The following is a 144,179-nucleotide window of genomic DNA, read 5'->3' on the forward strand; positions in this document are numbered from 1 at the left end:
TGAAGGGTCATTGAGCACGTGAATATCGTACGCCTAAGGCTGGCAGCGGAACCGAAACTTACCGGTACTGGTACCGGTCCATTCCGATCCGAGTCTAATTCCGTCCCGATTCGATTCCGATTCTATCCCGATTTCGGTAAGTTTCGGTTGAGTATGGGGTAGGGGGTCCGATAGGAGGAACGGGATGGGAGGTAGGGGGTTTACCGGTATGTCCTGGTCCGATTTGTGCCAAATTTTCTGCCTGAAAATTAAAAAAAATTTAAAATTTTGCTCGTTATATAGCCGTTGGGAGGGCCCACCCCAACAACTAAATCACCAAATCAGCCCCCTAAACATCCCTCCCCCTATCCCTCAATTTTTTTAAATACCCTAAAGTTTATAAAAAATACAATTATGTCCTATTTTTTAACTATAATAATCTCCACCCCTTTACAATTTTTTCACACTACTTTCTACTCTCTCAACTCTCACTCTTTCAAATTTCAATAATTCTAACATACTTTATTTAAATGTTCTTAAATTATATTAGTTGAAAATTTTTGGTGAATTATTTTAGAGCATCTTCAAGTTTCAAGTTCATCAATTTTTGGCTTTTACGTCTGCTTTTACGCAGACGTTCGGTACATTCGTTCCAACTTATAATTTTCATCTATTAACTATTTAGTCTTTATTAGTTTACGTATTTATTTGTTTATGTTTAATTTACATAATATATTTAATTTGCATATTTATAAAATTTTAATAGTTCACTTATTTAGTCTTCATAATTTATTTATTTATTTGTTTGTGTTTAATTTTTTATTATATTTAATTTGCATATTTATAAAATTTTAATAGTTCACTTATTTAGTCTTCATAATTTATTTATTTATTTGTTTGTGTTTAATTTTTGTATTATATTTAATTTGCATATTTGTAAAATTTTAATATGGATTCGGAGAGATAAAAATATTTCTAGAAAAGGTAAAAAAATAATTTTTGGTAGTGTTGCTAATGTTTTAACCGGAAAAACTAAATTTGGTGGTAGTTCTTCTAAATTTAAAACTAGACAACGACCATTACGTATTGACACGGATGATTATACGTATGTAGATGATACTTGTTTTGATATTGATAGTAATACTCAATTAGACCATGAATATTTAGATAGAAGATATGGTAATATTGATGAATCACTAGATGATGATGATGATAATGATGATATGATGAAAGTGAGTCACCTACGGCTACTAGTCCTTTTCGTGCTCCCGCTCCGCTCCCTCTCTCACTCCCCCTGTACATCCTAGTAGAGCTAAGTCTAAGCCTGAACGTAAAAAAAAATCTGTTGTTTGAAAATTTATGACTCAAAGTGAAGATAAAACAAAAGCAACTTGTAATAAATGTAAGCATGTCATGAACCATAAAACTGCGAAAAAGGCTAGTGGTACAAGGCATTTACGAAATCATTTAATGGGTTGTTGTAAAAGAGAATTTTTGGAAGCTAACGCGATAGCGGATGCAATAAAAAATGATTCGCCCCTTCCTGATGCATTTGTTGGAGTAGGGGGCTCTAACATGGTATAATTGACATTAAACCCTTTTAATGTTTCTGGCCCTAGTACACAACGTTCATATAGTAGAGAAAGAGATTTAGAAGAATTGGCTAAAATGATTGTTGTTATTGGATTGCCTTTTAGTTTTAGTGAAAATACTGGTTTTATTCATTATATTAGATTAACTTATAATCCATCGTTTAATGGTTTTTTAAGAAACACTATTAAAACGGCTATTTTTTATTATCAAGGATAACATTTTCATTATCTTCTTTGTTTATTTAATTATAATACTTTTAGGATAGCTATAACTTCTGATATGGGCCGTAGTGTAAATGGTAATGATTATTTTATAATTATCGATCATTAGATTGATGAAAATTTAAATTTACAAAAACCTATTTTGGGTTACAAAAGTTGTGAAGTTTCAAAAATTGGTGCTTATATTGCTCAAACTATTTTAGGAGTTACAGAATTTTTTGAAATAACTAATAAAATAATGAGTGTGACTTTAGACAATACTTCTAATAATACATTTGCTGGTGATATTTTAAAATGTATACTTAGCCCTATTTATGATGATGGTTTTTATATTAGATGTGTTGCACATATATATAATTTAATTGTTAGAGATGGTATAACAATGTATAATAATAATTGCATTAAATGTGAAACTGCATGTCATTTTATTTTTAAATATCAAATAAAATCTAGACGTAAAGAATTTGAAATAGGTGCCATGAATTTAATCTCCCTTATAGAAAAATTCCAGAAACTGTTGCTACTAGCTGAAATTCTTTATATGAAATGCTTAAGGTAGCTTATAAATATAGAAACCTTTGTAATAACGCAAATATGAATTAAAGACTTTCAAAAACAGACTTGGATGGCGTAAAAGAACTTGCGGAGTTTTTAAAAGTTTTTTTCTCAGCTATAAAACAATTTTCTGGACTTTATTATCCTACTATTTGTTCTGTTTTACCAAATATTTGTGCAATTTCGACTAAATTTTATGATTATCAAAATAAATAAAAATTTAAAAATTTTATTGCTAAGATGATTGAAAAATTTTAAAAATATTTTTTTCTATTCCCTCAAATTTATTTAACTGTTTGGTGAGTGCACACAAAATCACTTGATATATCTTGTCTCCTCATAATAGAGTTGAACCCTTTATAATATTTATTTATTATTATTTGTCATAATATAATATATTTCTTTTTTCATATTGTTTAACGGTAAGTGACTCCCCCACCCCCACCCCCGACCCCGCCGACCCCCCACCTCCATCCCACCTACACCCAGGCCACCACCTCCCCAAGCGGCCACCGGCGAAGACTATTTCCAGCCAGATCTCTCTCCCCTCTGTTCTCTCTCTTCATCTCTTCTTTCCTTCTTCTTTGTGTTTTTTTTTCTTTTCTTTTCTCCTCTTTGACTGCAATCGAAAATCCCCCACCAGTAGATTTTCGGGCAGTTTTTGCACAGGTATTTCGGTAGTTTCTGGCGGTGAACAGTATTTTCGGCGAGTGAACAGTGTTTCCGACGCATGAACAGTGTTTCTGGCGCATGAACAATATTTCCGGCGCATGAACAGTGTTTCTGGCGCATGAATAGTGTTTCGAGGTGAACAATATTTTCAGCGCGTGAACAATATTTCCGGCGTGAACCAGGTTCTTTTCAACTGGAGTTGGTATCTTCGGTTTCCAAATATTCTTTGTTCATACACTTTTCGTTACATTTTGCTGACTTTAGACCATTGAATACTTTAGTAGTTCATACGCGTTTTTGTGGCTTTGGATAGTGATGGTAGATTAGGGTCATGTTCTCATTCAGGATCGGAGACGAGGGTAAGGAGGGGTAAATGGGTTAAAAGAGAGTCTAGACTAAGAGTAGGTTCTTGGAATATTGGGACGTTAACGGGAAAGTCAATAGAGCTAGTTAAGATTCTTAAGAAAAGGAAGATTAATATAGCTTGTGTCTAAGAGACCAAATGGGTAGGTACTAAAGCTAAGGAGGTAGACGGGTATAAGCTTTGGTTCTCTGGTAGATTAAAGTATAGGAATGGGGTTGGCATTTTAGTAGAAAGTGATCTAAGGGATCAGGTGGTGGAGGTTAGGAGAATCACTGATAGGATGATGTCGATTAAGGTGGTCGTTGAAGGGACCACTTTGAACATTATTAGTGCTTATGCGCCGCAAACGGGCTTAGCAGAGGAGGAGAAGAGCTGCTTTTGGTAGGATTTGGACGAGTTAGTGGGAAGCATACCGCCTACTGAGAAGCTTTTCGTGGGAGGGGACTTCAATGGGCACATCGGGTCTATTTCGGGAGGGTATGACGATGTGCATGGAGGCTTTGGCTTCGGGGACAGAAATGGAGGAGGAGTTTCACTTTTGGAGTTCGCAAGAGCTTTTGGGTTGGTGATAGCTAATTCGAATTTCCCAAAAAAGGACCATTTGGTAACCTTCAGTAGTTCGGTGGCTAAGACTCAGATAGACTTTTTACTCCTTAGGAGGATGATAAAGGTCTGTGCAAAGACTGCAAGGTCATTCCGATAGACAACCTTACAACCCGACATAAGCTCTTGGTAATGGATTTAGTGATCAAGATGACGAGGAAGAAGAGGGTCGGGAATGATCGACCTAGGATCAGATGGGGGAATTTGACCACGGCTAGTGCCATGGAGATGGGAGAGAAATTGAAGGACATGGAGGCCTGTGATAGTAGTGGGGATGCGAACAGTATGTGGGATAGGACGACTAGTTGTATTAGAGTTGTAGCAAGGGAAGTGTTGGGAGTCTCGACAGGTAGTCGTAGTCGACATCAAGGGAACTGGTGGTGGAATGGAGAAGTGCAAGGGAAGGTGGAAGCAAAGAAAATGGCGTACGCGAAGTTGATAGAAAGCACGGATGAGGTGGAGAAGTGGACGAATAAGGAACTTTATAAGATAGCGAAGAAGGAGGCAAAGTCGGCTGTTTCGACGGCAAAAACGGTAGCTTTTGAACGCCTTTATGCTGAACTAGAAGAAAAAGGTGGGGATAGGAAATTGTTCAAGCTAGCCAAGGCGCGGGAGAGAAGGGAACGCGATGTGGATCAAGTGAAGTGCATTAAGGACGAGCATGGAAAAGTATTGGTAGAAGAGACTCTCATTAAACAGAGGTGGCAGTCATACTTCCATAAACTCTTGAATGACGTAGGGGACAGAGACTTTGTGTTGGGAGATTTGGAACATACACAGAGGCGTCGCAATTTTGGATATTACAGGAGTATTAAGGTCGAAGAGGTTAAGGGTGCTGTTCGTAGGATGCGCTGGGGAAGAGCAACCGGACCTGACGAGATTCCTGGGGAATTTTGGAAGAGCGCCAGCTCGGTAGGTTTGGAGTGACTAACTAGGTTATTTAATGTCATCTTTAAAACGGCAATGATGCCCGAAGAATGGAGGTTGAGCGTAATGAACCCCTCTATACAAAAATAAAGGGGATATTCAGAGTTGCAACAACTATAGAGGTATCAAGTTACTAAGCCACACTATGAAAGTGTGGGAAAGAGTGGTGGAGATGAGGGTGAGGAGAAGCGTGTCTATTTCAGAGAACCAGTTCGAATTTATGCCGGGACGCTCAACTACAGAAGCCATCCATCTTATGAGGAGACTGGTGGAGAAATATAGGGAGAGGAAGAGGGACTTGCATATGGTATTCATCGACTTAGAAAAGGCCTACGATAAAGTTCCAAGAGAGATACTATGGAAATGTTTGGAGGCTAAAGATGTACCTGTGGCATACATTAGGGTGATCAAGGACATGTATGAGGGAGCCAAAACCAGGGTAAGGACAGTAGGAGGGGACTCAGAGCATTTCCCAGTTGGGATGGGGTTGCATCAAGGATCAGCTCTTAGTCCATTTTTATTTGCCTTGGTGATGGATGCATTGACGCGACAAATTCAAGGTGAGGTGCCATGGTGTATGCTTTTCGCGGATGACATAGTCCTGATTGATGAGACTCGTAGTGGAGTTAATGCTAAGCTGGAGGATTGGAGACATACCTTGGAGTCTAAAGGGTTTAAGCTGAGTAGGACCAAGACAGAGTATTTAGAGTGCAAGTTCAGTGAGACACCTCAGGAGGTTGGCGTGGAAGTTAAGCTTGGTGCCCAAGCCATTCAAAAGAGAAGTAGTTTCAAGTATCTTGGGTCTATCATGCAAGACAGCGGGGAGATTGACGATGATGTCACACATCGTATTGGGGCAGGGTGGATGAAATGGAGGCTCACTTCCGGAGTGCTATGCGACAAGAAGGTGCCACCACAACTTAAGGGCAAGTTCTACAAAGTGGTGGTTAGACCGGCTATGTTGTATGGGGCAGAGTGTTGGCCAGTTAAGATCTCTCACATTCAAAAGATGAAAGTTGCCGAGATGAGAATGTTGAGATGGATGTGTGGTCACACCAGGAGCGACAAGATTAGAAATGAGGCTATTCGGGACAAGGTAGGAGTGGCCTCGGTGGAAGACAAGATGCGGGAAATGCGACTGAGATGGTTTGGGCATGTGAAGAGGAGAGACACATATGACCCAATGAGGAGGTGTGAGAGGTTGGCCATGGATGGTTACAGAAGAGGTAGGGGTAGGCCGAAGAAGTATTAGGGAGAGGTGATTAGACAGGACATGGCTCAGTTACAGCTTACCGAGGACATGAACTTAGATAGGAGGGTGTGGAGGACCCACATTAGGGTAGAAGGCTAGTACATAGTCTTGTTATTCTTCCCTATTCGTAGGCGCATTAGCACATTACAATTCTTTGTGCTCTCATTTCTGCTATTTCTGTTACTATTTATTACTTTCAGTACTTGTGATTACTCTATTTTATCTTTGATGCCTTCGTTATTTATTTTCCTATAGCGCTTTGAATTTCTTAACCTTATCTGACCCCCTTTTTATGCCTTTTTTGAGCCAAGAGTCCATCGGAAACAACCGTCCTACCTTGGTAGGAGTAAGGTCTGCGTACACTCTACCCTCCCCAGACCCCACGTTGTGGGATTTCACTGGATTGTTGTTGTTGTTGTTGTTGTTTATTAAATCCAACATACAAAAAAGTTGGTGCATCACTAATGATTGAAAAAAATTATTTAACTTTAGGTATTAAAGACGATGAAGAACCTAGTTTATCCACGATTAAATATAGTATTAGAAATGAAGCTAGAAAATTATACGATTTGTATAATTCTACTATTTTAAATGAGTCAAGACGAACCCTAAACATGTTAGTGTAAATATTTTAAAGATAATATTGATGATATGTTAGAAAGTTATCTAAGACTTATTTCTAACGAAAAAAATAATTTTGTTGTATTTCTTAATATGGGAACGGAAAGCATTAAGGATGCAGAAGACAAATCCGACCTTTTGAATTGGTGGAGGACTCGCGGCAAGGCATTTTCAAAGCTTCAATGGGTTGTTCGAGATTTATTTGTTATTCAGGCATATTCAGTAGCTTCGGAGGGAGCTTTAAGTGTGGCTAGATTTGAAATAGAAGAACATAGGTATTCGTTAGCATCTGATAGCTTAGAGATATCAGTATTATTTAGGAATTGGATTAATGCGGAGCGAAGGAATTTTGGACGTCCGCCATTACATGCCCAATTTGAATATAATGTTGACAATATTTTGGTAGATTCAAGTGAAGACGGAATGGATGGATTGGAGAAAAAAGCCATACAACTACTTCCGGAACAAGTAACTAGAGAAATATTAGAAGAATTAAGACGAGATTATTTTGGAGAGTACAAATTAGATCATTCGAGGCCTAATTAAAACATAACCCTTCCTAGAAGTGGTTGCGTCAATTAGGTACTCTTCTAATAGTTGTAAATTGTAATATAAATTGTACTAATTACTTTTTTATAAATAAAATGATAGGCTATTCGCTTTAATTTTTTTAATTGTTTTCAATTTAATTCAAGTATTTTAATTTTCAAAACTTTAAAACTTTAAAAATTTAAAGTTTAAAATTTTAAATTTCTATTTTCAAATTTGAAATTCAAACTTTGCAAAATTTTAAATTTTCAAAGTTTAAAAGTTGAAATGTATACATTAAAAGTTTAAAATTTGAAATTTAAACTTTAAAAATGTATTTTGAAAGAAATATTAAATTAATAATGTATTTTAGAATTTTTTTATTGATTATTTAAGTTAATTATGCCTTCCACTGTGGACCGAGACTACACAAAGGTACAACACCACGGAAACTTCGCTGACTTTATCATCAACCTTGATTTTGCTATGTTCAATAAGAACCCGAAATAGCAAAAATAGTTTTGTGTTCCGCTTCCGAAGTCAGTCGTCTACAGTTCACACTTGGGCAAAGACGACTCTTCAGGCGGTTCTTTCGGGCGGGAAGCAAGCCGGACCCTGTGGGAGGGCATCTACCGCAATGCAAACATCATTGTTCAACACCACTCGAGAAGCAAAAGATTCTTCAGTCCAGGCGCTAATGAGTTCTGCGTCTTTCTAGTGAAGTAGAGCCGTCTTCATGGGGCCTAAATGATCCCGGTGGTGATGTCCAAAGCATGACGGACCAGACGGACTGGTTGTCCCACTTGTACGTAATAGAATCAAAATTAAGGCAAATTCCCCTAATGGGAGTGAACATATGGTTTCCTGGATCCTCGATAGGACTCTTATTTGATAGGCATTAGGGGATTTGAGGTTTTGGGGTTTCACTCGCAGACCCAACCCTGCTGCTTCCATCAGTATCCTATCTTAAGTATCTCTCTCTGTATGAATCAAGTTCTTCAATAGGACCATCCCGACTGGGGGCTAATCATAGATCTTCTATGATTTTTTTTTGTTCCTTCACCATCAGAAAGATGGACAGATATGAGAGAAGAGAAAATAGAGGCCAAATCTATAACTAATTGTATATTTGCCAGGTTGTCCACCTAAATTGGAAGCGGTTATAGAATCTAACGGTACTAATGGTGCTCGAACCCACAGCTTTCGCCTTGACAGGGTGGTGCTCTGACCGATTGACATATAATCCCAGGAAAATTAGGTATACAACCTAAAATCAATTTAGATTCGAACCGTTTAGTTTCTCTTAGGAGTAGGACATTCCATACAAATCTTTCTGATCCGCTAGCTGGTGGTCCTCTCCTTAGAGTCAAGTGGCTTTCAGCTCCTCTCAAATCCCATTTTTTCACCAACAGGTAGGGATAGTAATTTGATATTTTGATCACCCATTTTTGGAAAACTAGTTTTGGGGGCGTCTGCTTTAAACACGAAAGATTGGATTGCCTGAATAACCCTTTTGATATTCGCGATGGACCTAGCTTTGGTAAGGCGCTTACTTGAACAAAGCTCACCGGTTTTTTATTGGGAACGTAGCGTACAAAGGGGTTCTTTCGCACTGAAGGCGAACAATTCAAGACTCAAAGTCTTCTTTTATAATCCTCAGGATACTCTGATCTTCTGTGCATGCTAGCTCAGACCGAGGCAGGCTTATACCATTACACTCATGAGCAGAATCTTAGCTTGAGCCTACCTTCGCACACCTACTTTACTCTTTAGGAGGTATCCGCTTTCTGTTATTTTTCCATTCAATTTGGAATAGTTGAACGATCGATTCTTATTTTTATCTTCATCGCTTAAAAGCGGAGGAAATTTTGGCTTGGCTCCAGAACACTAGTGACTCAAGCAGCGAATTACACTTTAAAATAAGATTATTGCGTTGACCTTTTCCTGAACTAGAACCGGGGAAGGATAAGAGGAAAAGGGGATCAAAATATCCCATCAATAAAGTTCGGGCTTTCCATTCTTCCTCCCCTCCCTTGGTCTCCCTTTGACTTGCTAGGAAACTGATATCACACTCTTTTCTACTCCAGACAAGTAGTATGGCATACGAACTTCTAAAATAAAGAATGATAAAACCTTTGGCCAGGCATAAATAGAGGCATTCCTCGGGTGATTTCATGCTTTTGTTTCTTCCTGTGGATTCCCTACCCCAGAAGACCATCTTGCAGATGATTTCTAGTCAGTGTGCCGCGGGTGGCTTCTCGATGAATAAGCAATAGGATATGCCTACTTTTGTGATCGAGTTGCGGTCATTTCCGGAGCTCGTGAACTACTATCATCGGTTTAGAAAGGGGGGCTTTTCGTGCCCCTTTCTTTTGACGACCAAGGCATAATGGCAACACGCCACCACACTGGCTGGCCGGTGCATTTGCCTTACCGTTATTTGAAAAACCAAAATGCGTCAATCACGCATCCTAATTATTGAGCTTATGCCGACATAAGTAGAAAGTTTCTCCGGCCTTTTGCTAATCGGGGCTAACACTCTAGAAATGAAAAATGTCAAAATAGGAACTGCTTTTCCAATCTGAGATTCTCTTTTTCATTTTCTCCAGTAGCGGAAGGTTCTCTCTTTATTATCTTGAGGGACATACTTGATAGTAATTTTTGATTCCTCTTTAATGATCTGGAATTTTTTTGAGGAGTTCTTTTCGAGAAGAAGCACTAGCTCTTATCGCTCGTGGAATAGAAAGAGTTCATTGCATCAACAAAGTGTATTTGTCAAAAAGGTTTACTTAAACTCATCGATGTGTACTCCTAGGCTGTGAAAGAGAGGGCGGACCAGGAATTCAATCAGATGCATCGAATGCCTTTGCCCTGATAGCAAGAAAAGAAGGAGCTGCTATTGATTGAATCAGGAAGAAGATAACCTTGAGCGGAACTTAGTAGGCCTTTTCGTTAACTAATAAAAAAATAATCTGGAATACCAGTTCGTCCTGATATGTACCAGACTAAAACAAAAATTATAGGGATTACTGGTAAGTTCCGGTATTGGTTCGATCCGATTTCAGACAGAATCACCATTTTCATGGCCGATCCCGGTAGATATCGGTCCGGTACCGCTGCCACATATTCGTACACTCGATTATTTTATGAAACTTTATCAAGCCTCTCTCAAAAGAAGAGATAATAATGTAGAGACGCACTTGAATTTTTGGAATGATGATAGTGCAGCAACTTCCTCAAATAAATATGAAGACTTTGAGGCAAATCTTGCTTATAAAGATGATGATTTTGAAGGTCTATCAAATATTACTCATTTGGAAGCTGAAAATTTTATGAATATTGACTGAAGAATTGATCATCTAACTGGGGATAAATATTATAAAAATAGTTATTGTTTTTCTTATTATGTTTGATATTATGCTGTTCTTCGTAAAATATTTTATTAACGCAATGCAATTTCTTAAAATTTCTTATGTTATTAGTTTTTCACTTCTTATAATGTTTCTTTTTGCTTATAAAGAATATGAAAATTTCAGTTATTAGTTTGATCCAAAATCAATTATGATGATATGCTTCTTATTGATAGTGCTACAACATATACTATTTTAAGAGATAAGAAATATTTCTCTTGTTTGATTATGAAAGATGTTAATGTTAGCACAAGATTAATTGAAGGATCAAGAAAAGCTAAAGTTGTACTTGTTAGAGGAATAAATTTAACAATTAATGAAGCATTATATTGTAGTAAGTCTCAAAAAAATTTATTAAGTTTCAAAGACATTCGTCAAAATGGTTATCATATTGAGAATACAAATGATGAAAAGAATGAATATCTTTACATTACTATAATGATATCCGGCAAAAAATTTATACTTGAAAAGTTACCCGCTCTTTCATTCGGCTTATACATCACAAGTATTAGCATGGTTGAAACTCATGCTATAGTAAACCAAAGGTTTACTAACTTAAATAATTTTATTATTTGGCATGACCGGTTGGGTCATCCCGGTTCTAATATGATGCACAAAATAATTGAGAGTTCGCATGGACGCTTTTTCAGGAATCAAAATATTCTTCAATTTAAAGAATTTTCTTGTGCTACATGATCTCAAGGCAAATTGATTACTACACCATCAGTAATCAAAGTGAGAATTGAATCTTCAGCATTTCTGGAGCGTATACAAGGTGATATATGTGGGCCCATTTACCAGTCATATAGACCATTTAAATATTATATGGTTTAATAAATGCATCTACAAAACGGTCACATGTGTTCTTATTATCAACTCATAATATGACCTTTGCGAGATTACTTGCTCAAATAATTAAGTTAAAAGCACAATTTCCAAATTATGCAATAAAGACAATTCGTCTTGATAATGCTGGTGAGTTCACATCTCAGGCATTTAATGATTATTATTTTTCCACTGGGATAACAGTTGAGCATCTGGTTGCTCATGTTCATACTCAAAATGGTTTAGCAGAATCATTGATTAAACGTCTCCAATTAATTGCTAGACCAATACTTATGAGAATAAAACTTTACATTTCATTATGGGGTCATGCTATTTTGCATGCAGCAAGTCTTGTGCAGATCACACCTACAAGTTATCATAAAGTCCCCCATTACAATTGACTTTTGGTCAGGAGTGTTACACCCCAGAAATTTTTTGTCTTACTATGGCTATAGATGGCTTAACCGTGAGCTGAGATGGAGCCCACATAATGAAATTTTTATAAAAAGGACATATGATAATTTATATAGTTGATATATGTGAAGTTAAACATAACTCAAGGATTCCAAATTTTAAAATGGCTCGACCTCTTTGCAAATTTCTATCAGTATAGCAATATTAGTCGAGATTAGGGATTAATTAACCATGGTTGGATTATTAAATGGGAATTTGAGATTAATTAAGATGAATTAAGTTAATAGTGGAATGAAAAGTGGTCTCCACTGCCACATGGCCAATTCTAATTGGCCCATGCTTTAGTAGAAGACAAGTAGGCCTCTTGGACAGCACACTTGGTCTTTTTATTGACTAAAATCTGCAGCCAATTCCTTTTTCAACTCTAGAAAGCTCTCCAAGAAGAGAGAAGCTCTCATATTCATCAAATGGAGCTAGAGAGAAGTGACGACAAAGAGAGATTGAGGGAGAGATTAAGGGGTCAAGGGTGGTGTTTTTCTTCAAGACCATGGTAGCAGCTACAGTGAAGCGAAGCAGCCATGGAACAACAAAAAATCTTTATCCTTTCAAATCATCAAACTTCAGCAAACTAAGGAGCTAAGTATAAAGGTAAGGCTTGAACATTTTCTATGCGTTTTAAGGTGAGTTTGGACGTTTTGTGAGTGTATAAACGTGAATTAGATATATGAAATCATGTTTGTTGATGCTGAAATATTGGTGAAGTGTTGGAGGCTGTTTTGGTATAAAAATGATAAATTAATTTTATTTAGTATTTAATTGTTATGGATATGAATTAAGTGATGAGAATAGAGGAAAGTAAATGGTTAAAGTTGAGGTTGAATTTGTTGTGGGCTGTTGTAGGAGTTAAATGATGTTAATGTATTTTCTTGCACATAAGAAGGTGATTTTGTTAACATGTGGCTGCTTCTATGGCTCACAAAAACTAGAAGAAAAGTTAATACGACATAAGGTGTAAAATCGTATGTAGTCTCCTTGGTGTGTTCACAAGTCGTCGCAAGGTTTTGAGTCTCCTTATGTTGTTAATTAGGGGTTGTTTTGACATGTTATTGTTGTTTTTGTTGAGATTGGAAGAATAATGATAATTAAGGTTTTATGTTGCATAATATGTTGGTTGGGCTATTTTAGGATTGTTTTGATAAAAGGTCAAGACTATGGATCATTAAGGATATTTGGAAGATGTAGTAGTTGTATGTGGATTGAAATTTTTGTTGAGTGTTATGAATGTGGATTGCCTTAACGTACCAATAATGTTATAATGAAGATGTTAACTTGTGTTAAATGAAATTGGAAGAAAGAAAACCCATGGTTAGTGTTGGTATTAAAATGGACAGATTTGGAGTTGTTTGAATTAGATTGGGTTGATTGTCGTGTTGCTATTATTGTCATGAATTATGTGTTAAAAGTGAAGGGATTGTATATGTTAATATTTGGGACATATTGGGGCTATTCTAAACTAAAAATAATGAATGAATATCAATTAATGTGGTGGTTGTTATTGTTGCTTATTACAAAACGAAAATGAAAGCATATGACATGAAGTTGAAATTGTAATTGATTTAAGGGCGGCTTATAGTGTGTGGCTGCTTGTGTTAAATTGAAGTTATGATTATTCATTGTATGGTTAATTGTTGGGCTGTTATAAATCACTTTAATAAGGTGTGATGGCTGCAACTTATGAGAAGTAATTTGATGGCATCATAGTCGTCATATTGGTAATAAACGGGAGTTAAATGTTATGTGGATTGTTTGGAGTATTTTTGAATATCGTCTTGGATTTACTTGACATGGCATTTGATTTTGTGATTATTGATGTTTCTTGGTGATTGTATGACTGATTTGGGAAGTGGAGAAAGTGAGCAGTATAAGGAAGTTGCTGCCCAGAATTTTGTGTTTTGAAAACCAGTTTTTAAATGGGACTGCTGTTAGTAATTTTAGCATAACTCCTTGTGTAAAGATCCGTTTTAAGTGATTAAAGATGTTCTGGAAAGCTATTTCATAGATCTAAAACTTTCATTCAGGATATAAAACCCATGCTTGCTTTTATATACTCAAAAAATGGTGATAAAGTTCAGGGGAAGTGCTGTCCAAATTTTCAGAAATAACCTACTAACGACGAAGTACGTTTTATGCCTCTCCATAGCCTAATCATAGTTCTTAACATATTAATATAGGTTGAGATCCTATGGGGCAGCATATACATGTTGTGTGTGGATAAATACTAAAGGTATGTAAAGCCTATCCTTTTTTTCTTTTGGCATGATCCATATGAAATCAACGGACGACGAATGTATAAATTCCAAATAAGCTCTTATTCTTAGAGACACTAGGATGGCTAATGTTCTTAATTCCTAGAAATTATATCATTATATTTTGATACATGTGTATGATTCCAGCCGTCTTATTATGGTATAATTCATATTTTGATATAATTCATGCTTGTCATAATTCATATTGGCAATCGAAGGTTACTTGAAATAACTATTGTCTTGACTTTTAAATGATGGTTCATTTTAATTATTCTTTTGAGTCCCAAATAATGATTTAAATGCATATGGTTTCTTACTACTCTGCTCGTGCATGCCTTAATGTATCTTTCACCGAGTTTCGGGCCGGGTATGTATTCGTGCACAGTTTTACTGCATTGTTCACCGAGTCCCTCACTAGAGGGCCGGGTACGGTATCTATATATATATATATATATGATGATATGATATGATGACATGATGATGTGATGATGGAGCCGAGCCCCATGATGGGCCGAATATGATACATGTATATGACAGATTCACCGAGTTCATAATGGGTCGGATATGATATATGATATAATCATGCATGATTTTATTTCATAAGGCACAAATATAATGATTTCTTGATTATTATACTTGTCTCCTGAATCTCTACTTCAGGTGTGACCTTATTTATGGTATTTTATGCTTTATGTACTCAGTACATATGTCGTACTGACTCCCTCTCTTCAGGGGGCTGCGTTTCATGCCCGCAGGTACAAATATTAATTTTGGAGATCCGCCAGCTTAGAATTTCCACTCAGCTATTTTGGAAGTGCTCCATTGTCCCAGAGCCTAGAATTTCGGTATAGATATTTTGATGTATATATTTATTTATCCATGGGTACGACGGGTCCCTATCCCATCATATGATACTGTTGATATTTTTAGAGGTCTATAGACATATATGTGGGTGATATATAGATGTTATCCAACTGTACTAGCATGACTTATATTTTGGGAACGTTCCTATTTATAGTGGCAGCCTTGTCGGCTTGCGTATATACATGTATATTTTGAAATGTGATGTGTAGTGGCAGTCTTTTTGGCTTACGTACTATGTTATCTTTTAATGATTGCGACTCCCCAGGAGACAGGTGGTTTTATATATGTATGACAGTTTTGAGGCGATATTCTATCCGTGTAAGTCCCCTATCAAGTTTAGTTGCTGATTGATTATAGATGACAGATGTATATGCGAGTGTTCAATTCGGGCATTAGTCACGGCCCACGGGGTTGGGTCATGACAAGGAGCCAAATATTTCTCATCTTAGAATATTTGGATATGTAATATATATTTCAAATGCTCCACCACAATGCACAAAGATGGGACTCCAAAGAAGATTGGGGATATATATTGGGTATGAATCTCCTTTTATCATAAAAATTTTGGAATCTATGATTGGAGATTTATTTACTGCAAAATTTGTTGATTGCCATTTTGATGAATCAGTATACCCAATATTAGGGGGAGAAAATAAGCAGTTCGAAAATAAAATAAATTGGAATGCATTACCACTATTTCATTTAGATCCTCGTACAAATACATGTGAACTGGAAGTTCAAAAGATAATTCATTTGTAAAATATTGCAAATTAACTGCCAGATGCATTTGCTGACCTATCAAAAGTTACTAAATCTCATATTTCAGCTACTAATGCTCCAATTCGAGTTGATGTCCCAGTAGGACAATTAATGAATGCAAATGAATCTAAACCACATCTAAACCGTGGTAGATCGATCGGTTCTAAAGATAAAAATCCTTGAAAAAGAAAAGGAGCAAACAATCAATATGGTCATGGTATGAAATAACCTGCTCAAGAAGAGCGAGTAGACATAACAATTGTAAAACCTTGGAAAAGGTTAAGGCGCTTATAAATAATGAAAAAATTTCAATAAATTATGTCTCATCGGGAAAAATATGGAACCGAAATAATATAATTATCGATAATAGTTTTGCTTATAATGTCGCTATTGAAATAATGCAACAAAATAGGGATCTTGAACTAAAATCTGTCGATAAATGTAGACAGATGAATGATTGGCCAAAATGAAAAGATGCAATTCAAGTTGAATTAGTTTCGCTTGAAAAATGCGAAGTTTTTGGACCGATAGTCCAAACACTTGAAGGTATAAAACCAGTGAGATACAAATGGGTCTTTGTACGAAATCAAAATGAGAAAAATAAAGTCGTAAGATATAAAGCACGACTTGTTGCATAAGAAATTTTGCAAAACCTAGCATTGATTATATGAAAACATATTCTTCTATGGTGGATGCAATCATTGTCAGAAATCTTATAAATCTGGTAGTTCATGAAAAACTTGCATGCATCTGATGGATGTCGTTAACGAAGACACTATAATGGAATTAAACATGTATTCAGATACCTCCGAGGGACCACAAATATGAGATTGTTTTACTCAAATGAATCCACGTCAAAATTGATTAGTTATGAGATGCAGGATATTTGTTTGATCTCCATAAAGATCGATCGCAGACATGCTACTTATTTACATGTGGTGGTACAGCTATATCATGACGTTCAACAAAGCAAATTATTGTTGCCACTTCTTCAAATCATGTAGAGATAATAGCCATTCATGAAGCAAGTCGAGAATGCATTTGGTTAAGATCAATAACTCAACACATTCAAGAAACATGTGACCTTTCTTTGATAAGAGACGCTCTAACAATATTATATGAAGACAATGTTGAATGTATAGCTCAATTAAAGGGAGGATACATCAAAGGAGACAGAATAAAACATATTTCACCAAAATTCTTCTTTACCCATGATCTCCAAAAGAAAGGTGAAATAAATGTTCAACAAGTTCGTTCAAGTGATAATTTAGCAGATATGTTCTAAAATGCATTGCCAACTTCAACCTTTGAGAAATTGAGATTCAAGATTGGAATGCCTCATCTTCAAGATATTAATTGATGTCTTCATTAGGGGGAGTAAAATACATGTTGTACTCTTTTTTTCTTAATCAAGGTTTTGTCCCACTGAATTTTTTTTGGTAAGGTTTTTAAGGAGGCAAGACTCAAGGCGTATTATCAGATGTGTGTACTCTTTTTCCTCCACTGGATTTTTTTCCACTGATTTTTTTTCTAGTAAGATTTTAACGAGGCGCAACATCTATGGGTGTTCAGAATAACTATGTATATTGTTTCTTGTAAAGTTTTTAATATGACACATTACACGTGGGCATCCAAGAGAGAGTGTTATGAAAAGATATGTAGTGGATGTCCATGTAGTGGGACCCACTAGACAAGTTGATGTAGTGGGCCCCACTAGGCAAGTTGTCCACAACTTGTTCTCCTTTCTTTGGCTATAAATTGTCATATTTTGGCAATGAAAATTGACACACAGATACAACACAATTCTCTCAATTCTCTTCCTTTCTTTTATTATCTCTCTTTGTTATTAAATTGCTAAGTTAGTTTATTTTAACAAGTTTGGATATATATAGAGAGAGAGAGAGAGAATTTGTGAGACGCAAGTATTACGTTATTACTTGTGTAAATCTCTTTTTATTTTGAGTGAATTTTGTGAGGTTATTTCTCTTGAAACTTTATATTCTCTTTTATATAGTGGATTACTCATCACACTTATGGATTAAGTCGATCGACTGAATCACATTAAATATTTGTATCTCATTTGATATATATATATTTTATTTTCTTATTCACAATCTTTCAAAATTTGTTTTACTAACTTCCGCACCACACTTTATTATTTGGATTTTAGTAGATACAAACTAAAATTAACTGACAAGTTAATTGTGTTATTCAGTGTGGGGTAAAATCATTGAAGACATCCCAAAAAAGATGTCATATGGACGCAGAAAGTATTATTTGTGTATTTTATACTGAAGGTAATTTTATTGAGCTGAGCTTATATTGATTTTGATTATTAACAAATAAAGAATCAGATTTGTAGAAAATAATTCCTATGTTAATAACTAGGTTGAAGAAGAGTTATGCAGATATTTTTTTTATTAAAAGAAAAAAGATCATAATATTACAAGTTGGATATCTTGAAATATTAGTTTATAGGCTACATGTGTCGAATCAAAGGAATCCATGAATAATAAGAAATCTATCTATCTAGACTATCTTAAATACATGAACTCCAAAACTTAAAAGTTAAATTACCTAAATACCTTTTATATTATTTGTCTAAATACGTTAATTTTAAAACCTAAAAATAGATATATACTTATAGGATACACCTATTTACCTCTTCCGAATAGTTGCTACCGTTTAGTGACCACCTTTTGATAGATTGAAGCCAACCAGTTGGAACATGAAAAACATCAAAGAAAGAAAATGATCGGGATGAGTTAGACTAAGTTTTTTAATTAGAGTTATTGTACAATCGAAAAGGATATATATATAAAAAAAATCATAAGTTATGTAAAGAAAATGACTACGATTTGAGAGATGCAGGATGCTTGAAAAACAAAAGTACTGGGAAGAGTTTTTCAATCAACATAAGTTTTTCAAAATAATGATGAATGATTTCAGGTGTAATTGCGCAAAAAATTTATGAATTTTGTCATTTTAATTAGATTATTTTTTAAAATAATTTATTTGGTTGAGTGATTTTATTGATACAAAACAAAGTCCAATAACCTTGTTACATAAATTCTCATGGTTGAGTGACCTTTTTAGGTATTACTCTTTAATTTGTTATTGAATTGAGATGAATTTTAAATGGTTATAATTTGAAGATAATTACATTTTAAGTGAGTTCGCATTATTTTGAACTTAGCTTTCTCTATTTCACTGTTATCTTTGATTTCCTAATGCAGCTTGCTGTAATTTGTGAATGTAACCTCTAGAGAATGCTTCATTATCTATGTACATGATCAATATTGACAGAGAAAAAAGATTCATATATGCAGGTGCAGTTTCTATAAATTGCACATTTTAATGCGTAATTGTTGATTAAATTATAATGTATCTGGAAACTATTTGACTATAATTTTTTTAAAATGGGTAATTAAAATTGTTGTAGTTTCATTCTTTAAACGTCCTACTGTGAACATTGTCTCATCATATTATTGAATTTGCTGCTATGAATGAATTTATTTTGTGTTAAATACTTGAAATCCACTTAACAAAATTTGCACAATAATATTGAGGAGTTTTATGTTGTTATTTTTTAATTTAATGGTGCACCCGAAGTAACTTTGTCTTGTACTATTTTAACATGTTACTTGAATTTTTTTCATCACATATTTTGTAATACTTTGATTTTTACTAATTAGAATTAAAGTTATTTCAACATACAAAGTAAAAGAAAAGTTATTACCAAGAATATCATATATAAGTAGTAGGTAAGATACATTTAACTATATATTTCTATGTAATAATAAAAATATAATATGAGTAACAAAAAATCACTTAAATCTAATTAAACTTTAATTTGTTTGTTCATCTGCATTGTTGGATATCTTTATTTGATTCAGTAAAAATGAGTCAGACTATTCAATATTATCAGTTCAGACGACATTCAATCGTCTTGATTGCAATAAACAAATTATAATATAGTGATTCACGTAAATTTCTAAATTACTTTTTTAGTTCTATAATTATATATTCAAAACTTTGCTTTACTTCATGACTTGACGAACACATGCGACGCACATGTCGAGAAATTAGTTACTACAAAAAGACCTAAATTGCGGCAATTTAGTAGCGGGGGTTAAATTTGGATATATTTTTTCAAATAAAGAATGGAACGAGAAGTTGTGAAACATTATTTCCATAGTGTTTTTAATTTTCAGAGTTAGATTTCTCATCTGATAATTGGATTGATATCTCATCTAATTATTGGATTGATAGTTATTATATTAAAAAGTTTTTTTTATTGAAGAAAATTATAATGACATATTCAATATAATTTCATTAAATAGGATTTGTAGAAGGTATCGTGTATGCATGTGTCCCTTATCTCAGAGATAGAGACGAGACTCTTTTCGAAAGTCTTTCAGCTCAAGAGAAAAATACTTTAAAATAGTTCAGGAAAAAAGTAATGGAAGTACAAAAAATCAGACAGTAACTACAACAAAATAATATGATAATCGATTAACGAAACATCAAATAATAACTACAGGAGTAATACTACTAGTATGGATGGATAACAAGAAAACATAATGCTATCTACTAATTTTCTATCCTGATCCGTGTTCTCTACAACTTTCTATCTAAGGTTATGCCTTCAATAAATTGGAGTTGCATCATGTCATGTCTAATTACATGATTTTTCAAATACCTTTTTTAATCTACTTCTACTTCATCTGAAACCATTCAAAGTCAGTCCCTCATCATCTGAAACCATTCAAAGTCGGTCCCTTACACCTTTGCACTAGGGCATTCATATATATTCATTCTCGCTTTTCGTCCCTTATCCTTCACCAAAATCACTCTCACCTTATCATGATATCTTCATAGCTAATCGTATTTCTCTTAGTATGTCCACAAATCTACTTAAATATTTTCATTTTTGCAATTTTTAACTTCTGAACGCGAGAGTTATTTGATTGGTCAACACTTCACCTCATACAATATAGTTGGTCTTATTATAGCCACTTTATAAAGCTTGTCTTTATGTTTTGATGATACTTTTTTATCATAAAAGACTTGAGATGCAAACCTCCATTTTATCCCCTACACCTAACACAATGAGTCAACCTCATTAATCTCACAATATTTTTGAATAATAAATAAAAAATACTTGAAACTTTTGAAATAACCTGTCCATCAAGCTTAGCTAAGTTGATGAAATTAGCAGGGAAAAAATATCTAAATAATACTATTAGCCAGCTTCCCATCACTTTGCCTAATGACCAAATCCTTATAAGATGTGTGAGATATATCAGAAACAACCCGCCAAAACAACAACAAATATCTTGTCAATTCTATAACAGCAAATACAAACAATAGAAGCTCTTTACTAGCTTCAATTCTTCTCTATTCAAAGAGCTTCAAGCAAATCCCTATACCATGTTTGTCAACACTTTTTGAATCCCCAAGACAATTTCTTAGGGGCATGGCGGCATCTACGGCGCTGCTGAGTATTGCTCCCCCACAGTTCAACTCCACAAAGGTAACCCGAAAACCCCCTCTTTGTTGTTGCTCTCTAGATTCCTCAAATTCTGCTACTACTACTACTTCTACTGTTAGTGAAGACCGAGATAATACTCCCAAGAAATTTACATATACAAGAGCTTCTCCATCTTCTAGATGGCCCCACTTGAAATTCACGGACACCCATCAAAATTCACAGCCCTCCCCGTTATCTGTTGCCGCCCCCTCTGTGAAAGATGCTGAATTTGATTCGGAAAGTGATGTGAATGTGGGTTATTATGAGGGAGGAAAAATGGAGAAGGGCGATGAGTCTTTGAACTCAAATGGGTTTCAATCGAATGATGAAACCCAAGAGGTTTTGGGTAGACCCAGCAGGACTAAGGGGAAGAAAATGACGAAACTTGCGCTCAAGAGGGCGAAAGATTGGCGTCAGAGGGTACAATTTTTGACTGATAATATTTTGGGGCTGAAATCTGAGGAGTTTGTAGCTGATGTGCTGGATGAAAAGATGGTGCAAATGACCCCTACTGATTTTTGCTTTGTGGTGAAATTGGTCGGTCAATCTAGCTGGCAAAGGGCGTTGGAGGTTTATGAATGGTTGAATCTTCGAAATTGGTACTCTCCGAATGCCCGAATGCTTGCGACAATACTTGCTGTGCTGGGCAAGGCTAACCAGGAAGCATTGGCTGTGGAGATCTTTATGCGGGCAGAGCAAAGTATTGGAAACACAGTTCAAGTATATAATTCAATGATGGGTGTTTACGCTAGAAATGGGCGGTTTTCCCGGGTTCAACAGTTACTTGAATTAATGCACGAGCGCGGGCTTGAGCCAGATCTCGTGAGTTTTAATACTTTGATTAATGCACGTCTCAAATCAGGCCCTATGACACCAAACTTGGCAATTGAACTTCTTAATGAAGTAAGGAGTTCGGGAATTAAACCTGACATAATAACTTATAACACTCTGATTAGTGCTTGTTCACGCGAATCAAATGTTGAGGAAGCTGTAAAAGTTTTTAATGATATGGAAAGTCATGGATGCCGACCTGATTTGTGGACGTATAATGCTATGATTTCAGTTTTTGGGAGATGTGGAATGGATGGTGAGGCTGCAAGGCTGTTCAATGAACTGGAGGCAAATGGCTTTTATCCAGATGCGGTGACATATAATTCACTGCTCCATGCATTTGCTAGGCAGGGGAATGTTGAGAAGGTTAAAGAAATCTGTGAAGAGATGGTGCACATGGGTTTTGGGAAGGACGAAATGACTTATAATACCATCATTGGCATGTATGGGAAACAGGGTCGGCATGACCTTGCATTGCAAGTCTATAATGACATGAAGTCTTCTGGTCGAAGCCCCGATGTAGTTACATATACTATTCTTATTGACTCATTAGGGAAAGACAATAAAATGGCAGAGGCTTCAAAAGTGATGTCTGAGATGCTAAATGCAGGGATAAAGCCAACAGTGAGAACTTACAGTGCCTTGATTTGTGGTTATGCAAAGGCAGGTAAGAGGGTTGATGCAGAAGATATGTTCAACTGCATGGTACGTTCTGGAATTAAACCGGATCACTTGGCTTACACAGTGATGCTGGACATGAATCTGAGGTCTGGTGAGACCAAGAAAGCAATGCTGTTGTATTATGACATGGTGCACAATGGATTCACTCCTGATCTTGCTCTATATGAATTTATGCTCCGATCTCTTGGAAGAGAAAGTGAAGAAGAAAATATCCAGATTCTGATTAAGGACTTGAAAGAATTGGGTAATTTGAGTCCGCAATCCATTTCATCTCTACTTATTAAGGGTGAATGCTATGACTTTGCAGCCAAAATGTTGAGATTGACCATTTTAGAGGGTTCTGAATTTAATCATGATGACCTATTGTCTATTTTGGGTTCATACAGTTCATCTGGGAAGATCTCAGAAGCTATAGAGTTGCTAAATTTTGTGAAGGAGCATGATATCAGGTCCAAGAAGCTTATAACTGATGCCTCAATAATTATTAACTGCAAAGCTCAAAATTTGAAAGCTGCTTTGGATGAATACCGCGAAACAAGTAAAAGTGATTCATATCATTTCAGTTTTTCTGTGTATGAGTCCCTCATCAAGTGTTGTGAGGAGGCTGAACTGTTTGCTGAAGCTTCTCAGATATTTTCTGATATGAGGGCCAAGGGTGTAGAACCTTCTCGGGATATTTGCGGAACAATCGCTGTCATTTACTGCAAGATGGGTTTTCCAGAAACAGCACATTATTTGATTGATCAGGTGGAAGCAAATGGTATGCCCCTTGGTGACATCTCATTTCATGTAAGTCTTATTGAGGCATATGGTAAGCTGAAAGTAGTTGAAAAGGCAGAGAGTGTTGTAGCAACTATAGAACAACGGTATGGTGTTGTGGGAAGGACGGCTTGGAATGCATTAATACAAGCTTATGCTTTAAGTGGTTTCTATGAGAAAGCTAGAGCTGTTTTCAATACCATGATGAGAAATGGTCCATCTCCTACAGTGGATACCATAAACAATCTCATGCAAGCATTAATTGTTGATGGTAGATTAAGCGAGCTGTATGTTCTGATCCAGGAACTACAAGATATGGGTTTTAAGATTAGTAAGAGCTCCATTCTTTTGATGCTTGAGGCATTTGCACAGGCTGGTAACGTATTTGAAGTGAGGAAAATTTACCACGGAATGAGGGCTGCTGGATATTTACCTACCATGCATCTTTATAGAGTTATAATTGGGTTACTGTCCAGGACTAAGCAAGTGAGGGATGCTGAAGCCATGCTTTATGAAATGGAGGAAGCTGGATTCAAACCAGATCTTTCAATATGGAATTCAATGCTCAAGTTATATACTAAGATTGAAGATTTCAAGAAGACAGTGCACATATACCAGAGAATTCAAGAAGCTGGACTCAAACCAGATCTGGATACTTACAATACTTTAATAATAATGTACTGTAGAGATCGTAGACCTCATGAATCTTTTTTGTTAGTGCATGAGATGAAAAGGCTGGGTCTGTCTCCTGAGAGAGACACCTATAAAAGCCTAATTGCTGCATTTTGTAAGGAGCTGATGCTGGAACAAGCTGAAGAACTCTTCGAAAGCCTGAGGTCAGAAGGACATAACCTCGATCGTTCTTTTTATCACTTAATGATGAAAATGTATAGAAGCTCTGGAGATCATTCCAAGGCTGAAAAATTAATAGAGAAGATGAAGGAATCAGGGATCGAACCATCTGATGCTACGATGCATTTGCTGATGACTTCATATGGTACTTCAGGCCATCCAATGGAAGCTGAGAAAGTGCTGAATAGTCTAAAGTCAAATGGTATAAATCTCAGCACTCTACAATATGGCTCTGTTATTGATGCGTATCTCAAGAGCAGAGATTACGATACTGGCCTTCTGAAGCTTAGGGAGATGATTGGGGAAGGTCTAGAACCAGATCACAGGATATGGACTTGCTTTATCCGGGCCGCTAGTTTATGCGAATACATTACTGAAGCCAAAACTCTTTTAAATGCTGTCGCTGATGCTGGTTTTAGTCTTCCTATCAGGCACAATTTGAATTTAATTTTCTTTTCTCTGTTCAGAGAATTCTATTTTGTGGGTGTGTGGGTGTCTTTTCAGGGATGGGTTTGCTATATTTTTCCATTTTCTCACTTCAACTAACTGTTTGTCTCATATATGCAGGTTTCTAATAGAGAATTCAGAGTCTTTGGTGTTGGACTTAGACCTGTACCTGGAGCAAATTGAAGCCGCAGAGGACAAAGCAGCATTGAATTTTGTAAATGCTTTGGAAGATCTGTTATGGGCTTTTGAACTCCGGGCCACAGCCTCATGGGTTTTTCAGCTGGCTATTAAAAGGAGCATTTACCATAATGATATTTTCAGGTACATTGACTTGGCTGCAACATAATAGGAAAATCTATACTTGTAATCATGGTGTATTTGATGTATAGCTTAGATATTCCACTTTTAAAAACTACATGGCATCTGGAAACCTCTTGAGTTTATTCTTTTTGTATTTCTTTTAATGGAATGTACAGGGATCTTCCAGATGAAATTTGATTTGATTTGCACCTCTTACTCGAAGCATCTGATATCATTTGTTGAATATGTTGTTCATAATTGTCCCTTTGAAAGATTAAAATGCCAGTTTCTGCGTCTTCCCTTTTACTGAAATCCTTTAGGAGTTGTCTTGAAATCAGACGGAAATTCCTGCTGGAACAGCTGCTGTAGTCTAACTATTGGATAAGGGTTTCTTAGGTAATCATTAAACCATCCAAATGGTGCATTATACACCGCTGGAACTTGAATTTTGCCCCCCTCCCTCTCATGTGGGGATCAGGAAACTTGGGTTCAAGGTGATTAACCCAGGAATCACACATTGAGGTAGGATAGTTAAGGTTTCGCTAGCCTAGGATTGCAGCTTTTCTTTGGGGAAATTGCACACAATCATATGTGGAAGTGGAACTGCTAGAGTACCTCTCTGTAGCTGCTATGGTTTACCTACTACAGTGAACAACTCTGTGCTACAACTTGACCGAGGTATTGATGGTGATTTTCTAATTTCGCAGAACAGAATGTAATACAATGAGATAGAATGCAATAGATACAAAGACAGGGAACACATTTTCTCTCCTTTTTCTGGTGTCTACAACACAATCCTTTTCTATTTCAATTCAGATTAGGTTAAACTATGGGGATACGAAATCTAGACTTGCAAACCCAAATTTGATTCTTTGCAAAAGTTAAGAATACAATACCAGCTTGCATCTGGTGGAAAGTTCGAAAAGAGAGGAACCTAGGATGTTTTAAAGATACGAGCAACTCCATCCAAGGATAAAAGCCAACAACATCTTTTTGTTTTATTTTTGGTTTAAATGGAACTTGTAAATGAGGCAGAATCAGTCCGAGAGATGCTAGAATCCCTACATCTTTAGAGAGGGATATAATCTTTCTCCTCTGTACACCTTTCCAGCACCTTTTTAGTGCTGTTATTAATAATCATTTACCATTTTTAACAAAAGGACCTGAAGTTTTTGAGCATTTAAAATTGTACGTTATTTTCTCTAATTAAGAAATTTGTATGTTATTTTCTGTTTCCAGTGCTCCACACTATAGGTATTTGGTTTTCTTTGTTTTTAGCTGATGGTCACTCTTTTGTTGTTTTTGACTCTTCTCTTAGTATAGAGTACAACTTCTATTTTTTTTGCTTCTACTAGACTACTCTATGTGTCCCCTTTTCTTACTGCTGGCCGTTCCACTAACATTTACTGAATTGGAAAATTTATATGGACTGAATGACAATCTTAAGAGTCCAAAACAAATTTCTTTCCTTGCTGCAGCCCTTAACTTGATAGGGGAAGTAGAGCATAGCAGATCCTTCTTTCTTTCACCAAGGATTTGGGTGGGGTCCTATTCTTTTATAAATTTCAGTTTATTTAAGCTACCATTTGGGTGAAGGAGTCTGCAGATTTTTCTTTGAATGGTAGATTCCTTCAAATTATCTTATGCAAGGACTTGGAGAGATGAGAGTTTTTATTTTTGTCTCTCCATTGAAGACCCTGTTTGAAATTGGTACTTGTGAATGCTGCATCAAAACTAAGATCAAGGAGGGTCTGCTTAAATCTTTACATGGACGTCAAGATTGTGACATGCATTTCATGACATTCTTTTATTTGAAACTTTACTGTTTTTGCATTTTATCTGATTGTCTTTTGATGTTCATCTTATTCTGCAGAGTGGCTGACAAGGATTGGGGGGCCGACTTCAGGAAACTGTCTGCGGGTGCTGCTCTTGTTGGTCTCACATTATGGCTTGACCATATGCAGGCAAAGTTTTCCTTTAAAAGCTTATGTTCCATGACCATATCCCAAAGGAAGAAAACATGTTCAAGCTCTTTAAAGCTCCATATTTTCTATATAAAGATTCCTTTTCAATTAGGAGATTTGTGAACTAGCCATCGACAAGTTCAAAACAAAATTGCTTAATTGCAGCATCATAAAACTTGGGTTGTGATTAAAAGGGCAACCCGGTGCACTTAAGCTCCCGCTATGCGCAGGGTCCGGGGAAGGGCCCGACCACAAGGGTCTGTTGTACGCAGCCTTACCTTGCATTTCTGCCAGAGGCTGTTTCCAAAACTTGGGTTGTGATTAAATGCGCTAATCTTGTCAGCCAATCCCCACAGCTATATTTAACAAACTTGACATCGACAAAATTCCTTTTTTGTTCTTTGAGGGGATAAATCAAAGTCCTGTTGCATTATAGTTGTAGCATAGCGTAATAAACTAGAAAATATGTATTTATTTATGTCCATGCTTGATATATGTTTGTTGTACCTTGTTTCGTTGTGTTGCTTTCTAAGATCCTTTTGATGATTTTACCATTGTTTTCAATGTTTCCTGAAGGTAGCCCAAAGAGAACAGAGCTTGACATAAACTTACTGTTTCCGCAGGATGCATCCTTGGAGGGCTTTCCTGAATCTCCCAAATCCGTCGTACTGATTACTGGTAAATCTGACTACAACAGAGTTTCTTTAAATAGTACAGTGAAGGCATACCTTTGGGAGATGGGTTCTCCATTTCTACCTTGTAAAACTCGGACTGGAATACTTGTTGCAAAAGCTCATTCCTTAAGAATGTGGTTGAAGGATTCCCCATTTTGCTTAGATCTTGAGTTGAAAAATAGGCCTAGCCTTCTGGAGATGAATTCAATGCAGCTTATTGAAGGATGTTTTATTAGGCGTGGCCTTGTTCCTGCTTTCAAGGACATTAATGAAAGGCTTGGGCCAGTAAACCCGAGGAAGTTTGCGAGGCTTGCTTTGCTGTCAAATGAGAAGAGGGAAAAAGTTATTCAAGCTGACATTGAGGGGAGAAGGGAAAAGTTAGCCAAGTTGAAGAGTACTGCTGTCACAAAGAGGAAGAATACAAAAAGCTTCAGGATGAACAAATTTGTCAGGGTGTCTGGTCCTGCAAAATGATGGCTTTGCCTGAGAAATTGATGCTCTTTTTCTTTGCAGTATCGAAAGTTCCATTAATCCCGAGTGATATAGCATGTCAAGTTTCAGAATATAGTCTGAGAAACATTCTTTTCTTAGGATGAACGGTGTAAATAGCTGACTGAGGAAGGAGCATGTGGAGGTGTCAGCGTCACAGCGAATGCAAGTTTAATCAAGGGGAGATCACAAAACTTCAAACAATTCCAGAGTTGCAAAGGAAGTTCAATCAGCTAATCTAACAGAATTATACAACAGTTTTCCCTTCAGACGTTCTCTGTTGCTGTCTGATTAATTAAACAATGTCCGGAACTCCTCTCAGTAAGTTTTCCCTCTGGTTCAACTTCCTCCCTTGCCCCAGCCCCCCACCTTCCAAATATGATCACAATAATCTTCTTCAACAGAGACACTCATTTCATTATTGTTATTTATTACATGCATGCTAACTTTGCTTCCAAGTCTTCTGCAAAGATTTTGATTCACTCAACAACTGTTCTTGTACATTAAAGAATTGATTGATTTACTTTTTCTCGCAGAGTCACTTTTATCTAAATTATCAGTGTAGTTCTTGTTAACAAGGTTCGAGACACATATGTGGCCCCTAACTAGTGGTTGTCAACCTGATATATCGAGCCCATGAAAGTCTTGCCCGTGTTTAAGGTTGAATTGGAGGAACTTTAGTAAGCCTCAAGGGCATGAGCTCAAGGAGTCTCAGTCTCTGCTTGCTTGTACGTTATTACCTCTCTACAGCGCTGGTGTTGTCCGTGTAGAAACCTGTTCATGCTCTACATGACTACATGCAACGGTTTGAACTTGAAGTCGCTGTGTTATCTATGTATGCATGTAGCTGCAGCCTGCAGATTATTCTTGGTGATAGAAAGAAGAATTAAATGTCAGGCAGGGGGAAAACGTGCTAAATGTGCCGTTTTAACTAGTTTTGGACCATGTTTTATATATTGTTCATATGAAAAACAGTCCCCTTTTGAGTGGTCTAAGAGAAGAAAGCATTGAAAGGAAATGTCCATTGATCTTTCTCAGTTCTTTTTTTCATTTTCTTCTTGAATTGCTATTTCATTCGATTTGGTTTAGTTTCGGTTCAACTTTTTTTTTAGGGTAAATTACCTTTTTACACAACTTCCCCTAATATATTTACTTTTACTCCATATACACCAAAAAATTTCCAAATTCCCTCCTTTTCCTTTCTCTCTCTAAAAGTCACTGATACATCCGCCCTATTCCTCTATTTTTGCCCTAATTTGCTCTTGTTAGTTAGTTACTCTTCAAGTGTTAATCAATTTCAAGGTTCCAAATAAGGTAATGTATCAATCTTTCCTTATATGGAATTTTAATTCATCCTCATTCAATATGATTTTTCCTAAAATTTGTATATTTTGATTTCTTCTGAAAATCTTTGAAAAATCTTCTAATTTTTTATCATTTGCTTTCTTCTGTAAATCTTTCTATTTGTGTTTCTCATACCTTAGCTTATACATATGGATTCCGTTCATGGTCTCAAACAGTCCATTAAAAATCAACGAATTCTTGTTTCTCCCGGGTCTGATTCGTCTTGGGAAGGTTACGACGAAGTTAGATCCAAACATCGTAACGATCCAGCAGTGATGAATAAGCTACGTGAGAATTTGAAGTCGAAAGCTACAGTTAAACATGCACCCAATGAAATAGACAAAAAGATTGAAGGGGTTACAACACGCCCTAATCTCCCAAAGGTATGTGTTCAATTAAGTTTTTTTGTTTTAGAATGAAAATTTTGTGAAGGTTTTAATGTTTCTGATACATATCATTTATGTATCAGATACATAATATCTTTTTAAAAGGAAATTTTTTGGAGATTTTTTATTTCTGATACATCATGTTTAAGTGTTTGTTGTTTTAATTTTTAATGATTCTGATACATATACATTTATGTATCAGATACATATTATCTTTTTCAAATGTATTTTTTTTGGAGATTTTCTATTTCTGATACATCATTATTAAGTGTCAGTTTCTGTTGTTTTAATTTTTAATGACTCTGATACATATATATTTATGTATCAGATACATAATGTATTTTTCAAATGTAATTATTTGAGATTTACTATTTCTGATACATTATGTTTAAGTCTCAGTTTATGTTATTTCAAGTTTAATGATTCTGATACATCTACATTTATGTATCAGATACATAATGTATGTTTCATATGAATTTTTTTGAGAATTACTAATTCTGATTCATCATCTTTAAGCCTCAGTATTTGTTATTTCAAGTTTTAATGATTCTGATACATATACATTTATGTATCAGATACATAATGTTTTTTTCAAATGTAATTTTTTTAGAGATTTACTATTTCTGATACACCATGTGTAAGTGTCATTTTTTGATGTTTCAAGTTTTAATGATTCTGATACATATACATGTATGTATCAAAATATAATATATAATTGTTTCTGATACATCTTCTGTATGTATCAGAATCTCATCTTATGCATCAGATATCTTAATGCATATGATACATCGTATCCATGTATAGAGTTCAAGTTGTATTTAACCATTTTTATGTCAATGCAGGGAATGAAATACGTCATCAAGAAGATCCCGTCCCACCCATTGAGATTCGGAACGGCATATAGGGCTAATTTTCTTGATGATTTTGAATCATCTATAGGTGAAGAAGGTATAAAGTTATTTAGGCAATCTATATTTGGTCACTACTTAGATATGCCAAACTGCAACTTTCAAGGGCAAATCATCAAATGCCTCTTACTTCTTGAGGTAGACCAAAAAAACAAAGAAGAACTGCACATTCGTCATGTGCAGGGTAATATACTGCGATTTACAATAAATAATTTTGCTATCATTACTGGTTTGCGATGTACCGGTAATATGAATGACTTCAAGTATTCTGATGATCAAGCAAGTAGATTATTGTCTTTATATTTTCCTGGTGCCAAAAATGGGGTCAACAAAGCTCGTTTTGTTGAGCGTTTTCTGGTTAGAGGATGGAAAACAAACGAAGATGCCGTTCAGATGGCCATTCTCTATTTCATCCATACTTTTGTTTTTTCTCAACTAGGTGATGCACCTATATCAGTTGATGATTTCAAGATGGTAGAAGATGGTAGTTATGAGCAATATCCATGGGGGAAATTAGCATATTCAAAATTGATAAAAGGAATGCGTCAGGAGTTTTCAAATGCCAAACAAATGTATCGTCTAGGCGGCATGCCATACGCTCTGAATGTTTAGATATATGAATGTGTATCTCAAGTTCCCTCTGAAATTGCTGTAAGAGTGGGTAATAAAATTCCCAGAATTCTTAACTGGCGTGTTGTCGCCGTGAAGCCAAAATTTGAGACCTTCATGTCTACCATCTTCAGTGAGGTACATGCTTTGAATATTATTCGTTTATGCACTGATTCATTATACATAAAATCTAAGATACATTATATATCCATGACCTTGATACAGTATAATTTGATTCATAAAGTAGATGTATCAGCTCATATATTTATGTATCAGGATATAAATGTATCAAGATATAATGTATCTTATACATATACTTTATATAACCTTTCTGATACATATAATTGTATGTATCAGAAAGGTATTTACAGCTCATGAAAACTCATTTATCAGTATTTACAGCTCATGAAAACTCTATCTTATGTATCAAATTATAATGTATCAAGAATTATATCTCATGATACATCTGCATGTATGTATCAGATAATGTTGTTTTTCTATCAGTTTAGCATGTATGAAGGATTAATGTTTCTGATACATCATGTTTATGTATCAGCATTAACATGTATCAATTATTCAATTTTTTTGCAGTATCCATGCTCCAACATTGTCCAATCTCAACATGAAATGGAATCTATTGTCGTTCATGACAGCCAACAGAAACCTGAAGATTCAACATCGGCTGCCAAGGTCAATTTCAGAAAACCTCATGAAGTCACTGGATTTGAGGACTTTTCAACAACACCACCCACTGAATTTTTAAAGAGATCCAGGGATGTCGCTGAGACATCTTCTCCACCTCCTTCTAAGAGAATGAAGACTTCCCCTGCTAAAAAGCCAATTCAAGTAGAAACAGCCAACATGCACAAGGATTTCTTACCACCAAATGAATCAGAAAATCTTGTTTCTCCTGACAATGAACCGGGGGCAAAGTCACCAAAGAAATCAGAAAAGCCTGTTTCTCCTGAAAATGTACCAGGGGCGAAGTCAGCTGTAGGAGGTGAATCTTCCGGTCATTCGGATCGAATTATTCATATGCAATTCAAAGCATTGAAGAAGTCCATAAAGAAGTCTCTAAAGAGATACGTAAGTTATTACTTTAAGATGTATCACGTACAATATACTTTTAATTAGGTGATACATTCTGATTTTTCATATACATGTATCAAGGTTGACCGAAAGTTCAAGCGTTTGGAGAACAAAATGGATTCAAATCACATTGATCTTTTGAAAGCCATCGACAGTATGGCGAATCGAATGACTGGCACATCATCTCAAGTTAAAAAAGATGATTTTGATCAATCATTCCATGTGGTTGAACAACAAGAAGCACCTACTAGATTGGAGGTGCACAATTTTGCAAATAAATCTGACCCACCCCAAAAAAATGACAAATCTAATGTCCAGGAAGATATTAAGGTACATACATCATGTAATATTTGATATTTATGCTTTTAAACTTCTGGATACTTTTTATTGTCATGTATCAAATGTAAATGTTATTATGTTTTCAGGGACCTGAACCATCCACCATGATAAATCAGGTGGACAACATATCGGAACAAAGCATTTCAGCAGATGTTCCTGAATTATTTGATCATCAAGTTTATTCTGATACATTAAAGGTAATGTATCAGAAACAAATTGATGAACAATTTGATTCTATATATATATTTTGTATAAGCTCTACCTCTTTAAATATATATATATATATATATATATCTAGACATTTAGTACATATATATCATAAGTAAATGTTATTATGTTTCCAGGAAGATGAACCATCCGTCAAGGATGTATCAGCACACCAAATGGAACCACAAAGAGCAGATACTGATCAGCTTATTGCTGATTCTGATACATTACAGGTAATGTATCAGATTCTTTACTGAGATAAAGTCAACATTATTAATTTTTTTAATGACGTTATACATTACGTGTAGAACACTGGAAAGAAAGATGGAAGAGTAGCTGATGATAAATCTGCCAAAGTAGAAGAGCAAGTCGAGGAGATTGAAAAAGAAAAAATCAAACCAAGCACATCAGAATCCAATACTTCAGCACCATTTTCGACCGAAACTCTGGATGTGATAGATGCTCTAATATACGGACTTCCATTACCAGCCATGCCATTGACAGCTGTTAGTCATGAGCAAGTTCAGAATGAATGTCTATTACGCGATAGCCAGCTACCAACCACTCTTCCATCAAAAGCTAATGTATTGTCTAACGATGCGAAGACACCATCTCGAAGAAGCAGGATTCCTTCGAATATCTTACAGTCGCCGTATCTTTCAAACTTTGGGTCGAGTGAAAAGGGAAAGAAAAATTTGTCAGATGTTACGCATCAGACACACCCTTTTGAAGGTTTTGGTATATGCTATCAACCCCCTTCCGAACTTGTCATAGACTACTCTCAATGGATAGATAAAGGACTTCTAAAATCACATGGCAACAAGTAAGTATGACATATTCAACTTATACCCATACAAGTCGTGTATTATATTTGTTATGTTATTAAACTATAAGTTTTCATTCAGGAATTCGAAGGAGGATCATTACAGATCTAAGTGCTCTTCATTCGGCTTTGAAAAAATGGACTTTGTTGTGGCATTTCCTAAAGATAAGAACTGGTTCTACCTAATGTCACAGCCGGACAGATGCTGGAACGATGAGGTAAAAATTTCATCATAAATAATATGATACAACTCATACTAACTACCTGATACATACATATTAATGTATCTGATACATAGATAGATAAATGTATCTGATACATACATAATCTGATACATGATGCTAGTTGTTATATAACTAATACTTTCTTAAAACGTGCAGCACATCGATGTAATATTTTACTACCTTCGGAAGAAATCGAAGATGCAGTTGAGCAATCAGTATCGATACACAACGACAAACTGCATTTTCAAAAATTACATCGAATATGCACACACACGCTACTATCACCTTCCACCTAACATTTCTACACAAGAAGATATGGCAAGGGCCACTGTTACAGCTCATCAAGAAGGATCCGTGAAGAACATAATAAGAGGTTTCTCAATACCAGCCGGTTTGCCCTGACATTTGGTAGATGAGGTATACATTTCAGTAAACTGCGACATGGATTTTCATTGGGTTCTTGCGGTAGTTGTGTTGAAAGAGAGGTTGATACGTGTGTATGATTCATCGGCTAGACGAAGAAGTAGCAACCCTTCCCAAGAGATCCAAAAGATAGCAGCAATGCTACCAATATACCTGCAAGACAGTGGTTTCTTTGACAACAACGAACGTACTGATTGATCGTCTCTTGATTCATACAAGGACAAATCAACCGGTAACATGCTTGAACCACATCACTCATTAGCAGTTGAGTATGTTGAAGGAATTGCGCAACAGGGAAGTGGCAGCTTGTGAGTATTAACATCGGCTATGTATACCTAAATCATTCATATGTCAATTTTACTTTTTTTAAATTCCTGTATTCCTTTATTTGCAGGGATTGTGGAGTTTTCCTGGCCATGTTTGCTGAATATCTTAGTGATGGATTTCTATTCCAAATATCGGACTAAACGCTGAATTCTTCCGTTCAAGATATGCCGCACTCTTATGGAGATATGGTTGTAAGAAGGCCATGGATGGTTATGTTAGCGATAACGACGATCCAAAAAAACCAAGGAGAGACATATCTCCAAACCAAGGAGAACTGATTGATGTCCAATAATTTTTTTTTGATAGTAAACATTTTAGAGAATTCTGATTCTTCCAATGTATCTGATACATAAACTGTAATGTATCAGATTTAGTATGTTTTAATATTTCCATACCTCAGATTTACTATGTTTTTCTCTGGTGTCAAAATGGAATATAAAATCAAAGTTTATATTTTATACTCTACTGTATCAAACTTGTATCGAGTATAATATTCATAAGTGTCACATTTTTTGAATTCTGATACATAAATCAAGTTTTTTTTTATTATGATACATCATGCACATGTATCAGATTCTCATTTCTCAAGATTTAATGATTGTATCAGATTTAATATGTTTTAATATTTCCATACATCAGATTTACTATGTTTTTCTCTGGTGTCAAAATCCAATATAAAATCAAAGTTTATGTTTTATATTCTACTGTATCAAACTTGTATTGAGTATAATATTCATAAGTGTCACATTTTGTGAATTCTGATACATGAGATAAGTTTTATTTTATTATGATACGTCATGCACATGTATCAGATTCTTATTTCTCAATATTTAATGATTCTGATACATTAATTTTTTGCATATGAATTCTATGTTTCAAGAGTTAACGTATATGATACATCTTGCTTATGTATCAGATTCGCATTTATCAAGATTTACTGCATATGATAATCTACAACCTATATCAAATAGGATCTTATATATCACCAACAACTCTTGTGTAATTATGGTTGTCGAAAAGACAAGAATGTTTATGTTTGGGAAAATAACGATCCAAAAAATAAACCATGTGAGATTTCATTAATCCAAGTCATGGCGAACCGATGGACGTCCTGTATTTTATTTTTAAAAAAATTGTAGCAATAAAATGTTCTAATCTTGATACATATCAACTGAAAAAAGATTTTTATATTTATGTCACGTGTCAAACTCAAATATAAAATATAATAATAGATGTTATTTTATGATTCAATTAGAATGTACACCGAGATACCACAAACATCATATCTATTTAGGAATGAAATTACAAGTCTTTCTGTTGTGGCCTTCGTGGCCACAACGTCCACAAGAATTTGTGCTACTTGTTATTTTCTCATTAGCGAACTTTTTTCTCCCTTTCTTTGATCTTCCTGGCATCCTTTTGTATATTGGCGGCAAGACAATTTCTTCCAAAATTTCCTTCGGAGCAGTCCAGTCTTTCTTATCTGGCATTGGAACCATTGGTAATTCATAAATATTTGCCAACGCCTCTGGTTTGTAGTAATCAGAACAATATGGGTGCAGGTCAGTAATGTTCTTGCTCTTCAACACTGCAATTGCATGTGGACATGGTATCTCGTCTAGTTGAAATCTACCACAAGTGCATGTTTTTCTCTCTAGACACACAATGTATCTTATACCTAATTCGTAAACAGAATAAAGATACTCTGATGAAGCAACAACCTGCAGGAATTATATTTCAAATTTATGTATCAGTACTGCTTCCTCACATACACAACTATGTATCAGAACTGATGTAAAAGGGTAATAATTATCACAGGATATACATATTAGATGAATCAACAGCCAGCAAGAAATAAATTTCACATATATGTATCAGAAAGTACGTATCAATTACAGAAATGATGTATCAGAACTGATGTATCAGTATGTATTTTAAACATGTTATGTTTATATGTGTCAGTACTTATGTATCAACTACACATTTGATGTATCCAAATTGATATATCAGTGTATAATGAGCACAGGCTATACTTGAATGACGAAGCAACAAACTGATATATAAATAAACTTCACATATATCTAATAGTACTTATGTATCATCTACACAAATAATGTATCTACACTGATGTATCAGTATATATTTAGAACAATTTATGCATAACTGATTAATCATCAGCCTGAAGGAAAATAATCTTTACATATATGTATCAGAACTTATGTATCAAATGTAGAACTTATGTATCATAATTGAAGTTTCATTATTTAATTAGCACATGTTATACATAACTGATGAATCATCAGCCACCAAGAAATAAATATCACATATATGTATCATAAAGTATGATTCAATTACAGAAATGATGTATCAGAACTGATGTATCAATATATATGTATCAGAAAGTATCTATCATGTACCAGAACTGATGTATCAGTATATATGTGTCAGAAAGTATGTATCGTGTACCTTCATTCTCGAATACTTGATCGTGTTTGAAACTAGGATATCTTCGAATTTTCTACCCAAAGTATGTTTTGTATAAGATGCTATTTCTCTATTTTTGCAGTTCCAAGAACCAAATAACATTCTCGTTTGCTCCAAAAAGTCAATTATAGGCAGCTCTCGTGCTTCAACAAGACATCCATTGATACATTCTGCAATGTTAGAAGTCATCATTCTACCCCTGTTGACAGTGGCATGAACCCTTGACCACTTTTCGTATCCTGCATTTTTTAAATATTGTGTCACCCGTTGATCGATTCTTTCAACTTTGGCCATTAATTTATCGACTTCATCTTTTTGGTATGCCTTGGCCATTGAATAGAAGATGTCACTTAGTACAGCTTTGCTCCTTCTGTATTTAGTACACACATTTTTCCATATATGCCATATGCATGCAAAATGAGGAACATTGGGAAATACCATGCTTACACTCTTGATTATGCTTTCGTTCCTATCTGATACAACACACATATTGTCCCTCTCTCCAAATGCATTCTTGAAATTCTGAAAAATTCACGTCCATGATGAATCATTTTCCGTATCAACAATACCATACGCCAACGACAATATGCAACCTAATAAATCAATAATAGCGATATAATAGTTATTAGAATTCATCAGAATCACAACAAACGTGAAAAATGAGATGACACACTATTATTCAATAAGAAACAGTATAAGAAAGTAATACCTGCCCCATCAAGTGTGCTAGCTGATACAAACGTCCCTTTTATAAGGTCCATCAAGATGTGCACCGTCAACAACAACTACTGGTCGACAAAACTGAAACCCCCTCATCAAGAGCCTTAACGCTATGAACAAATACATGAATTCATCAGTTGATGACTTGTGCATACTTATGTACGAATTTGGATATACGGTTTTTAGAATATGTATGTATACAGGCAGCTGTCTATATCCATCAGCAGGTTTTCCCCTTAACATCTGCAAAACATGCTCTTTTGAACGCCATGCCTGTTGATAGGTAATATCAATTTCATACGCTGATTTAATATCCTCTCGTATATCATTAGGGGTGACAATTCTCTTATGATTAACCAATTTAGGGGTTGTGAATGCACTAACAAAAGCCTTTTTAGCATGAACTTTGTTGAAAATCCTATCTCTCAGTGCACATGAATGTTCACTATTGAAATATCTAACTTTGAATATATCCGTTTTTTTCCAACATGAAGCTTTCATTCTCCAACAACATCCTTCTGAAAGGCATACTAACACATAACTGCATTTGTATTAAAAAAATGACATGTATCATATCAATATTTTTTCATTTATAATATCAACAAATACAGTGACATACTGATAGGAAGTGTGTCAACCCATGTACTTGATACATGCTTCTTTGTATGTATTGTTAAAAAAAAACATCTGATACATAGAGTATTATGAACCTGATACATACTGACAACATTATTATCATTTTTTAACTGAGTTACAGGAATGGAGTTTTGATGTATCATGACATAAAAAATTATTTTATTTTAAGAATGTATCAGATACACACAGTAATATGTATCTGATACATACTGTTGGATACTATCCAACATCAAAATTTCCAAATGCAGAAATGGAGTTTTGATGTATCATGACATGAAAAATTATTTTATTTTAAGAATGTATCAGATACAGACAGTAATATGTATCTGATACATATTGTTGGATATTATCCAACATCAAAATTTCCAAATGCAGAAATGGAGTTTTGATGTATCATGACATGAAAAATTATTTTATTTTAAGAATGTATCAGATACACACAGTAATATGTATCTGATACATACTGTTGGATACTATCCAACATCAAAATTTCCAAATGCAGAAATGGAGTTTTGATGTATCATGACATGAAAAATTATTTTATTTTAAAAATGTATCAGATACACACAGTAATATGTATCTGATACATACTGTTGGATACTATCCAACATCAAAATTTCCAAATGCAGAAATGGAGTTTTGATGTATCATGACATGAAAAATTATTTTATTTTAAGAATGTATCAGTTACACACAGTAATATGTATCTGATATATACTGTTGGATACTATCCAACATCAAAATTTCCAAATGCAGAAATGGAGTTTTGATGTATCATGACATGAAATATTATTTTATTTTAAAAATGTATCAGATACACACAGTAATATGTATCTGATACATACTGTTGGATACTATCCAACATCAAAATTTCCAAATGCAGAATATGCGCATACTTTTTACTGTCGGATCTTTTAACCTTGAAATTAAATTCATTATTGATTTTGTATTTGGCCATTACATCAACTAGAGTTGCTTTATCCTTATAGAATTGATTCTCCTTCACTTCCGCACCATTTGTATCATCTATGTAGTTCGTCAACTCCAATTCTACTATATAACAACTTGCAACTTTACCAAATTCTTCTAAACTAAAATTGTGGGACTCATTCGCATTTGATTCGGCGCAAACGATTGCTCCAGATGTACTGTCGAATGATTTTATCTCACATCTTTTTATATCAAAGCTTGATATGCACAGGGGATAATTCACGAAACCAGACTCTTTCTTCTTCAACTCTATGTAAAGATTAACACCCATATCATTACGAATATATATTGGCGACGAGTTACCTTCAACTATGTATCGGATTTCAATTTCTTTCTCTGATTCATCCACACTCAATTCAGCAGCGATTGCTGCTTTTAAATTTGAGTAAGATACATTGTCACCGACAACGATTCCATCACTTTTGTATTGTTCATAAGTAATATCGGATTGCCAAACTCCAGAATGTCTCAGTAGTATCGGGATATTCATATCGATTAATTGATGAAACGCGAAGTTTGCTTTGAAATGATGCTCTTTTGTTTTCCTTGTAATCGATGCTCTGACTTTTGGCTTCAAAATTCATCTACATAAATGTCGTCTTCTTTAATAGATCAGTAATTGATATAAAGAGCCAATCTTTTATCCATAAATAGCTGATGTGCATTAACTATTATATAGCTAAAGTTATGTATCAGATACATAACTTATGTATCAGCAAAAGTTGAAAAATAATTGAAATCAACTTCGGTATGAATTGATGCTCTGTTTTTTCCATTCGAGACGACGCTATGTTTTTTGGCTTGAATCTTCATGGACATAACAATTATTTTTTTTAACAATTGATGTATCATATACATAACTGATCTATCAGATACATAACCCAAACTGGAAAAAAAAATGGAAACGAAGTTGGTTTGAATTTATGCTCTGTTTTTTTTGGCTTAAATCTTCAACTGCACAACCGTTCTTTTTTTAACCAAATTAATCCCATTAATTAGATCACTAATTGATTTGAAGAACCAATCATCCCTTATATTAACATACTATCCATAAATAGATGATCTTCATTAATTACTGATTGGATAATTGATGTATCAGATACAAATCTAATGTATCAGAAAAGTTGAAAAAAAGGGGATATCGGGTAATTTTGATACAATGAGGGATGTATAGTAATTAAACTTTTCCATTATGGGATTTAGGTAAAGTTTACTTTTTTTTAAAGTTAAAACCAAACCAAATCAATTATGATCGGATTTTTTCTTTCAATATCAAATCAAACAAAATCATTAGTCAATTTTTTTTCCTGATTTGGCTCGGTTTATTGATTTGACGTGGTTTGTTAGTTTTTTTACCCCCTAAGCTATATGTATTGCAATTTGAAAGGACACTGAAGATGTCAAGTGCCAAGGAGATCCGCAGCTTAGGTGTGGATGTGAAATATTGAACATTAATTTGATGTCATTATTTTTTATTCATTAAAGAGTTTTTTTTTTCCAGAAAAAATTACAAAATCAACTAACAAAAAAGTATATTTAAAAGGACGAACTAATTAAATTATAATTTTTTCATATCAACAATAAATATGTTTTAAAAAATTGTTACAAAAAAATTACAAGAAGAAAGATAAGCGTAAAACCTCATTCACACGGAAAGTTAATCTTACTTAGCTAAATCGAAAGAAGTCTTTGATATTATTGCAATTCTCAACAAAGTTTCAATTTCATCCCTCTGTAAATGTTAGATAAAGTGAAACTTTTTTTTCTTTCATTTTTGGTAATTTACATTGGTTATCAAAAAAAAGTTAGTTCTTTAGTTTCAATAATCTGGTAAATACATTAATGGACGAAATATTGACGTCTAGGCAGCGAAGTGACCAAATTTTATTAAGGGAAATTCAAAATATAAAATAAGTACAAAAAGATTGCACAAAAATAAATAGAGTGATATCCGTTTTTACGTTTCTTTCCCACTTTTGTCTTGCTTCATCAATCCCACTTTGTACCTCCATTTCTTAAAATTGCTTTTTTTGAAACACATTTGATAGAAAATTACTCAAAAGGTAAAGGAGGGAGTATAAGATAGCATCTTCAAATGAAATTTTCATATTATGGACACAAAAGCACTTTTTTTTATATATATAATCATAAAACTTATATTTTTTTCATAAATATCTATAGCCTTCACATAAAGTTCATTAAATTTGTAGAGAATATCAAAAATTGAAGAAAAAATTCACAACTTTGTCCTTTCTTTCGAAACGAAGTTCTAAAGTTAATTGTAGGATATAATTTGAAATCCATATCTACATTTGGAATGTCCAAAATATTTTGTTGAATCGAAAGATGTTATCTGTTTAAAGTTGTTGGTATGCCAAATTCAATTTATAACTTTTTTGCACAGAGTGGAGACTTAAATAAGTTTTTGAAAAATGGTACTTGAATAAGTGAAAGCTATGAGTAACAACCAAAACCAGAAAAGAAATAAATAATGGACCTTACTTCTATTGATGGAAAGAATTTTGGAAAAATACTACTTTAAGAAAGCTATGGGTAACTACCAAATCAAACAAAGAGAATTTTTTTTTTTACCAAAATGCTCTAAAATTGATCACACAACCTTGGGGGAATTTTTGAACCTGGTTAACCATTAAGCCAAGCTTTTAGGTTATGTTAAAGACCTAATAGGGTTCATTTTGGAAATTTAATTATAAAAATCAAATTTAACCTTATATATATAATATAATTTTTCAATGAAAAGATTGAAATGATTCTCGTTCTGTCTTCGGTTCTTTCCTACCTCTAGGCATAGACTAACTAATAAAAGCAAATGGTCTACCACTAAAGGTTGTTATACAATAAATGTAATTACTTTATTTTTAATTCAAATTCTAAAATTCAAGAAAATTATGGTTGAAAACGTTTTTCAAAATTTATTTTGGAGTATTAAAACTACTCATAGTATTTTTTTTATTCAAAAAAATATCCTTGAAGGTATGGGATGTGCAACTTTTAAAAGCAGCCGGCCTACTTAACTTGAAATTTTTAATGATTGAATGGAATTAAAAGAGTTGACCAATTAGATGATAAATTATTGATATTATTATTCTCAAATATTAGAAAATGATATCATTATCATCACTAAATGAATTAATTAGTTAATCCTTACTGACGGTTGTTCATTGACTTACAAAACCTTATTATTATTCCTTTTGTTAAAGTACAAGTAATAATAACAAATATATTTAGTAATTTGATATGAATATTTAGTGGAAACTAAGTTTTTTCCAAATTAATTAAAGTAAGCTACAATATGACGTGATTAAACATTCTTTCGTCTACAAAGAAAAAGAGAAGTAAGAAGAAAGGAAAAAAGAAATAGTAAAGCCTAAAAGCAAGTAGAAAAGTTAATTAAAATAGAATTTTTTTAAAGGTAATTGATCGAAAAATTAGTTACAAACTATGACGTGTTTGGATGGTTGTCACATGTTGTTTCATCTTGTATGATAATGTATTATATTTGACAAATGAAAAAGTCCACGACGAAGATGGATAAGGTGATTTAAATTCTTAATATGATTTCGGACGATATATTCTTTTTCTTAAGTTAGTTATTAAATTAAATTAAGTTCCAAAACTATTTAGCATGATATTAGAGTCTAGTCTTCGATGTTGAACCACTCGAATAGATTGTTCACGCATTTGGTATGAGACAGTGTCCGATCCGGCACACACAAATATTGGATAGTGTTTCTAGGCATGCAGGAGTGATAATGAAGAATCTCACATCGAAGATGAATGAGAGGTGTTTTGGACTCTTAATATGACTTGAACAATTGTTCTCCTTTAGTTAGCTCTTGGAGTTGAGTTAGACCCAATGTCAATTTAGCAATATTATTTTAATAAATATATACAATATTTGAGTAGATTATATTATTTTCTACCATTACACAATATCATATACCGTTAACTTGAAAAATAAGCTAAGGAAAAAAAGCAACATGTCACCCTACCAATATCCAAATAAAATGAGACTTTTCATTATTAATAGCCACAAAGTTAAGATTCGATAAAATATAAATTTAATAAATCAACTAAAGTTATTAGTCGAGCTCTAAAAAAAATAATATATATATGTCATTTGGAAATTAAAAAAAAATGAACGAAAAATTAAATCCATTTTCGGAAAAATTTGTGGAAAAAAACAGACCCAATACATCTAATCTTGAGATCCAGTAGACGACAACAAACCAATTTAAGTATCTCAATAATTTAGTCAAATTCAGATCAGATTACATTTATTTGCTTTCCAAAAAGCAAAATCATATAAGAATCATGCAACTCGTTGCTCAATTTCTGTAACAATTTTGATCCCAAAAGAAGAAGAAAAAAATGGCAGCAGGCAATGCATATCTGGGTTCATTGAAACAGAGCTTTCATGAAACAAGCAAAGAAAGATTGTTACTACCCAGAAAAGAGTACCCAGAGTTGGGTGTAGGTGGTGGTGGTGGTTCTTTTACAGGAGGAGATGAGAACTTTCTAGAACGTCTTCGTTATAGAGTTTCTGAGTACTGTAACAATATGAAACAAGCTGCAAACAAAGCAGTTCAAATGGGTCGTAATGATCCAAGAAAAATTATCTTTTCTGCTAAAGTGGGTTTTGCTCTTGCTCTTGTTTCGATTCTCATTTTCTTCAAAGAACCCATACCCTATATTGGTAGCCACTCCATTTGGGCCATTCTTACTGTTGTCGTCGTTTTCGAATTCAGCATAGGTATGTCAAAATTTCCTGTTTTTTTTAAAAAAAAAAAAATTGGGGCAGGGGAAGGGGAGAGGATTACAAGATGGTGAATCGAATCCTAATCAAAAGTTGAAAGTTCAGTAGTTCATGCACTCAACCAACTGAGTTACTTAGATTCTCCCAAAATTTCATTTTTTAGGGAAAGGGAAAATAAGGAAGGGAATCGAAATCTCATTAATAAGGTGAAAGTTTAGGTAGTTCGTGTAGCCAATTAACTGAGCTACTAAGATTCCCCTAAAATTTTGTTTTTATGCATCAATTTTGCAGTTTCTTTTATGTTTTTTGTTGAAGGGAAGAAAAGGGTTATTGCTAATTTGAGATTATTATAACTTAAATATGTAGGTGCGACGCTTAACAAAGGATTTAACAGGGCTTTAGGGACATTTTCTGCTGGAGGATTAGCTTTGGGCATTGCTGAACTGTCTCTTATGGCTGGAGCTTATCGAGAGATTGTGATTGTGATCAGTGTATTTATTGCAGGTTCGGATTCAATTTTTAGAGTTTTAGTATACTTCAAGAATATCATGCATAGAAGTTTTATAATTGGTGTATTTATGAGTCATGATGAAAAAAGGTTATGTATTCATTTTGTCTTGTTTTCTCTGCTTCTCTTCATTAGCTTGGAGATTGTAAAAGTGAAGTGAGAATCAATTAGCCTATTGATCTAGCTAGAAACTTTGTCAAACTGTAAGTAATTGAATATGTTTGCTATTATAAGTTAATAAATTTAAAAACAAAAGCCAAATTGGACAGAAAATGAAAGTTGAACTATATGTCAAGTTTCTAAATTTGATGCAACTTGAGCACTTAATTCGTGTCCTTTTGTGAATTAGGCTTCAATTCTTCAACTGTTAATGCAACGTGAACTGTTATTTAATTCGTGCTCTGAATAGGTTTCATGACTTCAGAATATTGAATGGGGCAAAAGGCCAACTTATCATAATCATGGTTTGAGGAGAGCAGCTTGTGCAGAAAGGCGTGAACTTGCTTCTTCAGATAATTTTGATATTAGGAGTCGAGGGTTTTCAATTTCTTCTTGGACTACATCTAATGTTTATTTTTTTTGGAATATTGGGTTAGAAGGATTTCAAACTATAGGTGATTAGTAGCACAAATAGAACAAGGAAAGAAATATAGAGAGGGTCTTCTTCCAGCCTGGCAATTGGGTGACTTGAACAGTAAACTGGAGAATGAAAAGATGAAGTCTAAGAATCTGACCTAATCCTCAAAATAAGCACTTACATTAGGCGCAACTAAAGCGTCAGTGATAACTATGTAGATAAAAGCATAGTTCTCCACTCTTGAATTGAGTGAACCTCTTGATACATATATGCCCCTTGGGTTCCAACTTCATAAAAGAAGAATCAATCAGTCTAGTACCCTTAATAGAATGTTTAGGTTCAATAGCTTACTGAAGAACGTTGCATTAATTCAGATTTCAAGAAAATCACACATCTATAATAGTTGTTCAAAGGAAAGGAAAGAATTTTTCAGCTTCTCTTACCTCTCACGTACCTTATGCATCAATATCACAGCCAGAATCACCATTTTTGGACCATTGAGAGGAAGAGTTTGCTTGATTACTACATGGTATAAAAGCTAATAAACGCATTTACTATATATGTTCCAAGGCTAATACATACTATGATATCCTAATCTGCAACCTCTCCCTCTTTTCCTATAATATATAATATACTCCATCTCTCTGTCTCTCTCTTTCTATTTCCTTGTACCTTTTGGTGAAAATATGCATGTGTATATATATCCAGGGAATCACTTCTATCCTACTCTAATCTCTACCTTTCTCTCTTTCACTCAGGATTTTTCGCGACTTATATGAAATTGTATCCTCCACTGAAGGAATATGAATATGGATTCCGGGTCTTCTTATTGACATATTGTATAGTGCTGGTATCGGGGAGTTCGGATTTTGTTAAGACAGCTGTTTCTCGATTGTTGCTAATTGGAGTTGGAGCTGCTGTTTGTTTGGTTATAAATATATGCATCTTCCCCATTTGGGCTGGTGAAGATTTGCACAAGTTGGTGGTGAAAAACTTTAAGGGTGTCGCTACTTCTTTGGAAGGTGAAGATTCTTTCATCTCTTATCTGTATGTTGTCTTGGGACAGCATAAACATGATATGCTTGACTGATATCTGCCATGCTTCTTTTTTAGGTTGTGTCAATGACTATTTGCAATGTCTTGAATACAATAGGATACCATCAAAAATTCTTCTTTACCAGGCATCTGATGATCCTATCTACAGTGGTTACAGGGCTGCTGTACAGTCCACCAGCCAAGAAGATTCTCTGGTAAATCTATGTTGCTATTGATGCTTAACTGTGAATATGTTGTATATCCTCTATTCTAAGTTGAATGTCCCATTCTGGCACTGTATTATCCTAATGTCTGAAAGTGTTCAACTTTAAATGGGTATCATGTGGAGGCTGGTAAGTTTTGTGTACTAAAGAAATCGAAGAATAAGGGTTGAGCACGTGTAATTTATAGGGTAGCTTTACATTATTTTGGATGGAAAAGAGAAAAAACAAGAATTTGGACATTCATGGGATGGTGGAACAGTACCTGTTTTCTTGGGTTGCTAATTTTTGTATCCTGGTTCAGTTAGCTTTTGCTGTTTGGGAACCCCCTCATGGACGTTACAGAATGCTCAATTATCCTTGGGGTGAATATGCTAGAGTCAGTGGTGCACTACGGCACTGTGCTTTCATGATCATGGCGATGCATGGATGTATTCTTTCGGAAATACAGGTATAGCTTTTTCTAAAAAATTCTAACTTACCGTAAAGTAATATACAGCACAGGTTTTTTTTATTAGTTTTTATTCCACAAGTTTGAAGCCTAACTCATACCTGCCACTTTCTTTCTTTCTTTTTTCGTTTTTAGTCTGATATGGAATGAGGCAGCTTAGGAGTAATCAATAGGAATATTGTAGATGTATGGAAGATACGTACTTAAATTAATCATCATATGTATAGGAGAGAAGTACTTAAATTAATCAGCATACTCGACCTGTGCAGTTCTACATAACCTTTTTTTATTTTTTTTGATAATGGTGGTGTCCGGGTTTGCTTGCTTACACCTCGACTATTCCACCGAGTACCTGCTACTTGGTAACACTGTCACCAATTTTTGTTAGTCTCCAAGGTTTTCACCCACTTTATTAACCACTAGACACACCCTTTGGGTGCAGTTCCACATAACCATGATTAGGAAATGGTAGACAGATAAGAACTATGCTAAAGTTAGTACCTGTCAAGGGGTTTGTGCTCCCTCTGTGGTAAAACACGAAAGATGTGCACAGAACTATTAATTAATTTTTAATTAGATGAAAACTCAATTGATTCTTCAGTACTAATTTTCATATTGTTGGCATATCTAATTAGTTAGTAAGTAATTGACAGGTCTCATTTGTTTAACTAACCTATTTGGGGATAAAACTCAACCATGGAACTGCAGTTTTGGTGTGCAATATATATATTTCATAAAGTATTCAGAATTTACTCCTATCCTTTGTAATTTTACGGAGTAGTCAAATATTGACATTCGTGCCATTCACAAAGATTAACACCATGCTACTGGATTGTTCAATAAATACAACAACATACCCAGTGAAATCCCATAAGTGGGGTCTGGGGAAGGAGGTGTATGCAACCTTACCTCTGACTTATAAGGGTAGACTGTTTCCGATAGACCCCACTTTAGAAGTGCTTAAACCTTTAAGATGGTTGAATCTTAGGTTGGATGTTTGGCCCTTAATACAAATGCCTCAGGCACACTGTCTTTAAAACGGAAGACTAGCTGGACAGTAGAAACAGCCTTTTCCTTCTTGAGGGTGGAAGGAAAAGGAAACATAAGGGAGGGTTAGAATCACAACTAGCACGGCCAACTACACCAACTCCTTAATTTAAGGATATTTTATGAAATTAAATAAATAGTGTAATAAATAAGCTACTTTCTTTGGGATCTTGGGTGGATAGCGGGAATCTAACCCGCATAGCAAAGTGATATATAAAAACGAACAAAATATGTGAATGAATGTGTTAATGATCAGGAATAATAAATGAGAATTAGCATAAGAAAACCAGTCACTCAAAACTTTGAACTACATCTTGATATCTAATTAGAAATTTGAACTGGGTGAATTGTTTTCCTATATTACATATGTAACTTTTATTTTTTCTTCATTAGCACCTTTCTTCATTAAATCCCGTGCTTTAATTTCACTAAATGCCTAAGCTGTTTTTGGTGCTTTTCACCTTTGATAACTCTGATCAGATATTATCAATTGTGTATCATTTCTAACTGCCAGCTTAGCTGAACACCGTTTTATTTTGGCTATAACTTTACCTTCTTTTATTGAGCAAATTTTCTTTTTGCAATTATCCTAAAAATGTTGAAATGACTTTTGTCCTAATGTCATCCTTTTACTACTTAAACAGTTCGAAGGAAGCTTCTAAAGAAGTATTTATACAGAAAACCTCTTAATGTCGGCTTCAACTTAAGAAACATGACAATATTTTCATCTTACGTGATGGCAGTTCACCAAGTTCTTTTAGAAATTCTCTAATCTCCAAGGAGTTTTGTCCAAACATACATCATCTTAAAAATCGGGTTATATTTGGCTATCGGTTCAATGATGAAGCTTATATGTTTTGCTTTATTAAGTCTTACTTTAGACAAATAAAACGTTCTCAACATTCAAAGATATGAAAATGATCTTGTAAATACAGTTTCTAGGTTCTCCACTTAATAGACATAATATATATGTTTATATCTGTTTTAGTATCTTTTCCTCCTAGTAAACTAAAAATTCAAGAATCTTTGCCTGTTCATCAGTGAAAGCTTGCTGCATAAAATATATGAAACTGATTTTAGAGCTGTATTGCCTGTTTGCACTTGTTATAATTCTTGATTTTAGATAAAAAAGATGAAGAATTTATGCTCTCTTTGTGCATTTTTTTTCTTGTAGGCAGCATCTGAATTGAGGCAGACTTTTATGAAGGAGATTCAGAGAGTTGGGACTGAAGGAGCTAAGGTGATACGACTGCTTGGGGACAAACTAGAAAAGATGGAGAAACTAAGCCCTGGAGATCCACTCAATGAAGTTCATGAAGCTGCTGAGGATCTCCAATTGTTGATTGACCAAAAATCTTATCTTTTGGTTAATGCAGAGAATTGGGAAAGTTCAAAAAGACCTAAGAAGTTTGAAGATCCTGAACGCCTTCGAGAACTGAAGGACAGTGAACCTAAACCAATGGTAATTAACTCCCTTAGTGAAGCAACTCTCCATCTAAGGTCTGCTCACACATTGAAACACATGGATACTCTTAATCCAAATGTAAGTGTCAACTTTTCTACTTCACAATGGGGTTCCTCAGCAGATGTATTCGCGCAGCAGACAATGTGGCCTTCACGGCTTTCACTTATTGGAGATGTGATTTTAAACGAACGTGAAGTACGGACTTTTGAAAGTGCTAGTACATTATCACTGTCAACATTTACATCCTTGTTGATTGAGTTTGTTGCAAGACTTCAGAATCTTGTACATGCATTTCAAGAGCTCAGTAAAAAGGCAAAATTTAAGGAACCTGTAGATGCAGCTGATACAAAAGAGACAGCTACTCTTTAAGGCAGGTTATGTAACCATTCCTGCTTTTATTATTTAGGGAACCTTTCTTTCTGCTATTGGCTGTCACAAATCGAAAACTTACATGTTAGGTTTTGGCTTGGAATGAAAACTATTCTTTTGAAGATGTTTTGAGATGATTATTTATACTATAACTAAGAGTTGTAGAAATGTCAAGAAAAGGTTTCTGTTCTGCAGCATGTTTTCAGAGCCTGTATGAGCTGTGAATCCAAGAGATAAAGATCTTCTTGACTCAAGAAGTGCATTAGTACATGAAGAAGAGTACATATATCTTTATGTACACTAATATTTATACTTGTTTCTGATGAATGTGTAAAGCATTCAAGATTGCATTTTTTGAAAGATGCTTTTAGAATGACCTGCATGAATTTATTGAAAGTCATTTGTTTAGCATTTCATATGTTTCTTGCTTTCATATCTCCAGTGGTGGAGGCAGTATTTTCACCAAGGGGTTCAACATCTTCTGAGACTCAATACCATTACTTTTTCAGCTTGAAAAACATTGAGATCATCAAGCATCTCTTAAAGATGTAGAAAGCCTCTTGAGAAAAGAGGTCAATTTTCTATTCACCACCTTGGAGAGTCTAATAGATACGAGCATTCGTCGAGGTGTCTAAATGAAAATTGATGTCAACTGGGGTCTAGGGGTCATTAGATAAACTCACTACTAATTAACAATTAACAAAACACACATTTGCGTTGTACTCGAGAATTTATGTAACTCCTTTCTTTTCCTTTTAAGAATGCAATATATAAGAATTTAATTGTAAATCTACAACTAACGGAAAGTATATTAAGTGCAATGCAAAAACTTATACAATAGCAAAGTTCTTTTCAATATTGTAATCTTTTTGGAGATGTACTCATAGGGAAAGCATATTCTTTGGCTTTTACAAATTTAATTAATATAATTTAAGTTAGCGATAATTATTGTTATACCCTAAAAAATGAAACTATTTATCATTGGATACCTTATTACTTTTATACCTCATGTTTTTAACTATCTCGCGCATTTGATATCATAAAAGTCTATAATATACTCTGATGGTATCAAGCAGTTTCGCTGAAGCACTGTTTCTTCTTTCTTGATACCATCAGAGTATATTATACTCTTATGGGTATGTCATGGTATCAAGAAGAAATTGTTTGATAAATTGCTTGATACCATCAGAGTATAATATACTCTGATGGTATCAAAGAGGAACAAGGAAAGGGGCACTGGCGTAAATACATGTTTGATACCATGAAAGTATACATATACTTTGATGGTATCAAGAAGGAAGAGACAATGCTTCAGCGAAACTGCTTGATGAGTATATTATCTTCTGATGATATCAAGAAGAAACTGCTTATACTCTGATGGTATCAAAGAGGAGCAGTGATGTTGACGTCATGCGCGAAATTAAGAGGGAGAAAGTGGGGTAAGAGGGTAAATAGTTTGGGTCATGAGTCTATTAATGGTAAATAGTTTGGGTTGGGTCCAATTTGGATAAATAGTTTCACATTTGGTTTATTTTGTGTAGTTTTCCCTTCAAGTTATTAGTAATATTTTGCAGAAAGAAATTCTCTTACGTATTGTTCATTAGTAGTAGTCCAAGTACAAATATTATTTACCGTTGGAATAATAATTCAAAATTGTATACTCTTGCCTTTTACTTTTTGTCGTTGTTGTATTGGAACACTTTTCTTCAATCTTCAATTTCATTCTTGTCGTTGTTGTATTGAAACACTTTTCTCCTATGTACTTCTCTTCAACCTCCATTTTTTTCTTGGTTGTGTTGGAACATAATCTCTCCAACTTCCAAGTGATGCAATACATATATGCTGCTCCGTAAGTACAGCCTGTCTGTCTCATAGATACGATCTATCCGGTCCGTAGGCTCCGTCTACCCCGTTCGTAGGCTCGGTATAATGTTAAAGCACTTTGTTTTCAACTTTTGTTGATGTTCTTCCACCAACTTTTTTTTTTGTTTTTGTTTTGGTTGTTGGAGCACGTTGCCTCCAACTCTCGTTGATGTCCTTGCCACTAACTTTTTTTGTGTGTTGGAGCACGTTGTCTCCAACTCTCGTGCTCGTAGACTCTATCTACCCAGTCCGTAGGCTCAGTCTAGTGTTAGAACACTTTGTCTACAACTCTCTTTGATGCCCTTCCCACCAATTGTTTTTTTTGTTGTTGTTGGAGCACGTTGTCTCCAACTCTCGTCTCACCAACTCTTTTTATGAAGCAAAAAACAACTTTGAATTACGAAAAAATGTTGAAATAATAATTCAAAATTGGAGTAGGAATCCTAAGTTGTTTAAGAATTGTTATTTGTTATTTATTTAATTCATGTCTAGTTAGAATTTGTTTATCCTCTTATAAAAAATAATTTTTAGTCCTAATTTAATTTGATTTCTTACTATTATAAATAAAGATGTTGCTAGGTTATTTTCAATACATACAAAAAAAAAATCAAAATATATATAAAAAAAGAGAATAAAAGAGATCTTGTATTAATGTTGAAGAACTTTTGAATTTATAAATAAAACATTTTCCTTCAATTACAACTACGAATTTTAAAGGGTTGATTTATTTGTATTAGTTAGTCAGCAATGGGTGGTGCTGGTTCACGTACGAAGCAGCCCCGTCGAATTTTCAAGGCTGCGTTTGTTTGAATTTTTGAGAAATATGTGTTTGATTCTTGCACGAGTTTCACACCATATTTTTCAATTTATTTTTCCACCAAGTATTTTGTATTAAAATTTAATTATATTTTTTAACTTTAAAATCATAATTACAACCCTTAAACTATTGAATTAAAAAAAATACTATTGAATTATAATGAAAATATTGAAAGTACAATTAATTAAGATAGACACAAGAATGGAGATGAGAAACTTAAATTCTGAGAAGAAAGATGAGAGAAATCAAATTCTTTTCTTGACAATAATTATAATTCCTGAATCACATATTACTATCCCTTTTGATGGAATCGTTTCCACGCTCACTACTCAACCCGAATTCCAAATTTACCTGGCTCTATTGCTTGTTCTCGGCTCGATAGCTCGTCAGCCCAATAACTACTTGTGTGACCTTGATATCCACATTGAGCTGGACTTGGTTCATAATAGGAAGTTAAGAGCGGAGGATAAAATGCTTTCTAATAAAGATAATTTAATATTAAAGCTCGTACAAAAGTAAGATAGACTTAATTAATTTTTTTATATTTTATTCTTACAATTAATTCATTTTGAAAGTGTAAATAAATTTATAAAATTTTCAGATAAATTAGTATAAAAAGGAAAGTAGACAATTAGTATGAAATGGAGAAAGTAATTTCTTAGAAAAACATATAAACTAAAAATATAACAAGTAAAATAGTTCAAAAAGAGTACAATTTAATCCCTGTTAGTCTCTCGATGAGCTTGTTTTGTTATGTATCTTATTTTTATTGGGCGAGCAGTTATGAGCTTTGTGCCCCCCATATTAATGATGCTCTGTCACGGAGAAACACATTACTGACCAAAAATAAATATTCTCATTTCATCCCCTAATTTCTCCTCTCTTTTCCTCTTCTTTTTAAAGATTTTTTTTTAAAATGTTAAAAATAAAAAATTATTTTAAAAATACCAAATAAGTAAAAGTGAACGTACAAAGTAATTGACCAAAAATGTCGCACATTTTGCTTGACTTACAATTGGCAACACATCTTAATTTAGAGGGGTCACAATATTTTATTATTACTGATACGTCATACATATAATCATATATCATGAACACGAAATATACTCCAACTATGGAGAATTGATGTCTTTGAAGTTCAATTTTTGTTCAAAAAGACTTTAAAAAAACATGAGTAATCAATATTTTATATGATTATATGAAATTTGGTAATTAATTTATGTTTAATAGTAAAGATTAAAAGGTTTCAGTGAAAAAGATTTCAAATACTTTAATACGATATCAGATATTTCAGAATTTTCTTAGAATCGAATATCATATCAATACCACAGTAAATTTTTGATTTCGATAGATAATTGTGTTTATTAAAGTATGCAAACCTTAACTTGGACTTTCTGGGGTATGTCGACATAAGAGCTTCAATTTTTTATGACACATTAATGCTGTCATAATCATATCTATTAATCTATTTGCCGCAATATTTTAATACTTTTGCGGAAAATTAGTTTTGTGAAATGGATTAGATTTTGGATCAAATTTAGAAGCCTAACCTAAAATAGTAAAATACACTATAGACTATAGTTGGTGAATTGAAGTCTTCAAAGTTGTTGGAACTATTTTGCGGTCCCAAAAATAATTATTCTCACCATCCTAAGTCCTAATTAGGGAGGTTCAAAATCAAATCAAAATTTATAAATCGGATTAAAAATAAGTTATTGATTTATCGAAAATGGGTTATTGATTTAGTGATTTCGGTAATGATTTTAATTTTTTTATTATCGAATTATCGGTTCTTAACGATTTAAGATTTTTTCTTAACAGGTTAATCGATAACCCGATAATAAGTTAATAATTTATATTTATTATTATTCGATTTATAAAGTCTTTCACTTAGACTTTAGTTTTCATACTTTTATTTCTTGTTCTCTCAAATTCTTGATTATTGTACAATGTTTTACATTTGCTTTTGAGCAAGACGCAATTTATCAACTAATGTACATGGTTCATTTGGTTTGTCACCTTGTTTTATAGTGATTTTCAATGATTTTTTGTATCAAATCTTAACAGATAAACTAGTAAACGAATCAATAATGATCAATAATTGATAAACCGATAAGCGATAAGACAAACCGATAAACATCAAAATCAAATCTAATCGATCGATACAGAGCTCTAGTTCTAATATATGTGATTATATTTTATTAGATATAAAATTTATAACAATAATAATAATTAGTATAATTATATAAGTGTGATTGGGAGAAAGTGATGTCTACGTAGTTGTATTTCTATATCGTTTAGGTGTAAAGACTGTTTCTGATAAACTTTCGGTTCAAATAAAATATATCAAACTATTAGGCATATAATTTAATGAGAATTTTTTTTTGTTCATTTCAATTTAAAGTGTGTCAATAATTTGATTAGATATAGAATAAAAAAATATGAAAACTTTTCATTCTTGATGTGTGTAATATACTCACCAAAAGGATCAAGCCCTACAAAATGAATATTAGCATTTAATAGCAAGTATAAAATAGACATAAAATGATAAATTAAATTTATTTTTAATTTTTTAAACTGAATAAGTGAAAATAAATTATTATTTTTAGTATATTGGATAAGTAAAAATGGACGGAGGAAGTATAAAAAAAGAAAAAATTATCTAAATACACAACTTATTTTATCATATTCTCTAAAATTTCCAACCATTTAAAAAAATTACAAAAATCTATATTCTCAGATACATCACTTACGCGATGGGTCAGATATATTACTTTACACGATGTATCGGTTGGATACATCACTTTATGCGATGCATCGATTGGATATATCATTTTATGCTATGTATCAAAACATACGTGTTGTATTGGGACATTGAGTGATGTATTAGGAACCGAGACATGATGTATCCGAAACTAAGATACCATATATCGGGACGTTTTTGGGATGTATCTGAATTCCATCATATTTAAGAGATTTTTGTAATTTAAAAAAGTATAACAATATGATGTAATTAACTCTTAATACTATGAGATTTGTATAATCCCGACATAAAAAAATCCTAATAAGTAATAATTTCAATTAAAAAGGAAAGAATATGAGGCAATTTGAGACAAAAATGTATGTTATTTACATAAGATTATTACCTTACACATGAATTAAATGTTTTTTTGGGAAAACAAACCAAAGAAATTAAATTCACTCCATCAAGCTAACGCCAGCAGACTCAGCGGTTCTCTGTCTTGCTGGCCCCATCTCTGATATCTCTTTTACCAACCCCCACCCTCCTCCGCCCCCTTTTTCTAGATTCCCTTTTGCTGCCGCGTCTTCACGGTGAACAAAATTTATTTGTATTTATATATCTCATCTCTCTCCTATATTCATCAATTCGATTAACGGTTCATGTGATAATAATTCTTAATCGGAGAATTGGATCGAGATTTTTTGGATACCGGAGATGGGGGATTCTACTACGGCGGTGGGACAGCGAGATTTTGTGGAAGAAGCTTGTAGAATCGTCGAACAAGCGAAGGAGTTGCAAGACGCAGCTTCTTCTTTGATCTCGCGAACTACACGTGAAGAGGATTCGTTGCGGCAGAAAGCTAAGTCGCTTGATTCGTGTGTCCAAGGGATCCGTTCAGCTGTTCGGAAGAGTAAATTGGATCCTAATCAAGCTGAAAAGGTAATTGATTTCTTTTTTAAGTATTAGTTTTATTACCTAGCTTACTAGTTACACGGAGCAACAACAGTATCAGGTAACTTTGTCCATCGAGCGCGGATAGGAAGAATTTTTTTTTATATTATTTTGTTGATTTTTTGGTGCATGTATGTGCATGTGCATTACGGTCTTTGGTGCTAAGTTCGACGTAGATGTGATTTGTGTTTTACTTCTTTTTTTTTAATGTTTATTTATCCTCAGTTGGAAGAGGAGTTGTTCAAAGCTAGTTATGTATTGAGTGAGGGAGATGCTGCAGCTTTTCTTCCGAGCAAATCTCATGGTATGCTTCATGTTTTCCCTTTTGTTAAATTTAATATTCTATTGGTTGTTTATTGGTTTTGATGTGGTAAATTACAGGAGGGTTCTTGAGGATGTTTTTGGGTCCAATCAATGTTCGTGCTAATAGAAAGGATGTGCAACTGAAAGTGAAAGAGGAATATAATAGTTTCAGGGTATGTGTTCCAAGCTTTAATTTTTACCGTTTACTGATGTTTAAGTTATTGCAGTAGAGGTGGGTGATTAGTTTCTCTTTGGATTATTGATAAATCTAATGGTAATTGAACAAATTGGTGATCTTTTGGAGTTGATTAATTTGATTTGCATGTACTATCTAATTGTTGTGATTTAGAAAAAAGGCGAAAAAGAGAATATGGTGAACTGTATCATATTCTACATCGCTTCTACATGCGCCAGAACTTGAATATGTTCCAATGCAAGCCCAGCTTTTGTGAACTTTCTCCATATTGTATTTATCACTTTTTCATGTGTTCTGTGCATGTTACTGCATGATATTTGAGGAAGTTTAAAGATTTCCATATTAGTAGATAGGCTCTCCTTTAAACAGATTCTGGTATATGGAGTAGACCTTGAGGCCAGAGGCTTATGCCTTGACAAAGCCTGGTTATTATTAGTCCCAGATAATAGTTGGGATAAGATACTGTTTTCAATGTTTTTGCTCCTTTCAGCTTGAAGAACGTATTATTCAAGTTCTTTCTAACCGACCATCTACACTTAGCTATGAGGGAAGAAAGCTAGTGTTGCTTCTATCAATTAAACTTGAAATGATTCCGCCCTTCCCAGATAAAATGCATAAATGACTTGGATACATGGAAAGCATCAATTATGTGGAAACCTCTTTCTTGTAATTACTAAATCCGATCTTCTCTTGACAGGACAGGACAGCATATCTATTCCTTCTTTTCCCATCAGTGCTACTGGTCTTGAGGTCTTGGATGTGGGATGGATGTTTACCAGCATTGCCAGTCCAACTTTACCAGGTAGTACATTTAAAAAGAAGTCTTTCTCATTCGACTTCATATCCATAGTGGTCTTGCTTTCCTATTTTTTATAGTGAAAACTTTACATTTGACAAACAAGTATTCTGAGCTCCTCGATGTCTTCAGGCCTGGTTGCTTTACCTCTACACAGGTTTGGCTCTGCGAGAGAACATTTTGAGAGCGAATGGAAGTGATATTCGTCCATGGTAATTGAACGACATTCCTTATTGCCAATGAAAATTTAACATCTGTCATTTGTTTTATGTTTGTCAAGTAAAACACTCATCTTTGTTGTTTATGCAGCTGAAGTAGCAGTGCAATTTTAATGATTCTAAAGTTTGTACCAATAGCATATATATTGAACACAAAAAACAGCTAATTAATAGAAATTATCGATGTATTGTTGCAGGTGGATAAAACATCACTACTGTGCTATGGCCATGGCACTTATAAGTCTTACCTGGGAAATAGAAAGAGAACCTAACTGTTCACAGAAGCAGGTTTTTATTCATTTGAAAACTACATGTATATTTATTTAGCTGCTTATCAACAAAAAATGTACTTCTCTATAATGTTTAATATTTATAAAACTCCTCATTTTAATGTACACTCTATTGCAGAGGGGTGTGCAACTGTTCCTGAAATGGGCTATCATGCAAGGCGTTGCAATGCTCCTTCAGAATAGATATCAGAGACAAAGGCTGTACACTCGCATTGCATTAGGAAAGGTAGACAAACAGAGGAATCATTAGTTTGACCAAGAAGCCTTTCATGTTTCATAATTTGTCCTTTTAAAAATCAGTTTTAAAGCTTCACTAATTCTGTGCAGATGAACTATTCCTTTTATAAGTCAAATAAATTTTAATAATAAGCACCAAGATGGTTTTTGGTATCTAGTCAATATAGGCTGATATATTTCTCTCCACATGGCCCGGACACCACAGTTGTCAAAAAAATGAAAATATTTCTCTGCCCTGTGGGTTGGATAAATAACAAAAAACCTTGAGGATTGACTTCAAAGGTCACTCTTTTGGCTCCCTCATTTTGAGGGAATGAGTTTTGCCTTGTGGTTGAATAAAGAAGAAAACATTTGTACTCCCTATCATCCATTAACCTATCCGAATTGTGGTATTGTCTACTAAATTCTGATTTCAGGCCAGGAGAATGGATGTTGTGTGGGGAGAGACTGCCGGAGTAGATGGTCAATTATTGTTGCTCTTCCCTGTACTATTTATCTTGCAGGTATACTGAGTTCAATTGGATTTTTTCTAACTGCAACTACTTTTTCTCTAGAAATTTTGCTCCTGTTGTTTCGGGAGACCTGGCCTTTAGGTTCAAGTTGATTGATTGTAAGTACTCCAAGAGCAGGAAATGCTAGTGTAACTTTGCATGACTTTGATGTACCTAGTGAATGCATGTTAATAATCATTGATGGCCCCTCTTAGTGACTGTCTGGTTCAAAGGTAACTAATGTCTGTCAAGGCTCTTTTGTATCTGTGAATCTTGACATGAGTTCCCCTGTGTTTTGTGCGAAGTTTCTGAATATTGGAGTGAAATTAATTACAATTAGATGGGTGACAATCTGTAGCCTTTTATGACTTGATATCACCTGTTGTGAATGATACTTTTTCTCTAGACATCACATTTAACAATAGGTCAGTATCCTTATCAGGAAAAAAAAGATCAGTTCAACTGGTTATTCCTGTGTACACTGAGCTTTCCATGAAATTTTATTGGTGTAGGGTTCTATCTTTTGAGGCTGGTCCAAATGACTGTATGTTTGTTTGTTCTTGATGTCAGGGATTTGAAGCATATGTTGGAGTCTTGTTGCTTAAGACAGCATTCATTGGTGTTGTTTCTGAGTGGCAAGTAAGATTAAACTCCCTCTCCTCTACCAGATGTTATCTTGTTTGGTTGCTCCAGCGGTTAAGGGAAGACAGTTTTAATAACGTATTGCGATTTGGTTTGAGATTGTTTAATATAAAAGTCTTAAAGACTGTGAAAGGCGAAGTCCTTTAACTTCTTTTTTAACAAATTATCTTGGTGTGCTTGCTTGGAAATAAATCAGTTGAGAACACAAATCAAACAATATAAGTAACTAAATTAGACCTTCCCTTCTGTATTATTCAAATATATATCTTGTGTAAGCTCCCATGCCAAAGAAATCCTGTTTACCATGACAGCTCCTTCTTATTATCATTAACTAATCAGTTTTTAAAATAATGTGATTGTGGCAGGTTGTTACCTGTGGGATCCTTCTGATTATCATGGCAGCTGGGAATTTTGCCAACACAGTGAAGACTCTTGTGACGAAGTCTCGGGTTAAAGCCAAAATGAGGAGAGGTAAAAGTAAACAAGATCTGAAATCTGAATCTGGCGCCAAAAATTTGTGATTGGGTGTGGTTGGTCCAGTCTAGTATCCTGGTTATGATGGACGAAGATTCTAAGTTATTCTTCATATACCGTTTTTCTTGTTCATATGAGTAGGCGCCATAATGCTTCTCTGACACTGACTTTGGGCTTCAGAGGATAGTTGCAGGAAATAGTCACGCATGCAGTCCCCCAAGGAATGATTTTGTTTGGTTCTTTATGTTTTGAGTGTTTTCTATTCTCTTGTTAAAAATTTATGATGGGAATGGATGTGTACGTTAAAAGAACTTTGGCCGACAGTGATTTCCATTGTTTCTAAATTTTGGTACTACTACTTAAAGTATTTACGACAATTGCTAGCAGCAGATGAGCAAAGCCTCGTATGGTTTTTACTTGACTTGCTATGATGTGTGCCTCCTTATTTTGGTATGTATCAGTTCTATTCATACTAATAATGCATGTTAGGAAGTCTCTTTCCAGAATGCTTCAGTTCAGTGCTACAATTTGATGACAATTTAAAAATACAACAAGTGAGGAAACATTTGTGAGGATTCATATTGTCGACGTTAACTCGTTTGGGACTGATGCATAGGTATTGACAGAATGCCTGATAAGGTCTAGGTGCTGTGATTTTTCTGGATACTAAATCGTATAAATGTAGAATCCACACAGATGATATATAACTATTTTTCTGGCCAACGTTTGTTATTTTCTTCCTTCTTATTCCTTTGGTCTTTCAATATTAAAATTTGTTTGGATGTAGACTATTGAAATGAGTATGTATTGCTATTTGCAGCACTTTCACTTGGGTTATTAAAATGTGACCACATATTTAAAAATGAGTGCAACTTTGCCATTTTGTTTACTCACATTGTTCACCTTTTCCTTGTCGCCACACCATAAACCTGACAGGTTCCTTTCCGAGCTAAAACGTTATTCGTGACTCAAAATTCAAAAAATCACATCTTTTTTAGCTTTCCAAATAGTGTCCCAAAATCCTCTTTGTACCCCTACATTAGAAAATCAAATCAGAATGCAGTTCTCTGAGTTTTTGGCTCATTTGGGATTTTTCGTTCAATTCTTGGTCGAGGCTCCTGTAGTGGTTTTGATTTCTAATCATACCCAAACAACTGTTCTTGAACTGGTGTATATATGGTTCCATCGATGAAGAATCTGAATAAAAAAGTTTTTCTGGTTACTGGGTCTGCAATAGTTTCAAAATTAGGACTCAATTTCAAATGCAATCCACAAAAGTGACTGTGTGGTGAAATAACCGGTTGCAAGAAGTGAATATTACCCAACAACAACATACCCGTGCAATCTTACGAGTAGGGTCTGGTGATGGACCAATCAAGTTTAACATTCATCAAACAACTAATTTATATTCCCCGTTTTCATTTTTTGATAATTCTCTTGTTTGTTCTTCTCTCATCTTGATTTGGCAGAACAAGAAGATTTTATTTTATTTTCCTTCAAGACACTGGTAAATTTACCGAGAGATTTTGCAACACGGAGCATAACTTTGTTTTTGCTATTTGTTAAAGCGCTGTCATAATTTTAGTATTAATTACAGTAAACATTCTTGTAGTATGGCTGTAAAATCAAACAGTTATGTGTGACACATTGATGTATGAGTTTCAACATTATCCTCTTATCCATTTCCTCTTCATTCATCTACCATGGAAAGTGGATCAATTATCTCTCAACCACAACTTTGTTTCACCCAGGAGAGAAAAACGAGTGTATAGAAAACAATAAACTTATAAATTTTTAAAGCCCACCTCTCTCTTTCCTATATCTGTCCAATTTACTAAAAGCTGTGAAGGGAAATGACATCTTATAATCCTAAAAATTACAAAAAGGAAGATTCCAAGGAGAACCAAAAAGAGATGAAGGAAAGAGCTTACAGTTTATAATGCCCGGACTCTGCGCCAGATGTGTGTCAAATCCTCCAAAAGCTATGGATTATTTTTGGAAGGTTTGAATAACTTAGCTCTATTGTTTACGACAAACTAATGAATGCAAAACATGTTTAAAGGTTCTAAATTGACTCCTTAATGGTCAGTATAATTACATTCTTGAAAGGATTGACGGCTCTCTTTCAATATACACTTATTACTTAACCATTGTTAAGTGATTGACCAGAGTTCTATATTTGTTAGGTGACCTTTATAAGAAAGACATGAATGTGAATTCATCTCTGTATCAATCATTTTGCAAAACAAGAGAAGACTATATAATGAACTTACATTCTGAGCTTACGGAAAGAAATGATATAAATCTGTGCTTTCATTTCATTTTTCTTTCAGAAACTCAGCAGAGTTTCTGTTCTTTTCATTCGATAACAACTAAGGGGTCGTTTGGTTTAGAAGTAAGTTATGCGTGGATTACTAATGCGCAAGGATTGTAATGCAGATATTTATTTGCATAAGTGTTTGGTCTAAGTAACTTAAAATAGCTAGGGGAGGCTAAATCTAAACAAAAAAGCAAATAACATAGAACTAGAGGATAATCCTGGAGGTTACAAGTTTATGGTTTCATAATTCTGCTCTTCATAAGGATGCCCATGCTGCTCCAGTCTCCGGCATCTCCGGAAGGAACAAGTTCACTGTTGAACTAGGCTCGAAAAAGCCAAGCTTTTCCAGCAGTCTATTGAATAATATGCCTGCTGCATAAGATACACCGGAAACCGTGAATCCTAAAATAATGTAAGTTGATATAGTTTTGAAGTAAGGTTTGGGTGCTCTCTGAACATAGGCCTTTCCAGTAGCCAGCATTAAGATGCATACAAGTGAAGCTGCAGCAACTGCCACAATCTTGAGGTCCTTGTCATCGCTCTTACGGAATGAGAAGCCGTAGGTTACGGGAGGCAATAGTCCAAATATGATATATGATAATACAACAAGTACAGCATGCAGTGTGAAGTTTTCTCTCCGGCCAAGTTGTTCTCGATACCTATCTACATGTTTTTCCATTATCTGATTGCTGGCTTGCTCAAAACGATCTCTTTTCAACTCCCAAAGCTGTAAGTTTGCAAAAATACAGTAAATTGAACTAAAAGCATGAGGAAGAAAATATGCCCCACAAATTGATTAATTTTAGTAAATTCAGGTTAGAAGGAAAACTTGGCTTCAAAATGTGATAAAGCTTTCCCATCTATATTAGCATCTTTTAGTTCCTTAAATGAAGAGGTTGGCTAAAGCTTCAGGTTATCATGGTTCTTCTGTGCCATAGCTAGGACCTAACTTTTGTTGGAGAGTGCTCGTCTCCCCCAACAACAACAATAACATACCCAGTGTAATCCTATGAGTGGGATGTGGGAGGGTAGGATGTACGCAGACCTTACCTCTAACTTTGAGTGCTCGTCTCCCCCCAAAGTAAATAATTCGTTCGTAAGAAATATGAGCACAAGAAGCTAAACCCAACTTACATTGTGGAAAATGATGAAAAGTCCACCAATCAGATTAGCCATTGCCAGAACTAAAATATTCACTGCAGCAAGACATGAAGATACCATCAAAACCAGAAGAAAAGTTTAAAAGACAGGAGGGAACCAGAGCTTATTATAAAAGTGGTCTTGTTCTCAAATAATTTTAAGATACTCAAGAAAAGGAAATACATCCCTAGCAAAATCAAATTGTAATTGACCAAGAAAATCACTTAAAGGTTTTTTTTAATTAGCCTAAAGTCAAACTGTACTATTAGTCCATATAAAGAAGATTTATTTCTTGGCTAAGTTTTTCAGAGGCACTATTCCCACACCAATGAGGGTAAATGAATAAATACTTGTGAAAGTTCAGATAAAGCATCAGTTGAGTAATCGAACTATGTTATGGATGATTGAAACAAGATAAGACTTCTAAGATCTGAGCACATCTCTTACATGTAGTCGTGTCACCACCAGTTGCAGATGATACAATGCTTAAGCTTGTAATTGACTCAGCTAAACCCCCAAATATAATGCTTTTAATGATCTCAATTTTGTAAACTTCTGCACCATCAGTTGCTTGTCCTTCAACAGAACGGATTTGAGTATCCAGATTTGCTGAAGCTGTTTCTGTAGTTTCATGCCCTGCTTCCACAGTTATAATAGTATCGTTGCCTGCCACACAATTGAGTCAAGAAATCTAAGCTACAAAAAACTTCATTTTACAAAGTAGCAGTGCTGAGAATATGCACTATCGTCTTTATACTAACCTCTCTTCAGCATAATCACATAATTTATTCAACATAAAAACACAATAATCTTACTTGCCTAGTTCTTCTTTAAGCAAGGTCCTGACAGCGGAGGTTCAGCACTAGCCACTAAGTATAGGTTGCTTGGCAGTCCAAGCATTTGGGTTGATAGGTGTATGGTAGAGAAGGTGATATACCAGATTATGAATTCTTCCATTTTTCAATATCAATCAACTTTATACATCAACTAGTGTAATGATTCCATGGTTATTAGTGCTTCAACGATTTGGACATACTTTTTCATCGACTCACAGCTGTAGAAGAGAGCTTATAGGAAGCTTACAAGTGGTGAGAGGGTAATGAAAAAGCCTTTCCCAATAATCTCTGATCCCTAATTGCAACCAGATTTATGTATAGTCACCATAAAGTATTACAATGAAATATGTCCAGTTCTTACCTGGAATGCTATTTGCAGCTGCTTCCACAGAAGTGTTGGTGATGTTATCCGGTTTATCTTGAATTGATAAAGCATCCTTTACCGATGAAATCAATTCATGCTCATCAACGTTTAAAGGCTGCTTTGAGTGGATCTCTATATTGGTCTTTGTGATGGTATGCTGAGAAACTTCATAGTGATGGGCACCGTCTGTCAATGGAAGGGCGACATAATAATTGGCAGCAAAGCAATCAAATCAAACATTAGTAAGGTAGCATAAAGGCAAAAAACTTTTATCAAGCTAACACCAATATACCGCAGAAGACAAGTTGATGAGAGTGCAACAATAAAACTTGATTCCAAATAATTACACAAATACAAAGTATTGAGTACCTAAATTTCTACAGAAGTAAATTCCAAATTAAAGCTTCAGGTGATAGGGAAACACTCATTCAAGAGATAACCTATTTCAGGCAAACTAGTCAGGATTTTGCTATACTTAACCATTTGCTGATTTGAGGAAAATCTTTTGCTGAAGGTGATTTTATTTCATAAATGGAAAAAATACCTCTTCCTTTCTGGGTTCGCATTTTACAACAATTTTTCGGTCAGTGTATTGACAATATGCAAGTAATTATTAGAAGTCAAAGGTATAAAGGTTGGAATGAGCTTGTATTAACAAGAGAACTAAGAGGAGGTTTAGTGACATACCTTCACTACTAAGTTGAAATTTATTGTCATTGTTTGCCACCAGAGATTCAGAGGAATGCATGGCTTCAATATGTTGCACATGTTCTTGAGGCATTTCTGTCAAAAAATTGGGTTTCCCATTTCCATCTAAGCCGTTGAGTGCAAAAGCTGTGGTTGCTGAAGACAGAAGGAACTCATTATTTGCATATTCAAATGAAGCCAGGTAGGAGCTGAATCCAATTATGATTATTGGAGTATTATTATAATAGACAGGCCATTGTGATTACATCCATGTAAGTCAACAAAGCAAAAGGGATCTTTTTCTTTTTTCAAATATAAAACTAACTGAAAGCACTTTTTCCTTGTGGGGTTGTAGGGGCAGGTAAAATTTGAAAATTGCCCCTAAAGGAAATGCACCTTGAGTGAAAATAACATTGTTTTTTCAGTAAAATCTTCTTAATAGAGTAAATTTCATACTAGAAACACTACCTGGATCTTTATTTAGTATTGCCACATCAGATTTTAAGTTAGTCTCTGATTTCTCAAAAGTTAGAGACTCCTCCTTCGTCGAAGTTATCAGAAGCTTTAGTTCACTTTGTTGAGATGCTGGCACACTGTCCTGCACAAGATTTCCATTACTAACTTGAATTTTGCCACTGGGTCTTAACAGCTCATCCTTCTTATCATTAGACGCTGGCACACTGTCCTTCACAAGATTTCCGTTACTAACTTGAATTTTGCCACCAGTTCTTAACACCTCATCCTTCCTATCATTAGATGCTGGCGGACTTTCCTGCACAAGATTTCCATTATCAACTTGAATTCTGCCAGTATTTTTTAACAGCTCATCATTCCTATCATTTCTTTGAACTTCCTTAGAAGATGCTGAGACGCCCAGCTGATTACGGGTCTCTAAATCAAAGATGTCAAGGACAGAACCTCCTGCACAAAAGAAAAAAAAATCATAAAGAAAGAAGTGCATGAAAATGCACCACGGAGAAGAAAGATCTGAGGGCAAATAAGTAATTAGACATTATGCAAAATCGGATCACTAAACTTATCTACGCATCCATGTTATGAATGCTTTTGGACTCACAAGAAAAGGCTATTTCTTTAACTATCTATGAAAAGCAAAAGATTTAAATCCTTACACTCCCTAATTTCAAGTACTCACAGTCGGTTACCCATTTTACTTTACATCAGCTATTGCATTGAACAGCGTGATAAAGAAACACAAGAAGCATTTCTTATTAGTAACTTCTTTGTGATTATCAGATACTTCTTTGTGATTATCAGATACTTCTTTCCAATTTGATGATGATGTTCACATAAATTTCAGCAGGGCCTATGTTATAAACCTGAATTGTGTAATTAGTTTACAGATCCTTTATTTTTCTGGATAATAATATAGGGCTGACAACGAGATGCAAGCATGTGAATTTGGCATGCCCTTCAAAAGAAGGCCTTAAGGAGCATGGGCAGTGTATTATCTTCAAGCTATAGAAGCATAGCTGCATAAAACATGTACAGTAATAACCCGAATAAATGCAAAGATGGATACGGCTCAAAGATTTTCAATTAATTCTTTACTTCACAGTAACAAGATACCTTTGTTTTCCCCTTAAAAACAAAGGTGAACATCTTTACTATACCTTCTCGACTCTTTGTTGCATTCTCTGCATTACCCATTGTATTAATCACCATTTTTCCTTTCATATTTGCATCTTGGTTCTTTGATCCTAAGATTTTCCCTCCAGCTTCCTGAGTGATTTCACTGCTGGAATATGCAGGTGGAGCAGATTCTTTAATCACTAAGGACTTGGCACTCTGATCTTTGAAATTATCTGATGGCATAAGTTCTCCAGAATCATGTTTCACTGCATGTGCCCCAGTACCACTTCCTGCATGAGAGAGGCCGTCAGTTTTAACAGTGTGCGATAATCTTTAGATCTTCTCTCCATTATTAGGGTGTAAAGCAATGCAATGACCAGAACTGGCTATAAGTTCATCATATTGTTTTACACAGAGAATGTCATTTGGAAGCCTCTTTCTAGCTAGGAGTTTTAGCTTCTATTGGATATGCAATGTGTCATACCGAACTAAAATCCAGCCTCATAACTTTTTCATTGTCAACTCCAGATATTTATTTCAACAAAATGGAAGTAGAGTTACCAGCTATAAAAGTACCTCACTTATTACTATGGTTTTTTTCCTTAATAAGGTATGTATTACTCTCTGTTTCAATTTGTCTGTCTTAGTTACTATTTGGACAGTCAAAGGATATTTTCTTTGACCACAATTTTTTCAAATAATTTCTAAATATTTTAATTGTTAACTATTGTGACTAATGGTACTTTTTATGTAGTCTCTAACTATGTAATTTTATTTCAAAAAAATTGAAGGTTCTATGTCCGAATTCACACCAAACAGTAGTTAGTTTGACCCTCGTACTCCAAGCTAAGATAAACAAATTGAAACAACAAATTGAAACAGGGGGAGTATTAAAAAAAAAGGAAACAAGTACCAAGAAGGTACTGTAGGTACAGAATGTAAACAAAAATAAGCTGGATACTCTTTTGCTATATCTCTAGCCCATTTGAAGAATTCATCATTGACTCTATGTCATTTACATCACCCCCTTTCCGCCAATACTTTTATCGTAAAAACATCTGAGCTTAACAATTGAAATGTTTCCTTTATCAAGGTATTGCTTTACAATCAACCAACTACAGCTCTAAAACGTACCAGACTTCTACGAAGTTCATCTCAGTGCATTTTGCAGTTCATAATACTTCACACAATATCCCTTTTTTAATGAATGAGCAACACATTCTGTGGTCTTTCTTCTTCCCTTTTTTTTGAAAGAAATTTGTAGATAGATGCTACTTTGTGTAGAGTTGAAATTTATAATGCTCGTTAGGTAAACACAATTGGAAAAAGAAAAATAGAAGTAGAAAACTCGGTACCTTGCTCAACTGATGCTTTTCCCTTATCTAATCCAAATATAGGGGAGAACCATTTTTTGTTTGTTGTAGGTGTCTGTTCACCTTTGACATTTTCTTTAGCACCTTTCTCTCCGAAAATTCGGAACAGTTTGAATCCATTCCCTGAAAGTTTGAAAAAGGGTCATTTCTTCGTTAATCTGAGTCACCAATAACAAAAATTTGCATGCAGTCTTGACTAATTATTGAACTTGTTTGAACTTATTTGCTGAGTACCAACCACAGTCTGTCCCCACACAGAATGTAACAGATTGAAACTACAATACAGCTCCTTTTTGAATGTTAATTCTTGCAAACTATAGATTACTGGGAAGACTGTTTTACATTTATAAGCACATGGATTAAGGAGAAGAATCACTTCTTTCTATACAATCTACATCTAAAAAAACATTTTTAGTTCTACTTAAAAAGAAAAGAATTAACACGAACATCATATGTCATTCAAAGATCTCGTGATGATATATTATATGCTATTATAAGGCATGATCACAAGTGCCTGGAACTCTTCAAGTAAAAGAAGAGTATAATTCATTTTAACATTATATCAGCTAATCCCAATCCAAATATTGAAGGCCAATTTCATTTCCTAAGTTTTTGTCCATTTTTCACTCTTCTTCCCCCTCAAAGAAATAAGTTTTGACCGGCTTTCATGAGTCCTGAAGGAAAGAAGATGAAGTCATTTCCATTATATAGCTATAAGCAAAAGTAATAAGTTATCGACCTATTTTAGCTTCTATTGGGTCTGCTAAATTACCAAACAATGGATAACTCTGAACTGACAATATACACAGATATTTGAGCAAGGTATATTCATGCCATTGCACGTGCAACAGTTCATCATAAACTGCATTGCGATGACTACGGTAACCAGATTTTATGTTGACTTTCAAGGTAATGCAAAGGTCTGTACCTGCAGGAATAAAAAAGCTGAAGCATGATAAGCATCTGAATATCTCTGGCTCTCTATCAGGCTGGTAGTCATCCGCTGCCAATGGTGGAGTGCCATCAAGAGAACTGTCAGCTCCATCACGTACTTCATTATCAGCTGCCTGTGCATGACTAGCATCCACTTTGGAATCAACTACAACTTCAGGTTTGCTACGTTTGACATCATCACCAGAAACCCGAATTTTACGTTTTCTTTTACGAAGAATAACCCTCTTAGTAATGCATGACTTGCAATTAGGGCAATAAAGATCATGTGTATTCTGCTTCTGAAGTACATTCTCAACTTCAAAATCTTTTACATCGGTGTCACTGTCATCTATCAGGTCAGGGTCTGCACTTTCTATTTCATCAATGGCCGTGGACTTACGAACAATGCTGTAATCTTCTGAAAGATCTTTGGAAAACTGAACACTGGATCTTAACAAGTTGTCACTCTTCAAATGTCCATTAAGTTGAATGTGTAGAGTAGCACTCTCCTGAACATCTTCATCTCCTGGAATTTTATCGATCTTCTCCTTTATGGAAGGTGTAGAAATGAAGTTACTATCTGCATATATATGAAAGAATTCAACTCTTCACTTCAAATGACTTTTCCAACTCTCAAGATCTAGACAGAAGCACAAACGTGAATCTGAAACTCAACTTCAAAAAACAAGTTCAAACAATAAATCAGGAAAAAAACTTTTAGAATTCTGCCATTCACAAGAGAAAGCTAGTTATTTTAACTGTAAGTTCACCAAATTTGCTAAGCAGAAAACCAATATTACAATCAATCAATTAACTGGGAGTTTAAGATTATATTCACATAGGATAAATCTTAGTACAAGAAAAACACAACACGTGGAGACCGAGGACCTTAGAATTGAAATTATAACCCTGCTTGCCCCATGTAAAGAGATCAGGTAAATGGTCTCTTTTTTTGTGCTCTTTCTCTTTTCCTTTTTTGATTTTGTGAATGTCAATTTCTACACTTCATCCTACAGTAAACTTTTACACTCCACGTAGCAACTTAGAAGCTCTTGTGCAAAACATGGCATCCAGAGCACATTACCAGTAAACCAGCTACCAACTCTTGTAATCCCCAATTCCATGTTTCTACACTTTTGCAGTGCAAAAATTACTAAAATAATGGCTATCATGATGCAAATGTACAGGCAAAATGGCCTGAAACCATAAGGAGAAAGGAGAAAAAAAGACTCACTTATAATATTTGCTTGCAGCCTATTATGTAGCATTTGCAGATATTACAACCATTCATCACATTGAAAGTAGATTCTGAGATCTTGCTACTCCTTAAATTTCCATAGAAACCGTTCTGTTAATTGACAACATCACTTTTCTACCAGTCATGGTTGTTTCCTTAAAATCAAAGTATCAACTGACCTTTACTTCCAAAACTGAATAAAAGTCCCCTCTGATCTAACATTGGGTAATTCATCAGCTTATCCAAGTGCCCCCTAGGAATCTTTGTCCAACCAACATCTAGGCTTTTGCCTTGCAAAGTCCAACTGCAGGTTCGACACTTCCATATTCCTTCAACCAAACACAAAAAATGATTGCAAAAATTGCATATTGTGCCTAGTGCATGAGGAAAACGAGGATGATTCATCTAAGTGATTCACAAACAAGGCATAGATGTTATTTTTAGACACTTAGTAGTGGACTACTGGTGGATCTCTATATCTACTACTAGAATATACATAATCAGTCACTTGAAAATAGCATCCAGTTCTTGCCAGCAGATGAACACAAGCAGTGGCGGTACTTCTAATGCTGAGTCAATATCTTATTTGGAAAAAACTGAATCTAAATACCATATCATTGAAGGAACCCATAAAGTAGAACACACTTGACTGTTACCAACATCTGATCACACGTCCAAAAGGATGTATAGCAGTAAAGAGAGCCTAATGCTTACTCACACTTCACTCAAGTAACCAGACTGCAAGTGTCTGCAGAGCTTCCATTTTAAGCGAACACTTCGTTCAGCTATAGTCTGAATGTTCAAAGGCCTTACTCATTTGCAGTGACTACGGACATGGATCTTCAAACATGAGTCCTCGTGGAGGGTTAGCTGATCTGGAGGAATTAACCTGTGCTCTTTGTCTCAACAAAACTCCCCCTAATGATTAGTTACCAAACTTTCCCCAACATGGCTTAGCTAATTCTACTCATCAGTCATACCTAATCCATTATTCCTTTATAGAAAGTAATGGTTGAGTCGAACATCTTGATCACAAACAGATTAATTTTTCAGATGTGTCCATCTTAAAGAATAGTGAATCTTCAAATTTCCCAGAAAAGTTAGTCCTTTTTAAGGGATCTAGATGGGAGTTTATCTTAGAAAGATTTCACACCAATAATGTCGAAGATTAGAAAACATATGGCAAAAAATTAAAGATAATAAGGAACAACTGTCCCACAGAAGATTTTCTGGAATTAAGCCTAAAACTAAGCAATGAAGTTTTTCAACTTCATTAATTCAAAGGAAAGACAAGTCCATTACCTCAAGTAAGAAGCAAAAAGAGAATCAAGAGACCAAATATGGACAACCTTAAATTTCAAAAACAGACTTATCCTTGAGAAATTTCACCCCATTACCATAAGCTTCAGCACAAACAAACCTTTATGATGTATATAAAAAAGAAGAAATAGTTTCAGACATGTAGGGTAAGATATAGAAGGAGTGGGGTTCAAAAGAGTTTTTTTTTCCTCCCATGGATACTGTATACTTAACCCTACAAAACCAATGAAGAAGACATTTATATACACAGATCTTAAGAAAGAAAGTCAAGAGAGAATTTCATAAAGGATTTGAAGTACAAAAAAATTGTTAAACAGTTGATGTAATATATACCTTCGTCTTTGTGATAATAGACAGAATGGCCTGATCTGAAGGGCCCTTCTTCAGCCTCTGTTCCCTCTTCAACCCCATTAGTAGAAGTCACAAGATGCTGGTTTGACTCTTCTTTAGGCTCAGTACCCTCTTCAACTCCATTATTTGAAACTATCTGCTGAATTGACTCTTCTTCAGCTTCAACCTCATTAGTAGAAGTCACAAGATGCTGTTTTGACTCTTCTTTAGCTTCAGTTCCCTCTTCAACTCCATTATTTGAAACTACAATCTGCTGAATTGACTCTTCTTCAGCTTCAACCCCATTAGTAGAAGTCACAAGATGCTGGTTTGACTCTTCTTTAGGCTCAGTACCCTCTTCAACTCCATTATTTGAAACTACAATCTGCTGAATTGACTCTTCTTCAGCTTCAACCCCATTAGTAGAAATCACAAGTTGCTGTTTTGACTCTTCTTTAGCTTCGGTTCCCTCTTCAACCCCATTATTTGAAGCTACAAGCTGCTGAACTGACTCTTTCTTTCGTTCAGTTCCCTCTTCAACTTCAACCTCATTGTTTAAGACTACAGTCTGCTGAACTGCCTCTTCTTTTGGTTCTGTTTCCACTTCAACCCCGTTATTTGTAGCTACAATCTGCTGAACTGACTCCTCTTTTGGTTCAGTTCTCTCTTCAACCCCATTATTTGAAAGTACAATATGCTGAACAGACTCTTCTTTTGGTTTTGTTTCCTCTTCATTGGAATCTGAAAGCTGCTCCTCCTTTGACCTTTCTAGTTCATCATCAAGATCAGATTTTTCTGTTCCCTCTTCAACCCCATTATTGGAATCTGAAAGATGCTCCTCTGACCTTTCTTGTTCATCATCAAGATCAGATTTTCCTGTTCTCTCTTCAACTTCAACCCCATTATTTGAAAGTACAATCTTTTGAACCAACTCACCTTTTGGTTCTGTTCCCTCGTCAACTCCAACCCCATTATTTATATCTGAAAGATGCTCCTCCTCTGACCTTTCTTGTTCATCACCAAGATCAGATTTTTCTGTTCCATTCGTGATCTTTGGGGTAGAATTAGCATACCCATTTGTCTCAATTTTCCAATTTGTTACTTTTTTAGAAACTTTAGAGCTTCTTTCTTGAAGACCCCCCACTTCTTCTTCTTCAAATTCCATCTCATTTTGCTCCCATTTCAAATCTACTATCTCCATTCTTCAACCCCCACTAACCTTCACTCCCTCCCTTGCTATTTTTATGGTCTTACTATAAATAGAAAGAAGACAAAGAAGAAGAAGATAATGTTGAAATAGAAGTACTAAAACAGAGGTAAATGAGGCACTGAATACATGTTGCAGATCACAAGATATATTATATTTATTTATTTTCTTGAAATCTTGAGCCAGTTGAGGGAGATGATGTTACACACAGAGAGTGGACTTACCTGTAAATATCTAAAATTTATTTTACATCAAAAAAAGTTTAAAGCTTTCTTTTTAATTTTAAATTTTATATTAAAACAAAAATATCACATGAATAGAAAGAAAACGACTCAACATCACAGTAAAACTTCATGATACACGTGCTTATATTTCTACTTTTCTCCCAAGGATAGCAGTCAAATTGATGCATATTCATTTTAATTTATTTGGTCTATTATAATTTGACATAAAATTTAAAATAATTAAAAAAAATATATGTATTTTATAATTTTAAATTAAAGATATGTCAATATATTAAAATATCCATTAAAAAATAGATCAAATAAATTAAAGTGGAGATAATATAATTTTTTCTAGCATTTTTTTCACAAATGTGTTGATGTATTATCTCCTTTTTAGACACTTATTTTCTCCTGAAGTAATTATGCCATAGCCAGTAAAGTGAAAAGGAAAGGAACTTTTTTTTTTATTTCTCACTCAATGTTCGAAGTTTATGCAATTTTGATTAAATCTGAATTATGTACTATATAGCCATTCGAAAGTGATGCTCCTAACAGAATTTTTATCATAATCAAAATTTAAATTCAAGACCTTTAATTAAGAGTGAAACAACACCACCACTATATTACAACTGATGTTGGTAAAGGACCTTTACTTGTTGGGTGGAAGATAGTGACTTTATTTATTTTAAAGTTTTTAATATAAGTAGTTCGCACAGTTTGGTTGTTGTTTTTTTGGCAATACTGATTTTTCATTCTAACATAATTAAGAGTCATTACATATGGAGACAAATTTAGGCAACATAATATTCATTTGTCTCTTTCAAAAGCATAAATACTAAATGTGGGAGGATTGGAATACAAAATTAAGCTTTCAAAAGTATCTAGCTTGCATTCATAATTAGGCTAATTGATTCGCAACTCCATTAGCTTCTTAATATATACGCTTGATTAAATACTTGCAATCATCAATCAAATTTTGGTAGTTTGCATAGTGACTTTATTGTAAAATAATAATAATAATAATAAATAAAATATATATATATATTAAAGTAAGTAGTATGCTAATAAAATATACTTAACTCCTATTGGTTACCAACTTAAGTAGTTTTGGAGCAGCAAAAACATAACACATGGCAAGAGGTCAGATCCCATAAATCTATAAACATTTCTAGTGTTATTGTAGTTACCACCTCACCTACTCTATTAAAGAATCGGGCTCTAGTAAATTGTGGAACGTACACAAGAAAGAAAAATTACGATAAAAAACTCTTTGCTAAAAAAAATAAAAAAATTACGTTTTATCTTTAAAGGATTCACATCTAAATTATATTAATCTCGAACAATTTTAAAGTTACAATTTAATAGATTAAGAGATTACTAACTAGTTAGTACCTTTCCCTCTGCCATTTTCATAATTGTAGCTGCCTTTTTAAGACCCTGTTTTAGTCTAGAAAGCTTTAAAACAATTCAAAATAATGAATATTTATTAGAAAATTTTTAATAAAGTAAATAGGTTACAATTCAATGTGTGGATAGCGTAAAACTTAATAGCATCAATCGATATTTTATATAGGATCAGTTATGGTTGAAATTCTCTTGTCCTCTTCCTTCGAAAAAAGACCTGATTTTTCTAAACGTTTGTCATGTATCAATTATCAAAATTTTGATTTCAACTCAGCTCATCATTAAGTTAATCCAACAATAAAAAATAAAGTTTTACATATATTTTGTAAATTCTCAATATACATAAAATTTATAGACAAAAATTATTGAATTTATGTGAATTCATAACTACCATAATAAATTTATCCATGCACATAGCTTAACATTGAAAAAGCAAAGTAATATAAATTAATGACTCTATTTTTTGATATATCATTTGAAGATGTAACGTAATCTCAAAAATTAACTCATGAAACTAGATCTTTTCACTGGCCATACAAAGTAACCACAAGTCCACTACCCATTCTTTCAACAAATTAAATGTAGGAACTAACTTCAAATTGTTAGATATTGGATGATTTCAAAGTGGAAAATATTAGGTATTAGATGTTTTCCAAGTGGGCCCCACTTGTAAGTGGGCAACTTACCCACTTGACATTTAATCATCTTATGCCTATATATATGGGCATTGGAGAGATTGTAGTGAGATACGAAAAAATATATTTACCTCCTCTGTTTTCTATTTTCTTCTCCTTTATTCCCTCCGTCTTATTTTGATAATTTAGTTTATATTATAACACGTTATCAGCACGAGGCTCCGGCTATTTATTTTTGAAGGTAACAAAAAGCGGTAAGAATTTTATTTAATTTTCTTTTCATAAAATGGCAAATATTTCAAAAATTGAATTTGTTGCTTTGGATATCTCTGGAAAAGATTACTCCTCATGGGCACTAGATGCCGAAATTCATCTTGAATCGATGGGTCTGGCAGACACCATCAAAGATGATAACACGGCATCTAGTCAAGACCGTGCAAAAGCTATGATTTTCCTCCGCCACCATCTTGACGAGGGTCTTAAATTACAATATCTTAATTAAAAGATCCCTTGAAATTGTGGAAAAATTTAAAAGAAAGGTATGACCACCTGAAGTTGGTCATGCTTCCACAAGCACGTTATGACTGGTTAAATCTGAGACTGATGGACTTTAAAAATATAACTGAATATAATTCTGCTTTATTTAGAATTATAGCTCAGTTAACTTTATGCGGAGATGAAATCACGGAACAAGATAAACTTAAAAAAACATACTCCACATTTCCACCCGCGAATATGCTATTGCAGCAGCAATATCGCGAAAAAGGCTTTAAAAAATATTCTGAATTACTTTCTCACCTTCTTATTGCTGAAAGACATAATGAACTATTAATGAAAAATCATGATAGTCGGCCAGTTGGTTCTTTGCCACTCCCTAAAGTAAATCAGGCAAATTCTAACCAACGAGAAAGAGGCCATGGCCCCAGTCGTGGTCGTGGTCGTGGTCGTAGTCAAAGAAGAAATTTTAATCATGATGCTCGGCTGGCACCGAGAAATAACCAGCAATATAAAAGGCAAGGTAAAAAGTCAGAAGCTTTACCGAAGAATAATTCAGAAACAATATGTCATAGATGTGGAGGTGTGGGACACTGGTCGCGAATTTGTCGGTCATCAAAGTACCTTGTTCAGCTATATCAGGCATCTCTAAAAAGGGCAGAAAATAATCCAGAGACAAATTTTATCTCTGAAGATAATATTGAGCCCATGCATTTAGATGTAGCTGATTTCTTTAATTTTTCAGAAGTAAATATGAATGTTGATAAGCCCGATAATATTTAAACAATTCTCTTTGTTGTTTTATCTGTATTAAATATGATGTTTGTATTTTTCTAATCAATGTAAATAAATAAAAATTTGTATAATATACCATGTGTTAATACGTATTTTATTTCTTATTGAAGAAAATATGGAAATGCCTCAAATCTTGTTTGGATCAATGATAAATCACGAGGATATTTGTGTAATTGATAGTGGAACAACCCATGCTATATTTAAAGATGAAAAATATTTTTCCAATTTACTTAGAAGAAAAGCTAATGTAACTACAATTTCTGGTAATTCAAAAATGATAGAAGGCTCCGGAAGAGCTACTATAATTCTGCCTAAGGGGACAAAAATTGTTATAGATGATGCACTATTTTCTTCTAAATCCCCAAGAAACTTGTTAAGTTTTAAAGATATCCGCAGAAATGGATATCATGTTGAGACATTAAATGAAATGAATATTGAATATCTTGGTATAACCAAGAGTGTCTCAGGCCAGAAATATATTTTGGAAAAATTATCAACTCTGTCATCTGGCCTATATTATGCAAAAATTAGTGCAATTGAAGCAAATATGATCGTAAACCAGAAGTTTACTGATCCAAATATATTTGTGCTATGGCATGATCGAATAGGTCATCCCGGATCAATAATGATGAGACGAATTCTTGAAAATTCAACTGGACATCCGTTAAAGAACCAGAAGATTCTTACAAATGATGAATTTTCATGTGCTGCTTGTTATCAAGGCAAATTAATTGCCCGACCATCGACCCTGAAGGTTGGCATCGAATCTCCTGGCTTTTTAGAACGTATACATGGAGATATATGTGAACCTATTCATCCACCTAGTGGATTGTTTAGATATTTTATGGTCCTAATAGATGCATCATCTAGATGGTCTCATGTGTGCCTGTTATCATCTCGCAACCTGGCGTTTGCGAAGTTGTTAGCACAAATAATAAGATTGAGAGCGCAATTCCCAGATTATCCAATTAAGGTCATTCGCCTTGATAATGCTGGAGAATTTACATTCCAAGCATTTAATGATTATTGCTTATCAATTGGGATAAGAATTGAACATCATGTTGCTCATGTTCATACTCAAAATGGCCTTGCAGAATCAATTATAAAACGCCTACAATTGATAGCAAGATCTCTACTAATGAAAACAAAATTGTCAATTACTGTTTGGGGTCATGCTATTTTACATGCAGCAGCACTTGTACGTCTAAGACCGACACATTATAATAAATACTCTCCGTCACAATTAGTATTTGGTCATGAACCAAATATAGCCCATTTAAGAATTTTTGGTTGTGCGGTATACGTGCCTGTAGCACCACCACAACGTACAAAAATGGGCCCTCAACGAAGGTTAGGCATATATGTCGGATTTGACTCACCCTCCATAATTAGATACCTTGAACCGTTGACTGGAGACTTATTCACTGCTCGATTTGCAGATTATCGATTTGATGAAATAATTTTCCCGCCATTAGGGGGAGAGGAACCCAAAAAAGAAAAAGAAATTGCGTGGAAAGTTTCATCACTATCACATTTTGATCCACGTACCCGCACATGTGAACAGGAGGTCCAGAAGATCATCCACTTGCAGAAAATAGCAAATCAAATGCCAGATGCATTTACTGATTTGAAACGGATAACTAAGTCACATATCCCTGCAGTGAATGTACCTATCCGGATTGATGTCCCAAAAGGACCATCTACAAGTATCATAGCTTCTGAATCCCAAACACGCCAGAAGCGTGGTAGACCGTTGGGTTCAAAGAATAAAAATCCTAGAAAGAGAAGCGTGAGAAATAATAAAGATGATACTACAATAGAACCTCCTGCAGAAGGTCAAGATTTGAGTAATCCTGATATTCCTGAAGAAATCAGTGAACCCGAGACTCAAGTAAATGAAGAACTTTCAATAAATTCTTCCGGTGATGAGATAAATTTAGATCGATCTAAAATCACGGTTGATAATGTTTTTGCATATAATGTTGCACTTAACCTCATGCAAGATAGTGAAAGTCTTGAGCCTAAATCCGTCGAAGAATGTCGACGAAGATGTGATTGGCCAGAATGGCAAAAGGCAATTCAATCAGAATTAGACTCACTTGCTTAACGTGAGGTTTTTGGACCTGTAGTCCAAACCCCTGAAGGTGTAATACCAGTTGGCTATAAATGGGTTTTTGTTAGAAAACGAAATGAGAGAAATGAAATTGTAAGATATAAGGCACGCCTTGTTGCACAAGGATTCTCTCAAAGACCCGGAGTCAACTATGAAGAAATATATTCACCGGTTATGGATGGAATAACATTTCGATATCTCATCAGTTTAGCTGTACATAAAAATCTTGAAATACACCTAATGGATGTGGTTACAGCTTACCTTTATGGTTCACTTGATAATGAAATTTACATGAAAATCCCAGAAGGATTAAAATTGCCTGAAGCATGTAAAAAGTCTCGGGAAGTATACTCAATAAAATTGTAAAGATCATTATATGGTCTGAAACAATCAGGGCGCATGTGGTATAATCGCCTAAGTGAGTACTTAATAAATGAAGGCTATATTAATGATGTTATTTGTCCATGTGTTTTTATTAAGAAAACGGAATCAGAGTTTGTTATACTCGCCGTTTATGTTGATGACATAAATCTCATTGGAACCCCTGAAGAGGTACAAAAGGCAATTGAATATCTAAAGAAAGAATTTGAAATGAAAGACCTTGGAAAGGCAAAACTTTGTCTAGGTCTGCAAATTGAACATTTAGCAGACGGAGTTTTTGTTCATCAATCTGCCTACACGGAGAAAATCTTAAAAAGATTTTACATGGACAAAGCACATCCATTAAGTACTCCAATGGTTGTTCGATCACTTGAAGTGGAAAAAGATCAATTTCGACCTCCAGGAGAGGATGAAGAAATTCTTGGTCCTGAAGTACCATATCTCAGTGCTATTGGTGCACTTATGTATCTTGCTAACACAACTAGACCTGACATAACATTTTCTGTTAATTTGCTAGCAAGGTATAGTTCATCCCCAACGCGAAGGCATTGGAACGGTATCAAACATATTTTGCGATACCTGAAGGGTACTATTGATATGGGTTTGTTTTATACTAACAAAGGTTGCGCAGACCTTATTGGTTATGCAGATGCAGGTTATTTATCAGACCCACATAAAGCTCGATCTCAGACAGGTTATCTGTTTACACACGAAGGGACTGCTATATCATGGCGATCTACAAAACAGTCCATTGTTGCTACTTCTTCAAATCATGCTGAAATAATAGCAATTCATGAAGCAAGTAGAGAATGTGTGTGGTTGAGATCGATGATACAGTTCATCAAAGAAAGATGTGGTCTGGAAAATAATGTTAAAATACCCACAATTATATTCGAAGACAATGTCGCGTGCATAGCTCAATTGAAAGGTGGCTTCATAAAAGGAGACAGAACGAAACACATTTCACCAAAATTATTCTTCACACATGATCTTCAGAAGAATGGTGAAATTGATGTACAACAAGTTCGTTCAAGTGATAATCTTGCAGATTTATTCACAAAGGCATTACCAACATCAACTTTTGAGAAGTTAAGGCATAAGGTTGGAATGTGCCGTCTCCAAAATATCAAATGAAGTTTTCATCAGGGGGAGTAAAATACGCGCTGCACTCTTTTTCCCTTAACCACGGTTTTTCCCACTGGGTTTTCCTGGCAAGGTTTTTAATGAGGCAGCATTCAAGGCGTATTACCATATGTGTGTACTCTTTTTCCTTCACTAGGTTTTTTTTTTCACTGGGTTTTTCATAAGTAAGATTTTTAACGAGGCACAACATCTATGAAAATTCATGATAACTATGTATATTTATTCTTTTACTAGAATGTTTCATTACACGTGGACATCCAAGGGGGAGTGTTAGATATTGGATGATTTCAAAGTGGAAAATATTAGGTATTAGATGTTTTCCAAGTGGGCCCCACTTGTAAGTGGGCAACTTACCCACTTGACATTTAATCATCTTATGCCTATATATATGGGCATTGGAGAGATTGTAGTGAGATACGAAAAAATATATTTACCTCCTCTGTTTTCTATTTTCTTCTCCTTTATTCCCTCCGTCTTATTTTGATAATTTAGTTTATATTATAACACAAATGAATTATTAGTGCAACATCTCAAAAAATCTCTATTCGATTAATGTTGTGACATTTTCAATGGATGTGGGTCCTTATCTACTTGTAGCTCTCTATATATTATTATGATGAGATGAAAATGTGAACTCCAAAGTTTCACCATCAAAACGCACTCAAATTTCGTTATCAATGCTAATACATTGCGTACATATTAATCTATTGCCTTTCTGTTTATGTTAAATTATATTCATTAGAAAATAATATTATTTTTTTAAAATATGTCGAGTTAATACCAGACAAATAAAAATAGATAGAGAGATCAAATATGCTTTGTTAGGCTTTTTGACAATTTCCAACATTTCGTTGTTAATGTTTGATCAACTAATTATCAACAAATTTAAGTCACTATAAGACATCTTTATTGGTATGACTAATTAAAAAAGATCTACATAGTATAGTTATATATTTATATCTATGTATAGTTAGGTACAATGTTTTTACTCCTTTTCCTTAGATTTAGCCATCATAAATCATTATTGATGGTCGAATTTAGTTATGTGAGATATATCTTAATTTAATCAATCGACAGTGTTTTAAATCGTTAGATAATAAACACCTATTTCTTTATAATCCTAGGATTTAAGTACAATGTCATCATATATGTGGATTTCCTGGAGTGGTCCAAATCTATTACCAACTTTATAAGAGAACAAAAGTGGGACATTAGTAATATACTTTGTCTCTTATAGTTTTCCGCTGTTCATTTGACACATACTTTAAAAAATAATAAATAATACTTTTTTATTTCATATTAACTGAATTTTTAAGATAATGCATATATATTTAAAAAATATATTTAAAGATAAAATTTGAACCATGTTTTCCTCTATTATCCTTCTGTTTAATCAACCTTATAAAAATGATTAAATGTGAAATCATAAATACAAATAGTCCTTTACTGGAGATTTGGAGTATAACTTTGTAAGTAGTATAGTTTAATTCCTAGAAAATTACAAAATTTCATTAATGGAAAGGGTAAACATGAAAAAAGATTCAAACATTTCTCTTGAACTTTAAACAATTCAACTATTTTGAACAATGAAAAAAGCTCTAGAAATTCAGTTAATATGGAATAGAGGGAGTAGAGATAATATTACTCCCTCCATCCCATTTTGGCAATCCTTAAGAAAACATTAATTAGGTGTGTTATTTGACTAATATACCTCTTATTATATCTTTGATCTTTATCTATTTATGTGTCTCTAATACTAAAATAATTAATGCTAAGAGTAAAGTTGACAAAATATAATTAATTCTTTATTGTTTGAATTGACAACTATTTTTAGTATACATGACAACTAATATGGGACGGATGGAGTACTATATTATCTTTTAAATATATTAAATTTAATGCTTTGAAAAATGTATTAGATAGTGATTAATATCTAATAACAAGAGTAAAGTAACTGGTAAAATTGTTGCAATGTGACCAGGAGGTCACGGGTTCAAGCCTTGGAAACAGTCTCTGGCAGAAATGCAAGGTAAGGCTGCGTACAATAGACCCTTGTGGTCAGGCCCTTCCCCGAACCCTGCGCATAGCGAAAACTTTAGTGCACCAGGCTGCCCTTTTAACAAGAATAAAGTAAAATGAACATAAATAAATAAATAATTTTTAAAATTAAATAAATATTATTAAATATCTATTTTTAATAAAGTAAACAAGTAAAAATAAACGGAAGGTTTAATATTTTGGAAATGAAGGTCATCTTCACATGGACGTATTGTTTTTATAAAATGAACAAGATATTTATTTTTGACAATGGGCCAAGTGAAATAAAAATGGAGAGGCTATATATTTTCATCGTTTATTTTTATTTGTTAAATATTAACTTGTTACCTTCTTTGAGGATCAATAAAGAAAATAACAATTGTATTCCATCACCTTTTTTTTAATATATAAATTCAATATTTTGAAAAGTACATTAAGAAATGACAATAATTAATAATAAGTTGGACAAGTAAATGGACATCTATACCGAGGGAGTAAAAGAGTTTAGTTTCAAAATTGTAAAAATATTTTCAAAGTTATTAGGATTAATTAGTTGGATGTTGAAATGGCAATAAATTATATTCTTGCAAATACCCCATCTACCAAACCCTACGCTTTTAATGCACATTAGCTTATCCAGCTGCACGGAGACTTCCTAGATAGAATTCATAAATACATATTTTTCAATACCCATCATTAAAAAAAAAATATCATTATCTTCCCGTTTTAGTGGGTGTTTTTATTTTTTTTTAAAAGTATTTATTTTTATATTAAAAATGATATTTGAAAATTAGAGTTATTTTGTATTTTTGTGAGTGATTTAGAGTGAAAATGATTTTTTTAGAAATTTTTTAATTCACGAAAATTTCAAAATTCGACTACCAAAAAATTGTAATTTTTCTATGTCAAAACAATTTTCTAGAATAAAAATTACGGAAAAAATGTGTAGACTATCCAACGAACACTTAAACGTAAATTTTATGGTAATATTTTGAAATTTTATAATAAATAATTATTTTTAATTTCAGAGATCGAAAAGTGATTAGCCCCCGTTATTACTATACGGACGACTTCGTCTATCCGCATTAAACATGCATGGCGCCATAGGACTGCTATAGGTTGCTACTTGTTTTAATTTTATTGCTGTTGAATTAATGTACCTATACCAAATTAAAGTTGCACTTTTAGATATTCTAATTCTACCGTAAAGTATTCACGTGTTACCACTTACCAATATAGGTTACTGACTTACGATGGTTTGAGATCTTTTTATTTTTAATCAGATATTTCGATTTATATATATATATATATATTTAAAATAACTTATTGAAAGCGCTTTCTTCAAAAATGAATCATGCCATACTTGTAATTGTTACCAACTTAAGTAGTTTATAGGGATGGTAATGGGGCGGGTACGGAACGGGTTTAGAGCTATGCGGGATGAGTGGGTTTAAAGTTATGCGGGACGGATTGAAGTAATTATTTTCAAAATTAATGCGGGGCGGGGAGGGTTTATGCGGATTTAAGGTACCAAATAATAACCTAAAGAAAATTATATCTTTATAATTACTAAAAATCAAAGATATAGACTTTTTATATTAAACTTTAACTTTAGTTTTAATTTTTTTTAAAAAAAATTAAACTAGACGTGTCCAGTGAATTGCTAGTTATTGAAATGTTAATTAGAAATAATTAATTAGCGATTAAGAAATAATTGTTAAAATGTTAACTAAAAATAATTAATTATTTATTGATGTTGATTAGCGAAAAATGAAAAAAAATTGTGAATTTTATTTTTCATATTAAACACAATTAAAAAAGAAAGAACTTAAAAATTTATGCGGAGCGAATTTGTACGGAACAGATCTACATGGGACGGAGGATAACGGATTAAAAATAAAATAAATTGTCATACGGAGCGGAGCGAAGCGATTTAAAAAATCCGCCCCATTGCCATCTTGCAGTTTGTGGCCGCAAGTTTCAACTAGAGCATAAACAAATATAGTACAGGTTTTCAATATTGATTAACATAACAACGTAGAATGAAGTAAAAAAAATAAAATCTTCCGCCTAATTTAATCCAAAAATAATATAATATTTTTTTCCAACAGTATAAAGAGACTACAAGTCCACCACTCAATTTTTCACTAATGTGAAACTTTTAACAATTTCTGACGAATTTTTATTTCAATGTCTCTAACAAGATTAAGAGTAATTATTTGTTTGGTCAAATTCTTGAGAAGGCAAAAGTGCTTATTAGTTTTTTTTAAAAAAAAACTTATTTTAAAAAAGTTGATGCATTTGATTAAGCTTATAGAGATTATTTTTTTTTTTGAATAATAACATAAATTATTTTTCAATAGCTAAAAAAATATCTCCACAAGCTTTTTTAAAATATCGTTTAAGCGCAAAGTATTGTTCTAATATTGATAAAAATATTTCGAATTAGATTAGCCAAAACTGAAGTACTACATACTCTTCAAAAGAACATTTTCGTAAATTACTTTTCTATTGTGAAATCAACCTAAAAAGAGTTAGTATAGTGTATCAAAAATTGAAAACATGAGCAATAAACAGAGAAAACTTTTCTTGTTTCTTTCATATATATTTTCAATTAATTTCAAGTGTGTATAATATAATCAGTCCTTAAGACTTTATTTATAGAATTACAGTAAGGCATACAACAGAAGGGATTATGGAATTTTAAGAGTTAATTACCCAAATAATTAATGGTATTATAATAATAATAATAATAATCTAATTTACAACATTTCAAAATAAGTAAATTTATAAAATTTGATCAAACACGCTATAAATCTATACCATCCACATTTCGTTATCAAGCTTACGTAGGTATTATGTGCCCTTTGTTAGGCTAGTTGACTACGTCGTCCTCAATGTTGATCAATAATTTAATTTATCAGACATGTCTTTTTTGGTACAACTAATTTTAAAATATCACATAATAAGAGTTAAAATATTATGTGCGTCTCTTTTAGCTCCTTTATCCCAAATTAGCTTTTATAAGTCAGATTTAGTTATTATATATACTGTATCTAGGATAAAAATCCTAGGATTTAAGTACAATGTGTTAGTGGTATATTACACCAACACAATGTTATATGTCCCTTCGGAGACATCCGATAAAACTGTAACATCCCCTAAAAATGTTGTATACGATGTTTCAATTTTTGTCTAAACATGATACAACCTCTGTATGTTGGTCATAACTTTTCATAGAAATATCCAAATTGAGTGATTCAAATTTCTGATTAACCACAAGATCATTACCTACAACTTTTATGAAGACCATATTTTAAGATTCGGAGGTTAAGTAGGTCAAATAAATTAATCTTTGTAAGGTAGGATGCTGTGACGGAAATGAGTGTTTATAGAAGAAAAATCATATCTCACTGTAGGTTTATCCAAATTGGTTGATTCTTGAACGATATGAAACTAGACTTCCATATCTACAATTCTTATGAAGACACCAAATCCTAATAAGGAATTTATCTTATTCAAACGCAGCTCCCAAAAAGAGTATTCTGTCAAAGATAACTCATTTCACCTACCATAAAAAGATCTAGATACATTTGACATCACTCATGACATAAATTGTCCTCCATTTAACATCATCCATGACATCAATATATTCCACTAAATTTTCAGATTTTTATTTATAATTATTTTACTTATTGTTAGGTCATCTTTCCCACCTATAAATACCCACCTTATCTGCTCATTTTATTCATCAAGCTTTCTCAAGCAAATCTTCTCTCTATACACTTCTTTACACATTCTCAAATATAGTTTTAGTTCTTAGTAGTGAAGAAATACTATTCCGGTGATTCATATACTCCGGGTAGTACACAAAACGTTCCGGCGAGGAGAGAAGCTAGGACTCAAGAGTGTTCATTAAGTCTTTCGGTACCAACTAAAGCTTCGGTCTCCAGGTATGTAAGGCTTCAATGAGAGTATTCCTTCCACTCTCATGTCTAAATTATTTTAATTATATGATAAATTATAGTTATTTTCTTTAAGCTTTACTCTAAGTTATGTGGGTGTTTATCCATGGGTTCTTCCACCCATGTAGTCCAAAAACTCTTTCAATTAAATATCTTGATTTCAAGTAATATTTTCTTATGTTAATTCTTAATTTTACTTAATAGTATGAATCATGATTAAACTAATGATTATTGCTCTATTTTGATGCAACATAATTTCATATATATGAATTGATGGTTTACAAGTAATTCTTTTATTTATCTATTTAAAGGTTCTTGAAATTCATGGTGGGTTGTTTAAAGCATGATTTTTAATTAATAGATTTCAAAGTATTTATGTATATTTATTTACATACATATTTGCAAGTTGAAGTGATTTTAACCCACCTAGTTTTACTATGTTTTTAATAAAGTTTGACTTGAAAGCTTTGACTCCAAATAAATATTTATGAAAGCAATATCTATGACCAAAAAGGGAGTCTTATGAAATGAAAGAATGATGAAATGATATGAATCATGGATTCTTTATGCAATAAGGACAATTCTTGCATATTTGAATTATCAAATGTTTTAATGAGCTATTCTACCGAATATGATGTTTGAATTCTCAAGTTATATGCTATGAATATTTTGAAGTATTAAACTATTTCGTGGGATTGACTTAGCACCGAATGAGGCATTGAGGTGGGATTCGGTAAGGGAATCCTAGTAGCAACCCCTTGTCTCATTAACTATGTGCCAACATAGGAGCCCTTGTAGGCTTAGGCTAATGGATCCATAAATAGCCCTTAAAGTTAAAGTTAAAGAAAAGAATGAAGTTGACGGAGTTCTACCTGGCAAGTAGTCTCCCCGGCCAACGTAGGGGGTTATGTTGGATTCCATGTAATAGCTCGCATGGTCTTAAATGTCGGTTATGGTTAGATTCCCACAAAATGAATGTTTTAAAGGATATCCATATGATTTATTATGCATGTATTACATTATGTTCCATATTACATAAATGTTATAATATTTTCTCAATGTTCATGCATCCTTACATACTTAGTACATTCAAAGTACTAACGCATACTCTTTTGCCTACATGATATCACCATGTAGGGATCGGTGCTCCTCCTCGTTCTCCTCCACGTGGCTAGTTGATATTCTATTGAAGACTACTTTTGGTGAGTTCCCATGTTCCGGGAACAATACTCCTTTATCTTTCTAGCTTATGATATGTTAAGATATTTTATTATGACATTTCTTCTATTATGATTGAGGGTGAGCTAGGAACTTGTCTTAGCCCCATTAAATCTAATAGTTAGAGGTATTGTTGGACATATGTAAGTTGAAGATTTATTATTATGATTTCCGCTTGTCTATTTATCATCATTACCTATGAAAGGCTAAAAGAATGCTAAGAGGCTTGTTTGAGGTACTTTCGGGTTCCTCATTCGCCATGTCACGTCTAGGCCCTAGGCTTGGATCGTGACAAAAACAGTATAATGTCATATATATATATACAGAGCCTGTGCTAGCACGGCCAATCTATGTTATTTTGTTGTCCTAATTTATATGATATATATAAAATTTGTAGAGTTTATCAAATTTTTAATATGATTTTTTTAGATATTTTAAGTTTGTTAATTATTGTGATTTATAGTACTATTTATGTAATTTTTAAATAATAGATGTTATTTTTGTTGTCCTAATTTATGTAGCACTGATAGAATTTCGAGAGTAATCAAATTTTTAATATGACTTTTAAATTTTTAAATTGTTAATTATTGTGATTAATAGTACTTTTTACATTATTTTTAAATAATATATGTTACTTTTTCCGTTTTAATTTTTGTTACACTGATAAAATATCTATATATTTTGGGAATGAAGGTCTTCTTCACATGGACGTATTGTTTGAATTTCTTTAATTTCATTGGCAATATTGCTATGTGAAAGCGTTTCTTTCTTGTCTCATCTTATGGAAGTCTCATCCCTTAAGAGAGGAGAAGAATGTAATTATCCAATAGGACTCACAATTTTAAAAATATTTTCAATTAAGTAATAGGATTAGAGTAAAATCTTACTAAATTAATAATCTTTCTAAGATGATATGTTTCTCCGATTTCGATTTGGGACATCGGAAAAATTACTCATTTCGATACGATAATAAAATAATATATTTTCAGAAGACCTTTATGTAAATATATAGTCCCATTAATATTATATATTAATAATTATTTAAAAATACAAATATATATAAGGCAATTTAATTAGTGAAATTTGATTCTATTGTGTTTTATTTCTTGTTAAAATTTAAGTATAGATGTTTTCTTATTGCATTCAAAAGTTTCGGCGTTATCTTTTGGAACTGCACTATAAAATTATGAAGAGTTCTAGATGTGATAAGTGTTTTCTTACGCATAACTGGTTCCAAAGGTACTGTATTATCTTTAACGTCATCATCAACATTGTTTTTTAGATGGTATCCACAATTTCTTTTAAACTCTAGACCTCTGAATATATATCATTTTCCCCCGGATAATTCAACAGGTTATTGACGTCTATTTTGTTGTGATAACAGTGATCATTAATCATGACTTTACGTTCATGAATGACATTTTATTAGTGGGTTCATTAAAAAATGACGTTTTTTCTTATGAATTTCAATTTCATCTCCATGTCATTTTCTTCTAAGCTCTGAACCTCTGAACATGTATTATTTTCATCCGAATAATTCAACAGGTTATTGACTTTCATTTTATTGTGATAACCAAGATCATTAATCATGACTTCACGTTCATGAATGACATTTTACAATTGGGTTCCTTAAAAAATGACATTTTTTTCTTATGAATTTCAATTTCATCTCCATATCTTGTATATCAAAATTAACTTTCAATGAACTTCAAAACACTCTGTAAATTAATAAATATTAATTGATCGATTAAATAATACCTCAGCAAAAATAATATCATCTCATGATTCTGCCTATATTAATTTAGTGAGATTTTACTTAGTTCGATGTTAAAATAGCAATAAATTAGATTCTTGCAAGTCGCAAATAATACCACATCTACCAAACCCTATGTGTTTATGCTAAATTCATAAATATCTATTTTTAAAATTTTTGGAATTAAAAAATAATGAATCATAATTTTTTCAAATTTCACAAATAAAATTTTATTGATAAGTGATAACTGAAATTTTCTATGTGAAATTTAAAATGCCACAACAAATAATTATTTTTCATTTTTAGAGATCGAAAAGTGGTTCTCTCGCTCTATTACTACGTAAGACCAAATTTTACACTAAAATAATGTCAACACTATTATTTTAGTGTAAACCAACTCCACTAAATTTTATATTAAAAAAAATATTCTCTTTATATTCTTCTCTTTTCAATATTATATTTGTATTATTTTTATTTTCTTTTTTCATAAAATAAATTATTTCTTCTTTTTTCCCCTCACATACTCTCCCTATATAATTCATATTTAATCTAATATAATCATTTGATATAAAATTAATTTATATCATAAATTTTTAAATAATATAAATTGCTAGCATATATTATACATTATGCATATTAATGGAGAATATAAATAAAAGTGAAATTATTAATGAAATACAATTAAATAAATATAACATAATTATTTTAATTTCTACATAAAAGTTGAACGTCCAAAATTAGTGTGTTGCTGCTTTATTAATGCATTATGAAGTTCAAAATAAGAGTCTATGTCATTAATTTTTTCATGTCATGCTAAAAATTGCTCAAATAGATAATTTTCATCTACTAGCATTTCTACCGTTGGAGTTGGACCTTCCCATGTATTTTGAATTGGTGCAATAAGATGATGCTCATCCTCAATTATAATTTCTACAAAACTTATCCCGACCAAAAGCAAAGTTCTCCAAACTTATGCCTAGCGAAATTAGGCTATAGAAATATTACACAATTGACAAAAAGAAGTTACTCGGATGGTAAGCATCCCTCACTTCCAACCCGAAGGTTGTGAATTCGAGTCACCAAGGGAGCAAAAAAGGTGAGAAGCTCCTAGAAGGGTGGGAAAAAAAAGAAATATTAAACAAATTATGTGCATTATAACTTAATTCCTATAAAATTTATGTCGTGCGAGATAAAAAAATTCTAAACTTATGCCTAACGAAATTAGGACATAGATAAGAATGCTTTGGTCCATAAATTTTTCACTAAATGAGCAAAAAAGACAAAAATTAAAGACCATCATAATTGAGGATAAAAATTAAAGACCGCCCAAACTAAGAGTGATACGTGCAAAAACTTCAAAATGGGAGATACTTCTAGTATAGGGTCAAATAAAAAAGTTTTTCAGTAATAATACCAATCCTATGAATATATGACATGAATTCTATAGTTGAATAATACGTATTTTTACTTGGTTTATCACTTAAATATAACAAAATTAATCTAATTTAATGTACACGTATAAGTTTTATAAGCTCGGCATTTACAATTAAGAAAATGATTTAAACTATGCACGTGTGCAATGTATGTTTACACCGTCACTATATAATTGGAACGAAGTGTAACTGATTCCCAAAAATACACTAGAAAATATCAAAAATACAGAAAAACTCACTGCTTATAATCACGTGGTTTATAATCAACAAATAAAGTTTTTTTTTTTTATTCACATCCATCAATATTTTTTAAAATAGGTCATTCAGGCAACTGTTTCAACTATGTTTGTGATTTTCCTCATGACCTTATGTACAGAATCTGTTAGCCCTCCAAACTACAGGAACAATGGAATTCTCCATAGAAAAGTTTGTTCATTAACATTAGGGAGAAATATCAACTACCTTCATCCATTTTAAGCTAACTTTTGTAAGTGGGATACATCGAGTTAAATTCCACCCTCACTGACTGAACGGGTTGCGCTCTTGGACAGCAGTAGATCTTTCAAATCTTTGTAAGTTTTGAGCTCCTCCAATGCATCCGATGCCTTTCTACTAATTAAAAATCCAGATGCAGTGCTAAGTTCTCCCTCCAGTTCAGTCTTTATGCTATGCGAAGTATAACAGCTAGAATCTTGCCGCAAAGGAGGAGCAGTTCTCAGCATGTGAACAAGGGCACCTACAGCTGCATCTTGGGATTTTCTGGTTGTTGCAGATGCCTGGGAAGAGATTTCTGAACCTTTTCTCCCATCAAGGATCTCACTGCATAACAATGATATAAAGTTGAGTTGAAAATCTAGTGGTACTTATACAAGCTAAAGTCAGTGCCTGCTGCCTGTTCGGCAGTTACTGAGAGGTTCATTTATAGTGGTACGTATAAAAGACCTATGCTGCTCGGATACAGGTGTGGGCACCGACAAGGATGGGGATCTAGACCTTGAATTTGTCATCACCTAAATCTTAAGTTTCAGGGATATGGATAGGAGTATGGGTACGGATGTTAGGATGCAATAAATAACTGTATATGACGACATATATTTGCACATTTATCAACGATTATTGATGTTATTTAATAAAAGCTAGTATGTTTGATTTTTTGTATTCACTTCAAAATTTTGTTCGTAAGTTATCCCCGTATGATAGTAAACTGTTACACATGTCTGTCTCTGTGTATAAACTAAGCCCAAAACTAAACCCAATGACCAATCAACGTATAGTTTTTGGCCATAGATGTAGTCAAAGCACCCAATTTAGGTTCACGAAATCCAGTAGCACCCACACCCAAATCGTGTCATATCGACATGGGTGCAACAAGGATTTTGAAGGATTTGAGCAACATAGTAAAGCAGATACCAACTAAAAGCCAATCTCATTCAAAATGGATCCCTAGTCCTGTCAATCCAGTAAATTGTCATTTCCATCCCATCCAGTGCTCCCTAATCGAATCCTATCAAATATTTATATTTCTCCTTTGAATTACTCATATATATCCTATGAATTTCATTTTCCTCCCCTCAAGTGAAGAAACACCAACTATGACAAATTCTGTGCCTGCTGTCTTTGGCAATTACTGAAAGATTCATCTTTCTTTCCTTCACTCCATTCACTCACCAACTCTAATGCAGATTTTTTTTATGTACACTTCATTTTCAACTTTAACTGCCTCCTGTTCTGCATATTCAACTCCGATAAGTACCCACAAACCTAGGATCCATGAGATCTCGAAGCCCCATATAGAATCTATGATACCGAACATGTGACCTAAAGGAAAAATATCAAGTCTTTCCTTTGCTACCTTGACAATGAGAGGGACCAGACTCTGCACAGACTTTAAAGCATAAATGGTATCTCATAATAATCATATATACCCTTCGGGGTGGCCCAATGGTTTGGGCATGGGACTTATATATTAGAGGTCTCAAGTTTGAAACCTCTTGCCAACAAAAGCAAGGGGTTTGCCCTTAGGGTCGAGCTCGTCGCATCGGATTTGCCTAGTACGGGTTACCTCTCCTGTATGGTTTGCGAGCTATTGCATAGAAGTGGGGTTTTTACCCTATGCGCATTCAAAAGGAAGCAGCTGCGGGTTTCCCTTGTCATAAAAAGAAAAGGCAATCATATGCTATTCATATGTGGCTTTCAATAGTGTGTAATAAGCAATGGATATGAAGAATAAGTTCTTATAAAAGGTGAGTATTGTGGCTTATGTTTGTGTACAGAAGGTCAATGGGGCATATAAGTAATTATTTGAGGGAAATCCCATTTCTGAATAATCTACACGATTCTGTTCTGAATCACCATCTCAATAATCTAGTTTAAACAGAGTACTAGAAACTTCAAACCAATGGAACCAACCCAAACACTAATATAAAGCTGGTTTTCATAATTGGCCTTCCACTCTCAAGTCCTACGAGTTTTGAAGATTCTTAGTTTCCTGGTTGAGTATAAACTCTCAAATCTGACTTTTTTGGCCAAATGTAACACAACACATATAAATAATAATAAGAAATAGAAAATAGTGAACAATTAAAAGGATGATGAAGAACCAAGTAGAGTAAAGACGAATTAAGGACTTGCAATAAAGTCAGTTAAACCAACTGGAAAGACTCGTGTAAATCTCAATATCATGCATATCAAAGTATCACATGCTGTAAAAGCCACCCATCAGAAAAAAGGCATGTTCAAGGCGATTGGGAGTTCCACCAATTACACTATGCAAAATAAAATTCTAATCCTTCATCTGCTAACCTAATTGCTGTTCTAATGATACTGGTCAGAGGACTGCTTCCAGTGACCCATTACCTGTTTTCAGCATCATATCTTGCACTATTGAGCCAAGGCAAATCTTTCCATTGTTCCTAGTGAAGTACTCAATCTACTCACAGCTCTCATCCTATGTATAATTTTTTGAGTTATCACCAATTGCCACATTCATACATTAATTGTGCTACAAATAATCCATTATCCACCACCTAAGTTTATGACAGAATCAATGGCTCATTCTAGTTGGTGTCAGGTTACGATTGAGGAAACTGATTGTTTTACATGGCAATAGTACCCGTGAAATAACTCTTTTTAAAAAATAAAATCTAGGAGATAACTCCTTTCTCAGGGTAAAACTATAATTGGATGTTGTTGGTGACTAGTGAAACCACTGACCAGTCAATGTGAGACAAGATCAGAAAGTTGGCAACCTAAAGCTCGACCTGTTGCCAAGAATTCACCAAACATATGATCTTCATTATGATGAAATTTCCTCTCCGGCAGCTAAAATTGCATCAGTTGGTTCTATTGTCCCTTTATTTATTATTTTTTTGTACAGGTGTTCTACTGGTACCTTTATAAGTTGGACATAAAAACTCATGAAGAACTCATTGACGAAATTTATGAAACAACCACCGGCATAGGGTTTGTTTGTTGCTCATGAGGGCCTAGGTCAGTGAGTCAACTATATAGGTCCTTTTATTATCTCATCCAATTATCATATGCATGGTTTAGTCATTCTACTGTGTTATCCGATAATTTAGCACATTTTGATGTGAAGTAGATCATTTGGTGATTTCAAAACTTTCCTCATCAAACACGTATTTTCTTGGTTGTGTAAGTTGATGACATTGTTATAACAAGAAATAATCATGAATGTGTATTGATCAACTTAACCAACATCTCACTAGTCATTTCTAGACTAAACACTAACAAAAATTTGAAATACTTTCTAGGCATTGAGGTAGCACAATTCAACAACATTGAAAGAGAGAAATCTAAGTTTACATCCATGGCTGTAGCAATATGCAGACTTATATAGTTAAACAAGCTTCTCGAAAAACAGAAATGTGAAATTATGAGCTAATGAAACTGATTTATTGACAATCAAGCTTGCACTATGTATTACTAAAAATCTTGTGTCTCATGAAAAACAAAGCACATAAAAATAAATTCTCTGTCTGGCAAATATTTACTATTGCTACTATTTTGGTTTGATTCATATGATCAGTTGGATGATATCCTTACAAAATCACTTTTAAATTAAAAGACTGAAAACATTTGCAACAAACTAGGATCATATGATATGCCTAATCCAACTTATTCAGGGAGGGGCTGTTAGGAATACTCAAATTAATTAAATAGAATATTTATATATCAATCAGGGAGATTAGGGAATAATGTGTATATCAACTAGGATAATTAGGGGAATTCAATGCATATGATATTCATTGGTATTTTTAACGAGCAGAGACATTATTTAAACTCCCAAGAGGTTGATGGAATGATCAAGCTGGACATTGTCCAGATCTCTTCTGATTTTTTCCAGATAACTAAGCACCACCCTGTCATCATTGGGAGGACAGTTATTCTGCCCCATCCATGAGTAAATATTTCATAGTAGCCTCATTAGATCGTACATCTCTACAATTTCGAGAAAAAACTTGGTGTACCTGAATCTACTTAATTCAACTCACACATGAAGAGCTTAACCTTGGATTTTCTAGCAACTTATTCATAAATAATTTAATACAGTAAAGAGGAAAAGATTGATCAAATTTTCACTAAAAGATCTTTTTGCATATCAACTATTGAAGGCAAAATGTAACTTCAAGCAACTTTGCAACTGACAAGTCTCTCTTGAGATAAGACAGCTAGGCGGACTCCAACTGGCAATACTTGATCTCTATTTTGAGGCAGATGGGGTTTGGAGACAGGTGGATCAGATGGATCAGGTTCTCCTTTTCTACTGTTAACTACTCTGTTCTTTTTAACAGGAGCCCAGTTGGATTCTTTTCTCCCAAGAGAGGAATAAGGCAAGGGACCCTTTGCCCCCCTTCCTTTTCATCTTAGCAATGGAGGGACTTAGCAGGATGCTTGACAAGGCTAAAGAACTTAGTTGGTTGCAGGGTTTTGATGTGGGTAGCAGAACTGGACAATTAACCTCTGTCTCACACTTACTATTTGCTGATGACACTCTTATATTTTGTGGGGCTGAGAGGTCCTAGGTTCAATATCTCAATATCACCTTAATGCTCTTTGAGGCTCTCTCTGGTCTCCATATCAACATGTCTAAGAGTGTTATCTATCCGGTGAATATAGTTAATGGGTTGGAAGAAATGGCAGAGATAATGTGTTGCAATACAGGGACTTTCCCAACTACCTACTTGGGATTCCCATTGGGAGCTAGCTACAGATCTGTTGAGGTATGGAATGGGGTGGTTGAAAAGTTTGAGAAAAAGCTGGCAACCAGGCAACAACTTGAAGGCAGAATTACTTTGATTAACAGTGTGTTAGACAACATTCTGACCTATTTCATGTCCTTATTCCCTGAACCAGATGAAATATTGCAGAAGCTTGATAGCATTAGGTGCTCATTCTTATGGGATTTCAATAACGAGTCCCACAAACTTCACTTGGTGAAATGGGATAAGGTTACTATCCCAAAATCACTTGGTGGATTAGGAGTGAAGGACCTGGCACTCCATAGCAAAAGCATGCTCTTGAAATGGTATCGGAGGTATAATCAAGAGGGTATGGGACTTTGGAAAGAGTGGTCCAAGCTAAATATGGACATGATAGCCATTAGGTTACCAACACTAGTAGATTACCTCATGATTGTGGATTATGGAAAGAAATCAGAATATTGTGGACTGACTTCACTTCTAAAACAACTCTACATGTAGGTAATGGGAACCCTATTCTCTTATGGAAAGACCTTGTCTTGGCCAGAATCTATAGAAGGATGAGATTCTCTATTGCCTCCAATCCTTATTCCATTGTTTCACAAAATTGGGAGGGGCATACTTGGTGCCCTGGACTGAGAAGGAACCTGAATGATTGGGAGTTTGAAGAACTTGCAGCACTTATGGGAAGATTATAGTCTGCTGCTGTCAACCCCCTGAAAAATGACATACAGCATAGATGGTACATACTCTGTCAAAGTCAATTACCAACTTTTGAGTTCCAGCAAAATTCTAATTGATCAGTGGCTGTGGAAGCTAATATGGAAGGTCAAATTGCCCCCCTAAGATTAGAGCTTTTAGCTGGATAGCTCTGAACAATGCATGTCTCACTTTAGACAATCTCAACAGAAGAGGATTCAGCTCAGCCAATAGATGCTATATGTCTTAAACAGTTTAGCAACTGTCAACCACCTATTTTTGCACTGCCCTATTGCTGTAGATATCTGGACAATGTTCTTCTCCCTTTTTGGTCTACAGTGGGTTATGCCTAATAGTCTCAGAGAAGTTTTTGTCAGCTGGGGCAATTGGAAAGTTGAGAAGTCCATCAGGAGATTATGGTCTATGGTTCCAGCTGTTGTTGTGTTGGGGCTTATGGACAGAAAGAAATCAAAGATGTTTTAAAGGCATCTCAACTAACAGCTTCAATTTCAAGGGAAGATGCTTAGTCTTACTTTTTAGTTGGGTCAACCTTACTCCTTTGTATAACCCTGAACAATTCTTGGATTTTGTCAGCTCTCTTGTAGTATGATAGGTTTTATTTTTGCCCTTTCTAGAGCTGACTATCCCCACTTTTGTAAATCTTGCATCCTCTGGATGCTTTGTTATTAATACCCTTCTTCATCAAAAAAAAAAAAAGACAGCTAGTGGTCTCTCTAATATGTTAAAAATGTCCCAATTCAGTTACATCAAATGCTGAACTTTATGTCCTACCAGCAGCCAATTTCTAAACAATGCCCAACATGTTAAAAAACAGCAACAAAGCCAACGCACTAGTTCGTGGAGAGCCAATTATTAAAAGACGGATGAACTTTTCACAAGACCGCAAGAGGAACTTCTAGCAACACGAATGTAAAGAGTTCCAATTCCAAGAAGAATCCTCGAAAAATACAGAAGAGTAGCAAAGTTACCTGGCTTGCAAGTCGGAAGTGTCGACGTCATCAACAATAAAAGGACAGGAAAAATCACAGACATCCAAGTCATCTTGAAAAGATAGTCTGCTAGAACTTCTAGAAAAGATACGTGGCGAACCACTTGAAGATAGCAAACCAGAGAACCGTCCTGAATCATCTCTGCAAATCTGAAAAAGGAAGCATAAGAGAGGTTATCAGTTATTCTCTAGATGCTACCAATGAGAGGAGACAGAGACAATCAATTATCCTTTTTGAACTGTAAACTGACTGTACTCTATGGAGGATATTCATCAACCTAAGGGGTACAATGTAGAGTATGCCAAGGAACGTAGTTGATGTTCTAGCATGCAGGAACAGAGAAGGTATTAACTCAATCCAGAAAGTGATATGGAGGGTTGTACGGGCTTGCATATGGTGTTCAATTTAGGTAGAGAGAAATCAAAGATGCTTTGAAGATAAAGTAGGTCATATCCAGAAGATAAAAATGAAGTATTCAGTCCTTTTATATTTTTGGTGTAAAGGAGAATGTTTGAACCAATTTTTGATGTTTTAGATTCCATGTGAGAAGGCGTAGGAATTGTTGTTTTGATAATCTCCTCTGTAATTATGGATGACTACACAGATTTTATGTGTAGTTTATATATCAATATACAAATATGTTACCTTCTCAAAAAAAAAAAGGAAAAAAAAGAAAGTAAGAATACAAACAAGAGTTGGAAAGGTTGAAAAATGGATCAACTAAGTACAATGTTTGGAATAAAGGTATATACATCGAAGTTCACAAGTATGCCTAAAGTAAGGAATAACAGCACATAATTTCCGATTAGAAATTGCTCACCTTTTGTCCAGGACTGATAGTGCCGATATTCGAATCAAGAGTCCTCAGCGGATCCATTTTCCTGAATGACCTGATACCTGAAGGGGATTCTTGGGATGATGAATCATGCTTTATACTTCTGGGAGACATTGGAGGAAGAGAATGCCTGTTAGGATCAGATAAATTAGGAGATAGGTATCTGGAACTTGTACCCATCATTGGATGAGGGATACTGACAGGGCCAGATCCAGAACGCAAACGAGTCTGCCCAGGATTCGCACCTGACAGATATGTTGGTGGTGATGGAGATGGAGATGGTGAAAATGGAGGTGAAAGCTGGTAATCATCAAAGCTTATTGCTTTGTGGTGATTGGGCAGTCTGTTGTTAGGTGAAACCCTGTGTCCATGTACATCACTGGGTGAAGATGAAAGCTCATGTGGTGACCGGTACAAAGGTGGAGATCCTACATATGGCTGTGTCCGAGGTAAAGAAGGTGACATGAGGAAACCACTTGTCCAACTGTGTGGGCGCTGGAAAGGTGATGAAGAAGATGAATGTGTCCCTCTAGACGGAAATGATGTAGGGTGGACACACTTATCAGACGAGGAGGAAGGAAATGACCTCATCGGGTCAGCAAGAGGACTGCCTACATAATTAGTAATGATCTCAGGTGGAAAGGATGCAGCAGTCTCCAGGTTAAAGTCCGACAAATCTTCACGATACGTCACAGATATACAAAGACGACCCTGCTGGGCATCAACTGGAGTAAAAGTATAATGCTTCATCAACTCCTCCTCTGCCCTGGAGAATGGAGCACTAAATGAAGAGACCTTGTAAATGATATCAAAGTCGCAACTCTGACTTGATGAAAGTTTCCTGAAGGCCTTGAATGCAGGAAGGAGCCTCATCATTGAATAAAGGGAACGGAGCTGTATAATTGATTTCTTGTATGTTTTCTTATAAGACGAATCACCAATTTGAGGAACCATTGTCCTCAAATACTCATATTGTACAACCCACCTCTCTATAATAGTCTCTGTATATGCCCCTGCAATACCTGAACTATGCTCTGACAACAAACTAGGTTTCTCTTGAACGATTACTATGTCTATTATCATTGGCTCCATCAAATTTCTATGCCAAAAATTCAAATTATCAAGAACAGCAGGTCGATCTCCCAACACCAAATTGAACCACTTGTCACTCTTTTTCACTTCCCCACTACGACCACAAGGCCGAATAGAAGGAACTCTACAGTCCAATACAATATGCAAGGTTTTCAGCAGAAATTGCGCAAGTATCTGTTCAAACCTTCCATATTCACCTTGTGGGTTACTCTGAAAATCCATTTAATGTACCCCCAAACAAATATCAACCTTATCTTCTCTCAACCATACGCCACTTTAAATCGTACATGACGAGAACAATGATCTGCTACAGATATGTAACAAATTTCAAACAATATCTAGAACAACAACACACCCAATAAAAATCTAAGAGTCACTCAACTTATACAAATAGTCAAATAACTATATCTCATATATAACTATAAGTAATTCTACAGATTCATTTTACATCCAACACGCTATACACTAGCATACAGAAAAAAAATTCAAAGTTTCCAAAAACAAAACAAAAAACTACTTAGAGTGATCAGATTATTATTTTTAAGAAATAAAAATAAAAAAAATCAAGACCTCCAACGAGTATTACTAATAACTTTTTAGATGCAGATCTTAACATCAGTAAAAAGGAAACAGAATGTTAAATAGTAGAACCAAAATTCAAATTCCAATAAGTGATTGAACTGAATTGAATTGAAATTGAGTAAATGAGAAGAGATTTGATAAGAAGAACTTTGCAAGCCAAAAATGAAGGATCAAACTTACTTGAGAGAAGAAAATATAGCGATTAGCAGCAACGAAGAGAGAAAACCTCAGACTTTGAAGCAAGCGGAAGAGAGAGAGAGATTGCGTAGAACAACGAGACTGACCGGCTCTAGAGAGAGAAGGATAGTGAGAGAGAAGAGGGAGAATGATCAAATTGGTCCTTAACTATGTGGTCTGACTATTTTAGTCCTTATATTTCATGTATGTTTAATTTTATAATTTTACTATTAAGAAAATAAGTAAAAGTGTAAATAAATCACTAATAATATAGAGAAAAATATAATTATTATTTGAGAAAGATAACAGCACAAAATATGATAATAACTGAGATAAATTTTAAAATAAAATCATCATTCATTTCTACATTTACTAGCCCTCCCATCTTCAACTAATAATTACACTTATTATTGTTTATATATTTCAAAGAATGAAAGGATACTAAGTGCAAGAGTAATGACAAACAATGAATAAATATAGTGATATGAAATTTTTATCCTAACAGTTTCAGGCACTATTATTTAAAAAAATTATTTATATCAAAAATATTTTAAAAATAATAAAAATTAATATCCAATACTTACATTTTTACATCCGAAATTATGCCCTATGAATCTATGCCTTTAATTTGGTCCCCGAAGCACTTTTGAAACACCTTCCCCGAAATTTGCCCCGGGACTCACTCCAAAATCATCTTTAAAAACACTGTTCTATACTAGGTAATCGAAAAGATTTTGATGTATGAAAAACAATGATCAGTTTAGTATATATATATATATATATATATATATATATATATATATATATATATCACTTAATAAAAATAATCTTTTATATATTTTTTTTAAAAATCATTTCTGTTATAAACCTTGAAAGTAACAGTGCAAATTAAGAAAGGATGTTATCTTTAACTAATTTTTCACGTAAGAAAAGTAGAAATTGTTTTTTCTTCTCACTACTATATATCGTGTGCGTCTGCAACAATAATGTATACATTTTTTCTTTTTTTCCTTATAACATAATTTTTCGTTCTTGCAGTAAGAGAAACAGTTAGATTATGATTTCAAAAGATGTTAAAAAGATATCAAATATTGACCTTTCAAGTTTCAAACATATAAGAGTTGGTTATGGCCAGAATTTTTCACTTCCAGTTTTTATGTTTTTATACAACTCACATGAGTTGTTGGATGAATTTAATAGATTTTTTTTTATTTGCACTGTTATTTTAAGATTAAAATGATTTATTTTCATACATTGAGGACTATTTCAATGTTGTGTCATATATTAAATACTAAACTAATCACTTTTTTCATATATTGAAGAACCATTACAACAACAACAACCCAGTGAAATCTCATAACGTGGGGTATGGGGAAGGTAAAGTGTACGCAGACCTTACTCCTACTAAGGTAGGACGGCTGTTTCCGAGAGACCCTCAGCTCAATAGAAACATAAGCATAAAAAGAGGTTAAATACTGCTAAGAAGTATAAGAAGTTCAAAGCGTTATGTGAAGGCAAATAACGAAAGCGACACAGATAAAATAGAGTAATCAAAGTACAGAGAGTAGTATATTAACAAAAAGCAGAGTACAAGAAATTATAGTGCTCTAATGCGCCTACTAATAAGGAGAAATAACGAGACTTTGTACTAGCCTTCTATCCTAATATAGGTCCTCAACACCCTCCTATCTAAGGTCATGTCCTTGGTAAGTTGTAACTGCGTCATGTCCTGTCTAATCACCTCTCCCCAATATTTCTTCGGCCTACCCCTACCTCTTCTGAAACCATCCATGGCCAACATCTCGCACCTCCGCACTGGGGCATTTGTGTCTCTCCTCTTCACATGCCCAAACCATCTCAGTTGCACTTCCTGCATCTTGTCTTCCACCGAGGTCACTCCTGCCTTGTCCCAAATAGCCTCATTTCTAATCTTGTCGCTTCTGGTATGCCCACACATCCATCTCAACATTCTCATCTTGGCAATTTTCACCTTTTGAACGTAAGAGACTTTAACTGGCCAACAATCTGCCTCATATATTGAAGAACCATTACAGTTATGTAATACACATAAAAAGCTAAAATAGTCTGACCCATATATATTAAGGATCATTTTAATTATTTTTTTGAGAGAAGACTGTAGATATACGAACTCCTAGGTCTATTCTTTTGTCACGACCCAACTCCGTAGGTCGTGACTGATGCCCGAGTTGGGCACCCATACGTACCCTTAGCCCAAATTAGCATACTATCCGAGTAACATAGGTAATGATCAGAAGGGATCTCTAAACAGATCACAGAAACATATATAGCGCATAAGGGTCGATAGGCTGTCGCGAAACACACAAAATCCAAAACCATATATACAAAACCCACAACATAACTCTGTCTACAGACCTCTACAGATGATAACATAGTCATATAACGGGACAGGGCCCCGTCGTACCCCTGACCAACATATCCAAATATATAGAGATAAAGTCAGTACCAAAATACAAGCTCCGAACAAGAGAGCACTGTCAACGACGCAACAAATGTCCTAAACAGGCGGATCAGCAAATCAAACTTTGATACATGCGGGCATGTAACGCGGCCCCCGAAGAAAGGGGGGTCAGTACGAAAAATGTACCGAATATGTAAACCATGAACTGTAATAAATAAAATCATAATCTGAATAGTATGTGCAGAAAATGAAATAAATGTTCAGAATTTTAAAATACTTATCATAATCACAGATCATATATGCAAAGACATATGCCATAGTCGGCCCCATTATGGGACTCGGTGAAAAAAACGTGGTCGCCCTCCCATCATCGGCGCCACGGCACAACATAATACCAGAGTAGAGAATATATCCGTAACAAATTATATCATATCAGATGGTCATATCAAATCATATCACATCATATCAGATCATATCCCAAACATATGTGTACATGGCACAGCATAACTCCGTGGCATAACATACACCACCCCATGTAGCCCCCTCACATCGGGACACGACGAATAATGCAGAGAAATACGCACGAAAACATATCCTGGCCCAGGCTCAGTGAAAGAGTGGTTACAGTATACACGAGTATAGTAGTGAGAACTATATGCAATTTAAAATTTAAAATATTTATACAAACTCAATAGCATAGTTTCGATACCAATCATATATAAAAAGACTTGAATAATGATAATAGTGCAAGTCTTTCCAATATCACGATAGTCTACGTAAAAAAATAGTTTTCTGAAATCGTTTTCATATTACAAAATATAATGGAACTTACGGAATAATTAGTCGTATAATATTCGGAAGAGTAGCAAAGAGTTTCTTTCAAATTCTACCTAACGTAAGCCTAACGGAATAACAAAGAAAATTTCGGAATAGTGGGGTTCACCTCGGTCAAATGAGGTGACGTATACAAATTACGTGCTTTAAACTTCATAACATTATTTATAAGAGTTTCAAGGTAGTCGGTTTCTATTTGTGCAAATTCTAGAAGTCTAGACAATTTCTTTAAAAATATTCATAAATATCTAATTCAATTCTATTGAATAAAAAAATGGGTAATTTTGAGCGTCGATTCCGAAGAGTAGAGTCATCCCCGAGGCTTGTATCCAAACCTATTACACCTAGGACATGCCAAGAGAAGAAAAGGTAAAGCTTTACATACCTTATTGGCCTTTTATGCTTGTCCAAATTCAATTTTCGTTTTCTCCAAAATCTACAATTGGTCACATTTATCAATTACTATTCATAAAACTTTAAGAATTCAATTTTACCAATACTTGTCTACAAAAATTTCGGCAGCATCTCCCCTATATATATGACAACCCCGAGATTTCAACTCGGCCACAATATCAACAACCAAGCCAACAACAACACCAATACCATCAATAATCAATTTAAAATGCACCATAACATAAATTAATTTCTTTTCAACTAGTGCAACAACTTTCAACCCAACTTTGCATTTCCAAATAAATATGAATATTTCATGTTCATAATTAATTTCAACTCATTCCAACATAAGTGAAAAGTATTCCAAGTAAGCTATCCAATATTCATCAATTCCATATTTCACCCAAAAATTCCATAAATGCAACAAAACTATTATAATTCATTTTCTTCTTTCAACTTCATAATCAACATCAACAATCCACACTTTTAACAACTTTATCTCCATAATATTATAAAATCATACTAAAAATACATAATTCTCTACAATCCATTTCAATACCAACTTAACTCATTTAAGCTTCACTTATATTCCAAGAATCACAACAACAATTAACAAACTATACAAACTTAATTTTTTTCCATTTCATCACCTAACCCATATTTCCAACTTCAAATAAATTCATTCAACTTCCCATTCCAACATAAATTTTTTTACCCTAACTACTACTCCATAACTACTACTAAAATACTACACAAAAATTTGATTCATCTTGCCTTCACAATCTTCATATACATGGATTTATACATATGTAAAACTCACCATACAAACTCTCATATTTCCATAAATTCTACACATCTCTACATACTACAACATAAACAACCTTCATAACATAATAAAAATAAATTAATTCTTACCTTTTTTCTTCTAACTTCTTCACTCCAAAATCAATTAAACAAGCCTCCAATCTTCCAAAATAACTCCACCATGTTATAGAGGACCCTTAAATTAGTGGGAATACTAGAATGAAAATATTTTTGGGAGCAAGATTTCAAGGATCAATTTTTTCCCCCCTTTGGCCGATTTTCTTCTCTCTTTTTTTCCTCTTGTTTCTTTTGTTCTTCACTCCTCTCAATTAGTCTTGAAAGTTCTAGGAACTTATGACTAAGTACCCTTTTATGTCATTTATCACTTGGATGAAAGACTTGGGCTTGGATCCTTGTCATGGACCATGGCAAGGTTGAGCCTATCTTCTTTATTATTTATTTTTTTGCTTCATTTTCTTTCAAGCCCAATCACTTAGCCCATATATTTTCATAAAACTACATATTGTGAAATTCTAATTTTTCCTTTACTCTTTTCCAATTTTCCCATCATGAAATTCCAATTTTGACCTCGACCTTTTCCAATATTTTCATCACCAAATTCCAATTTTGCCCTCAACATTTTATAGTATTTCCACCTCCAAAATTTTCATAACCGACTTACATATCAAACAAGATCAAAACATAACATTACCCTTAACTTGTTATAATTATCCCGAAATGTTCAAATGGGAAAAAAAATACGGGATATAACATCTTCACTTCTTGTTAGTGAAATTACAAGATTACAAATTACAATTAAAAAATAAAATGAAGAAATTAACTTCACTTCTTGGCTGAGGCGCGGATATCTCGCTCTCTTTAAGGAGATTCAAGCCCACTGCAGTAAATCGTTTCACTGGTCCAGCAGTAGTTCTCTTGATTTGTCCCCTTCAGGATACAACAGTCTTATCACAAAATGTAACTCAACAAACTCTGGACAAGAGTTGAGTTTGAAGCTCCACACAAAGAACACCCCTTCAACTAATAAGAACTCTCTTTTTAGACAAACTTAATTCTCTCAATTTTTTCTTCTCTTATCTTGCATTTCAAAACAAAAAAAACCTCTCTATTTATAGGAGAGGAAATCATACAAAGATGAAAAAATAATGGAATGCCATCATTATCATCATTTAGTACACCATTATGATTTAGTGCACCACTTATTAGTGATAATTATGTTAAAAATACATAATGGAATGATTTAGTCTTGCACTAACTAAAGATGATAATGAAAAACATTTTATGCATTAATGAAAAATAAAATAAAGATGACATTAAATGTCATCAATGGACAATTGCTAAAATTATAATTTAATAAAATATTAAAATGCCCACACTAACACTTCTCACTTTCCACTCAGTTTTAGATGGAGTGTTATTTTTTGCATTATCATAACCCGGAAAAAAAATTATTTTATGATCGAAGATTTAATTTGAAAAGTTTAGGTTTTATCAGGTTATGGTATAAAATATTTATTATACGACTAAATCACTTAAAATTAACAGCAAGAAAGTATCTGTTATTTGTAACTCATATCCACATAAATAACAACTATATCCATCAATACTTGAACAAATAGAAAAAATCACTTAATATTTTAAAATAATACCTTATTATAAAGCAGGCACTAATTAACACCGTTAAATATAAATAATCTGTTATAATTACTTGAAATTACAATCATTAATATACGAGCAAATGAAATTTAAACTATCTTGACTGAATGCTCCAATTAAAAGAAGTCTTGACGTAAAGCATTAAAGGAATCAAAAGCTGATAAGAATCGCTTGATAGATTCTTAGGAGTTATTGCGTATTAAATTATGTCTAAGTAATGTCATGTTTAACAGTATTCTTTTGTTATTTATAAAATTCAACATACCTAATATATATATATATATTATAGTAATGCATAAATAATACATAAATTATATCATAATTATTTTATGTATTATTAATAATTATATAATTAACTTTAATCAACTATCCGACATTTAGGTGAAATGAAAATGAATTGTTTGAGATTTAAGGAGAGAGAGAGGTGAAGGAAAATGAAGTTGAATTTTATTTTTGGACTAAGGATTTTGTAAATGAATAAAGATAAAAGGAAAAAGAAGAAAAGAAAAAGGATAAGATTTGTCACTTATCTCGAGGAGATCTTCCTCCACTAGCAGGTTATGCAAATCACCATCCATAGAGTTTCACTAGGGTAAATTTTATAAATATACAATAAATAAATTTTATTTGCTTTAAATATAGTCAGATTTTTATTTACGTTAGAAAAACTCAAAATTAGCAATACATGTTCAACAAAATTTATTTTCAATAAAATGGTCATATGTAATATGTAATGTAATGTATCAATATGTATATATAATGTATCGATATTCTATAAGTAGTGTATACTTGTGTATAACTAACTCTATGTCAGAAATGTATATACAATAAAGTATACACTGTTGACCAATTTTTTTCAATTTCAACTAACTCAAATCTCCTCTAAACAATCTCGAAATTTAGATATGAGGTACTCTCAATATAATAAATTTTTTGATATATTATTCACTCGAAACCTATTCACATTTACAGTACGTCAATTTATAAGTCGAGCTTTAAGTATGGAAGAAGGATGAGGAGGAAACAACGAAGAAAGAAGGAAGGAAGGAAGGAAGAAGAAGTCATTAATGATTGAAAGAAGAAGACCAAGAAGGTGCAGAAGAAAATGCAAATTGTACCTCACTTGCAATTGAAAAGTGTCGAATAACCAATTTTGATAAAAAAAAATGATAATTGAGTTATTTTGAGCCATGATTTATAACTAAATGATCATTTTGCTTAATTATCCATTTCTACTTCTTATATTAACATCTAAGCCTATCAGTGTTGGGCTAGACTCTTCTGGAGCAAAATACCAAGTCGGCTACTTACTGCGATCCAGCCCAAAGACCACATCGGATCAGCTCGTTTTCAAGAATACACTAAAAAGATCGTTACGCCTTCCGTTTCAATCTGTATGTCTTAGTCTGTATTTTTAAAAATAATAATACTTTAGTCATATTTTGGTAAGTTTTTAAATTTCAACATTTTCATTTTACTGTTCAAACATTTTTTATAGGAATAATAACATGACATTTTTAGACTAAAATCATAAGATTTAAAATTTATTTTAATGCTTTTTTATTTTTGTATATAACCAAATTAAGACAAATAAAATGATACGGATATATTTTTATTTAAATTATGAAAAACTTATCTAAATACACATTTTATCTCTAAAATTTCCCCAATTTTAAAAAAAAATCAAAAATCCCATATCGGATACATCACTCCCCTCTTGCTATACATCCCTATCCCCCTCTAGGATACATCCCTATCCCCTCTTGGATACATCCCTCCCATATATATCTAAATGTCTTATCCCTTCTCTGATACGTCTCTATCCCTCTCTGATACATCCCTCCCTTTTGAATACATCACTCTCCTATATATCCGGATATCTGCTGATGTATCTGAAAGCCCAATGATGTATTCAAAATTCATAAATTTTAGGATTTTTATAATTTGAAAAAAATAGGAAAATAATATTAGGGAAACTTACATAAATATACAATATTAAGAAAATATTTACCATTTATAGCAATAAAAAAATAATTTCACTGAACGCTTATAATACATTTATAATATAGTTTTAATACGTATTGCAGAGAACTATTTATAAAACATATATAATACAAGTTTTATAGATAGATAATACATTTATCACATATTTTAATAGAATTATAATACATTATGTTAGTTTCTTACTACACAAACATAATATATATTTTAAAACACTTATAATACATTTATATTGTATGCATAATTCACTTTTAATACAAGTGTAAATTTATCATAATATTGCTATAAATGGTAATAAATAAAAAATATCGCTAAAATCAATAATTAATTTTTAAAAAACACTCAATCAAGTAATTTTTTCATAATATAATTAGATTTTAACACTATGAAATTTATGTAAACTACATACTAATATATCAACTGAGAATGTATAAATGGATAGGCTTATGTACTAAAGGGCCTCCAGCTTGAATGAATTTAGTCCATGCAGCCCAACTTATGTATAAGATTAGCTTTCCTTAATTTGCATACTTGTTGAATCAAAATCTTTTCCAACTTTAAACCAAATTTATTTTCTTGTATTATTATTTATTAATATATTATTTAGAATAACATAAAAAATAAAAATAAAAAACATTAAGTAGACACATAATTAACACAAACGGAAAGGGGCAGAAACGGAATTTAAAGGAAGGGGCAGCAGAATGTAAGACGAAAGAAGAATTGGAAAGGAAATATTGATTGTGAAGTGCGAGTTAAACGTATTTGACACTAATTCATCGCTAAATAAAATTATTTTTATATTAATTTGTTGCTAAATAAAACTAGGAACGATTTTTTGCTTCTTATTCTATCGTTACTTATGTATTTTAGTATAATATATATAAGGTGGCTAAAACAGCAATAGGAATTCTAATTGGCCTATATTTATCTCCAATCGTAATTTTGATGTGATTGCCACTATTTTTTAGGATAAAGAATCATTAAACTTTTGTGGAGGTCGAAATCAAACATTATCCCAAAACTTTGATGTGCACTTCTACCACCAATACTAGATAACAAGGGCCGTTAAAAAGGATGTGACAGAGGTGATATCTGTCATGTGTACCAAAAAGATGATAGTGACGAATTTCAAATTTTTACTTAGATGATTCAATATATGAAGGAATAAACTGACGAAAAATTAAAAAAAAAATCAAGATTTACTATATATACTTAAAATAAATTTTAACTATACGATATAATTTTTCATTGATGAATCCTCCTATCTCTCCCACTGACCTAATGGTTAGCCGGACACTTAATATTAGTTTTTTTTATTAGTTGAATACATAAAAGAAAATTGCTTTCCGGAAAATGACAAACATAACCGAAAGTTGTTATTTTAAAGCAAGTTAATTGGTGAAATACGGTTTAAATTTTTAAAAAATTGAGTTGGAGATATTTTAATTTAACTGTTTATGTGTAGTTTTGTATAGGAAGAAATCAAAAGCGAAGATATTTTCCACAAAGATTAGTTTGCAAAGCACCAAGACTATAGTCCACGAGTCACATAAAGTAAGTGAAAACTTTTAAAAACAAGGTTTAAATTTTCCACAAAAAACAAAAAATATTAACCAATTGATCTTTTCATGCATCTAAACTTTTATAGACATAATTACCTGTTATATCTTTTTAGTAAAGCATATATCTAATTATATCATTAAAATACACGTAAGCTAATTCGTACATAATCACTATATAAAAGAACAAAAGGTTAGTTTGCAAAAATGTGACGTCCTTCAAGAGCATCGAATGGTATCGCAATGGTATATTCTGGTTTATATTGCCACCATAATTGCATATTCAAAATAACATATAGGTCCACAAAATTTCAAAATAATTAATTGACACACTGCCTAATTTTTGAGTGAGAGTTTTATGACGCGTCTTTTTAACTCATTTCAGCACAATTTATTTTAATCTAAATATTTTTGATTGAGTTAATAACCCACTAATTTATTAATGAAAAATTTTCAATAACAATGTTTGTTTGAGGCCTGATTACAAAACATAGCAATAGTTAATGAAATTCGCTTTGTATCGACATCATTTATACAAAATGAATTATTGCATCACTGATATACGATGAATTTCATAAATCCTCGCTATGTTTGACAAAAATGGTGTATAAGTTTGCCTAGTTAGATAATTTCTTTTTTATTATTTCGTCTTATTTTGGTAGTTCAAATTCAGTCAATCCATTTATTTGACACTCGTATATATATATCGGTAGCCCGCTGGTAAGACGTAATCTTATGGCAATGTCTTACTAGTAATAATTAAATAGCTTGCCAAAAACTTTAGGGAATATGCTGTTTGGTTGTAGCTCGTAGGCATTTCTATTGCCGTCAAATATTCATTATTTCAATTAACTAACATTTAATTATGTGCATAAGACGAACATACTTACTATGACCCTATAATGTGCAAAAGGCCGCTGTCTAATTTCTATCTTAAAATTAATTTATTTTACTAATCTTATTTGTCATGCTTTTTCTTAGTTTTCAATATTATCATAAAAAATGTCTAATCCACCAATAAGAGTAGATATTTATCGATTTACGTTTCCATAAAGGTTGGGGTACTTTTTCTATTTTACTTTACGTGAAATTCATAATTTTCTTTTGATTGTGATTTTTCAAACAATTTATAAATAGTTTAAACAATGAAAATACCATTTATAGTAACTTTGTACAACATTTTATTGTAATTTTTGAGAAAATGAATGTCCGAATTCAAACTGAAAATTAACTATGCCGACTATTGTAATGAGACTATGGTTTTGAGTTTAAAATTTTTAAAATAATGGAGTCAATGAATATTCGAATTTTTAAATACAGTATTAAAAATTTTAATCATCAGGAAATAAAAAAAAAATCCTAGTTTGGTAGGTATAGATCTTTCTATGATTTCAACTTTTGGCAACGAAAAATTGTTTTATGTTTGATTCAACATTTAAACAAAAATTAACAAAACAAATGAAAAAATTATATAGTTTGAATTTGATGAATTGAATTATGACTCATCAATTTAGACTAAATTAATCAATCGATTTTGAGTTAAAACAATAGTGGACGGCCTAGCATATAACTTGTTTATAATTAATTGATTCAACTTGTCTTGATCCAATTAAAATTTGATTAATTCCAATTCGACATCTTTAATTATTTTTATTTTGTTACGAACATTTGCGCGTCAATTGAGTTTTGTTAGGCTAAGTGAATCAGCACAATTGATGAAGTAATAAAGAAGTGGAACTCAAATATCTTGTCACAAAACTCCAAAGCTACTTTATGTATTTACAAAGAAACCGAATTTCACAGTAAATTCTGATATAAAATTCAGTAGCCAGAATGCAATTAATTGTGAAATTTAGCACATTGAATCAAGAATAAACATTTAACGGGTTTAAAAGTAGATTTTTTAGGAATCATAGAGTAGAGGGTTAATTATCATTTTTTTCTATCTTTTTTTAATTTACAGAAATCACTTAAAAAATGGTAATTCGGATACATTAATTCAGTAATCCAGATACATTAATTAGAGTTTTATGTATCAGCAGGTAATATTTAAAGCATGATACATTGAACATAAAGATAATTTATGAATCAGAATTAATGTATTCGGGTTACTGAATTAATGTATCCGGATTGATGAATTAATGTATCCGAATTGCTGAATTAATGTATCCGAATGAAAAGAAATGATTTTTTGAAATTCTTTGAAATGGATGAGATAATGGAAAATATGATAAATAAATGAGTGTAATTAGGTAGTTTTTCCTAGAAAAATATGACACTTTGTATATTTAATATTTTCCCGTTCTTATTTATATGTCATTTTTATTAAAATAAATATTTTTTAATATTTATTATTTCACAAAATTAATGCATAAATGACACTATTCTTCTTATTTATCTTTGAAAATTATTAGCCTTGAAAATATGCATTAGACCAACATAGAAAAATTAAATAATTAATTCATGTTCATTGGTCAAATTAATTAATCAAAATAAATTAATTTATATTCATTTATTGAAAACCCGACTTCAAAAGAACACTATATAAGGATACAATGGTAGTTTTTTAAGGGGTGTGAAACCTAAAATAATGACAACTAAATAGAAACGGAGGGAGTAACAATTTAACTTTAATTATTTTTTTATCCTTAGGGCCTAATTTTTTTTTGGCAGTTAACTGGACATTTTATTAATCACCAAGTAATATTTACAAATATAAGTTAACCAATATCATAATAATTCAAGGGTATAATTGAATTTTTTTTTTTGCAGAGTTCTAATTCAAATACAAAATTACGTGGGAAGCGATGAACCAAACACTTGATAAAACATAATTTCTGCACTATTAATCCTTGCATTATTAATTTTTACATTATTAATTTATGCTTTATTAATCTTTGTACCAAACAATTCCTAATTACATTGTGACAACAAATAGTCATTATAATTATTAGATTATATATTTACTAAAGTTATGTATTTACTCGACTAATAGTTATTATTTTAATAATTACATCAATTCTAATTATTAAGTGACTTTATCCTTAAAAAATAAAATGATCTATAATCATATATTTTGTTGATCATAATTTATTTATTTTAAAACTGTGTAAAATCAAACTATTTCCACGAAAAGATAAAGGGCAATGTCAACTAAATTTGACAGAAGGAAGTACATTTTCGTATCCCATGACGTAATTACTCCATCTGTCAATAATATTTGTTTATCTTTTAATTTTATAAATTAAACAAATATTTTTTAATATATATTTATAATATAATGAATAAATAAAAATAAAAGGAAGGAATACCTCGCAAAATTAATGTGATGCTGGGCCCGGGAGGTGCCTAACGTGCATTGTAAAGAAGACAAAAAACACTCCACTATAATTGGATTACAATAAACCCCTGAATTAAAAAAGAGAAAAGATATTTCCCTCAATAAATAATTGTGGTGTAAATCAACTCCAAAACGAAACTAGATACATTGAACCTGGACATGCTCATTTTGGATCTATAAGAACTCTTCCTACTTAAACGGTTTTCACATCGTGAAGTCACAAATCAATTAATCAATCTCCTCGCTTCTCTTTCTTTGTTTCAATTATAATTTATAATCACTCTAATCATGTTTTCCACCATTGCTGTGCCTTCCACCCAAGCAAAACCCCATCACCACCGTGAGGTATCCGCCGTGCCGGAGAGCGAGGTGCTCAGAAGAAGAAACGAGGAGTTAGAGAAGGAATTGAAGAAGAGCATTGAGAGGGAAGAGAAAATGAGGCAGGACTTGAAGAAGACATGGGAGCGGCTGAGGGTGGCGGAGGAGGCGGAGGAGCGGCTTTGCTCTCAGCTCGGGGAACTTGAGGCGGAGGCTGTTGATCAGGCTCGGGCTTACAGGACACGTGTCATCAATCTGATGGATCAACTCTCTTCGGCTCATAAACTTCTCGAGTCAGCTTCTATTTCTGTTCCCAATTTTCGATGATTTTGTAAGGGAAATTGGGGTTGACAGTAGACACATCTTCTCCATTTTAAAACTAGGTGTAGAGCGCACCCTCCTACTTCAATTTTTAAAATTGGAGGGTTCGAAGTTTCGAGTTACTGACGGAGAAAAAGGGCGTGAAGAAAAGGGTTTAAAAAAAAAGTGCATCGAGCATGCTTGTAAAATTATGTGCAATATATTGTTGGTGAAGTTTTTGTTTCTCTTTCATCTTCTCTTCTTTTTTTTTACTTTGGTGTAAGGTTTATTATTTTTTATAATATTTTTAGTATTAAATAAATACATAAATTATTAATTGATAAATTCAGAGGTTTAAAACATTATTAATAAGATTATTTTAATAAAATACTCAATTAGAAAAATTTAAGGGATTTGTCAGGTCATGAAGCCCATTTTTTTGAGAGAAAAAATCTGAATTTGTTGAGGAAGATCAGTTGTAGTCATCATTGACTCTATTTATTATTATGATAAATCAGTATATCAAGATGTCAATCTGAGATCTTATTTTGGTTCGATACGGTCGACACTTTTTTCGCTGTATACCCTCTCCATCCTTCGGGGTGGAAGAAAGTCACGAAAAATAGTAACATGGAGCTGGAGACATGGGAAAATATATTAAAACTCCTCTAAAGTTTAAACTGTAAAATTAATTTCTTATATTCACTTACAAATTAAATAATTTTTTTATTATTTTTGTTAAAAGTAAAATGAAGTTTTTTTTTAAAAAAATAAATATAAAACTAAAAATAAGTTTGTAAAGAATTATAAAATTAAATTTTTCGTTTAAACTATACTATTTTGTTAGTTTTATATTTAAATTATATATGAGATGTGTTGCATTATCTTAAATACTTTGAACAAAACTGAAGCAATTGATTTACGTGTTTAAAACAATTCATGAGTTGCAATCAAATTAATTGGGTCGTTCACTTTTTCTCTATTTTGGTTACATCTGTGTGTCTATTCCTTTTGAAAGTTAATTGGGCAACGGACCCATTCGATGACATTAACCAGTCTAAAATGAGCTTTTACTACCGGCAGTGGCGTGGCCACTTATAGCCCAGATGGCCAATTGGACATGAAAATTTATATTATGTATATAAAATATTGTATAAAATATATTGTATATAGATTAAAAATTATTTTTCATACGTATATTAAATTTTGAATATTCTTAATAAAATTTCTGATTTCATTGCTGCGTTCCATGGAAAGTGAAAATAGTCACTCATAAATTAGACTTTGCTATTGTATGTATTAGCCTGTTTGAATTGACTTATTTTTAAGCAGCTTATAAGTTGAAAACTGTTTATAAGTTAAAAAAAAAGTAGATGCAGGCCAACTTTTTTTTTTACTTATAAGCTGTTTTCAACTTATAAACTTCTTAAAATAAGTTCATCCAAATAAACGCAATTATTTATTGGGGCTTATTTTAAGTACAAAATGACTTTAAGTTGGTCAGTTAAACACTCAAAAAAAAACTGAAAACAGCTTATAAGCGAATCCAAATGACTTCTATGTAATGTTTCTAATTTGTAACAATTTAAATGGCTTCTATGTAATGTTTCTAATTTGTAACAATTTAAAGTCTTTCCCTCGAAGAGAGTGATTAATTTTCCTTTTAGAAGCAAAATAGAGCAAACTCACCAAGTCATACTGATTGGACTAATTGAGAGCTATATTAAGATTAGAAAAAGAATGTTTTTAATTTGTAATAATTTAAAGTCTTTCCCTCGAAGAGAGTGATTAATTTTCCTTATAGAAGCAAAATAGAGCAAACTCGTCAAGTCATACTGATGGGACTAATTGAAAGCTATACGAAGATTAGAAAAAGAATGTTTTTAATTTGTAACAATTTAACGTCTTTGATTAATTTTCCTTTTAGAAGCAAAATAGAGCAAACTCACCAAGTCATACTGATTGAAATAATTGAGAGCTATACTAAGATTAGAAAAAGAATGTAATTACTCCCTTGTCCCCCTCCGTTTTATATTATCTAGCTCATGTTAATTTGATATAACTTTTAGTTTCTTTTATTAGAAATATATTTTATTAAATTAATCTTATTATTGATATTTTTGAAGTCTAAATTTGACTACTGATAATTTATAAAGTTAGTTGAAACTAAAGATATAAAAGGAAAAATATAACAAAATTCTTTTGTTTTTCTATATATCTATTTTGTTATAAGGGTAAGATAATATAAATCGAAGAGAGTATATTGAATATGAAATTCTGGCAGCCTGCATCAAGGAAAAACGAAAGAGTTTTTCTATTTTGGGTTATTTATTATGATTAAATAATAAATTAAGATAAAAGTATATATTATTTGATTATTATTTAGTGATAAGTGATAACAATATATACGTACATTTGAAAAATATTTATTGAATTAATACAAATATTGATTACAAATAAATTTTTACTCCATGTCAATTAGAAGAGTGTAGCTCCGATTTTCAAATGACAGGACATGAGGAATGATGTCACTTTAGTTGGTCACCGATGAATTTGGCCTAGTTTCTACGGTCAAACGTTCAAAATCTGCTTTTTATGAAAATTATTTTTGGTGTGAACTATTTTTGAAAAAAACACTTTTAAAAGATTCTGGCTTGAACTATTTTTTATTTTTTTAAAAAAAATAACAATTTTGTTTGACTGATCAGTTTTAAAAATATTTTTGCAATATGCTTATACAAAGTTCCAAAAGTCCTCTTAGATTTTCTTCAGGTTCTAAAAAATAATTTTCTTCAGGTTCTAAAAATTAACTTTTATTACTGTTCAAAACACATCCTTTTCTCCCTCCCCTTTTAAAAAATTGATCAAACACTTTAAATCTCGAAACCCTTCCAAAAGTGTTCTTAGAAAAAAAAAATCTTCAGGTTTTAAAAAATAGTTTTTGTTACTATTCAAAAATACATCCCCCAAACCTCTTCCCTTAAAATTTTTGCCACACACTTTAAGTCTCTAGACCCTAAATATTTTTCATTAAAATAATATTTTGGCTTCCTAAAAACATGATCAATTAAGTTATTAATTCTCATATACTCTCTCTATCTCAAAATAAGTGTTAGTTTAATTCATTTCACGCTCATTAAAAAAATAATAAAATAAAATATATAGTTTACTAAGTTACCCTTATTTATTGATGTTTCTTGAAAATTAACGATCACACTATTAGGAAAAAGTAGTTCTTTATTAATACATGGTATATATAGTTGGATAAATACACTTATTATTAATCATGTCTTGAATTCCTAAGATAACACTTGCATTTTGATTTTTTATTATTATTAAAATGACACTTATATAATTGGCAAATTAAATGAGATAAAATATTTTGTATAAGCTACTATGGTCTATGAGTGTGTGAATAATTGCTCTCATTTTATTTTTCTTCTTATTATTATATAAAAGTCATCGATCGTGACTTTCACCTTTCGTGTTGATGGAGGGTTTGACAAAGACTCGCGTATGGCCCTATCGCGTTTTGAAGAAAAGAACTTGTTATAAATTAATGTCGCGCATGCACTACTATTGCCTATCACAGTAAACATTTTGATGAGTGTGAATGCTAATAAATAATGCTCATTATGATGAAATGTTTTCATTTATACCAAAAAAAATTAGAGTTCAACAGTTCCTGGCCATTCACTCAACAAATGTGGAAGATAGTCCCCAGCTACAGTTCTCCTTTGTTTGTTCTTCCGTTTCATTTTATTTTGCCTACCAATTAGCATTATGTGTGATCTCTTATATGTTGTTATTATTGTCGTCAAAAATAAAATAAAAATTTTCAAATTAAAATTAATTTTAATTATGGATAAAAAAATTACTAGGATAACTTTTTTTTAAAGTAAACATACTGAAAAGGAAAGAATATCACAAAAACATCAAAGAATTACTACTTATTTTTGTATCTAATAACACAGTACCCCGAAAGAATACTTGGAAAGGTTGCCTTTACTAATGAAATTATGCCATTCTAATTTGAGTTAATTAGACCAATGAAGTCCTAATATCAAATGATATAAAAATAAAAATCACGACTTGGATATGTCTAACGTGCATTGATGCTTATAATACTACTACTACAAAAACATACCTAGTGAAATCCTACAAAGTGGAGTTTAAGAGGTTAGAGTCTACGCATATTTTATCACTACATCGTGGAAATAAATAACATATTTTCAAAAGACCCTTGACTCAAGTTATCAGACTCAAATAAAAGAAGAGAATAATAACAAAAGCATAATAATAACAAATCTAATATAATTTTATAAGTAAAAGTATTTAAATCTTATTTCTATTTTTGGTGGATAAAAAAAATATTTCGAATAGATCTTGATATCATGCTTATAAGAAAAGGACAAAAACTCTCTCCTCTCTGATTACCTAATAATCCCCTGAATTACAAAAGAAATTTCCGAGCCCTTGAATTAATTAGTCGTAATATAAAGTAACTATCAACTCAAAAGAGGCTAGATACATTGAACCTGGACATATTCGATATTGGGTCCATAATAACAACTCCTCCGAGTATAAATAGATCCTGTTTTAGCAGGTAAACCACAAATTAATCTCCTAACTTTTCTTTCTTTCGCTCAATTAAACTAATAGCTTATATTTGCTTCCACTAATTTTTCAAGTAATTCCGTTTAACATGGCGCCGACTATGGCAGTGCCTTCCACCCAAACAAAACCTCATCACCGCCGTGAGGTCTCCGCCGTGCCGCAGAGCGAGATGCTCAGAAGAAGAAACGAGGAGTTAGAGAAGGAATTGAAGAAGAGCGTTGAGAGGGAAGATAAAATGAGAGAGGAATTGAAGAAGATATGGGAGCGGCTGAGGGTCGCGGAGGAGGCGGAGGAGCGGCTTTGCTCCCAGCTCGGAGAATTTGAAGCCGAGGCTGTTGATCAGGCTCGGGCTTACAGGACACGTGTTCTCAATCTGATGGATCAACTCTCTTTGGCCAAAAAGCTTCTCCAATCAGCTTCCGTTCCCGTTCCCAGTTCCCAATAATCGTAGGGGAAATTGGGTTTGATACATTCATTATTTTTCTGTTTGTATAATTATCTATAGTAATTGTATTGATCTGATTAATTCAGATTAATATATTAAGTAGGCCTAAGAAGGATGAACCACTAATTTGTTGATTTCTAGAATTGTGGTTTAATAGGATAATTTAAATGGCAAAGTAGGTCACCACACGTATAAAATTATGTATCTAATGAAGCCTAGTTCTGATTTCTTGCTCAATGCAAATGAAAGATTAAAAATTAATCGAGTTGTACAAGATAAAGATTAAACTGTTAAAATGCATCATCTTAGGAAGCAAAATAGTTGTTTCCCTTCAGGAGTTGAAGTAAAAAGAAAGAAAGAACGGACGCTTCAATTGAATTTGATCTTGAGTTAAAATATATTTGCTAGAAATCATTAAAGTATGAATAATTGTGGACTAAAGCAGCTCCATGCTTAACTTGAGATCTATTTTAAAATTCATAATTCATAAATTAAAAAATTTAGCTAAATTTTTTGACAACTTCTGAATATACCTGATTTGCCATGGAATGGCCAGGAATGTCTCATCTCCGTTATCCATATAATTTTTGTTAGTGTGAGCATTTTAACATTTTATTAAATTACAATTTTAGCAATTATCCATTGATGACATTTATTGTCATCTTTATTATTCTTTCTTTAGTGCATAAAAATGTCTTTCATTATCATCTTTATTTAGTGCAAGAGTAAATCATTCCATTATGTATTTTTAATCTAATTATTACTAATAAGTGGTGCACTAAATCATAATGGTGCACTAAATCATAATGGTACACTAAATGATGATAATGATGGCATTCTATTATTTTTTCATCTTTGTATGATTTTCCCTCATATCAATAAAGATGTCTTCTTTGTTTTGAAAGTAAGATAAGAGAAGAAAAAATTGAGACAATTAAGTTTATATAAAAAAGAGAGTTCTTATTAGTTGAAGGGAGGTGTTCTTTGTGTAGAGCTTTAAACTCAACTCTTGTCCAGAGTTTGTTGAGTTACGTTTTTGTGATAAGGCTGTTGTATCCTGGAGGGGACAAGTCAAGAGGACTACTGCTGGACCAGTGAAACTATTTACTGCAGTGGGCTTGAATCTCCTTAAAGAGAGCTAGATATCCGCGCCTCAGCCAAGAAGTGAAATTAATTTCTTCATTTTATTTTTCAATTGTAATTTGTAATCTTATAATTTCACCAACAATTTTCTTTTCAATTTGTCGATATTAATGGGAACAAATACAACATATAGTTAATGAATACTCCTTTGTCCACTTTTACACGATAAATAATTTATTATTTTATTCTTATTATTAAGTACAATGTTATAATTATTTTTAATTATATTTTTTTTTCTATATTAAGTGAATTTTAGAGATATTTTTAATTTAAAGTTTAAAATAAATGTTTGATTTTTTTTTTCATATTTGCCTTTTTCTTTAATGAAGATTTATATTTTTTAGGAGATAAATTTTTTGACAATATCTAATTGAAGGATGAAAATTGTTAACTTTCAAAAATTTGGAAGATGTTTTCTGTCAAAAAATATATTTTAAGGATGTAATTTAAATTTGGAGTATAGTTTAAGAATGTTTTTGGCTAAAAACTCATTTAAATTATGTCTTTAAATATTTTTTTCAATAGATATGCATTATTTCATAATTTCACTTGATATGAAATAAAAGAGTAATAATTAGAAATCACATATTAAAATTATTATTTTATTTATTAATTATTAGTATTTGTAAAATGTCTCTAGTCATGGATTAATGGGAGTGGCACGCTTGTACTATTGGTGCAATGCTCTCTTTTTCTCTCCAAAGTCCCATCATCAATATGGTTAATTGTCAAATTTCAAATAGTTCAACAGCAAAATTAATTTTTTTTTCTCTGTCTTGGAGTAACTATTAGTAATAAGAGTATTTTTAAATTAATTGACTAATGAAAAAAATATTTTAAAGTAAAAAACGTAACAAATGATAAAATTAACTTATTTTTAAATAAATCATATATGTTTAGTTCTTTTTTCGTAAACTTTGAAAAGACGCTTAACATCGCTATAAAACAAGGAGTATTATTTTATATGAAATTTTATATTGCGATTAATTGCTTCATTACAACGTACTAACCGCCCCTTATCTTTTTGTATCAAATGACGTAACTCGTCGAAAAAGTCGTGCTCAAAAATTTGAAGAAAGCTCTACCTTCTTTAACAGAACTTCTGTAATAACAATAACAACAATTCAGTGAAATCTCAGAATGTGAAGTTTAGAAGACTAAAGTGTATGCAAACTTGATTCCTACCAAGATACGATGGTTGTTTTTGAAAGATCATTGGCTCAATAAAAGCATAAAAGCATAAGAGGACTTCTATATTTATGTAAATTTATTTAATTAGATACAAAGCTTAAAAAAAGAGAAAAATACTTTTGAAGTTTATGGTGTAAATATGTAAGATATTTATGTGATATTAAAAAAATTAAAATTCATAATTTTAAAATATGTCATGATATTTGTGTGATTATATTAAAAATGTCTTATTCAAAATAAAATGATAAGTTTAAATTAAATTATTTTCAAAGTTAAAAAATGGTTGTTTTCTTTAAACTTACTAAAATAAATAGCTTTACAAACAGGGCAGACCCACATGGGTATGAGCGGGTTCAGCTCGGTAAAAAAAATTATATTGTATATATAAGATAGATTTTCTATATTTTTACACATATATTAATTTTAAATTACTTAAATTAAAGAAAAGAAATAGCTCAATGGTACTAGGCTGTGCAACTTGAACTGCAAATAATATCCCTAATTTGCAGGTTTAAGGTGCACCATTTGGATCCGCCATTGTTTACAAAGTCGAAACGAAGGAGATATAATACTTATGGACTAGTTGTTCGAGAAACTAACTTTAACTAAACTATTTGACGCCTAAAACAAGAAATCATTATTTTCCTTTTCAAATCTATCTTTGTTATTCCAATTATAATGACAATAATAAAGACATGCGTATAAAAGAACGATATATAGAACTATTTCAATTTTCAGTTATATTATGTGATTCCTTTTAGTTTGTTATAAAGAAATATATTTTTATATGTAGAAATAATTTTATTTAATTAAAAAAAATTATTTATAGTTACATTAATGTTCTATGACGTGTTTTAAACAAGTTAAATTTTTTTTTTTTGAAAATTTCAGGACTAGGCAACTACTTTCACATGAATTATACTTTCTTTTGCCTTGCCTTTTCCATATTAAGTGAATTGTTGAGATTTTTTTCATAATTCAAAATAAGTGAATTATTCAAAGTTCAAAAAAATTGTTTGAGCGTTTTTTCCCCACATATACCCTTCATTTAATGGGGTTCTTAACTATTTTACATTTTCTAAGAGACTAGTTAAAAATAATTAAAAGAATAATAGTTAAAAATAAACTTTAAATTATGTTCTTAAATATTTTTCTTGAAGTGTCTGTCATACACTAACAAATTACTTACGATGGATTAGAGAGAGTAATATTTAATCTGACTAATAATTAAGGTAAAGATATAAATAAATATTTAATTATATCTTAATTTATAAAATCATAACTATATTTTTAATAAATATGACAATTAAAATGCATAAGAGAGAGCAAATTGAAGGAGTGATAACTCTTTAAATTTAGATACTCAAGATTGGGTAGGCCGAAGTTTTAGATACATTGAACGTGGACATGCTCATTTTGGCCTTGCAACTCAACAAAGATTAATAGATTTGAAAAAAAAAGATTTATAGATGAAATTTCCACCTTAAAATGTTGATAACATAAAGGGGTATTCTCCAATTTTAATTATGCGGAAATATTTGACTAAATATGATATTTAAAAATGAAATATGATATTTAAAAATGAGATGAAGACTTTTAAGATTTATGATTTAAAATAAATTATAGATATTTGTGTGTTCATAAAATTATTTTAATAAGTATAAAAAAAATTAAATTAATTATTTTCAATTATAAAAAAAATAAGTACATAATTTTTTTTTATATGAACTAAAAAAAAGTTTGCCATGTAAATTGACACATATGGAATAAACACGAAGCTTTGTCTCCTTCTGCTCTGGATAATCAATATTTTGGAGCTCTTCATCTCGCTTGTTGGTTCATAAATACTCTTTATCGTTGTACCTTCTATGTTCTTACCTTTTGTTGTATATGGCCTTTTTGAAATTCTCGGTTATTGTTATAAATTGAAGATGAAGACACTGTATTTGAGAATTTTTCTCTGTGTATCTTTTATTCATCAGTCTATACATCCATTTATATACAATGATATGTAATAGAAATAAAAAGAAAATGGATAAAACTAATTACACTTGTCCTATTCTAATTTGTCCAAATATGTAACAAACTTTGATTCTTTCATGTGCTCATCACATGACCAGATTTGAATTTGTTATAATTTTAATCTAATGGTGGAGAATTAATCTATCAAGTGTGTGTGTTGTGTGGATGAGATTAATCCAGCTGTTCCAGCTAGCTAATATTTTTTTGTTTCTTGTTTCGGTCAAAATAAGAGTTGTCTCTTTACCAAACACACATCCGTCTTCTTCACTTCTCTCTCTTTATCCTTGTGTTCCGTCTTCTTTATTGTTCTTTCTCTTTTCCTTTGTTTTCTGTACTCCAACATCCCCCCTCAAGTTGGAGGGGAGAGTCATGACCCCAACCTTGCTCAAAATCGCTTTGTGAGAAACCCTAGAAAAAAGCTTAGTAAATATATCTGCAAGTTGATCTTTAGATGGAACAAAGGAAAGCGTAATCAGACCGGATTGGAATTGTTGACGCACAAAATGACAGTCCAATTCGACATGTTTGGTGTGTTCTTGGAAGACTAGATTACGAGCTATATGGATAACAACTTGGCTATCGGAGTGGAGTGGTATTGGGAGTGAAATCGAAGCAGAAAGATCCCCAAGAAGATGAATTAACCATGTAAGCTCAGCAGTAACACGACGCATGGATCGATATTCCGCCTCTGCTGAGGATAAAAAGATCGAGATTTGTTTCTTCGATTTCCAAGAGATCGGAGCACCCCTAAGGGTAATAAAAAAATCCACCAACCAACTTGCGAGAATATTTACACGATGCCCAGTTCGCATCGCAAAAAGCCAGTAAAGAAAAGGAGGGATCGGAAGAGAGTAAGATGCCTTGACCAGGATCTGAGCCCAGGTACTGTAAAACTTGTAAAGCAGTGGAAAAATATGACAAACAAGGTCGCTGCATGTATTGACTCAGAGCAAGAACGACAAATGACAGATCTGGGCGAGTATTGATCAAATAATTCAACTTTCCGACCAAGTGACAATAAAGCGTGGGGTTATCCATGTGAGGACTGTCATCTGCGCGAAGTTTGGAAGAGGGATCCAATGGAGACCTTACTTTAGGCAAATGGGAGACATCGAGTTCGAGAAGTAAATCTGAGGTAAACTTTATTTGACTCACAATAAAACCATGCTCTTCTCGTAAAATTTTTATGCCAAGAAAATAGTGAATTTCTCCCAAGTCTTTAACTTTAAACTCTGTACTGAGAAAACATTCGAGATTCTCAAGTTCACTCAAATCATCCCCTGTTAGGAGAATATCGTCGACGTAAACGACAAGGATGAAAATTACTGCCTTATTTTTCTTAAAAAATAGAGTTCTTTACTGGCCAACACTCCACTCCATATAACAATATTGGTCTAACCACCATTTTGTAGAGCTTACCTTTAAGTTTAGGTGAACTTTCTTATCACACGGGACTTTAGAGGCTAGCCTCCATTTCAACCATATTGCCCCAATGCGGTGTGTGACATCATCATCGATGTCCCAACTGCCCTAGATGATGGATCCAAGATATTTAAAGCTTTCTATCTTGGAGATAGGTTGGGTGACAAACCTCACTTTCTTGCCCTCTTCATCCATCGCAACACTAAATTTGCACTTCAAGTATTCTGTTTTGGTCCTGCTCAATTTGAACCCTTTGAACTCCAGCATTTTTCTTCAAACCTCCAACCTATCATTAACTCTGTCCCGAGTTTCATTAATCAAAATTATGTCTACCACAAATAACATACACCATGAAACCTCCTCCTGAATAGACCGTATCAGCTCATCCATCACCAAGAGAAAAAAAAGGGCTTAATACAGATATCTGATATAGTCTCACCTCAACAGGAAAATACTCTTTTGAGTGCACAACCTCTATTATGATACATATATAATATGGATTAAAAGTAATTACTCCTAATAATCCCCTGAGTTAATTAATACGGACATGAAAAAACTAGAGATCACCAAAAGGCTCGAGGGTGCTAAGATACATTGAACCTGGACATGTTCATTTTGGCACTATAAAATCTGCTGCAACTCAACGATATCAATCACATTTGCGTTTCTGTTTACCACCATTTTCTCAACATGTCTACCACCATTGCTGTGCCTTCCGCTGCCGCCCAAACAAAGGCCTCCACCGTGCCGGAGAATGAGGTGCTCAGAAGAAGAAACGAGGAATTGGAGAAGGAATTGAAGAAGAGCATTGAAAGGGAAGAGAAAATGAAAGAGGAATTGAATAAGACATGGGATAGGGTGAGGGTGGCGGAGGAGGCGGAGGAGCGCCTCTGTTCTCAGCTCGGAGAATTTGAAGCAGAGGCTGTAGATCAGGCTCGGATCTACAGGACCCGGATCCATACTTTAATGGATCAGCTTTCGATGGCACAAAAACTTCTCCAGTCAGTTCCAATTATCATTCCCAATTCTCAATGAATCATTCAGGGAATTTGATCTTTCACTGATTTTTTCTTCCCCTTTTGCCGATTGACATAAATAGCCTTTTCTCTTTCGCCTTTCTCCGTTTGATGTTTGATATACTTTGTTTGGCTCCATATAAATGACGAGATGAAATATTAAATTGGAACTCAGAGTGTTGTGAGTGTATTGACTTTCTCTCCTTTGTTCTTGGAGATGTAATGGGAAATTTGTGTGTACATTTACATTAATTTGTTCTTTCTTCATCAATTCTGTGAAAATGACAAACTTTATGCTAATCATTATTGTTAAGTACACGTATTTTTTGTACTCACTTTATCTTTGCTGCACTTTTATGCGTAAGTTTGGTTATTAGTGCTAGTTGTATACGGTGGAGCGGCACGGCCATCTTTCAATTTTAGTGTTGGGTTAAAATGTGTGCTGAAAAGAAAGAGAGCAAAAACATCTCTATTGGAATGAACTTTTATAATCCTTTGTAGTTTGTACATCTCGAAGATCAAAGTCAGCTTCCATGCCTTGGATGACTTTCATTAGTTTAATTTATCAGACTAAAAATAAAAGGCAACCTGCCCAATGACGATACGCTAAGCATTTATTATGTGCGGGGTTTGAAAAAGAATAAATTATAAGGGTCAATTATACGCAATCTATCTTCCATTTAACAGGAAGCTGTTTCTATTGCTCTCCCGTGCCTCTTAGTCACAACTTTACTAGTTACGGCAACTCATTAGACTAATACAAATCTTTTTCGTGTTGTTTTCTTCATTTTCTTTTAAAATCGATCCGAATTAGCTTATGCTCAACTGAACAACATGTCAAACAAGGGGTTCAATACAAACCCCTCCACCCAAAAAAATACAACGTCTCGATTAATCTCATATGGAATAGAAAAATTAATAACATGAGAAAATATCTATGATAATAGTAAAATGAGTTCAAATCATAGGTGCAAATTATTGGCGTTAGAATTGAATCCACTAGGTAAGTCATCATATAGGCGGGTTGAATTGAAATTTAGAATATTAAAATGAGTTGAAATGAAAATTGGGTTGGGTCATGACCCGCCCAAATTTATTTTGGGTTCAAATGGATTTGGTTCAATTGGACTAAAATTTAGATTGGGTCATGACCCGTCCAAATTGATCTGCTTAATCTCAATAATTTTAATATATTATTATTTATCTTTTATAACCACAATTTAAATTTCAACTCAAGAAAATAAAAATAAAAATTTACAAATGGATAAATTAATCCTACAAAAATATAAAATAGATAGTAATTCATACCTTTAATATGAGAACATACATTTACATCAATGCAAATAAAGAGCCTTAAAACGGGTTGAAAATGAAGATTAAATTGAACTCAATTGAAGAATCTTTGGGTTAAGAATTGAATGAGTTGAGATTAAACCCAATACAAATTATCTTGAGCCCAACCCATAAAAGTTTGAGCGGGTTAGAAAAGTTTTTTACGCAAGAACATAGACATTCTTTTTTTTTTTTTGAAAGGAAAACATGAAGCCAAACTAGAAACGCATAAAGAACAATGAGAAAACACATAAATACAGAGAGTAAAATATGCAATACTTTCTTGTTTTGAATCTAATGATGTAGAAACACAAAATAAAACTATAAATCATGCAAGAACACAGAAAAGGAAAATGTGCAAACTCTTTTTTTACAAACATTTTTTTTGAGTAACTAGTAAAATAAAGAGAAAATTTATTAAATGGCGTAAATTACTAGACTTAACATGAATTTCTAGTTTTCAATACATAACATTAGATTTCTAACAATACCTAACAAATAATAAATTAGTTAAAAAAAATGAATTAGAATAATTCTTAATTAATTAATTAACAATATTTTTTCCTTCAATGGAGTAGAATCTCCCTAAATTAATAAACTCTCTAAGATGATATTTTTCGTGTCTCAACTTGGGCAAGTGGAAAATAATCATTAATTTTGATAAAATAATAAGATAATACATTTTCAGTAGACCCATATATAAATAAATATATGGTCCCATTAATATTATAAATTAATAATTTCTTTAAAATTACAAAAAATATCTAAGACAATTTAGTGAAATATAATTTCAGTATTATTTATTTTTTTTTGGTTAAAATTTAAATCTAGTTGAAGCTCATCTCTAACTTTGCTTATTGCATTCAAAATATCTAATGTTGTTTTCTCAAACTGCACACAAAATTGTGAAGAGTTGTAGACGCGATATGTGCTTCCTTCTACATAAATGATTTCACAGGTATTGTATCGTCTTCAACTTCATCATCAACATTGTTTTCTTCGATGGTATCCACAATTTCTTCTAAATTCTAGATTTCTAAACATGTATAATTTTCACCCGAAAAATCTAATAGGCTATTGACATCCATTTTATTGCAGTAATCGAGATTATTAATCATGACCTCAAATTAATGAATGTCGTTTTTACAAGAGGGTTCATTTAAATTTCTTGAGGTCTCATCCCCTGAACTATGTAATCAAAATTAACATTGATTGAATCTCGAAAACACTCTTTAAATTAATAAATATTAATTTATCGATTAAATAATACTTCTACAAAATAATAATAATATTTCATGGCCCCAACAATATTAATTTAAAGAGATTTTCCTGTATAGTGTTTATCAATCCATGATTTTCTCCCAATTAGTTGGACGCTGTTTTAATTGTTATTAATCTCATATTATGGTTCTTCATTCATCCTTCTTTTTTAGTTGCTAATTATTTTTTAAATTTCATTAAGCAGTAGTGTTTATTCAATATTAAATCAACAGGGAGGTAGATGGGAATCTACGAAAAAAATTATTGCTTTGAAAATTGATATTGTTTTTCAATATTATTTGAAAATCATTTTTTTAAAAGTATTCTTATTTCTCTAATCTGTTTTATTTTGCTGGAACATGTATTTTTTTTTTGCAATATGTTTTTTTGACGAATAATTTTTTGGGAATGAATCTACAAAAAGTTGACAACGAATTTCTGTTTGACAAGACTATCCAATTTATAATTAGCATCTTATATATACAAATTAAATAAATTGAAAATCATCAAAATAATCAAGTTTGCCACTTGGTATCTAATTTTCATACTAAATGAAATGAGTATACCTAGTTACATATTAATTCACACGATATATTCAAAAGAAGTATCATTTACTATATGTAATGAATATAGAATCTGATTTTCATGATTAACTTTAACTAATACTATTGAAATCAATTTATACACCAATTTCATACATTGAATAACAATATTTTTTGATAACTAAATGCATGTATTTTTTATTTGATGTCAATTCTGATATCGGATTGACTTCAATTTAGATGATAGATCATTAAAGTGTCTGGAACATGTATATAAAGTGCTCATTTAGCGTATGAAATGAGTGTATAATCTGATTGCGTGAATTTTCGGTGAAAATATTTAAACACAAATGCGACATACTTTATTAAAATGAAAAGATTATAATTTTTCCCCATAGTTCGTCAACAATGAACTAAATGAAATGAGCAAATTAACTTTATACAAACTTACTAATGGATATTGATTTTGTATACTTGTATAAAGTATGATAGTTCACAAATTTGTCGGTGCATCAAATTTCATACTTATTTCATACAGTAAAATTCTTATATATATACTAAATTAATTTTACTAAATGAGTATCAGCTTTTTTACCGTTTTTAAACACCAATAAAAAGTATAGTAGTCCATAAATTTATCGGGACATCAAATTTCATATCTATTTCACACATTATAATGCTTATATATACAAAACTAAACTTACTAATTTGTATCAACTTTTGTACACTTTTTAAACACCAATATTATTGCAAACTGATACCTAGAGTTGACTACTAAAGATTTTATACATGAAAAAAAAAAAGGCAATAGAATTGAGCAAGGCAACCGTTGAGCATTCTAATGTACTATAAGTTGGTGTGTCTGAAACATGAAAATTAAGGAAAGTAAGACTTGTCGACAGAATCTCAATTGATCCAAAGTATTTCTGTCCTTGTTCGTTGAAATTGGAGGAGAATACTAGTTGAGTTTCTTAATACACCAAAATTTAGCAAGGAAACAATTAAAAACTATGGATAAAAATCATCATTTTTAGTAGCTTAAAATAAATATACACCATTCCTATCTGAAAATATTATACTCAATATTTCCTAGAATGTGATAACATAATTGTATTAATTATCATTTATCTCAATAAAAAAATAAGATGTCTTAAGGTCGATAACACAACATGATCATTCAAAATCTCCCATTCATTAACAGTGAATGGATATTTCACTATCTATAATATATCGTAAGCAATTGTCAAAAAAAACCTTCTTGGACATAGTCATATAGATTTTGAACTGAAAAAGGCAAGGCCACATGGTGGAGGGCCAGTAACAGCCCTAACATCGAAAAATGCTTGCATCCTAATAGCATATACTCCTGCAATAAAATCACAAGCCGCATCAGTCAATCATATATTTTAAACAAAAACACAAAAAAGAACATGGAAGCACATCAACAAGAGAAAAAAAGTGACGTCCATCGGGTTCTCAGATCACTGAATCGTTCATTAATTCTGTTTTTCTGGATTGATGCAGGACAAATCCGTATAACTTTTTTGATATCTATTGCAGGAGTTAATTCCACTCAAGTTTTGAAAATTGCCTCTAAATATCATTTTTGTTTCATTTAGGACCAAAAATATCACTCAAACTATTACTATTTTCCTCTAAGAATACTTAACACTTCAAAAAGCCTCCTTCTCTCCTAATTGTCATGCCATGTCATTAAAGCCTCATTTTTTTAAAAATAGACTTAATTTAATTTATTTAACCAACATTTTAATTTTATTCTTCATCTTTTTTAAAAAATCGATTAGTTTATTAAGAAGCAATTTGCAAGCTTAGGAATCTTTTTCAGTAATTAAAATTTATATTATTTTCCTAAATAATTATTCATATTTTGAAAATTGCCTATACAAATCACTTTTTTTTTTAAAAAAACTATTACTATTTTTTTTCCAAAAAATACGAAATACCTCAAAAATCTCCTTCTATTCTTGTGGACATGTCTGAAGTTATTTGTTAGTAGCTTGAAAGTATTCTAATGGTGTTCAAAGATTATGAATTGAGAGAGAAAGAAGAAGACTTGTGTTATTATTCATTTGAAAACTTGAATGTTACAGTTGATTTGAAAGGATATATATACACTTCACGTGTTGACTTAGATCACTATTTTGTTAACTGTATTTTGGGTCCTCTAACTAACTAACTACTTTTTGGAAACCAACTAACTTCACTAACTGATTTCTTGAAGTTTAACTAACTTGCTTAGTTGATTTAATCTGCTCAACACTCCCCCTTAAGCTAGGAGGAGAAAAAATATCCATAACTCCTAAGCTTGGATAACAAGTGCTCATGCTGGACTCTACTCAATCCTTTAGCTAGGACATCTGCAGGTTGATTCTGTGTTGTTATATAATTGATCTTGATTAAGCCTTGCTGTAGTTTCTCTTCGATAAAATGGCAATTTATTTCAATGTGTTTAGTCCTCTCATGATAGACCGGATTGGCTGTCAGTTGGATAGCTGATTTGCTGTCACTATATATGTTGACTGGGAGTGTTATCTCATCTTCTAAGCCTTGTAATTTCACGCCCTGAGAGGGTACCTTAGGCGTGACCGGCACTCAGAAGCCATTGCTGGCTCTCAAGCGAACCACTTAGCCTGATCATACATTCATTGGTTCAGTGGAAGACTTAGTTTAAGAGAAAAATAAATTTTAGTGGACTAACTGAATCATCAATCTCCATCATTAAAATAAAAAACATAGTTTAAAAGAAAACTAATCTAGAGTTAAAGACATCAAAATAAATCCATAACTATCTAGTCTATGAAGCATCTATCTCTACTACCTAAATGATGCCAATGACAAGTTCATGGCTACCTCAAAAATAATTACTCATAAGCAATGGAAAGAATGAATATGATCCCTCCGAAGGCAAAGAGGTCTCACCACTATCACAGGAAAGAAATAGATCTTCAATGAAGCGCCTGTTGATGATCTCTAACACATGTCCCTACATCATTTTATGACACATGCCTAAATGGATGTCAGTACGTGGAATGTATGATTATGTAATATGACAGAATAAAATAACAATACATCAAAGGTACTCAAGATAGAATGAAACTCACCCAACTCAGTATGATATGCAAGTATAAAATATAACAATGCTTTAAGAAGGACTCAGTAATATGCAACTTGTTCAAAAATGTCATATACTTTCATGCACAATCTAGGAGTCTCTCTTAACCGATAAAAATCCTACCACCTATAAGTAGGTGATGTACAATGAACCGACGTCGTTGCCACGTCCTCCCAATACTTACCAATGTAAAGGAAAAATTTACTAATCTGGATCCACCAATTAATCAAGTCCTATCTTTTCAAGACAATGAAATGGGAAACATACGACTTTAACGGTCTAATCTTCTCCTACGCTGGCTACGTAGTTATTGAGTTTTACTCTTGCTTAATTCGGTGCTCGATACTACTCCCAAAACTCAAAATGCTCATTAAACTTAAACCAATCAATTCAATCAAAACTTTTGACTAGTCTCATTGGACTCCCATCGAAACTCAATCTCATCTCAATTATTATACTCTTTCAAATCAACTCAATCAAATCCACTCATTGAGATTAAATACTCAACTCTTTTAAATCTCTTTAAAACATGTAATTTCGACTCAAAATAATGCATAGCGAAATCACGATCAAAACGGTTAAAATTCTTAAAGACTCTTTTAATTCAACTTGAGCTCGACTCATGCTCAAATCATCAAGTTCTTTCAGAAATATAGTTTTGAAAATCAATCACAACTCATTAGAATTTTGTCTCAAAACCATCATTTATGCTCAAGATATTCATGTTCAAAATAATGAAAAAAATCAACTTATGTGAAAATTCAAACTCTTGTACAATCAATGCTCAAAATCAAATATAATCTTCAATTAGGGTTCATGTGAATGAAGACATGAACATGCATCCAGATCAAATACTCAACCCATGAACAACATCAATACGTATTTTAAATATGTACAAGGAACCCAAAAGGCAATAGATAACTCAAGAATTCAATTCAAGGAACTCGAAAACTCCAACTCAACTCAACTAGAATCATTAAAGATGAAGAGGCACGTGGAAGAACTCGGTCCAACATTGTGTTAGCTTTACATACCTGAATCTTAGGAGTTATTGGATAAAAATTTTGGGTTTGGAATCTTGTAGCCTGAAGTTGAGAAACCTATTTATGGATTTGTGAAGGAGATCTTGAACTTGGAGTCTTTAGATCTCCCAATATTGGAGAAATCCCTTTCTTGAAGTTCTTGATCTTTGGGAGAAAGATAATTTAGGATTTTGAGAGTACCTCTACGTATAAGAATATTATTAGGTTGAAAGATTGGAAAAAATTACCTTTTAATAAATCTCGTCGGTAATTTCAGCAAGCTGGAGGTCTCCTTGCCGACCTATTCGGCGAGTCGCCCAATGGTGTTTTAGACACCCAATCCAACAGTTTTTGAAGGATTTCGGGCACTATTCGGCAAGCTAGGTCGTGGTTCGCCAAACTATTTGGCTGGTGAGCTCGCCGAATTATCATGTTCGTACATGCTTTAGTAAAATGATCATAACATTTTATTCTAAACTCCAAAAAATATAATCTTGATGGCGTTGGAAAGAGGAATCAAAGACCTGTAATTTGATAGGTAATGGGCCATCAATTCTTTATATTCTAGGATATATGGTAGTTTGAAGTTGACCCTTATACGAACTCATTCGGAAACTTAGCCGATAGAAATTCTTTAGATTTGGCTTGGTTTTAGAGATATCTTATGACTCTAAATCACATCTAATACCCTTAAAATACTTAGGAATTTATCCTAACTCATATATAAAATTACAAATTATTTTGTTCGAGTCTACACACATATAAAGAATGGTTCGAGTCTTGGCAAAAAAAATTGGGGTGTTACACTAACCACACTAATTCAGCCACAGTAGATGCTAGACTTCTGTACTCACCTTCAGCTGAGCTTCTTGAGATTATTGTCTATTTCTTTACCTTCTAAGACGCAATAGATTTTCCTATCTTAATCACATAACCAGTTACTGATTTCCTTATTATAAGACATGCTACCCAGTCAACATCATAATATGCAGATATCTCATTGTTCGAACTGCTGGACAGTAGTATACCTTGACCTAGATATCTCTTTATGTACTTGACAATTCTCAGTGCACCATCCATATTGGACTTTTTTGGCTTCTATAAGAATTGACTTAAAGTCTGTGCACTATATGAGATGTCAGGCCTTGTCATGTTGAGATATAGAAGTTTTCCAACCAAGTTTTGATAATCTCCTTGATCTACCAACTGATCTTCATGATTCTGTCCTGTTTGTTTATCATACTCTTTAGATGTGAGATTCACATTTACATTAATAGGAGTTCCAGCTAGCTTAGCACCGGATAATCCTACTTTTGAAACTAATTAGAGTGCATATTTCCTTTGATGCATAACTAATCCCATTTATGATCTTGCAAATTCAATTCCAAGAAAGTATCTGAGTTCTCCTAAGTCCTTCAACATATACTAGAATTATTGCAGAGACCTTCTAGTTTCCTCTATTAGTTTTAAACTGCCACCTGTTACTAGCAAATCATCAACATATACTAGAATTATTGTAGTCATGTTGGCTTTGTTTGAATCCCAATTTTTGTAAAGCTTCTGTTAGCTTATGATTCTATTGCCTTGGAGATTGTTTAAGGCCATACAATGATTTTACCAGTCTACATACCTTCTTCTCCCTTTGATTGGTGAATCTTTGTGGAAGATACATATAAATTTTATCTTGTAAATCACCATTTAGGAATGCATTATACACAACCATCTGGTGTATAAACCATTTCCTTGACATAACCAAAGCTAGTATAGCTATTACTGTTACTATTTTTACCACTGGAGAATGTCTCTTTATAATATATTCCCTCCTTTTGACTATATCATTTGACAACTAACATTGCTTTAAACCTTTTTACCCATCTATTAGCCTTGAATTTGATCTTATAAATCCATCTATATCCAATTGTAGTCTTTCTTTTAGGTAACTCAGCAAGTTCCCAGGTGTTATTATTCTGCAAGGCTGTAATCTCAGTCTAAATAGCTTCCACCCATTTTGGAGCTTTCACATCTTCAACATATGTGGCTGGTTGTGTGAGAGTAGAAGATGCAGTAATGAAAGCTTTGTACCTTTCAGATAGGTGATCATAGGAACACATTCTGACAAAGGAAACTTGATATCCTTATTGATATTTAAGGATACAAAATCCTTCATCCACACAATGGATGCACTCCCCTTGTGGACCTTCTTGTGATCATAGTTTTACTCTTTTCTTGGGACTCATGTATCTCAGATAAAGGTGATTCTATCTCTTGATTCACCAGTGAGTTTTCTTGCATAGACCCTAGTACAGGACCTCCTATCACATTCAGATTTTGGTCAGTAACATGAGCACCTTCCTGATCAGTCACTTCTTCCTTATCTATTTCGTCAAACACCTTAGACCACCAGCACTGGTATTGATAACATGACTAAGTAATTATGTACTCATGTCTCAACAAAAGGACCAGTATGTTTTTGTGATAACAAGAAAGAAAAAGGAAATATTGATTCCTTAAATATCACATACCTGCTTACAAAGAATTCATGAGCATTTAAGTCAATCAAAATATACCCCTTTTGAGTTTTTGAGTAGCCCATATGTACTGAAGCCTTGGTCCTTGGTGCTAACTTATCAGATTCTGATAAAACCTTTACATAACACAAACACGCTAACACTCCTAGATGTGTTATCAATGGTTTTATTCCATGTAACCTTTCATATGGAGATTTTCCTCTTAGGACCCTATTGAGCATCCTAATTATCAGATATGCAGTAGCCATAACATACTGACCCCAATATTTATTGGTATATGTCCTTGAAACCTCAAGGCTCGAGTTACTTTTAGAACATGTCTATATTTTCTTTCTACCACTCCATTTTGTTGAGGAGTATAAGGGCAAGACCTTTGATGCACCAACCTTTTTCTTTAAACATATTTGTACATACAGAATTAACAAACTCTATTCCATTATCAGACCTTACTATTTTAACTATTCTTCCAAACTGAGTCTGAACAAATTGTAAAAAATACTATAAAGACACATAAACATCTGATTTTTTCTACAATAAAAACAACCAAGTCGTCCTTGTAAATTCATCCATAATTGTCAAAAAATATCTATTGCCATCAAAAGTAGTGTTCTTATAAGGTCCCCAAACATCCAAATATATCAAATTAAAACATTCACTACTTTTAATACTACTAAGTGAAAATGAAGTTCTTGTATGTTTTGCATAAGGACACATATTACATTTATTTAGAGACTTGTTAACAGTCTCAGTATTGACAAAAAACAATTGACTCAACATATGAGAAGACATATGTCCTAGTCTCCCATACCATACACTTATCTCTTCTTCTGACATTTGTTTTTGACTGATATTGTGTTGTTTGTCTTTCACCACACATGCAGTATGTTGTAGTTGATCCTTAATAATATGTTTGAAAAGTAAGTACAGCCCATCATCCTCTTTACCAATCTCCCTCACGTTGCCAGTGTAGAGATCCTGAAATACACAAAAATATGAAAAGAAAGTGACTAAGCAGCCTAACTTTACATACTGACAACAGATTATACTTGAACTCTGCGAGATGAAACACATTTGTAACAACGCTTTTAGAAGATAGAAAACATGATCCTATATGAGTGACATTAGACACTTCACCATCAGGCAAGTATATTGGTTTAGGATCATTAGTTTTTATTATAGACTCCTTTGTAAATATGCCAACCTTTGACACCATATGATTTGTAGCCCCTGTATCTATAATCCAGACCTTATTATTTTCAAAAACTAACAAAGTTGTACCTTCTGCATTGGCATAAACTGCATCACCTACAGAGTTCATACTTGTTTTGTTCTGATTTAGCATCTGCAGAATCTGAGTGTACTGATCTCTGGTGAAGGAGCACCCTTGTAGTTGCTTGGCATACTCATTTACTCTAATGTGACTAGTAATTGCTTGACCCATAACATGTTTCCTTTGGATGGCATATTAATGTTAAATCCATAGTCAAAACTACCAGAGCCACCAGAGAATTTGCTAGGCTTACCAGAGACATTCTGACATACATCCTTTCTTTCTGTATTTTGATCACTTACTACATTATAGGCTGCATTACCTCCTCCATTATATATTTTTCTCTTTGACTTGAAATCTAGAGGATACCCAATCAGTTTGTAGCATTGATCTTTAGTGTGACCTTTACATCTACAAAAGTCACACATCACACCAAAGTTGGTTTTCTTGAATTTGTTACCACACTGCCCAGAAACATTTCCACCAGACTTGGAATACATCCCCAAAGAATCCACCCCACTAGCATTGACAGAGTTCATACCCATACTAGCACTGCTATAAGCAGAACCACTTTGACATTCATCATTACACACCATAGCATAGGCTTGATTAACACTAGAAACAGGACTCATTAAGAGAATTTGACTTTTAGCCTGAGAATAAGACTCATTCAATCCCATAAGGAACTGATATAGCTTTTGTCTATTCAGGTGATCAACAAAACCTTTAGACCTTTCACAATTACACCCAGGAGAAGGCACTATTGCCTCAAATTCATCCCACAAATTCTTTAACTTGGTGTAATACACAAACACGGCAGAAGAGCCTTGTTGTAAGGTTATAATTTCTTTATAAAGCAGGAAAGTCCTAGAACCATCTACCCTGTCGAATCTCTCCCTCAAGTCTTCCCATACACTATAAGCACATGTAGCAAAAGCTATACCCCCAAGAATATTTTTGGACATAGATTTCAATAGCTACGAGAGAACAATGGCATTGACTCTTTCCCACTGACCCCATAAACCTTCATTCACACTCTTCTTTGTGCAAGAACCATCAATAAGCCCAATTTGTTCCTTCCTAGTAAAGCTAGTCTAATGTACCTACTCCACAAGGCATAGTTTTCAAACCCCAGGAGTTGAAATGACACTAAATTAAGATCACTGATATCAGTAGGATTCAGAAATAAGGGATGATTGAAATCAATATCTTGACCAGTAGAACTACTAGGATTTATCGGATTTCTAAAATTTTCATTACTGTTAGAAGCTAAACCATTTGCAGGACCATCAGAATTTCCATTTGCATTCGGCATTTTTTAATCTAAATCTTCAGACTTCGATCTAACTCTTGCGGAAGCTTTGAATCTTAAATCCTTCAACGAAGAAACCTTGATTGATATTAACCAATTCGACTTTAAACCTCTCAGATCAAGATCTCTTGCTCTGATACCTTAAAGTTATTTTTTAGTAGTTTGAAAGTATTCTAATGGTGTTCACAGATTATGAACTGATAGAGAGAGAAGAAAACTTGTGTTATTATTCATTTGAAAATTTGAATGTTACAGCTGATTTGAGAGGATATATATACACTTCACTTCTTGACTTAAATCACCACTTTGTTAACTGTATTTTGGGTCCTCTAACTAACTACTTTTTGGAAACCAACTAACTTCACTAACTGATTTCTTGAAGTTTAACTAACTTTCTTAGTTGATTTAATCAGCTCAACTTTCATATCATTAAACCATCATTTAAAAAAAAGGATAACTTACATAAATTCCATAGTGTAAGGAGCAAATTACATCATTTTCCTACCCTTTTTCAATTTACAAAAATTCCTTTAAATTTGTGTGATCCGGATATATAGGTGTCATCCGGATACATTAATTCTTATACATTAGACAACTTTGTTGTTATGTTTAAAAACAAAATTAAAGGTAAAATTAAATGTTAATTCCACAAATCATGCAAAACAAATTGACATCAATCTCTTCTAAAATTTTAGGAACTTCAAACAATTCAAATTTTAAATGTTCTTCTCCCCAATTTATCCCAAATCGTAACAAAATTTATTGTTCATCTTCTTCTTCATCCATTTTTTTCTTTTTAGTCATCAATTATCAATTTTAATTTTTTTATAGCTTTTCATCTACAATTTTTTTATAATATGAAAATATACCTTTCTTTTTTTATATTATTGAATCCGATTGAGATCTTGATTTTTAACTTTTTCAGAGCTCAAAAATGATGAAATTGGCTACATTTTTCAATTCTACATTGCTTTTCTCGATACCCATTTTTCAATTCTACGAAAATGGATAAGTTTTGGTTATGTATCTAGAAATAATATTTTGAATTAACCTAGAAACTTAATTATATCTTATGATAATAAAATTTTATCCGTAAAAAGTTTTGTTGGTGGTGGCTCCGGTAAGAAATTTGAGTCGAGATTCATGGATGACGCTATTGTTGAAAGTGAAAAATAACTTACGGGAGTTGATACAGAGCAAGAAGAAAGTGTAGAAGGATTTCATCATCTTTTTTTTGCTTTTAGCAGATCATATTGTAGATTATCTTTTTTTGATTTTAGGTTGTTCATCTTTTTGTGATAGATATAGGTTCAGTTTTTAATGTATCTAGTTTTTTTTCTTAAATTAATGTATAATGCCTTCGTTTCAACACTATGATACATTATATTTTTATCATGCACAATGTATCGTGTTTAAATATTAGTTTTAATACGTAACCTTAATTTGTTTAATTTATTAAAACACAAATTAGCATATATCATGTTCATAGTTATGTTTTTGATACAGAATTATTAAAAATTTTGTTATCTTTTACTACATGAGACATACATCCAAACTTATCCAACTAGAAGATTATATATCTGTAGACATTATCAAATATAATTGTTGATACATGAACACTAATGTTTTTATAACTATATTAGTTTGTATCATATTCATAATTATGTAGATGAAACAACATTGATAGAGCAACTGATTAATTATTATTTTTTGTGATTTTTGTTGTTAATCTTTTTCTGATACATATGAGTTCTGGTCTATTTTCATATTTAAACTTATGTATTCATGCCTTTAATTATTTACATGATGCATAATTATTAAAATTGTACAATCTACTATGTATCAATTCTTGTTATATATCTGCAGTCTTTAATTTTTGTTCATATTTATTCAAATTAGAAGGTAAGGTGTTTGTGCACATTACCCAAAACATGCAGTTCATACATAAACCCTAATGTTCTATAGCTAAAGCATTATGTATCAAATTAATTGATATGTACATGATACATAATATATATTAAAATTCAACAGTTTAGAACTTTATTACATGTATCATATACATATCAACTTACAACTGTGTTATGTATGACACACATAGTAATGTATCATGCACTATTTTTTGGACATGATACATAAATTCAAATTTATAATAAATGTATCTGATACATAGCGACTACCACATAGTAATGTATCTATTTCAAATCTAACATCTTATAGGCAATAATTATTTATTTACTGTACCTAGTACAAATATAAACTTATCAATTTAAACATGATACATAAATAGTAATGTATCTTGATAAAGATATTCATATCGAAAATACAATTCAAATTTAATGTATCACAATATTGAAATGAAGGCATTACACATTAATTTAAGAAACAAAAACAATTAGATACATTAAAAATTAGCATCTATATGTATCAAATAAGATGAACAGCAAAAATAAAAAAAAATAACAACTTGATCTGCCGAAGGCAAAAAAAATCAACTTTTCTAACCTTTTTTTTTTGGGGGGGGGGGGGGGGGGGGTCCATAGTCACTTTAAAGAACGAAGATACATCCTTGTTCGGTTTCGTCTTCTCAACTTTCATATTCGTCCTTGATAGTGGATCGTGCAATTGTTTGATCTATTTTCAGTCCAATCTTCGTCGTCAAATCAATTATAAACACGATCAATATTATGTAAGTTTAACTAGGTACTCCCAATGCTAAAAGAAGGAGAACCATCCATATGTATAAAGACTTTGAATATGCAAAAAAAAGCACAGATGTATGAATTTTCAGATGGAGAAGACGAAAAACTACCTATTCAGGAAGTTGAAATCGATTAATTGAAGAGAGAATACCTTGAAATTAATTATTGTAACTAATAAAGTAACTATTGACTGATGGAGAAAAAATAGGGGAGATTGGAGGAATGAAAATAAAAAGAAAGAAAATAGGAAGTGATGTATGCGTATCTGTGGGGTTTTGGAGGAAAAAAGGAATTTTTGAAATATTTTAGAATGGTAGGGAATAATAGAAAATATGATAAATAAGGATGTTTAGATATGTAATTTTTCCTAAAAAAAATAATAGAGCTATTTAACTAATCAAACTTATGTATCTATAAAAAAAATTGTAAATTATGTAGAAATTTATGGAGATTATACAAAAAAAAAGGTCACAAATAATCTAATTTCCTGTATATTTTTCTACCAAACAAAATTCAATGAAAAAATCTTTGTAGGTAATTATTACCTAAGAATTTTAAAATTCCTAAGTAGATTTTCTGGAATTTTTAAGCAAGTAATTTTCCATAAAAATATTCAAATATATCTATAAGGTTGACATAGAGAAAAGTTGGTAAAAAAAGAGAAATTTATTATTTAAATTTTATTTATAATTTACTTTTTATTTTTTATTCTTTTATGACTATTATATTATATTTTATCGAATCATACAATTACACATCAATATATATTCTTAACTCATCCCAAATTTATGAAACATAATTAATTAGTTGGGTTGCCTATTTTAATTTAATAATACACACATTATATCAGATAAATATGCTCATTAATAAAGGTTAAAATTTTATTTTCTACTACAAATATTGTTTCACTTTCTATTTATTTTTTTTCTTCAAAAAAGATTGCAAGTATGAATTTCAAAGTACTTAATTAATTTTTTTCAGTGCATGGTTAATTGACCTTTAATATTATTGATTTATTATACAATAATGATTAAATAATGTTAACACATCATGGTTTAGTTTTAACTTCAAATGAATTTTTTAAAACTGCAATATTTTTTTTTAATTATATATGTTTATAATTATACAAAATTGGTAGCATTATAGTAAGTCTTAAAAAGTTATTCTTCACAATAGAAAAAAAATATAAAGTTTAAGTACGGTTAATTAATGGTATTTTAAAAAAAAATATTATAATTTTAGTTAAATGAGTTTGATGAATTAAATAAGTCTATTATTAAAAAAATAAGCTTTAATGACATGGCATGCCAACTAGGAGATAAGGAAGCTTTAAGTATATTTTGAGGAAAATAGTGATAATTGAGTGATATTTTGATTCTAAATGAAACAAAAGTGATATTTTAAGGCAATTTTCAATACATGGGTGATCATTTAGGGAATTAACTCTCTATTGCAGTAACAAGAAAAATATTCGAAGCATTGATATCACATGCTCTTTTACTTCACATTCTCGTAATTGTCGGCTTAAATTAAAAAAATCCACTCAATCAGCTAAACTTCCCGCCTCTGCATACTTTAAAAATAAAAGTTCACAAAGCAAACATGTCATTCACAAAGAAAGAGTTGCGAAAGTAAAAATCCCGCAAATTTGACGCCATTAGGTGATGGGGAGTTGGCGACATTAGCAGTGTTGCGCGAAGAATCCTTCCTTTCCAATTATTGACATTACTTAATCATATAATATTTATATTTTTTGACATTATATTTATTGGTTAATTTAAAAAAATGTATTTTTATATTTAAAAATAATTAATTTTAATTTTTTGAAATAAAGTAGAAAATATCCTTAAATGATGTGAAATAAAATAAAAATATTTTTAATTAATAGTTTAATGTATTTGTCATCAGTGATTTGGTCCAAAAGTTTAATAAAAAGCCCATGTTTCTTTGTGTCTTAAATGTATTATGCTTAAAAATATACCCTTTAAGTTAAAATAGTAATATTATTGTTATTATTTTTATATTGAAAGAATTAATTTAAGTTATTAAGATGTTAGCCATGTATTTTTCATACAATATTTTGGATGTTATATTTATTAATATGAAAGTATGAGTAGTTTAATTTAAAATTCTAAAATATTTTATTATAAAAAGTATATAGTTTTAAATTATTATTCTTTAACAAATTTTGATAGTGTCAAAATAAAATAAAACAATAAAATTTAGAGAAAATAATGCAAATTCCGCTAGTTTAACTAGTAATTACGATTAGATACAGTAGTTTCACAAAATACCATTAGTACAATTTTTAATTTGATAGATACGTGCATCTGACAAATTCGAATGATTTCTTTTCTTCCACCTCACATTGAATGCAAGGCTTGAGTCATTTTTCTCAGAGATAATACGTCAAAATCCCTCCAAACTTGATATCATAACTTACTTTAGTACTTTAATTACACGAATATTTAAATGCTCTTCTTAACAACTTTAAAATGAATGAAATATTACTCTGAGTTCATAAAATCACTCTCACCTGCCACATCATCGCCATGTAACCACCACATCATTGCCATCTTTGCATCACGTCATTAATTTTATTT

General features: G+C 32.8%; 10 protein-coding genes and 1 long non-coding RNA gene across 14 annotated transcripts; 8 read left to right on the forward strand and 3 right to left on the reverse strand.

Moving 5' to 3' along the window:
- The first annotated feature begins 21,173 nt into the window (after positions 1-21,173).
- LOC129894081 (pentatricopeptide repeat-containing protein At3g18110, chloroplastic) lies at positions 21,174-29,001 on the forward strand. 2 transcript variants are annotated; one of them, XR_008767614.1, is made up of 5 exons: positions 21,174-24,980; positions 25,117-25,317; positions 27,170-27,260; positions 27,884-28,744; positions 28,960-29,001. XR_008767614.1 is itself a non-coding variant. In XM_055969595.1 (4 exons), exons 1-4 carry the CDS (start codon positions 21,373-21,375, stop codon positions 28,406-28,408), a joined length of 4,425 nt encoding a protein of 1,474 aa, XP_055825570.1. In that variant the 5' UTR covers positions 21,174-21,372; the 3' UTR covers positions 28,409-29,001. The 2 variants fall into 2 exon arrangements, 1 of the variants encoding a protein (XP_055825570.1); XM_055969595.1 differs by having other exon boundaries at positions 27,884-29,001.
- An 836-nt stretch (positions 29,002-29,837) lies between these two features.
- Positions 29,838-31,803, forward strand: LOC129896258 (uncharacterized). The gene is made up of 2 exons (XM_055972115.1): positions 29,838-30,150; positions 30,996-31,803. The coding sequence occupies exons 1-2, from the start codon at positions 29,917-29,919 to the stop codon at positions 31,671-31,673; spliced, it is 912 nt and encodes a 303-aa protein (XP_055828090.1). The 5' UTR covers positions 29,838-29,916; the 3' UTR covers positions 31,674-31,803.
- A 476-nt stretch (positions 31,804-32,279) lies between these two features.
- On the forward strand, positions 32,280-35,562 carry LOC129895899 (uncharacterized). Its single transcript, XM_055971684.1, has 8 exons — positions 32,280-32,756; positions 32,841-33,089; positions 33,185-33,295; positions 33,443-33,538; positions 33,614-34,128; positions 34,211-34,346; positions 34,509-35,083; positions 35,170-35,562. The coding sequence occupies exons 1-7, from the start codon at positions 32,298-32,300 to the stop codon at positions 34,752-34,754; spliced, it is 1,812 nt and encodes a 603-aa protein (XP_055827659.1). The 5' UTR covers positions 32,280-32,297; the 3' UTR covers positions 34,755-35,083; positions 35,170-35,562.
- An 8,575-nt stretch (positions 35,563-44,137) lies between these two features.
- LOC129895343 (aluminum-activated malate transporter 4-like) lies at positions 44,138-50,694 on the forward strand. Its single transcript, XM_055971056.1, has 6 exons — positions 44,138-44,706; positions 45,076-45,213; positions 46,553-46,816; positions 46,908-47,044; positions 47,355-47,501; positions 49,723-50,694. The coding sequence occupies exons 1-6, from the start codon at positions 44,325-44,327 to the stop codon at positions 50,380-50,382; spliced, it is 1,728 nt and encodes a 575-aa protein (XP_055827031.1). The 5' UTR covers positions 44,138-44,324; the 3' UTR covers positions 50,383-50,694.
- Positions 50,695-56,251: 5,557 nt separating this feature from the next.
- Positions 56,252-60,789, forward strand: LOC129894414 (uncharacterized). Its single transcript, XM_055970101.1, has 10 exons — positions 56,252-56,744; positions 56,982-57,060; positions 57,138-57,232; positions 57,953-58,057; positions 58,184-58,263; positions 58,467-58,557; positions 58,678-58,785; positions 59,213-59,299; positions 59,858-59,926; positions 60,295-60,789. Exons 1-10 carry the CDS (start codon positions 56,520-56,522, stop codon positions 60,448-60,450), a joined length of 1,095 nt encoding a protein of 364 aa, XP_055826076.1. The 5' UTR covers positions 56,252-56,519; the 3' UTR covers positions 60,451-60,789.
- A 2,032-nt stretch (positions 60,790-62,821) lies between these two features.
- Positions 62,822-73,964, reverse strand: LOC129893766 (uncharacterized). 2 transcript variants are annotated; one of them, XM_055969147.1, is made up of 11 exons: positions 72,537-73,964; positions 71,063-71,212; positions 69,642-70,226; positions 68,696-68,836; positions 67,382-67,630; positions 66,219-66,671; positions 65,751-65,906; positions 65,061-65,249; positions 64,311-64,529; positions 63,858-63,919; positions 62,822-63,450 (listed from the first exon to the last, which is right to left on the reverse strand). In XM_055969147.1, exons 1-11 carry the CDS (start codon positions 73,732-73,734, stop codon positions 62,980-62,982), a joined length of 3,873 nt encoding a protein of 1,290 aa, XP_055825122.1. In that variant the 5' UTR covers positions 73,735-73,964; the 3' UTR covers positions 62,822-62,979. The 2 variants fall into 2 exon arrangements, with proteins under 2 accessions (XP_055825122.1, XP_055825123.1); XM_055969148.1 differs by lacking the exon at positions 71,063-71,212.
- A 17,583-nt stretch (positions 73,965-91,547) lies between these two features.
- Positions 91,548-101,110, reverse strand: LOC129894250 (autophagy-related protein 13a). Of its 2 annotated transcripts, none has more exons than XM_055969854.1 (4): positions 100,957-101,110; positions 99,088-100,498; positions 98,247-98,416; positions 91,548-92,155 (listed from the first exon to the last, which is right to left on the reverse strand). In XM_055969854.1, the coding sequence occupies exons 2-4, from the start codon at positions 100,414-100,416 to the stop codon at positions 91,843-91,845; spliced, it is 1,812 nt and encodes a 603-aa protein (XP_055825829.1). In that variant the 5' UTR covers positions 100,417-100,498; positions 100,957-101,110; the 3' UTR covers positions 91,548-91,842. The 2 variants fall into 2 exon arrangements, with proteins under 2 accessions (XP_055825829.1, XP_055825830.1); XM_055969855.1 differs by having other exon boundaries at positions 99,088-100,501.
- A 1,362-nt stretch (positions 101,111-102,472) lies between these two features.
- LOC129895949 (uncharacterized) lies at positions 102,473-105,741 on the reverse strand. Its single transcript, XR_008767889.1, has 3 exons — positions 105,536-105,741; positions 104,613-104,663; positions 102,473-102,978 (listed from the first exon to the last, which is right to left on the reverse strand). It is a non-coding gene; the product is annotated as an uncharacterized LOC129895949 (long non-coding RNA).
- Positions 105,742-114,197: 8,456 nt separating this feature from the next.
- On the forward strand, positions 114,198-114,874 carry LOC129896543 (protein RESPONSE TO LOW SULFUR 3-like). The gene has a single exon (XM_055972475.1). The coding sequence runs from the start codon at positions 114,293-114,295 to the stop codon at positions 114,647-114,649; it is 357 nt and encodes a 118-aa protein (XP_055828450.1). The 5' UTR covers positions 114,198-114,292; the 3' UTR covers positions 114,650-114,874.
- Positions 114,875-119,226: 4,352 nt separating this feature from the next.
- Positions 119,227-120,002, forward strand: LOC129896544 (protein RESPONSE TO LOW SULFUR 3-like). Its single transcript, XM_055972476.1, has one exon. It carries the CDS (start codon positions 119,328-119,330, stop codon positions 119,682-119,684), a length of 357 nt encoding a protein of 118 aa, XP_055828451.1. The 5' UTR covers positions 119,227-119,327; the 3' UTR covers positions 119,685-120,002.
- A 6,011-nt stretch (positions 120,003-126,013) lies between these two features.
- LOC129895352 (protein RESPONSE TO LOW SULFUR 3-like) lies at positions 126,014-126,749 on the forward strand. Its single transcript, XM_055971064.1, has one exon. It carries the CDS (start codon positions 126,153-126,155, stop codon positions 126,495-126,497), a length of 345 nt encoding a protein of 114 aa, XP_055827039.1. The 5' UTR covers positions 126,014-126,152; the 3' UTR covers positions 126,498-126,749.
- The last annotated feature ends 17,430 nt before the right edge of the window (positions 126,750-144,179 follow it).

The sequence above is a fragment of the Solanum dulcamara genome, chromosome 7 (genome assembly GCF_947179165.1).
Source record: "Solanum dulcamara chromosome 7, daSolDulc1.2, whole genome shotgun sequence".
NCBI classification, from domain to species: domain Eukaryota; kingdom Viridiplantae; phylum Streptophyta; class Magnoliopsida; order Solanales; family Solanaceae; genus Solanum; species Solanum dulcamara.

Excerpts from the sequence above, each read along its gene's own strand:
- LOC129895352 (XM_055971064.1), top strand. The coding sequence starts at position 126,153 with ATGTCTACCACCATTGCTGTGCCTTCCGCTGCCGCCCAAACAAAGGCC.
- LOC129894081 (XM_055969595.1), top strand. The coding sequence starts at position 21,373 with ATGGCGGCATCTACGGCGCTGCTGAGTATTGCTCCCCCACAGTTCAAC. Across the intron at positions 25,318-27,169 it reads TACCATAATGATATTTTCAG|AGTGGCTGACAAGGATTGGG; the intron begins GTACATTGACTT and ends CTTATTCTGCAG. Across the intron at positions 27,261-27,883 it reads TATGGCTTGACCATATGCAG|GATGCATCCTTGGAGGGCTT; the intron begins GCAAAGTTTTCC and ends CTGTTTCCGCAG.
- LOC129895899 (XM_055971684.1), top strand. The coding sequence starts at position 32,298 with ATGGAATCTATTGTCGTTCATGACAGCCAACAGAAACCTGAAGATTCA. Across the intron at positions 33,090-33,184 it reads ATGTCCAGGAAGATATTAAG|GGACCTGAACCATCCACCAT; the intron begins GTACATACATCA and ends TTATGTTTTCAG. Across the intron at positions 34,347-34,508 it reads ACAGATGCTGGAACGATGAG|CACATCGATGTAATATTTTA; the intron begins GTAAAAATTTCA and ends TAAAACGTGCAG.
- LOC129896544 (XM_055972476.1), top strand. The coding sequence starts at position 119,328 with ATGGCGCCGACTATGGCAGTGCCTTCCACCCAAACAAAACCTCATCAC.
- LOC129894250 (XM_055969854.1), bottom strand. The coding sequence starts at position 100,416 with ATGGATTTTCAGAGTAACCCACAAGGTGAATATGGAAGGTTTGAACAG. Across the intron at positions 98,417-99,087 it reads CTATCAGTCCTGGACAAAAG|ATTTGCAGAGATGATTCAGG; the intron begins GTGAGCAATTTC and ends TTCCTTTTTCAG. Across the intron at positions 92,156-98,246 it reads ACTTCCGACTTGCAAGCCAG|TGAGATCCTTGATGGGAGAA; the intron begins GTAACTTTGCTA and ends ATTGTTATGCAG.
- LOC129896543 (XM_055972475.1), top strand. The coding sequence starts at position 114,293 with ATGTTTTCCACCATTGCTGTGCCTTCCACCCAAGCAAAACCCCATCAC.
- LOC129893766 (XM_055969147.1), bottom strand. The coding sequence starts at position 73,734 with ATGGAGATAGTAGATTTGAAATGGGAGCAAAATGAGATGGAATTTGAA. Across the intron at positions 71,213-72,536 it reads CTATTATCACAAAGACGAAG|GAATATGGAAGTGTCGAACC; the intron begins GTATATATTACA and ends GTTTGGTTGAAG. Across the intron at positions 70,227-71,062 it reads ATTCAGTTTTGGAAGTAAAG|ATAGTAACTTCATTTCTACA; the intron begins GTCAGTTGATAC and ends ATATATATGCAG.
- LOC129896258 (XM_055972115.1), top strand. The coding sequence starts at position 29,917 with ATGGATTCCGTTCATGGTCTCAAACAGTCCATTAAAAATCAACGAATT. Across the intron at positions 30,151-30,995 it reads CACGCCCTAATCTCCCAAAG|GGAATGAAATACGTCATCAA; the intron begins GTATGTGTTCAA and ends ATGTCAATGCAG.
- LOC129895343 (XM_055971056.1), top strand. The coding sequence starts at position 44,325 with ATGGCAGCAGGCAATGCATATCTGGGTTCATTGAAACAGAGCTTTCAT. Across the intron at positions 45,214-46,552 it reads GATCAGTGTATTTATTGCAG|GATTTTTCGCGACTTATATG; the intron begins GTTCGGATTCAA and ends TCTTTCACTCAG. Across the intron at positions 47,502-49,722 it reads GTATTCTTTCGGAAATACAG|GCAGCATCTGAATTGAGGCA; the intron begins GTATAGCTTTTT and ends TTTTTCTTGTAG.
- LOC129894414 (XM_055970101.1), top strand. The coding sequence starts at position 56,520 with ATGGGGGATTCTACTACGGCGGTGGGACAGCGAGATTTTGTGGAAGAA. Across the intron at positions 58,058-58,183 it reads TGCCAGTCCAACTTTACCAG|GCCTGGTTGCTTTACCTCTA; the intron begins GTAGTACATTTA and ends CGATGTCTTCAG. Across the intron at positions 59,927-60,294 it reads GTGTTGTTTCTGAGTGGCAA|GTTGTTACCTGTGGGATCCT; the intron begins GTAAGATTAAAC and ends TGATTGTGGCAG.